We start from the raw sequence: 140,089 nt of genomic DNA, 5'->3' as shown, positions 1-140,089 counted from the left end.
CCCTTCTCTTGACCACTGAGATGGTGCCTTCCTCCCCTCCCCCACACTGCTCTCTGCCCTCCTCCCACAGTTGTGTGAAGTTGGCAGCATGGATCACTATCTGACGTTATGTTACATACTGATTTCTCTGCTCTTGTCTCCCTCCCCTCCCTCTGAGAGGGCAGGGCTTTCTGTCCGTCTGTCCCCAGCACCTAGATCAGGGCCCAGCACCCAGTGGCTGCTCGGCAAAGGTTGGAGGAACTGGATGAATGATCCAGAGACGTGCTCACAGACCTCTAGGCGGGGCAGGCTGGAGGACTCACTTGTTCCTGCCACTGGACTCCAGACTCCTGTGCCAGCCTGGGCATCCCCTCCACTGTCAAGGATTGAGACCAAGTGGCAGCTGTGGCCAGGCCGAGGCGTCAAGGTCCAGGCTGAAATCCAGCTGATGCTACAGAGGCCAGGCATTGCCCTGCACGCTTGTCTAGCCAGCCATGTAAGTAACCCCAGGCCTGTCATTGGCTGCTTCTCGGCTACACCAAGCCCAACTGTGCCACGTACAGACATTGCCAAACATGCTTCCATTTCTGAGAAAAGAGAGGTCGTGGATTCCCCTCAGTGCTGGCTTACCCCAGCCTCCTCCTGTCTTCCCGCAAACTTGAGTCACAGAGGTCCTGTGGGCAGGGAGCACTGACCCCCTCCCTGCCCCCGGGGAGGCCCTGAGCCGATTCCACCTCTGCCCTGCCTTGAGGCAGAGGTGTGAGAGTCCCTGCAGGTGGCTGCCAGGACTGACCCAGCCTTGCATGTTGTCCCTTCTGTGCAGGGTCATGGCGTGCAGGAGGTGCCCAACAAGAGCAACACCTACATGGAGACAGTCGTGGCAGCCCCTCACCTACACACTTCCCATTGTTATCTCACTGAGCCTCCATCCCCATCCGGTGAGGAAGGCACTGTCACGATCCCTTTCACTAGTGAGGAAACTGAGGCACGAGAAGGTGAAGTGACACACGGCTCACAGACTGCGTAGGTGTTAGACTGGGGGCCTGCCCCCAGAGTCTGCACCCTTACCCACCCCCTTCACATAAATGCCTCCTAGAGCCCGTCCCGTGTGCTCCGGGACAGGGATCAGGGTAGGAGCTCAATCACATTTGAAGACCGACTGACTGAATGTCTGCATTTGGTGCCCCCAGAAGCCCGCTGAGAACAAGGACTCAAGTGTAAGGTGTTTGTTTGGATGTGGACCAGAAATCACCGTTAGGGCATGGGGGACATGAAACAGGGAAGGAGAGGAACCGACAGCTGCAGTGTGGCAGGTAGGCACTGCTGCAGCCCTTCTGTCGGCGTGGTCGGGAGGTCCAGGCACCTAGAAGAGTCCGGTCAGGGCTCCCGGCCCAAGCTCCGGGAGCCAGAACACGTGGATCGAGGGCTCTGTGAGCCAAGAAGCCACAGGACGCAGGCCCAGGGCCTAGGCTGGCATCACAGGGGCCCCAGAGAGACCACATCAGGGCAGCCACAGCCTTCACCCTCCCACATCAATTTCCGTGGCCGCACCCCCAGGGCAGCCTCCCCTGCCGACAGCTGACTGTCCCCTCTGAGGGCCCCGCCCCGGAGGTCCAGCAGCCCACACAGGCAGGGGAGGCTGGCAGCTGCTCCTGGAGGAAGGTGCAGCAGTGGAAGCCCCACGCTTGTGACCTTGGGCACATCAGTCACTGCCCTGATTCTCACCAGCCTCACGGGTCAAATGGAGCCACTAGTCCCCTGCGCCCCCACCCCCACCCCTGGGGTCTCAGCTCCAGCAGCTGGGCCTTACTGTACCCTCCTCACTTCCATCCTTCGCACTTGCCGTCCCTTCCATCTGGACCTCCTTCCCACCCCTCCCTCTTTGCTTAAGCAACCCCAGCTCATGCTTCAGCAGTCATTCCTACGCCCCCACACAGGGCCAGAGCCCTTACTGATCACCTCCCTCAGACTAGCACAGGACCCCCTTCGCCTCCTTTTGTGCTACTCTTGCTCAGTAGCTCTGAGCCTGGTTGGTGAGATGGCATTTACTCCTTTGCCCCCACCTCGGACCCTCCCCCCATCCCTACAAACCGCACCAGAGCACAAACTTATGCTGCCTGTTGCCCAAACCCCAAACCCCATGGTCCAGCACAGGGGCTAGCAAAAAGCAGGTGCTCAATAAATGCGTGTTGAATCAATGAATTATTATCTGGATGGAGCCCTTGTCTTCAGTTAACTCCTTGCTTTTCTGGTCCACACTTAAATGTCACCTTAACCAGGTAGCCTTCCCCAATTGTTTCCCTGGTTCCTATTCCAGGTTTCCAGACTCTTTCCCAATCTTTTCCCACCTCACAACAGCCTTGCCTCCTGGGTGTAGCAGCCTGGTTACCTAGAGCCCAGCCCTGCCCCTTCCGTCGGTCTTTTCCAGCAAGGGAATAGAGATGGGGAAAAGGACAGAGGTGGCACAGGCGGTCTGGAAGGTTCAGTGGTGGCAGGGCTGGCACTCCCTTCAGTAGAGATATGAGACTAAGCAAGTGGTGGTGGAGGAGAGGCAGGGGAGTAGGTGGAACGCAGCTCTGGGCTGGTGACAGAGGAGGACAAGTGGGGCCAGATCTGGTATTTCCTAAGGCCGGCCCAGAAATGCCTGGGGCTGGAACTGGAGCAGCAGGGAGTGGGACTGGCCTGGGAGGGAGCCCACAGGCTACACACTCCTCTCCACGTGCCTCTCCTGCCTTGCGTCCCACGTCCCACAGCACGGTGCGGGCAAGGGGGGGTGCTTTGTGATCGTCACTGCGAATCCTCTTGGCAGCCCGGAGATGCTCTTCAGTCTGCATTTTACAGAGGAAGACACTGAGGCACGGAGCAGGCCGGTGGAGCCACATAGCCTCCAGCATTTCAGCGAGTCTGCTAGGGCCAGCCTGTCTGCTGGTCCCCGGCCCCCATCAGGGCTAGGTCACTCAGAGACCCCTTCCATCCCAGCTGGTGGCCGCTGCTCCTGGCAAGGTTCCTGGAAAGGTGGAGGGACATGGAGATGGAGTCCAAAGGGGAGGCAGTGGCCTGACTGACTGACCCGCAGCACCAGGGAGCACAGCCTACCACCCTGGCCCACCCTGCCAGCGCACTCAGCCTCCCTCCCACATCCCGTGCGGCCCCTCTGGCCTTGGCCCTCACAAGAGGGGCCACAGAAAGGCAGGCCCCTTGTGTGTCAGGAGAGAGTGAGCCAAGCAGCCCCGCTTCACACGTGGGAGACTGAGGCCCCCGGAGGGACAGGAACACTCATTTATTCACACAGTTATTCATCCACTCCACCGACTGAGGAATCAGAATCCAGTCCACCTTTGGCTGGACTGGATCTGCCGGAGTTCAAACCCTGCCTGCACTACCTAGTAGCCGCAAGACCTTCGGGCAAGTCGCTTTGCTTCTGTGGCCCCGAACCCCCTTCTCTGCATGGTGGGGATAAAGCTGCACCTGACTCAGAAGACTGTGGTGAGAAGTTCCTCTGTGCAAATTGCTGCGCTGGGGCACACACCGTGTGCTCCACGAATGTTGGTTATTGCAATAGAAGCATGCTCAGGCCTCCCCACCTTCCAACAGAAAGGTCTCTTCCTTGATCTTACCCTTCACTGACTCCTGCTCAGCCTCTCCTTTTCCCTCTTCTTCCCAATTCTATCAAATACCCAGCTCCAAGAGTGTTTCTGACTACAAAACATAGAAGCCAGATCACAGTGGCTTAGACAACAGGAGTTTATTTCGCCCCATCACAGCGAGCTTGGAGATCAGCCGTGGCTGGCACTGTTGGACCAGGCCAGAGCTGCTGGGGCCAGCATCTTGGCAATTCTCTCGGCCTCCTCCTGTGGTTGGCCAGGTGGCTGAACTGCTCCTGGCACTGCATCTGCATTTACATCTAAGACAGGAAGTACGAGGAATGTTAAGTTTAGGTTAACTGAAAGCATTTGCCCTTTTTATCATGAAGAGAAATAATTTCCCAGAACCACCCCCACCCCCAGACTCCTTTGATCTAATTGGCCAGAACTGTGTTACATGACCGCTTCTAACTGCAAGGGAGGCTGGGAAAGTGAGCCATTTCTCTTGTCCAGCTTCTACAGCGGAAGGCAACAGGGGAGAGGGGACTGGAGGGCAGATGGGCCAGCCAGCCAGTGGTGTGTGCCGCACGTTCCCCTTCCGTCTTCCTAAAGCCCACCGCTCCCCGGCCATGATCTCCATAGTCACCCTGCCCTCCTCCCCCACGCAACCCCATTTCCATTTCTCTGTGGAAAGTCAGAGCTCTGAGAGTTCTGGGCTGCACCTCACAGGGCAACAATCTGTTGGTGCAGACTGGGCTGTCAGGGCTGTGTGAGCCATGACTGTTTGCCTCAGTCGCCACCACTCCCTAACACTCACAGTTGATTCTTTCACTCATTTCACCTTTCTTGCCTGGCCCTTGGTGGTGATGGAATTGGAAGCACAGAGGTAATGTGTTTATTTTCCCCTTCCTGCCCTCATTTCAGAGAGCTTACACACAAAAACGCCCCTGTTAAGTGTTTTGTAGATGTGCAGCGAAAAGTTTCCTTTCGCCCAAGGTTTCCGTTCCTCTGCAGGGGTAAATAATGTAATCAGTCACTTGTTAAAAACTTGAGAGATCTTTTATGCACATACAGGCAAATTTACCCATATCTCCTCTCTTCCCACCCCCTCTTCAACTCAACGTGCGTGTGCACTACACAGCGTCTTGCACGAGGCTTCCCCCTCCAATTTACTGCATCTAACAATCTAACACGGAGGCCACCTCCTCTCAACCCACAGATGCCCCTGCAGTCCTTTTCTTGCTCTGGAGCCACCATTTCCTCTTTCCTAGCGTGAGACTCACTCCAGATGACCTCAGCTCCAGTGGGTGAACTCGAGCTTTGGTTCATGAGGTCAGTGAGTCTTGGAGGCCAGGTTTCTTGCCCACACTGCTGCATGTGAGGAGAGCACTTCTAGAACTCGGAGACATGGGGGTACCCAAGGAGAGCCCATGGAGCAGGAGCAGTCAAGCGCTTTACCCGAATTGTTTTATCTAATCCTCACAACAGTTTTCTAAGGGAGGAGCTGTTATGAACACAGGGTAGTTAGGCGAGTTGCCTGGACTCACACAGCAGAGAGGGGTACAGCTGGGGTTTTAACCCACAGTTGCCACTCTGGTACCAGTGTCCAGGTAGCCAGGAGCCACCCCCTGACCCAAGGCTGGCTGCCCACAGTCAGCTGAGCTCCAGGGCTTAGCAGGCCCCGGGCTGAAGGAGGTCCCCTTCGGGGCCCCCCGGGGTCAGTCTGCCTGAGGGGAGACATCTCTGTGCTCAGAGCAGGCTGAGGTCTGGGGTCTCTTAATCCCTGGTATGGGGTTGGGACACTCACTGAATTTAGGGGCCAGAGGCTCTGGAGCCAGACTGCTCATGCCCAGCAGTTTGGCTTTGGACAAGTCACCTCCTTCTCTGGGTCTCAGTTTCTTCATCTGCAAAAGGGGGTTCAGGAACTGCTCATCACTTGTGGAACTGTTGGGGGATTAACTGATCTAATAAATTGTGTACATCACTTAGGAAAGTTAAGTTCCTGAAATATGAAAATAAAAGAGAGAGAGAGAGATTATCGTCATCATTATTATTATTACTGACAACATTGTTCCTGGGAGATCTTGCAGCAGGGAGTGGGAAGGACACTTTTCTGGGAGGAGGACCCTAGGGGCCAATCCTTCCTGTTGACCTTGGACCCAGGACCTGGAAGGGGCTTCATACCATCCCCTGAAACCTATCCCCCAGGTGATGAGACTGACACCTGGGGAGAGGCACCCCTGAGTCCAGACAACACAGTGCAGGGCGCCCACCTCCCTGCCAGCCCCTCAGGCCCCTCTTGCCTGGCCCCCTGCCTCCCTCTGCCTCATCTCCCCCGCTCAGGATGGGCTTCCCTGGCCTCCCTGGAGGGCACTAAGTGCAGGCTATCCCCTGCCAGCCCTGACCCCCAGCCTGCAGGGACTCCAGGCCCTGATCCCAGTCTGCCAGGGCACCCTGCCTTGGGGCCTCGGATGGATCACACTGTCCAGGCCCTCGGCTCAGATGGTCTCAGAGCAGGATGCGAGGAGCTGGGACTTGCGGGGCTCATGTTAGCAGGCAGACTCCCTGGCGGAGGCACCAGCACCTACTCACTCACTCAGGGCAGCTGTCCCAGCTCTCAGGAGAGGCCCGGAGCCTGCACCCCTGGGAGTGCTGCGCGGGGGCGGATAGGGCTGCGGAGCCGCCGGCTGGCACCTTCTTCACCTCCTCCTCGGCCTGCAGACCCGTCAGGGCCTGGCTGCGCGCAGCTTGGCAGAGAAGCATTCACATGGTTCTGACAGATCTTCGCCCCCTGCCCAAGGTGTACTTGGCCAGTCCTGGAGACCTGCTGGGGCCCTGCCATTGGCTCCGTGGGCCGGCCCCTCACCAACTGCCCCTCCGGCTACATTCCAGGATGCAGGTGAAACACCCCTGGGAAGGCTTCCTCATTCTGCCTCCCTGCCCAGGCTGTTGAAGGTCTGCCGGCATGCTCCCGTAGCCTCCCTCTGCCCTGGGTGCTCCCATCCTGCCCCCACCCCGGCCCCGGGGAGCGCCATCTGCTCCAGCTCCCTTCGGGGTTCAGCCTGCCGGGTCTTCCCTCTCGCGGTTTGCGCGTCGGCAGCGCCCTCTGCTGTAGGCTCCAGGTCGCGGGGCCGCCGGAGACCCCGCCCTGCCGGGTCTGAGGGTCCGGACACCCGCAAGAGTGTCAGAGGGGCCTCTGACCCAAATCCCTCTCCTGCCTTCACCTCAAATCGCCTTCCCTCTCTGAACCTTGTTTTCCTCTTGTGCAAAATGTGTTTCCTAGCTATTCTCTGCGTATTTACTGTGCGCTTGGTACTGAACTGGCCCCTGAGACCACAGCAGTGACAGGATGACAAAGTCACTGCCCCAGGAAGTAGATGCGGAGGGGACAGGCAATAAACAAAGCATGATGTCAGTCCTCCTGCACAGCCTGAGTGCTGTGAAGAAATGAACTGGGAGGCCCCGGCAAGCCGAAAGGTTGTGGGTTCGGTCCCGGTCAGGGCACAGGCCTGGGTTGCGGGTTTGGTCCCTGGTGGGGGCAAGTGCCAATCGATGTTTCTCTCCGTCTCTTTCTCCTTCCTCTGCTCTAAAAGAAAAAGATTCAGTAAAAGTAAAGAATTTTCTTAAAAATGAACTGGGAGGGGACTGAACGAGCCTGAGGTGACACTCGGGTGAGATACTGGGCTGGCCCACAGGGAGCTGACGACTTCAGCGGCCGCTGCTCGCCCCTCTGGCTTTCCAGAGGCCTCTTTAACAGGCTCCTCCTCCCCTCTCTGACCTGGGCCCTTTCTGTGTCCTCACTGACTCCGAGGTGGGAGCGGGTAGGGGCTTGGTCTAGAGACTCCAAACAACAGCTGGGCCCTGACGATCCCTAAAATATCACCCTCAGATCTACCATCGCTGGAGCTTGGGCCTGAACTCCAGGCCCAAGCTCCAGCATCCCCACATCTGGAAGCAAGCTCCCCATCTCTCTCCCACACCCATTCCACCTCTGTCTTCTCCTGTCTTCCATCTCCGTGAAACCCCCTCCTGCCGGTTGCTAAGGGCAAGAAACCTCTCTCATTCCCTGCATCTGATCTGCCAGCAACCCCCTTGACGGGCTCCCTGGGGGAAAGCACTAGGACTCTGGCCCACAGCCCCAAACCCCTCTGCTCAGACACCCTAGTGCAGGCAGCACTGCCCTGCACCTGTGTCCCCTGCTGAGCCCTGCCTCAGAGCTCACATCCCTCCTCTGCTCCCAGTCCTCCCAGCTCCCAGCTCACTCACACCTTTGCTGCATCTACAGAGCCAGGCTTTGCGGGGCCTGACACTTCTATAAAGTACCATGCCCATGCCCTTTAAAAAAAAAAAAAAGTACAACTCTACAAATACAAAACGAGGGAAGCTGAGGTGAATGAGGTGAGTGGAAGAGAGTGGTCTTAACCAAAAGCAAGTACGGTAACTTCCTTGTCTGGTACAGCCACTTCGGAAGCAGCTTGGCAGTGCTCGGTGTAGCAGAGCACAGGGCCACCGTCTGAGACAGCGGTTCCCTGCATCAACACCCACAGGAGTGTGCACCAAGAAGCAAGTTCTAGAATGTTTACAGGACTGTTCATAATAGCCCCACCCTGGTGTCAACTGAATTGCCCATCAGTAGAGCACACAGAGCAGGCGAGTGGCGGCCTCTTCACACCACAGATGACCCAGCCAGGCGGACAGGGGCTCACTGTGATGCCACTCATGTAAAGCTCGGAACCAGACCAGCTGGCCTGTGTTGTGAGAAGTCAGGAGCATTGGTCACACCTGGGCTGTGCTGGAGAGGCAGGTACACTGGGGGCAGAGAGCTGGGCAGATTCTGTGTCTTGATCTGGTGCTGGTCCCTCCGTGAAAAGTCCTTGACCTGTCCTCACGGGTGGGCGCCCTTTCCTGTGTGCCCATGAGACCTCACTAGAAAATGTTCCTGAAGATGGCGGCGTAGGTAGACACACTGTGCCTCCTCGCACAACCAGAACTGACAGAGAATCGAACAGCAAGGGGGACCAACACCAAGGAAATAGAAAATAAACATTCATCCAGACTGGTAGGAGGGGCGGAGACGGGCACCGGGGTGGAGAGGACTTGCGTGGCTGTGGCGGGACTGAGACTGGCAGAGTGTGGGACAAATGGCGCAGGCAGTCCGAGCACTAGCAGACCCTGCAGCCCCACATTTGCACAGATAAACCCAGAGGGCCGGACTCAGAGTGGCAGAGAACGGGGCAGGCAGAGCAGCGGGTAGCACCCCGCGGCACCACATTCGCCCACAGATAAACCGGACGAACGGCGGGGAGCGAAGCAGACCGCATAACCCAGGGCTCCAGCTCAGGGAAAAAAATCCTCAAACCTCTGATTAAAAACGCCCGTAGGGGTTGGGGCAGCAGCAGGAGAGACTCCCAGCCTCACAGGAGAGGTCGTTGGAGAGACCCACAGGGGCCTAGAGTGTGCACAGGCCCACTTACTCGGGAACCAGCACCAGAGTGGCCCAGTTTGATTGTGGGTAGCGGAGTGAAAGAATGAAAGCCGCAGGAGAGTGAGGTGGGCGCCATTGCTCCCACTCGGCCCCTCCCCCACGTACAGCGTCACAGCGCAGCGACCAGCATTACCCCGCCCCGGTGAACACCTAAGGCTCCGCCCCTTAAAGTAACAGACGCGCCAAGACAGACAAACAACAAAAAAAATGGCCCAAATGACAGAACACTTCGAAGCTCCAGAAAAAATACAACTAAGCAAGGAAGAGATAGCCAACCTATCGGATGCACAGTTCAAAGCACTGGTTATCAATATGCTCACAGACTTGGTTGAATCTATTCAAAAAACAGATGAAAAAATGAAGCCTATGCTAAGAGAAACAAAGGAAAATGTACAGGGAACCAATAGTGATGCAAAGGAAACTGGGACTCAAATCAATGGTGTGGACCAGAAGGAAGAAAGAAACATCCAACCAGAAAAGAATGAAGAAACAAGAACTTGGAAAAATGAGGAGAGGCTTAGGAACCTCCCGGACGCCTTGAAACGTTCCAACATCCGAATTATAGGGGTGCCATAAGGAGAAGAGGAAGAACAAAAAATTGAAAACTTATTTGAACAAATAATGAAGGAGAACTTCCCTAATCTGGCAAAGGAAATAGACTTCCGGGAAGTCCAGGAAGCTCAGAGAGTCCCAAAGAAGCTGGACCCAAGGAGGAACACAACAAGGCACATCATAATTACATTACCCAAGATTAAACGCAAGGACCTACATCCAAGATTACTGTATCCAGCAAAGCTATCACTTAGAATGGAAGGGAAGATAAAGTGCTTCTCAGATAAGGTCAAGTTAAAGAAGTTCATCATCACCAAGCCCTTATTATATGAAATGTTAAAGGGAGTTACCTAAGAAAAAGAAGATCAAAAATAGGAACAGTAAAAATGACAGCAAACTCACAGTTATTAACGGCCACACATAAAACAAAAACGAGAGCAAACTAGGCAAACAACTAGAACATGAGGGTTGTCATTAAGGGAGTGGGAGGGGGAGAGGGGGGGAAAGGTACAGAGAATAAGTAGCATAGATGATAGGTGGAAAATAGACAGGGGGAGGGTAAGAATAGTGTAGGAAATGTAGAAGCCAAAGAACTTATAAGTATGACCTATGGACATGAACTATAGGGGGGGAATGTGGGAGGGAGGGGGGTGGGCAGGATGGAGTGGAATGGGGGGGGAAATGCGACAACTGTAATAGCATAATCAATAAATATATTTTAAAAAAAAAGAAAATGTTCCTAAGAGGATAAAATGAGTAAATACAATGAATTAATGAAATATTATGCAATGAAGTGAAACACATTGCATCTCAATAACTGACCTATCTTTCTTGAAGTGTTTAACTTGGCTTTCTGCTGCTTTGAAGTGTCCCTGTTGTGTGTCCACCCTCATGTCCGTACCAGGGGCCCCGCTCTGTGAGACGGAAACGTCTCCTGTGATCAAAGAAAGGCTGGCTGCCCGGGAGGCCATGGGGCCCAGAGGACCCTGACCAAGCCTGAGGTGGGTGTGCAGAGCCTTTCTGGAGGTAGCAGCACCCATGGACCTGAGACTTGAAAAGTGGCAGCTACAAGGATGAAGGCTGTCCGAGGCAGAAGGGACGGTGATGCAAAGGCACAGGGCACTGCGGTTCTTCAAGTGGTTCAAGGTGACTGGAGAAGGGAGTGTGAGCGGCAAGGATAAGGCCAGGCAGGGACCAGGTCAGGAAAGGCCCTGAGGACCAGGTAAAGGGTGTGGATTTCGTCCTGGGACTTGGAGAGACATGGGAGCCTAGCGGTCAGCATGTGGGCACTGAGCCCCAACTCCTGGGTGGGAATCCTGCTTCTGTTCCTTTCCAGCAGTGAGATGTTGAGGAAATCACTTGACCACTCCATGCCTCAGTTTCCCCATCTGTAAAATCGAGTAAGTGTTCAACAAAAGTTAGCTGCGATGGCTACATTTGGGTTAACTTTCCTCCTCTGTGGGAGCAGATGTGGGGAAACAATCATAACTATTATTGTAGTTAACCTTCATTGAACTGTTACTGTTACTGGGTTCTCCTAAATGGACCCTGAGACAAGAATTTCAGTGCAAGGAGTTTCTTTGGAAGGTGACTCTAGGGGTGTGGGGACGTGAGGTGGGGACAGGACAAGAGCAAAGAGAGATCAGGTCCCTGCTGCAAGCAGCTGCTTCCCAGTGCCACTGGGGTTTGCAAGACACTAGTAGAGCACACCCCAGAGTGGTCCCATCAAGGGCTGGGAAGGTGGCATCTGTCTTCCTGGGTTGAAGGCTGCTCCTGTACCCTTCACCTGGGCTCTTGAAGCCCAAGAGAGCACTTGGGTGCTTGAGGTATAGGGCCACCGAGTGTAGGAAATAAAAACTCAGTCCTCCTAGTTAAATTTGAACTACTGGTTAACAATAATTTTTGGTATAAGTATGTCCCATGCAATACTTGAGACATATTTATACCAAAGAATGACTCGTTGTTTATCTGGAAATCGATTTTATCTGGGTGGCCTGTGGTTTATCTGGCAACAGATGAAAAGCCGTGAGCGTGTGCTGGAACTACAAGGCTGGCGCAGGTGTGGGCTGGGCTGTTAGCTAGCAGCCTCAGCTTCCTCCACAGGAATCTTGCCACCGTGCTTCTTGGGCTTTCTCACAACATGGCAGTTCGTGCCAAGGAGTATTTCAGGAGGTAGGAATCAGAAGCCTCTAGTTCTCTTGACTCAGAAGTCCTCAAACATTACTTCTGGGGTGTCCTATTGGTCTGGGCAAGCCCTATTCCTCACCTCCTGGTGTGTGCAGGGAGGGGAGGAACTGGTGATGGCCCCCTTGAGAGACCATTAATTACAGTGGGAAGGCATTTCCTTCTTAATAATCCTTCAGTCTGCTGATTACATCTAGGTGAAATCTGCATGGTATTAGGGCAATTATAAATCTTTTCAAAGTTTCTCCATTTACGGGATGTGACCCCTTAGTAAGTTGTAAAATCAGTGTATTAAATCCAAACCAGTTTTTTCAAATGTGTTGACTGGGGGTGGGGGAAAGACAATGATTTGTTGTTGCACTTATTTATGCTCCATTGGTTGATTGCTGGATGTGCCCTGACCGAGGGTCGAACCCACAACTTGGCATATCAGGACGACACTCTCACCAACTGATCTCTCTGTCCAGGGCCAAACCAGGTCTGTTTGTTTTAAAATTTCTTTAATTTGCAATTTCTGAACATGCAGAAAATGAGAAGTACTGTACAAGCTTCCATGACCCTCACTCAACTAAAACCCCCACCAACAGTTTTTATACTTGTACATCTACTTTCCTTTGATATTTTACAAAATTAAATAGAATAGAAATATCAGAAAAATAGGGCATTATTTTTTGACAATTTTGTTTCATCTCTGCACATGTCTCTTGGGCAGGAATGTAAATGTGTTTGAAAAACCCTTCTGTGATGCTTCGCTGCTAATTTTCCCTTTGAACAAGGAGCAGGCCATCCATGCTCTTTCGTGAAAAACAGTATCCAACAGCTTTTAATAACATTGTCTTGTTTTTATCTTAGTTTCATTGTAACGCATAAAGAGACACAAATTTTCCACTTAAGAGAAGTACATTTACTAACATTTTAAACGACGTCCTTAAAAAGAGTCACCTGTGTGTAGGACAATTTTATTAAGTAGTAATAGTTCCGGGAGCTGAGGTGAAGATCCGAGAGCCTCAGGAGAATGGAAAGGGGAGGTGGCAGGCTGGCCTGGCGCAGCCCCGGGTCTGGGAGCCCCAGACTCCCGGGGCTTGGCCCTGGCGGCCCAACCCCGTGGTGGGTTCTGGCTTGGTTTGCAGCCGGCCCCCGGCCGATTCCTCCTTCCCTCTGCCGCTGTCTCGGCGTCTGGGCACAGCGGAGAGGACGGGTTCGGCCTTTGTCTTGGGTTCTGTGTCTGCGTGGCCCAGGCAATCATCAGGAGCCCCTCCTTCCCTGCGCCACTGAGCTGAGCGGCTGACTCCCTCTCGCCTCCGCCCGGATGCATACTTGTAGTCCCGAGAGTTGCCGCAAGGGGGCAGAAGTGGCCATCAACTGAGAAGCTGCGAGTAGGCGCTGCCACCGGACAGGGACAAAGAAACAGAGTCCCTGGGAAGAACCGCAACTGCTGGAGCTTCAATGCCGTGGGTTCGAACTCTCATTCCTCGGCTTCCTCCACTGTCCCTTAATCTTCCCCCAGCAAAACGGGTCCTGCAAGGATTAAACAATGTGAATATAACACACCTTGTTTATGACCCCGTTTCCCCCCAACTTCACAGGTAAGAACTGAATGAGCTAAAAGAACTTGATGAATTTTTATTTAGCAGATGTGTGATATGAGTAGCTTGTGAGCCGTGGAATGGCATGATTAAAAGTGAGGAAGAAAAGAAAGAAAGAAAAAGGAAAAATGCACTTAAAAAAAGCTACCTATAATCTGACTCATCATCAATAAGCACAGTAAGTATTGGTATAAAGCTTTGCGGTCTTTTTTTTTTTCACTATAAACACATACATACCAATATAAAGATATGAATATTTGCCCACAAACTCAGGGGCAAGAAATGTCATACTACTTCATCTTTTTTTTTACTTTAAATAAAAATGACTTGTTTTTTATACAAGTAATACATACTCGACAGGGAAACAATCAAAGAGATTTAAAAAGTACAAAGAATATAGGCAATAAATAATCACAATAAGTGAGATTTTACATTTTACGAATATCATTACAGAATTCTCTCTACTCAGACTCATCTCCTCTCTACAGGTTCAATGGTTAGGTGCACAGATGTGAGTATTAAGACTGGGATCAAAATCCATGCTATTTTTTTCTGTGTACTATTAATGGCTTGCTTGTGTGTATGTTTAAATTAATTAATAAACTTTTGTGGGGGGAGTTTTAGGTTTACAGAAAAATTGAGCAGAAAGTACAGAGAATTCTCACACACACGTGTGTGTTTTCCTATTATTAAAGTTTGCATTGTAGCATGGTACATTTGTTACAATTGATGGGACCGTATTGAAATATAACTACTAAATAACATTCATAGTTTACATTAGATCTCACTGTGGGTTGTACATTCTGTGGATCTTGACAGATTTATAATGACATGTACCAAACAGAACAGTTTGAGCACCCAAAAAATCCTCTATGTTCCGTCTATTCATCCCGCCCCTTCTAAACTCCCGGCACCCCCCGCCATTCTTCTGTCCCCATAGTGCTGCCTTTCCCAGAGGGCTGTATAATTGGAACAGTCATCTAGATTTTTTCCTATGATATCTTCCGGGGGTTTTAGTTTTTCATTTTACATTTACATCTGTGATCCATTTTGAGTTATTTTTTGTGAAAGGTGTATAGTCTGTGTCTAGGTTTCTGTTTGTTTGTTTTGCATGTGGACATCCAGCTGTTTCAGCACCACTTGTGGAAAATACTGTCCTTTCTCTACTGACTCACTTTTGCTCCTTTGTCAAAGATCCACTGGCAGTATCTGTGTTGGTCTATATCTGCTCTCTGTTCTGTTCCATCAATGTATTTGTCTGTTCTTTTGTCAAAGCCACACTGTCTTGATTAATGTGGCTTTACAGTAAGTCCTGAAGTCAGATAATGTTAGCCCTGCAAGTTTGTTATTCTCTTTCAATACTGTATTTGCTATTCTGGGTCTTTTACCTTTTCTTTTCTTTTTTTAATTAATTAATTTATTTTTATTCAGTTACAATTGTCTGCATTTTCTCCCCATTCCTCAACCCCACCCCAGCCAGTCCCATCTCCCTCACCCACCTCTACCCTCCCCCTTGATTTTGTCCTTGTGTCCTTTATAGTAGCTCCTATAGACCCCTCTCCCCACTATCCCCTCCCCACTCCCCTCTGTCTATTGTTACAATGTTCTTAATTTCAATGTCTCTGGTTATATTTTGTTTGCTTTTTTCTTTTGTTGATTATGTTGCAGTTAAAGGTGAGATCATATGGTATTTGTCCCTCACCGCCTGGCTTATTTCACTTAGCATAATGCTCTCCAGTTCCATCCATGCCATTGCAAAGGGTATAAGCTCCTTCTTTCTCTATGCTGCATAGAATTCCATTGTGTAAATGTACCATAGTTTTTTGATCCACTCATTTGCTGATGGGCACTTAGGTTGCTTTCAGCACTTGGCTATTGTAAATTGTGCTGCTATGAACATTGGGGTGCATACATTTTTTTACCTTTTCATATAAACTTTAGAATCAAGTTATTTTCTGTTGATATCCACAAAACAATGTGCTGTAACTGTGATTCAGATTACATGGAATCTATAGGTCAAGTTGGGAAGAACGGATATTTCGACACTATTCAGTTTCCTATCCGTGAACAGGGAATAGCTCTCCTGGTTTGTACCATTCTCAGCCTGTTGATAGTAGTGCTACAGACTAGAAACGCTGGGGGAGCTCACTGCACCCTGGTGAGCTCCCCACAGACGTCTCCCCTTTCTAGACCAATGTTACACCCAGGCCAGCCTTGTGGTTCTTATTATGACTGCAGGACACCCGTCAGCAATAACTACCAGGGGACTTTGAAAAGATAGAGGTTTGTTACTTTCAACACCTGGAAACAACACAATACACATGACTTTTCTTCTTTAACGTGTTGGTATAATGAATCACATTAATTAATTTTTGAATGTAGAAGCAGCCTTGTGTACCTGGGAACAATCCCATTTGGTCATGGTGTGTAATGCTTGTGTTTGTGTGTGTGTTGTGTGTGTGTGATGGGGCTTTTAGTATTACTACTTTTATTTTTTAAAATATTTTTTACCATTCAATTACAGTAACATAAATATGATATTAATCTCAGGTGTACAACCCAGTGATTAGACATTTATACAACTTATGAATTGATCACCCTGAGAAGTCTCATACCCGCCTGACACCGCGCACAGTTATTACACTATTACTGACTCTAGTCCCTGTGCTGCACTTACATCCTGTGACTGTTCTGTAACCACAATCTGTGTTTCTCAGTCCCTTCCCCTCGTCACCCAGCCCCCCCCCACTCCTGCCGTCTCGCAACCTTCAAAATGTTCTCTGCATCGGTGAGTCTGTTTCTGTACTGCTTGTTCATTTATTTTGTTTCGTAGGTTCTACATGTAAAAAAACAACATGGTATTTGTCTTTTTCTGCCTGACTTATTTCATTCAGCACAACACCCTCTAGGTTCATCCACAGTGTTGCAGAGGGCAAGGTTTCATTCTTTTTGTATATATGCATCACTTCTTCTTTATCCATTCATCTATTCATGGACTCTTTAGCTGCTTCCATATCATGGCTATTGTAGAAAATGCTGCAATGAATATATAGATGTATGTGTCTTTTCAATGTAGTGTCTTGGGTTTCTTTGGATAAATGCCCAGAAGTGGAATTGCTGGGTCCTTCTTTGTCCGTAATTACTGCCTTTTTTTTTTTTAAGTCTATTTTGCCTGATGTGAGTGTTGCTACCCAGCTTTTTGTGTTTGTCTGTTTTCTTTTGCATAAAATATCTTTTTCCTGGTGATCGCTGTGGGGAGGGGGACTAAATGGTAATGGGAAAAATACAATAAAAGTAAACAGAAATATCTTTTTTCACTCCTTTAATGTCAGCTGTGTGTGTCTTTCGATTTCAAATGAGTCTCTCGTAGGCAGCATATGTAAGGGTCCTTCTTTTCTTATCCACCCTATGTCTTTTCATTGGAGCATTTAATCCAATTGCATTTAAAGTAATTGTTGATAGATATGTTTATTGCCATTTTATTACTCATGTTTTTATCTCTTTTTCTTCTTCTTAAAGAAGACCCTTTAACATTTCTTGTAATACTGGTTTGGTGATCATAAACTTCTGTAGTTTTTTCTTATCTGGGAAGCACTTTATCTGTCCTTCAATTCTAAATGATAGCTTTTCTGGGTAGAGTGATCTTGACTTTAGGTCCTTGTTTTTCATCACTTGGAATATTTTGTGCCAATGCAAAGTTTCTTTTGAGAAATCAACTGACAATCTTATGAGAACTCACTTGTAGGTAACTAACTGCTTTTCTCTTGCTGCTTTTAAGTTTCTCTCTTTGTATTTAACCTTTGGCATTTTAATTATGATGTGTCTTGGAGTGGGTCTCTTTGGGTTCATCTTGTTTGGGACTCTCTGTGCTTCCTGGACTTGTGTGATTTTTTTTCTTTACCAGGTTATGGAAGTTTTCAGTCATTATTTCTTTAAATGAGTTTTCAATCCCTTGCTCTCTCTCTTCTCCTGGTACCCCTATGATGCAAATGTTGTACCCTTGATGTCCTAGAGGTCCCTTAATCTAACCTCATTTTTAAAAATTCCTTTTTCTTTCTGCTCTTCTGAGTGGGTGTTTTCTCTTATCTTGTCTTTCAAATTGCTGATTCCATCCTCTACTTCATCTAACCTGCTGTTGATTATTTTAGTATATTCTTCATTTCAGTTATTGTATTCCTCATTTCTGACTGGTTCTATTTTATGGTTTATATGTTCTTTTTTTATGCTGTTGGAGTTCTCACTAAGTTCCTTGAACATCCTTATAACCATTTTTTTGAACTCTGTAGCTGGTAGTTTGCTTGCCTTCATTTCATTTAGCTCTTTCTCTGGCGAGTTCTCCTGTCCTTTTATTTGGGCCATGTTTCTTTGTCTCCTCATTTTGGCAGCCTCTCTGTGTTTGTTTCTGTGTATTAGGTAGAGCTGCTGTGACTCTGTGTCTTTGTGGTGTGGGCTAATGTAGTAGGTGTCCTGTAGGCTCCAGTGGCTCAGCTTCCCAAGTCTCCTGAGCCAAGCACTCCCGGTGTTCCCTGTGTGAGCTGTGTGCACCTCCTGTTGTAGTTTGAGCCTTGATCACTGTTGGCATGTTAATGAAGGGACTGATCCCCCAGGCTGATCAACTTTTAGGACCAGCTGTGACCACAGTGGAGGAGCTGTATGTAGGGGCCGACCCCATGGAGCAGGACTCACTTCACTGGGGCTCTGTTGCCCACTGAGTCTACTGCTCAAGTGTGTCACTCACAGAGGTGGTTGGGTGGTGCTCTGGTGTGGTCTGAAGCTGGCCACCAGGTGCACTGACTCAGGGGCCTCCTAGGAGGTGCAGGCCAAGTTCTGCTGCTTCCTGTACCCTGCCTAGGGCCACCTGGCATGAGCTACAAAATGATCTGCAGATAGCTGCTACTTTTGCTGGGCTTGGAGATATGCCCAAGCTGTGGACCAAGGCCACCTGCTGCTAGTGCTGGGCCTGGGGCCACTTAGAAAGAGGTACAGGGCAAGAGGCCAGGTGCTACTTACTTAGGATTTGTGAATCTTTGAGAGATTTTAGGAAAGTTCACAGCCTGAGCCAAGACAGGCTATTTGTATTTTAAAAGCCACTGGAAATGGATTGTGTGGGTTCATAAGTTGGATGGAACAAGGTTTCAGGGAATCACCAGGGCAGGATGAACAGTGATAACCAGATGAATGGAGACTCAGATACGACATTTATCTCCTGGCTCTGCAGGGGGAGGGCTCAGCAAAGGAACAATGGCCTCTGCCAGCCCTTCTATATTGGAGAAAGTTGCCCTTCCAGCCCTCTCCCTAAAGCCAGAGAATTCAGTTCCTTCCCGTACATCCCTGGTGCCTTTTGAGCTTCCAGGGCTCTGGAGCTCAAAGCGTCAGTCAGTTAGTGCTGGCCCTAAAGAGGAACGTCTGGGACTCCACATGCCCTTCGTCTCACTCAGCCACAATTTCCGCTGGTTCTCACAACCAGACATTATGGGGACTTCTCTTCCAAGCACTGGAACCCTGGGCTGGTGTGAGGCTAGGACCCCTTGCTCCTCAGGGGGGGGCCTCTGCATCTGAAATATCCCTTCAGAATTTTAACTGGGTGTGGGACCAGCCCATTCAGGGTCTCCACTCCTCCCCCCAGTCTTTTTGTAGCTCCTTCTGTATATCCTTAGTTATAGGACTTCTGCTCAGTTAGATTTCAAGCAGTTCTCAGTGATGGATTTTCTGTAGTTTAGTTATAATTTGCATGTGGTCATGAAAGGATATCAGTACTGTGTTTATCTACTCTACCATCTTAACCAGAAGCCTATAATTATTATCCATGCTGGATTTGATTTGCTGATATAATTTTTAAAGACTTTATTTATTTATTTTTAGAGAGGGGGGAAGAAAGGGGGAAAGGAAGAAACATCAATGTGAGAGAGAAACATTAGTCGGCCACCTCTCATATGCACCCGGACTGGGGACCAAACCCACAACCCAGGCTGTTCCCTGACCTGGAATCAAACCATGGCCCTTCACTTTTGTTGGATGATGCCCAACCAACTGAGCCACATCATCCAGGGCTGATTTGCTAATATTCTGTTAAGACCTTTTTCATCTACGTTCATAGTTTTCTTTTCTTGTAATGTCTTTGTCTGATTTTGGTATTAGGGTAATGTTGGCATCGTAGAATGAATTAGGAAGTATTTCCTCTACCTCTATCTTCTAGAAGAGATTGTAGAGAATTGGTATAATTTCTTCCCTAAATGTGTGGTAGAATTAACCAGTGAATCTATCTGAGCCTGATGCTTTCTCTTTGAGAAGGTTATTAACTATTGATTCAATTACTTCCATGGATATAAGCCTATTCACGTGATCTGCTTCTTCTTAAATGAGTTCTGGTAGATTTTGTCTTCCATGAAATTGATCCATTTCATTGAGGTTATCAATCTGGGGTCATAGAGTTGTTCATAGTATTTCTTTATTATCCTTTTTAAAAAAAATTCTCACCCAAGGATATATTCATTGACTTCAGAGAGAGAGGAAGGCAGGCGTGGAGAGAGAGAGAGAAACATCGATTAGTTGCTTCCAACACACACCCTGACTAGGGATCAAACCTGCAACCTTTCAGTGATAGGGCAGAGCTTCAACCAAGTCACACCAACCAGAACTCATTGATTTGTTATCTAAGGTTCTTACTTTCTTTATATAGAGCCAAGCTTCTGACCTATATAATTTTTCTTTATTCTGAAGAATTTTTTTTATTGATGTTCGAATACAGTTGTCTCCATTTTCCCACCAGCACTTTCAAGAATTTCTTTGAACTTTTTTTTTAAGATTTTATTTATTTACTTACTTACTTACTTACTTATTTATTTATAGAGAGAGGGGAAGGGTGGAAGAAAGAGAGGGAGAGAAATATCGATCAGTTGTCTCTTGCATGCTCCCTGACTGGGGGCCAAACCCGCAACCCAGGCATGTGCCCTGACTGAATCGAACCAGTGACCTTTCGCTTTGTGAGATGACGCCCAACCAACCGAGCCACACTGGTCAGATCTTAACATTTCTTACAGAGAAGATCTACTGGCCCCAATTCCCTCTATTTTCTTTCTTTCTTTCTTTCTTTCTTTCTTTCTTTCTTTCTTTTTTTTTTTTTTTACTGTATGGACTCCCAGTAACTAAGCAAGTGCCTGGCACATGTCTGTTGAATTAAGGACTGGATCTTATGGTGCCATTTGTAAGCATTATTGAAATCTTGAAATGAGGAAGAGCATTAATAGTTGGGATGGTCTGGGAAGACTTCATGAAAAAAAGGTTTGTATGAGGACTGTGGGAAATGTGGTATATTTAGTTTCATCAGAAAATAGGAAGAGGACATTTCAGGCATGGGAATCATTGCTGAGCAGGGTTTATGAGTATCCCATAAGACAGTAAAAAGCTGCAGAACAAATCAACCGAGGTGTGTTTAAAATATACGCATGCCTGGACTCACCACAGACTAAATGAATCAGAGTCTCTGGAATGGCAAATGTCCTCAATTTTTGGTTGTCTCAGAAAATCTTTATAGTTTCTTAACTCTTGAAGGATAATTTCATGGAGATAAAATTCTAGGTTGGTGGGGTTTTTCTTTAAACAATTTAATATTCCACCGCATTCTCTTTCTGCTTGCATAGTTTCTGAATAGAAATTCATATAATTCTTGCCGTTGTCCCTGTCTAGGTGAGATGTGCCCCTGTCCCCAGCTGCTTTCAAGGTTCATTTTGTCTTTGATTTTCTGCCATTTGAATTCAATGTGCCCGAATGTATTTTTTTGGTGTCCATCCTGCTTCATGTTTCTGAGCTTCCTGGATATGCAGTTTAGCATCTGACATTAATTTTGGGAAATTCTCAATCATTGTTGCTTCAAATATTTCTTTTCTTACTTTCTTCTTCTTCTAACATTCCTATGATGTGTATGTGATACCTCTTGTAGTTGTTCCACAGTCCTTGGAAATTCTGTTCTGTGAGGGTTTTGTTCACTCGTTTCCCTCTTTGCACTTCAGTTTTGGAAGTTTCTATGGACATTTCTTTAAGTTCACTGACTTTTCCCTCACCTGTGTTCATTCTACTAATGAGCCCATCAAAGGCTCTCGTCCTTTCTCTCACTGTTTTTGATCTCAAGCACTTGCGTTTGATTCTTTTTCAGAGTGTGCACCTCTGCTTACGTTGTCTGTCTGTCCTTGCATGTTGTCCACTTTTTTCATGAGAGCCCTTAGCACATTAGTCACGGTTGTTTTAAATTCCCAGTCTAATAATTCCAACATCTCTGCCATATCTGAGTCTGGTTCTTATGCTTGCCCTGTCTCTTCAAACTGTGTTTTTGTCCTTAGTAGGCCTTCCAAGTTTTTGTAGCTGCTGTTGAAAGCCATAGCCATGCATTACACACTGAGTGAGAGGAACTGAGTGAACTGGGCCTTCAGTGTGAGGGGTTCTGTTTATCTGGCTGGGGGTCAGGCTGTGTTTGCTGTGTGCTGTAGCTGTAGGTGTCAGAGGCTAAACGTCCACAGGTGCCCTTCTTTTTGTCTTCTCTGTTGTATTTGGGGTCCCCTAGAGACAGTAAATAAGGTCTGAGATGTGCAGTTCTTTGCACCGTAACCACTTATTACAGGAGTCCTATCGATACGTGGTAAGGCCTTGTTACGACAGCAAGTCACCTAGTTAAGGAGAGCAGAACACTCTGTCATATTTCCAAGGGGCTACTCTGCTCTCCTTCCGCCAGAAGCACAAGAAGATTGTTCTCCAATATTCACTGTGGGAACCTGTTCGATGTCCTGGAGGTAAAGCTCACAAAAACGTGGAGGCCCCTGTTGACCAGGTCCCTGGAGTTTTTAACTCTCAAACCTGACCGCTGGGCTTCCAGCAATACATCAGTTACTCTTCAGGCTTCCGTACTCTGGTGGCAGGTCCCCCGAGAGTTCTCTTCCTGGCTTCTGCTCCAGTAAGTTGTGGTTCTCTGTATCTGCCTGTTTCTCTGCCCAGTTTTGAAGGTCATGGTTTGTCCTGCGGCCTCAGTTGTCTGTGGGATCTAAGAAGAGCTGTCGGTTTTCAGTTTGCTCATCTTCTTCCTGTGGTGAGGTCAGCGTGACGGGGATGCCTTCTGGGCGCCTCAACACGCCCAACAGCAAGCCAGGGTCCAGCCTGTGCTGTTCTTAACATAAAAGCCTGAAGAGCAATTTTATTGGAATTTAGAAGATGGAAAGTTAAGAGTGAAACAGTAAATCCTGGATTTGGGGCAATTTTTTAAAGTGCAAGAAACGTGAGTTCCTTGAAAAGAATCCCCGTATGGGTTACATGCAGTTCATAAAAGTCATTAACAAGCTGGAGTGTTTTTTCCTAAGCATCTGTTTAAAATTTAGATGATCTGAATGGCTCTCTCCAACAGAAGATAAGGTGACTGGTTCTCTTCGGTTGAACCCTTACAACTTCCATTGCTTTTAACTTCAACATTTACAACATATTCACATTCTGTCCTGCAGCCGTGCATCTGCCAGTCGAGCTTTAGTTCTGTGGCAAAATGCATTTGCTACTCACATCCAGTTCTTCTAACATAGCTTATCAGGTTCTGAGTCGTCTGCAGGCGAGCCAGATTGTATGACTGAGCACTTTTGTCAGAAAGGTCCGAAGGGCGTGTCTACCGAGCGCAGCAGTCTGAGCGGGAGAATGGACGCCACGGATCAAACAGCAGAAGTTTGCTCTAATAAGTTACTAACGATGACAAAAGAGCACCTGGGGGGGGAATTGCATGTGCTGCCCTAGTGCTGAGGAAGGTGCTGCAGGAAGGGCGCCTTGGAAGGCTTCAGACCTCGCTGGGGAAGGCACGACTCGCCCACTAGGTCCCGGAGAGACGCCCAGGCTTAGCCAGACTGGAGCTGGTCTGGAACTGCTGGGCTAACAAGAGGGCACCCTTTTTTTTTTATATCTTTAAACTTATTTTTCAATTATACTTGACATACAATATTGTATTGGTTTCAGGTGATTAACATAGTAATTAGACATTCATATAACCTACAACAGCACTCTTGTGTAAAACATTTTTTCTTGTAATGAGGACTTTTAAGATTCACTGTCTTAGCAACTTTCAAATATGCATCATGTTTCATCAGCTGTCGCCACCATGCCCCGCATTCCATCCCCATCACTCGTCTGTCTCCTGGCTGGGAGTTTGGGCCTGGGCCCGTCTTTGCCCATCTTGTCCACCCCTCACCCCTGCCTCTGGCAGCCACCAATCTGTTCTCCATATCGTTTTTGTTTTTGTTGTTGTTTGGTTGGTTTACATTCCATGTAAATTATATCACCCAGTGTGTGTCTTTGTCTGACTTACTCCACTTAGCATAATGCCCTGAAGGTCTGTCCACAAATGAGAAGATTTCCTTCTTTTTATGGCTGAATAATGTTCCATTTTATATACATGTTTACATATACATATGTAATTTTTTAAACTGCTCATCATTTATGTTGTTTCAATATCCTGGCTATTATAAATAATGCCAAAGGGATGCATATATTTTTCAAATTAGTGTTTTTATTTTTTCAGATAAATACCCAGAAGTAAAATTTCTGGATCATAGTTTCATATGTAATTTAAGACCCAAGTCACACGCAGTCAGTGATGGTTCAGGAATAGTGGCCCTTGATGGAGGAACAGGGGATCCGGCGGGGTGAGCGGCTGGTGGGTGAGGAGGCTTCAAGGCTGGAGAGCTGAGGGGGAGAAGGGGGGAGGGAGGGCAGTGACCCTCGCTGCCGAGGCACCATGGGGCCTCTGGGGGTGGCCCCAGGAGGCCACTGGATCTCAGAGGAAGGACCAATCAAAGAGTTTTTTCCTTTTGTATTTTTTGGAAGAACTTGTGAAAAAATGGTATTAATTCTTCTTTAAACATTTGGAAGATTTTGGTGATGAAGACATCGGGTCCTGGGCTTTTCTCTGTGGGTAGTTTTTATCTCCTTTTATCACTACTTCATACACTGCATTGGTAATAGGTCTTTCAGATTGTCTAGTTCCTCTTGATACAGTTTTTGTAATTCATGCAACTAGGGAGTTGTCCATTTCAACTAAGTTACCTAATTTGTTGATGTACAGTTGTTTATAGTAGTCCTTTATAATCCTTTTTGTTTCCGTAAGGTCAGTAGTAATGTCTTCTTTTTAATTTCTGGTTCTAGTAATTTGAGTTTTCTTTTTTTTTCTTGTTCAATCTAGTTAAAGTTTTGTCAATTTTGTTGAATTTTTTTTTAACAGGAGGAAAAAAATTTAATACATGTGCATGGGGAAGTCACATATGCACGAAAATTCCCTTGTTATCGGACTAAACGGGTCCATTTACCCACACACATTAGAGTCCAATAAGGCACAAACAGGAGTGTGCAGCAAAGAAAGTAAGAGTTTACTTCCAGGAAGTGGTACACGCAGGAAGACAGGCTAATACTTACAGACCTGGCTCTCCTATGGCTTCCAGGGGATGGGTTACATAGGGGACCGATCATTAGTCATGGTGCCTAAGGGAGTTAGGGTCCTAGTTGGGGTCATGGTCTCTACTGATGGGTCAGCATCAGGGTGGGGGATCCCTGGTCAGGGAAGCTGGTCCTGATGTCAGCCATGCCGCCACTTGTGTGGTCATGCTGCTCTCCTGGGCCTGGAGCTGAAACACAGCTGAGGCCTAGATGTCATCTCCAGTTTGACCAAAACTCTGTCTCTTGGGTCAACAGACCTGAAGTTTGTTCCTAAGATTATCTGATGCTGATCTGACCTCATGGTCCTAAGGCTTAAAAATTAAGTGGGTGGCCCTGCAAGAGAGAAGGAGGCAGGTACGTCAGGGTGCTGAATGAGGCCAGTTTGAGTCAAAAGGAAGAAAAGGAGAAAAGGTCATATCAGAGAAATGAAGTTTCTATGCAGTTCCACCCTCGCGTCCTTTTGGCTGGCCTGATGATCACACAGCCACGCACCCAGGAAACATGGGAGAGGCAGGCCGCGCATGAACGAGGGAAGAGTTCAGAGGCAGAAAGGGAACGTGAAGCGCAGAAGTAAGGCATCCTGAGCTAGGGATGAGGTAATGAACCTTGAGGGCTTCAAAGGGTCATTGTGTTACAGAGCCCCAGCCTGTGCTGCACTACAACAGCTGAGGGGTCCGACTGCCTGCCATCAAGAAGCATAACTCCCAATGCCAGAGTTTGGTAAAAAACGGAAGGGGGTTTGTTTAAAGTTTATACAGATTCAGAATACTGGCAGACTTCTGCCATAAAGTCCCACTCTTTTTAAAACACCCAGAAACACATAGTTCTGCCCCCCCCTCCGCCAGCCCAGGCCAGTTTCAGAATACGCCAGTCAGAGGTGCCATCTCTCAGAAAAGCAGAAGTCTGCAGCTGGGCATTCCTGGTCACAGATCAGCATTCCAGCCACCTCCCACCAATCCAAGCCTGGTCAGGCAGGTTCCCGCAGTTCCCAGTTCTATCAGCGGTGCTGCCACCTTCTCCAGGCCAGTTTCCCAGCAGGTCTCCTCTTTCTTACTCCAGCTCTTAATCCAAAACCACGTGGCACCTCCTTTCACACCAGACCTCATGGAGGATGGGGGAGGGAGGAGCCCTACTACATCCTTTCAAACCAAATGGCTCCCTCCCTCATTGCCCCCTCCTCATGGCTGGCTGCCCGAATTTTTAAAGGCTGCCTCAGAGCTTCCTAGTGCCCTCATACTCAGTACCATATGTTCTAAAGCCATGTAGACCTTTTACCTGGGTGGCAACACAACTCCCGGTCAGGACAGCTGCCACCTTGCCATTGTTGTGAAAAGTATCTTAAGCCATATAGTCTGCTTTTCCCCTTCCCCCAACCATGGGCTGTCGGGAAACATGCTGTATATCAGGGTCCTTTTTGCTTTGCACCCCATTTCAATTGCAGGATGATAACAAGAGGAGATGTTTATAAGTAGAAGTTTTAATGGCCATAGAGGCAGGTCAAAAAGTTTATCCTTAACTGTAATTGAACAACAATAAAATAATTTTTTTAAAAAAGTTTATCCCTGATAATCTCTTGTTATTCACAAAGCCCCTAATTCAAGTTCTTCTAGGTAGTTGAAGGAAGGGGCAGAAATTTCCCTTGAACCTGAAACTAAAATCACCCTTGGCTCGAAGTGATCTGCCTACCACTGAAGCACGCCTTGGGGTGGATGAGCCATGCTGCCACCTTCTCCATCCCCATCCATGTGAGGGAATGTTCACAGGTCCCAGGGAGCAAGGCTTGGATGTCTTTGGGCTGTGAGTCAGCCTGCCACAGGGGGTAGGGTCTCAGTGTCACCAGGGAGGGGCCCTGCTGAGAGGTGCGTGGATTCTAGACTTTCTGCGGGAAAGGTTTCACAATGTTTATCAAAGCTGGGGGAGGGCTTGGGATAGAAGGAGAAACAGGAGAGCCCAGGCAAGGCTGCTCCGGCTCCCTAGAATGGCTAGCTTGGGAGGAGCTGCTGCAGACCCCTGCTCACCTGGTTGCAAGTCTCGTGGGGACCCTTAGAGTTCAGGAGGTGCTCACCTGTCGGGCAAAGAAAGGTGTGAGCTCCTGGGAGGGCGAGCACAGAGTGCACTGGGTCCTTTGTCTGGAGGGTTTTTAAAGTCTGGGAGTTTAGGGGTGCTCTCAGGGGAGGATCTCAATGGAAGAGTCATCAGCTTTTCCAAGTGTGTCCTTTCAGGGGGCCATTAGTTATCACAGCTGGTCCTGGCCTCACCTACCTGGTTTTGCTGCTTTTCTGGGCCTGGAGCTGAAACACAGCTGAGGCCTAGATGTTGTCTCCAGGGAGGGAAGGGGGGGGGGGCGGTGTCTAAACCAAATGACTAGCAATATGAAAGGTCAGGGGGCCTGTGCATGAAAAGGGGCCACATTCTAACCCCAACAAGCTCAGGGGAGGCCTGTGTGGCAGCCTTGCAAACTCAGAGTTTAAAGTAACCACAAAGGATGGTTTGAAATGAAAACTTCCCAACTAAATGTGAGTGGTGGGGGGCACTTACGTCCTAGGTCAGCAACTTCCCTGACAAAGGTCAGTCTTTACCTTAACTGAGCCTGTCTGGTTTCTTTTTGCATCTGTCATAACAGGCCTTTGGAAGGTCTGAGTGACCCCTTTTTCCAGGCCCCTCAGGGCACAACCTCCCACCAAAGCTCAAGACTCCATCCCCTCATTGTTATTATTATCATGTTAATTGTTAACTGTTCATTATCCTGTCCCTGCCTCTGTAGAAGATGTGTCCGTCATTTACTCTTTATCCAACCCCAGAGGTTTCCCCACTTTGCTTTCTCCCCGCCCATCACCAGTCACTCCCAGGAGCCCCCAGGCCCCCCTTTTCTTGTCATGTACAAAATAAGGGGCGAAATGGCCATTCTCTGGAGTATTTTCTCCATCTGTTGAGATTTTGTTTCCCAGCAATTGTCATTAATTTGGCTCAAATAAGCTCACAAAAATCCTCACCGGTTTGGATGTCTCTTACACTGACAGGTATAAACGGCAGGACCAGCGGGAGACCAGGGCAGGAAAGGCCGCCCTGGGGTGAGATCTGGCAGCGGCTTTGCCCTTTGCTGGCCACCTGGGGCCTCTGCCTAGGGACCTTCTGTATCTGGCTGTAAATTGCCTGGCCAGTTTGTTTGGCTGCCTCAGTTTCCCTAGTCAACTTGCCAAAGAATCTTCTGAGCTTCTTACCATCCTACCTCATTAGAACTGAGACAGACTTTTGCAGCTGCTTCTGCCATGGTCGGTGGCCAATGCTGACTTTTTCTTCTTGTGGCAGCTTTTGTGGGACGGCCCATGGGTACCCCAGGGGCAGCTCCCAGGAGGAGGCTTGGTGCTCCTCCAGCTGCCAGCCCTCAACCACGCTCAGTTTGGGTGCCTGAACCCCTCAAGGGTCCTCCCAAGTTGGGCTCATTGCCCTCCAACACAGATTTGCTGCTCACCCCCATGGCTCTCCGAACTCACTGCACACAGGCAGCCCCAGGTGAGGCTTAGGGGCTGTGGCAGAGGCCTGGGATCCAGCCTGCCTGGATTCGAACTCCAGTCCTGTCACTTACCAGCTGTAGGCCTGTGGGAGGGCTGCTTGCCTTTTAGTGCATGACTCCGCACAGAAAAAGTACCTTGAAAACCAGACCAAACCGGCCACCTGGCCCACAAGCCCCAGAGGACAGGTGCTGCTTCACAGAGGAAACCCCCCCACTCCTGCCTGCAGGCACCTCAGACTTGGGGTGGGGTAAATCCCAACCACCGCAGCACCGTTTGGAGGCCTTGAAGCCTCAGCTGAAGCTGAGCGGAAAGAGTCCTGTTATAACATCCTGTCGCCCTTTGGGTCCGGGGCAGGCGGAAGACAGGGAGGGGCAGGGAGGTGAGCCTGGGTCGGAACTCCAGGATGGGGCCAAGTCAAAGCCTGGGCAGTGCCACCTGCCGGGACATCGTGGGGCTCTGGAGCTGGAGACAGGCTTCTGCCATCTTCCTCTTCTTTCCCTTCAACTTTTTTTTTTTTTAACTAAACCTTTTATTTTGAGGGAACTGCAGATTCACATATATCTTCTCAACCTTTTATACAGAAAAATTTCAGACCTTCAGAAAAACTATAGGAATGGTACAGTGACACCCATATACCCCTCACCTGCATTCACTAATTCACATCTGATGGAGTTCACAGTTTTTAATCTGTTATCCATGACCATTGAGATACACAGAGACACAAATACAGAAATATGGACATACTCTATTCCCTAGGAAATATATTTCTGAAAACTCTTTTTAAAAAAGATTTTATTTATTTATTTTTAGAGAGAGGGGAAGGGAGGGAGAAACAGAGGGAGGGAAACATTGATGTGTAAGAGATACACTGATCGGTTGCCTCTCGCATGCTCTCAACCAGGGACCTGGCCCACAACCCAGGCATCTGTCCTGATTGGAGATCAAACTGGTGACCCTTCAGGTGGCAGGCCGGCAGTCAGCCCACTGAGCCACACCAGCCAGGGCTAAAACTTCTTTATATATAGAATATATATACGTACACACACACACATATAATGAGTTCATATATAAAATGAATATATATAAATCGAGTGTATATATGTTTACATGAGTGTGCGTTATAATGAGAATATATAATACATAATGAGAATATATATACACACACACACTTTTTTTTCACTCTCTCTTCCTCTAGCTTTGTCTGAAGAGATGGTCTAGGAGCAACAACACCTTCATGGATCGCACTAAGCACCCATAGCACCAGCTTAACCCTGGTTCCGAATACCATCTTGCATTAGAAATACCGTCCTCCATCTCTTTAAAGAGATGGCCGATTCCAGGGCCGGGGCAGAAAAAGTCCTGGGTGAGCCTGGAACATATGGTCAGAAAGTTAGTGAGTATGCAGGGAACAATGAGGACTTGTCAAAAGGACAAGGAGGTGCAAAGGGGCAGCTCGAAGCGGGTCCCACTGGGACCAAAACTGGGACAATTTAAGCATCAAAAACACAGCAATAGTAATGGATTATTACTCACTGACTGAAATAGGAAAGCATGATATAACCATATTGACATAAATGAAGGAGGAAAACTTTTTTACAGGAAAAATTGATCTTGCTTCACACTGATCCGTCTAATTCCCACCGAACACCACAGAGCTCCTCACTGTCCCCTCTCAGGCGGAGTCTTCTTTCTTCCCCGGAGAGAACAGCACCCCGTGTTTGCCGCTTCCCCCAACACTCACACAACGGGGTCAGCATCGCCACACAGACGCACAGTTTGCAACAAAGCCAGAAGCAAAGGTCCAGGTTCACCTGCAGGTCTTTCTGACCGTGGCTCTCTGTTGCTGGGAAGGAGGAGCCAAGGTTCTGAGCTGGGCTTTGATAGACAGATGGGGGTCTCCTGGAGGGAGAGAGATGGCGAGGCCCCAGCCGGGTGCACCTGCGAGTGCAGAGCCCAGAGCTGATATGACAGTGTGGTGTGTCCCCTGTGGGGGCTGAGCCCAGGTTTGTTTAGAGGGAAGGTGAGTGACAACATGTGGCCCCAGCTGCCATTCTGCATCCCCGCGTGTGCACGCTTATTCTCAGCCAGTCTGCCCAAGATCTCCTGAGCACCAAGCCAGGCTCCCCGTCCCCACGCAGCCCTGTTTCCTCCCCAATAAGACGGAAGGAAGTATCCCGAGCGGGGAGAAACTCGCCCGGCTGCGGGCACCCATGCACAGTGGTGGGAAAGGAACTGCCTGTAGGAAGAAGAAAGTGGTTCACAGAGCAGCTTCAGCAGATGATAAAAATCTTCAGTTGTCCTTACAGAAGTGAAGGGTGAACAATATCCCTGGTATTGAAGAGGCAAATATGTTCACAAATGAAGGAACGGTGATCGACTTCAACAACCCTAAAGTTCAGGCACCTCCGGCAGCAAACACTTTGCCTTCGGGCCACGCTGCGTCCTATGGCCGCGCGGTGCACACAGCCAGGCTGGGTGGTGGAGACCAGCCCAAGCTCTGCCCGAGCAACCTGTGGATGGAAAAACACCACTTGCTACAGGAGAGGGGGATGAAGTTCCCACTCTTCTGGAGGTTTGACGAGGTTTCCAAGAATGAAGCAAACTTGAACGGAGTCAACTTCTGAAGAGGATAAACTTGAAGAAGTTGCTGAGAGCTGCTATTTTATATTATTTATATTCAAATTACGTTCATGGATCTGACAAAATCTAGCTCTCTGATAGTTTTAAGCCCTAGTCCCTTGCCCACTGTAGCTCTTTTCAGGTTTTGCTTACACACATACAAGCTGTCCTTTGCAGCTAATTAAGCTGAAGAAGCCTGGGAATAAAGTTTGAAACAAAGGTTAATAAAGTTCTTTGCCTAGTACAGTTTTTTAAATTTCACTAACATTGATTTGTACACAGAAAGCAAAGCTGTTTGTAGAAAGCTAATCATGATGTGGCATGTGACAGATTAATGGGATTTTATTATTAAAGATTTAACGAGATAGTATGATGTAAAAAAAAAAAGAAACAAATGTGAGTATGGACAGGTGTGTGGGGCAGTGGCTTGGCAGGGCCTTGAATGCCAGGAAACGAGCTTGGGGTTGAGGTAGTAAGCATTGGGAAGTCATGGGAGGCACTGGAGTTTAGCAAATGTGGTAGACAGAGTGGCGAAGTGGTGGGGGTGGCTGGGACCACAAGGGCCAATGCCTGAGCGCCGGGATGGCCTTGCAGCATTCTCCTCAGGAGACCTCAGTTTCATCGTCTACGACACGGATACAAGGAGAGAGACCCACTCCCGTGGCTACTGGGGTCTCGCCAAGAGCCACACCTGCCTCAGGGTCTAAGGTAAGGGTGGGCCAGCCCCCCCACCCCCCACCCTGGCTCTGTGATATATCTGTGCTTCCTGTTTCTCCTCCGTCAGGGGCAGTTTCAGTCTCAGCTTCAAAAGAACAAACACATTCTCAAAACAAAGGAAGACAGCCCTGACTGCAGAGGAAGCAGGAAGCTGCCAGCCCTGCTCTGAACTGGGCTGCTGGGCTCCCGGGCAATAGAATGGAGTCGGTGGCCCTGTACAGCTTCCAGGCCACAGAGAGCGACGAACTGGCCTTCAACAAGGGGGACACACTCAAGGTAGGATGGCCAGAGTGGGCTGAGTGGGACCCACGTGGGATGGGGAGGTTAAGAACCAGGGCCCCAGGACAGCTCCCCAAAAAAGAGTCCCGTGTGTGGAAAAGGACAGGCAGCTTCTCCAGTCATCAGCTGTGTGACTCAGGATAAGCCATCTCTTCCCTCCAAGCCTCAGTTATCCCCTCTAGGAAATGGGGAGGTCTTTAATGGTCCCTCCTTTGAGGGCCAGTGTGAGGATTTGAGGAGACATGAGTACAGCGCCTAGCAGGAGTTGGTTCAATGCCCAGTTTTCCAGGGAAGAATTTGAGAAGACAGTTGTTGAAACTAGAGAGACACAGAGAGAGACAGAGAGAGAGAAGGGTTGGGGGAGGGAGAGAAGGAGGAAAGAGGAAGTTCTTAGGAAAGTAAAAAGTACACACATTAACCTATTGGGGTGAAAATAGTGATTTAAGTGTCAGGAATGAGCTTCCCAACAGAATGGAGAAAAGGGAAAAGAGTCATTCCTACCATCACTTCTTTCTGTTTGTCCAGGCTTTCAAAATGAGCATTGCAGCCTTCCAAGGGCGATCCAGGCAGAAGGGTTTTGGGGGTCTCTCTCCCCGGAAAGGTCTTTGCTTGCAAGTCTGCTAAGGGGCTGGATTCAGGGGTGGCCATGCCAAGACTCAGGCACTGGAGCTGCCCCGAGCTGAGAAAGTCACCCCCTTCCCTGGGCCTGAGTCTGCACAGCAGCAGTGAGCCTTTGACGGGATGTCCCCTGTTACTGCAAAGGGGATCGGCCCGGAGCGGGGTTGCCGAGGGCCAGCTGCAGCATGCGGACTCTTGACTTCCTACAGGAAAGATTTCACAACATGAGTCCAAGTGACTATGGAGGTGCATTTATTAAAGCTGGGGACAGTGAAACAAGGAAGAGCCTTACATAGAAGAAGCAACAGGAGAGCCCAGGCTGGGCTGCCTGAGCTCACTGGGAAGCCAGAGAAAAGGGGACCTTTGGGGACAGGTTCAGGGGGTTAGCCTAGGATGAGCTGCCAGCTGCCCATTGCCTTAGAGTTTAGGAGAATTTTAAGATTTTAATTTTTTTTTTGAGAGAGAGGGGGAGGGAGGAAAAAAGAGAGAGAGAGAGAGAAATATCAGTGCCTGTCATATGTGTCCCACTAGGGACTGAACCTGCAACCCAGGCATGTGTCCAACCGGGAATCCAATGTGCAACTGTTCACTTTGCAGGAGGACACCCAACCAACTGAGCCACGCGTCAGGGCTTATCTCTTTCTTGCAGGCAGAACCTTAGGGGAGGTCTCAGGGGAGGGTCTCAGCAGAATATGCATCAGCTCTCCAGGTGTGCCCTTTCAGGGTCCCGGTCTCCACTGCTGGGTCAGTGACTCGGTAGGGAGGGAGTCACTAGTCATCGCAGCTGGTCCTGGCCTCACCCACCTGGTTTTGCTGCCTTTCTGGCCCTGGAGCTGAAACACACCTGAGGCCTAGATGTTGTCTCCAGGGAGGTGACCCTCTGTATCTGTCTGTAAATTGCTCGGCCACTGTGTTCAACTCTCTGTCTCAGTTTCGCCAGTCCACTGGCCAAGGAGGTTTCCTGGCTCTTTTGTGTCCTGTCTCACGTCCGCTCTGAGCCCTGAGCCCTGGGTCCTGCTCATGGCCCAAAGCTTCAAGCACAAGAAGGGACAGAAGCTCCCCATTGCTGGCACCCTGCTATGTCCAATCCCAAGTTCAGCAATGCACCTGTGTCCCATGTAAACTGCTGCAGTGGAGAGCATTGGCAACCCCATTTTTACAGGTGGCCAAACTGAGTCACAGGGAGGTGACATGACTTGTTTAGTATGGGGTTGAATTTGAAATGTTGTCCTCTGAGTCTGGAAACTGTTCTGTCCCTAGTGAGGCAAAATGGACTGGGCTGGGGGTCAGGGAGGTTGACATTTCCCGAAAAGAACCATGTGCCCTTAAGGAACCACTTCCCCCTTCTCTATGCCAGGATGCCTGTGTGCCCCTGGTGCTAGTACCATGGGACCCCGTGGACATGTGGCCAGAGGGAGACGAGGGCAGGCCTAGCCCAGGCACTGTCTGTGAGAGCAAGTCAGGTTCAGAGGCCTCATTTACCAATCTGAGAGCAGTTTGGCGTCTCTAAACCCAGACCTGAGGCTTGGGAGGCGGTGGAACAGCAAGGAGATGGGAATGAGGTGAGGGCAAGCGATGGGCTCCACCTGAGGCTCAGGGTGACCGGCCAATAGTAGGTGGGGTGGGTCAGTGGGGCTCCCCACAGCAGTTGTAAAGACTGCGACATCCCCACTGCCCTCCCAGACTCCTGTGCCACCTTTTCCACCCCAAGATTTATCTTAGTCATTTCCCTTGCTAAGATGTTAGCCAATTCCTGGGGTGTTTGCTTTTTTTTTTTTTTTAATTGATTAAGGAGAGTGTGGGGGAGGGAGACATGGATTTGCTGTTCCACTTATTGGTGTGCTCATTGGTTGCTTCTTATATGTGCCCTGACCAGGGATTGAACCCTCACCCTTGGTGTATTGGGACAATGCTCCAACCAACTGAGCTACCCGGCCAGGGGATCATGCTGGAGCCGCAGGGCTTAAAACACTGCCAGCACATAGTAGGATTTCAATACGAAAAGGGAAATGGGAAGGAAAGGGAGGGAGGGCTAAAGTGTTAGCAGAGATGGGGGTGGGGGTGCGGGTGGGGGTAGGGGGTGGAGGGGACGCCCTCCCAGTGGGACTTGTACCTCATGTGGGTGGAAACCGAGGAGGGGACTTTTCAAGCTCAAAAAATGACAGAGGAATGAAGGCAGTGGGAGGGGTTGCCTTTTCCCTCATTTATTCAACTAATAATTGTGGGGCTATTTTTTCCAGTTTTACTGAGATAAAAACTACATATAAGATCGCATGTGTTTAAGGTGTATATCCTAATGGTTTGCCATATGTCTGTGAAACCATCGTCACAACTAGTTCAGTCAGCAGCCGTCACCTTACATGGTTATACTTCTTCTCTCGATGGCAACTTTTGAGATCTACTCTCAGCAACTTTCAGACAATAGAGTGACTAACTATGGTCACCGTGCTGCACATGATGTCCCCAGAACTTATTGTCCTTATAACTGGAATTTGTACCTTTGGCCCCCTTCACCTGTTCCCCTTGCCCCTGCCTCTGGTAGCCACCAATCTGTTCTCTGTTGAGTATTGAGCACCTGCTGTTTACCAGGCACTGTTCTGAGTGCTGAGGACACAGCAACAAATAAAGCAAAGCCCTTGCCCTCCTGGAGCTGACTGTCGGGGGGCTTTAGCGCAGCCCCCCTGTCTGCCACGGATGAAGAATAAGTTTACCAAGACATGATCTGCTTGGGGAGGAGAGGTGGCCGATCTCTCAAAGGAGAAGGGCCCGGAGCCTTTCCCTCCATGGGCTTCTATTAGGTTCATTCGAATAGGATTACGGGTAAAGCTCATCAATCATTGTCAGCCAGTAAGGGTTAAACAATACATGACTTACAGAGAACTTTGAGGGCTTATTCTGAGTTACAGCCAATTAGTTAGAGGACCATAAAACTTTAGGCGCCAGACTCATCTCAGGTCTGGACCCTTATCACTTAAGCTGAGGGTATAAACAAAGCAGGTTTCACAGGATTGTATGCATTCTTTCTTAGGCCTGATTCCCCAGGGAATCTGCCCCTCCCAGCACAGGACTGCACTGCCCTCTGTTATTGCTTCAGGCTTAAATCAGGCAAGGGAAGTAAGGCAGCCATGAGATTAGGAGACTTCTTGCAGGCAGAATGAGGGCTCAGGCTATTTCAAAGCCGAGGGGCGAGGGTCCATCACCCCCTGTTTCCACAGCCCCCCGAGTCTTTCCCTGCGAGCTTATCCCTGGTGACCAGAGCCTGTCTTAGGTTGCTCCTCCCTTGAGGATTCTTACCCGTCATTGGCTAACTGGTCAAGCTCAGGGCCAAGCAGGGTGAAGTGGGCAGAGATGGCACACCTGCCAGGGAGATAAGCTTTGTCTCCTTAGTGGCTTATGGTCCCAACTCTGACTCAGCCTTAACCATAGGGGGTTACAGCCTCTGAAACCAGGCAGGGCAGTTCCCAACAGCTGACATTCCAGAGGGTAAGTGGCATCACGAGGTGCCGAGTGGATTGAAGAAACAACACAGGGAAATGGGACTCACAACGACCAGTGGGTCGTCAGGGCAGCCTCTCAAAAGAGGTGACCCCTGAGGGATGCTCAGGGTGGCCAAGCAAACAGCGCAGAGCTCTGGGCTGGGAAACAGCCGGTGCAAAGGCCCTGAAGCAAGACCTGCTCACAGGTGTGAAAAATTGAGAGAAAGGTCTGTGGCTAAAGAGCAGGGAGTTCAGGGGAGGAGGTGAGGGTGGGGTTGGGGTGGCGGGCAGCAGGACCTTGAAAGGCCTGGCGTCGCTGCGAGTGGGAGGAGTGCGAGCCCACCAGAGGGCTTTGCCAGGGGTGTTTTAGGGAGATGCCCGAGGGGCAGGAGAGGGGCTGTTGTAGTCTCCTAAGAAATAAAGGTAGCTTAAACTAAGAAAATATGCCTGACAAAAATGTCAAAATATTAATGGTTTTGATATGGAAAGAGCTCTTACAAGTCAACAGAAAAATCACAAACAGCAGAATAGAAAAATGGGCAAAGGAAAACTGCCAAAGAAGCAATGCGAGTGTGTGGCCAATTTCACCCATGACAAAGGACACCAGATAAGCAAAATCCTATTTTTAAAAGAATCTCCAAGGTTGTCGAGGTTGTGGGAAAATGTGTACCTTTACATGTGGACGGTGGGCAGGTAAAGTGACACAGTCATTTTGAAGGGCATTTGGGAAACATAAAAAGCCTTAAAAATCTCCACACCCTCTGACCCAGAATTGTGCGTCTGGGAAACAGACAAGCCGAGGTGCGTGTGCGTCCTTCCTCGAAGGTCGTGGAGACGCAGCGGGGAGAAAACACAGAGTCACTGGGGCCACAGGCCAGATAAACCAGTAAATGGAGAGCTTATCAGCTGGAAGCGGGATGTGGAGAAAAACGGAGCGAGCCAAGGAGGGGAATGTTGGTGACAATTTGTCCCATGGAATCAAGCTAGCCAATCTGTTCAGCGATGGCACAAAATATGACACGGCCCTAAACATGCCATTTGGGGAGCGTGTTTAATGACATAAAAATGCTCCCGACACAATGGTAAGTGGAGTCAAGCAGAATGCAAATGTGTGTGCACAGTCAGCTCCAGACAGATAACCAGCACACGTCGCTTTCGTCGCTTTCGCGGAGGGAAAAGTGGCCCCCGAGCACGGGCCGTGCCTGGAAGAAAGGCTGGAGAGCAACGTCCGGCAGCAGAAGAGCTGGGGCTGGGGGCTGGGCCGTGGGGTGCTGGGGCTCCCACTCTCGAGGCTGGGCAGGTGCGCAGCCAAGTCCTGCCTTTACTTCAGATTTGGGTGGATCTTCTTTGCATTCATTTTAAAATAGATTTACCTTTTAGAACAGTTTTAGATTTACAGAAAAATTGAGAACATAGTGCAGAGGGACACCTATCTGCCTGCACTCAGCTCCCCAGTCAGGAGCATCTTACATGAGTGGCTGGTACATTTGTTACACCAAGTGTCCATATTGAGAAATTATTATTAACTGATTAGTTTTTATTTTTTAACATATTGTCTTAAATATGATCTTGATTCCTGAGTTTTTTGGAGCTCCCTTAAGTTTTGTTCCTGAGGTGCCTTGCCCACCCACACTAGTCTGGGCCTGCTCTCTGATAACTATAAAAATGTGACCATGGCCCCCCCTCCTCTCCTGGGCCAGGGCCACCGTGCGCAGGTCTGAGGGTCAGCCCTTCCTCGGCAGTGCTGGGGTACAGCCTGACAGCATGACGTGTCCCTTCCCTGAGTGCTGCCCGTGGGCCGGGCCCTGTTGTAGAGGTGCCCACTAGGTGCTCCAGCCTCCAGGAACCGCAGTGAACGACTCAGCCCTGGTCCTGGAGAAAAGCTTGGCGGCACCTTGACCTGCACTGGAAAAATGGCCCCAAACACCACTTCCCTGAAATAGAGCCTCACTCCCTGACTGGCCGGGCATCACGGGGTGCACAGAGCCTTGTTGCTCCTGGCTGGAGGAGGGATGTGGGTGGTGGCTTCACCCCATCTCTCCAGGGATAACCTGGCACCCGACAGACTTGGGGAGCCCATGGCCACCTTGGCATCTCCACAGGGAAGGCTGATGGCACCTCAGACCTAGTACAGGCCACCCTGAGCTTGGCCTCCCTTCAGCCCCGCAGCCAGCCCACAGCCAGCCCCGCAGCTGGCCCCGCAGCCATGCATGGCTACAACAGCCTGCCAGCCTCAGCCCAGCCCCTCAGAGTCATCTCAACCACTCCCTGTTCGCCTCACATGCACCCTCTGGTTAAGTCCTGTCAGGGACTCTGCCAACATCTACACCGAATCCTGCACTTCTCAGTACCCCTCTACCATGGCCCCCAGGCCTCCACCCTCAGCCCCTGGGCTGGAGAGAAGCTTCTCCCTGCCCCTTTCCCTCCCCTAGGCCAGTCTCCACACAGCAGCCATAACTCAGAGCTTGGCTGTCCCCTGATGTCCCCCAGAGGCTCTTAAAACAAAACCTGAATGGCCTCCCCTGGACTACAAGACCCACATGCTCCCACCCTGCCTGTCCTGCCAGCCTCGCCCCGCTCATTCCTCTCGCTGCCCCTCCTGCCTCGACTCCAGATGCACTTGCCTCCTTCCTGCTCCAGGGACAGGGCTTGCTCCCACTGCAGGGCCTTTGCACTGGCTGGCTGCTCCCTCTGCCTTGTACACCACCCCCACATCTTCTCTTGTCTGTGCCTGTGACTCCAGTCTGCTCCTCAGAGAGGCGTTTCTTGACCCCTGCTGCAAACCTCCCTGCCCACAACCAGACATCCTCCATCTGTGCTACCCTGTTATGGAGTTTTCAGACCACCTACTGCTACATTGTTACCTCGTGGACTTGTTTTCTTCCTTGTGTATTGTCACCTGTGTTCGGGAGGATGGAAGCCCCTTGTTCCCTGCTGTATTGCTAGAGCCTAGCACAGAGCCTGGCACGCGGTAGGTGCTCAGCACACAGCAGACGAGCACTTGCGCTGCCCAGGGCCCAGTGCAGGAGCACCGCATCCTGGGTGGAGCGCGCTGTGGGGCAGAGGCCAGGGTTGCCCCAGGGAGGAGTGGCTCTCCCAGCTTTGTGGGAGGGCCCACGTCTCAGAGGGCCCAGGGCTTTCGAACCACATTGACAGTGAGAATTCAGCTAACATAAACAATGAGGACATTTCTGGGTCCTCGGAGTGAGGATAATAGGAAAAGCAGAACAACATACAACAAAACATGGCCTAGATCAGGTATATTATTACACCGACACATCCAGACAGGACTTCATAGCTCATGAGACACTGCCCCACGCAGTGCAGGCCCCAGACGTGCCCATTCCTCAGCTGATGGAATAGGCCAAATCTCCAGAGGGAGCCAGGGGCAGCCAGAGGGGTCTGGAGCCCTGGGCCCCATGGCTCCTCCCTTGAATCTGTGGCTTTGGAAGGAGGCCCACAGGCTTTAATTTTCTAATAAATTGGGAAATTTGTTTTGTTTTGAACAAAAGTTTTCCTGAGTCAGCCACCTGCTTCCGCCTGTCCCTAGGGCTGCTGACCCTGCTCTGGCTGCAAAGGCAGGAAGGAAGGGACTCAGCAGGGCCCGCAGACAGACAGGGGGCAGGGAGGGGGTGCCTGCCTGCACGGCTGGCTCAGGGCTCGTCCTGAGCCCGAGGAAGTCCATCCCAGTTCTTCTTGGCAAAACCAAGTTGTCCAAGCAGCTGCCTCTGTGCCAGCCTCCCCGCCTTGACTCTCGCAGCGTGCCCTCCTTGGGATGCTGTCCTACCTCCAGTGTCTTCTCTCAGCAAGTGTCCTCACTGGGATGGAGCTGGAGAGACTCACAGGAGAGTCTTCTTCACCTGAGCAACAGCCTTTGGTGATCATGACCTCAGAGGCTCATGGGAGAGCCAGGGCAATGCATGGGCAGCTTGCCCAGGGAAGGGAGGAGGGAGCCCGGAGCTACGTGCTGTACCCATGCTGCAGGCGTGCCTGCTTCTCCCACAGCCACTCGATCGCTCGCTGCGGCAGCCGCCACCCCCACTCTGGCTGTTTCGGTTCCTCTTGGCCCAACTGTGGGGCCACAGGGGTCTGACACCATGGGCGAGGGCCCTTGTGACCTCAGCAGGCCAGCCTCAGCCTCAGCCCAGCCCAAGGTCTCCCTCGTCTGCTCCCATGCTCCTCGGTGCCTGAATGCCACCACCTCCTGCTGCACTGTCACCCCGGAATTGAGACTAGAAAGGCTGTTTAAATGTAAGTGACTCAAGGTGACTACCAGTGGGCGCTGAGCTCAGGCTAAGGCTGTCTGAACTCCTGGGGACTCTGGCCCATGCCCATGGCTTAGTGCCTAATGTGTAAATACCGCAGACCCCCATGCTCAGGGGCACAGCTCAGGAACAGAAGCACCCCAGCTTTGCCCCCCATAACCCCACAGTCTGCAACAGATCCTGAGACTCCAGCTCTATCCCCACCAGGGCAGCTGTGACCCCTGGGGACAGGCTATCCTGGGACTATGGCCCTTGTAACCTCAGCCAGGTCCCCACTCCCTGCTCTGTGAAACGGGCTGCAGGCCTAGCTTGGTGAAGCCCAGGGCACTTGAGCAACGAGCCTACAGCAGGTGACAGCTGTCTCTCCTGGGTGACTGAGTGTCAGTGTCTCTCCTGCCTGCAGATCCTGAACATGGAAGATGACCAGAACTGGTACAAGGCTGAGCTCCGGGGCTCTGAGGGGTTTATTCCCAAGAACTACATCCGAGTCAAGCCCCACCCGTAAGTGGCCATCACCCAAGCCCTGCGACCTCAGGGCACCCACCGCCCACCCCCACCCCTGCCGCCGAATGTCCCCACCTGGCCTGGCTGTTGCCTGGTCTATCCCTTAGGCATAAAACCTCCTCATTCTCAGCCCCTGTCCATCTGTCTGGGGCCCTGGGTTCTACTCCAAGCCGGGGACAGGGGATGGAGATTCAAGAGTCTGTCTAAAATGGCAGCAGGGTCAGGGCCAGCCCAGGCCACGGGACCGAGGAGTGAACACAAGAGAACACCCAGGAGAGCGCTGGACAGGACGGCCCCCGGCTCTCAGCCATCCGGGCTGCTGCCTGAGGGGTGGCCCTGGACAGGTCCCACTGCCCCTGTTCCTCAGGTCCCCTTTTGAAGCACAAGGAGGGCTGAGGCCCCCATCTCTGGGGGAGTCTGGAGATCACTCTAAGAGGCCGGCTCAGCCCTGCGTTAAGGGTGGGGTGTCTGGTGGCAGTGGAGCGGTGGAGGGGCAAGCAGGAAGCAGACTCTGTGGGCCCTGCCTTTGGGGCACAAGGGAGAGCTGGATATTGGCCAGGCAGGGTCTGGGGTCAGGGCAGGGTGGCAGTTCTGTTCAGGGTGCCAGTACCCAGGGCCTGGGGTCCACTGGCCCAGGGAAGCCCCCAGTCGGGCCCTCCGTAGGCGGCAACCAACACGGTTGCCCTGAGAATGGGGAGTCTAAGGGGCCAAGAATCTATGGAAAACCCACCACATATGCTTGAAATGATAGCTGAGGTAGCCTCAAGATATAGCTGCTCCCAGCCACTCACCACAAGCTAGCCATGGTCCCAGGGGCCTAGCCAGGACCCAGCTGGGGACATGTGTGAGAGGCTAGGGTCAGAGCAGCCCTGTCCTGTGGGAGACATGTCACAAAGAGAGCACAGCCCAGGAAGGCAGATAGCATGGAGGTACCTAACCGAGGAAGGCTTCTCAGGGGAGGTGGCAATGAGTGAGGCTTTGAAGGATGTGTTGGAGTTAGCTAAGGAGAAAAAGAGAATGACACTGCTGGACAGGGAAAGTGGTGAGGGAGAGCCCATGGCGTGGCAGTGGGACTGGCGGGAGGGCCTCAAATACCAGGTCCGGGGTGGCGGGGAACCATGGAGGCCTCTGAGCGGGGGAGGGAGTCAGTCAGATATGGAGGCAAGTGACCAGGCCAGGCAGGCTGGGTCGGCCACCTGGGAGCCGTAGTGCTTGTGTGAGTGTGCGGGGAGAGGAAAGGGGAGTGCAAGGCCGGGGTGGGGCCTGAGGGTATTTCCGCTGTATCTGTCTTTGAGTTACTTGCAAAGCTGCCACACCTCCCGCTCCATGTACTGTGCAAGGCCCCATCCCACCCAGGGTCCTACCCGCTCTGCCTAGGCTCCAGGCACCCCAGCCTCCCCCACGGAGGCTGCAGCCTCTGGCTGACACCCTGGGCTACAGCCCTTGGTCCCAGGCCCTGCAGGGTCCCTCTGGGCTGTGTGACGTTGGGCAGGGGCCCAGCTCCCTGGCATCCACAGGCAGCTGGGGACAGGCAGGGCCATCCCTGGGGGCTGGCCAGTTGGTGGGTGCCTCTCGGAGAAAGCAGCAACCTAGCAGAGACCAGAAGCCTGGAAGGCTCATAGCTGCTGAGAAGCCCGAGCAGACGGGAAGAAGAGCTGAGGAGAGTGTGTGGTGCTGGGCTGGGCCCGTGGGGCAATGCTGGTGGCTGAGGCATGAGAATGCTGGGACTGCTGGGGGCTGGGGTGGGTTCCAGGCTGCAGTGCCCCTGGGGTCTCTGAGGTCAGCCCTGGCCGCTTGCATCTGGGACAGAGTGGGAATGGGGGTCACGGTCTCAACCAACCCACCCAAGGCCATGCTCAATTTTGTCCTTGGCTAACCTCAGTGCTTGCCCTGGCCCCAAAATAGCGGTGGGGAAGTCCCAGCTCAGTGTCTGACTCTACGCATCAGGCCCCAGGGTGTGAGGAGGGTGTGGGGGATATGGGGGTGCGGGGATGGGAAGAGGGCTGGGTTTTCAAAAAGCCTTGTCCTCACACCAGGCCCACCCTTTCCCTGAGAACCCACTGCCACTACTGCCTAACCAGGGAGCCCCCGGGGTGGGGGGTCGTGAAGGCACTTGCCTCAGCTGCATGGCCGGTGGGCTTCAAGGAGGACCACCCAGAGAAAGGGCACGCTCTGCTGGGCCTGCAAGTGAGAGCAGAAGTATGCCCGGGAGGGCGGCAGGCAGGCCCAGCCAGAGGTGTGGAGGAGGGCTGGGAACCCCCTCAGGTTGACAGGAGTGGAAACATGTACGCAACAGTGCCCTCATCCTCCTGAGGGTCAAGGAGGGTCAAGGAGATGGGGGAGGGGGGGGCGCACGTGGTGCCTGTTCAGGGCCACACGGCTGGCAGGACGCAGAGGGGGATTCGAAGCCAGTGCTGTGGGCCCCAGGTGGTGCTCGCCAGGGAGGGTGGTGGATCCCTGAAGAGCAGCTGGGACTGGGGTAGAGTCCAAGGTCAGGGACTTACTGTTCAACCTTTCAGGGGATCCCTGACCCTCTCTGAGCCTCAGTTTCCACATTGGTAAAAGGGAGGACAAGGCTAGCTGGCCTCCAGTTGAGTGGCGCTGGCGGTAGAGAGCTGGGCTGGAGGGCAGCGGGAAATGCTGGCTTCTCTGGCACCCAGGGAGGTGCCCTGGGAGGACCAGCTCTGTCTCCCTCTGGTGGGGGCAGGGCGGCTTCCTTGGAGGGTGCGGTTGCAACACCCTTTGAGGGTGATAGCCACCCACACGCTGACGCCTCCTGTGGGGTTCTGTGGGTTCTTTGGAGATATGCAGGTCCTCAGGAACCGCCCACATGGAGTCCTGTTGGGCCCCTGCTCCCACGCAGGGCCTGCACTGTGTGCTGCTGGGGCTCCGGGCACAGGCGCCGCCTCCCAGGACCCTGTGAGCGCAGAGTGGTGGCGGCAGGACACCACCAGCCACTACGCCTGATGTGATGTCCTCTGCTCTCAGCTCAAGGGCATGTCCACGTCCTGAGATGACAGAAAACCTGCCATCTCACACCTGTCCCTGGGGCCAAGCTCAGATTCATTAAACATTTGCTGAAAGAAGTGGGGGAAACATTGAAGGGAAACGTGAAAAGGAATGGAGGATCCAGGCCTGCCCTTCGTGGGCCCTGGTCCCGCCATGAGACTTTGGCTGCTCTGGACCTTAGTTCCCCCACACCGTGTCCCAGGTGGAAGCCCTGGGGATAAGAAGCCAGTCCGAGACCAACTTGGAGGGTGAGCGAGGCCCAAATCAGCAGGGCCTGGGGTAGGGGTGAGGAGCTGCCTGGAGCCCTGCCGCCAGGGGCACATGGCTGAAGGAGAAGCAGGGTCCCAGATTTTCACTCCCTGATCCTGGGGGTGGTAGCGGTCTTGCAAGACTCCAAACATTTATCAGTTACCTTCTGTATACCCAGTTCTGTCTGGTCAGCAGGAAAAGGGACTTGTACCTGTGAGAAAAAGTCCAGGTGGCCTCAGTCTGTGCATCCATGAAACGGGTATAGGGTGAGATCCTTCATCACCAGAACAAAGGTGCTATTGTTTTTGTCATTGTTTATTTTTTTCTGTTTTCCACTTTTAAGTCTCTATCATCTAAAACAGACAAGCTCTTCTGGGGTTGTCTGGGGGAAAGTTCCCTGTGGCTTGTTTGCTATTTCTGTTTTCCTAATGGTACGTTTGCCTCACATGGTGGGAAGGGATTGGGCTCTGGAGCCAAAATGCTGGGGTTGGGTCCCAGCTTCTGCCTGCCACAGCACGTGACCTTGGGCTCAATGCTTCGCCTCTCTGTGCTTCAGGTTCCTCACCTGTGAAATGGGGGCAGTCATATCTCCAGCATTTCGGGACCACCATGAGGGTCAGCCATGCTGAGCACCTGGGCACAGAGAAGGCAGCCCTGTGCCCAGGCCTTCACCTGTCCCTCTCTCTACAGGTGGTACGCGGGCAGGATTTCCCGGCAGCTGGCCGAAGAGATTCTGATGAAGCGGAACTTCCTGGGAGCCTTTCTGATCCGGGAGAGTGAGAGCTCCCCAGGGGAGTTCTCCATCTCTGTGAAGTGAGTGGTGACCGCAGCAGGGGGCGGGGCGGGGAGGCTAGACGGCGATATCTGAGCTGAGTCTCCAAGCAAGCAACAGGCTCACAGGTTAGAGTGACAGGAACAGCATCCCTAGAGGGGACCAGCCCCAGCAAATGCCTGGAAGCAGGTGGCCGTGGGGGGTTAGGGGAGGACACATACCCCAGGCTGTGGCCCAGAGCAGTAAGGGTGTGCTTGGAAAGCAGGCTTGGGCTGCGGGCCAGGCCTCAGGTGCCAGGCTGAGGGTCTGGACATTGTTCTCAGACCAGTAGGGAGCCATCAAAGATTCATCATTAAAAAAGAAAAAAGACTAAAAGAGAAAAAGAAAAGATTACTCACCAGGGAGGAAGGAGGATGCCGGTGGTTTTCCTGTCCCCAGGGACTGGGGACAGGAGACACAAAGGCACTAGGGCGGCTTTTCAGGATGCACCTGTTACAGGGTCCCACTCTAGGGGGACATAGGTGAGAGGATGGACCCTGGGGCCAGGCTGTTTGGGTTCAGATTCTGACTCTGCCACTTCCTGGCTGTGTAATGTTGGACAAGTCGCCTAACCTCTCTGTGCCTGCCTTTGTGCAGGTGGCAACCCGAGCATATGGGAAACAGATGTTTGCTGGGGTCTTTAACAAGGGGGCCCAGAGAGGGCTCGGTCAAAGGGCCGTGCTAGGTTCTTCTCTGTCTGTCACACCTGTTCGCGCAAAACCATAGTTATCTGTGGTGGCTGCCCACTTCCTGGAGTAGATCCTCTGTCTAAGTTCTTTTAAGCAGTTCGAGGGAATGTCAAAGGCTCCTCCTGAGTCTTTTGTTTCTTAAAAATAACCAGCTCAAAACAATCGCTCTCCCCAGGAGGCACGCTTGGTAGCCACAGTGTCTGCTTTCCTTCCCAGGCCAGCAAGGTGAGATGCCTAAATCCGAGGGATACCCATGCAGCAATGTGCCGTGTGCCATGCTACCTAGGGGCTGGGGAAATGACGATGAGAAAACCAGCATTGCTGCCCTTGTGGGTGTATGGCTTAGTTGGGGAAACAGTTGACAGAAAACACACGAATTCAGGGACAGCCTGTCTGAAGAGGTGGCATCTATGGAACTGGAGGGGGAAGCTGCCCAGGTCCCCAGGAAGTAGGGCCTGGGAGGAGGGCCTTCCAGACAGGGAGCAACAGGTGCAGAGGCCCTGAGGCAAGAAGGTGCTCGGGATGCGTTGGAACCCACAGGAGAGGGCACGACTGGAGCAGCAGGGTCAAGGGGACAGGGCAAGAGGCTACAGTCAAAGACGTGGGCCTGTCAGACCCTGACAAGGAGGTCTGGTTTATCTCAGCCAATAGGGAGCTACAGGAAGGTTTTGGGCAGCAGGTGTGATCAGCTTCCTTTTTCAGCCAACGCCCCTGGCTGCTGTGAGGAGCAGCAGGAGTGCTGGGAGGCCAGCAAGGACCCAAGAGGAGGTGACAACGCCGGGGACTGGGGCCTGGGGGATGAAAAGTGGCTGGGCTGGGGAGGTGGCATATGTCTGTGAAGTGGGAACCACCAGCAATAGCAACTGTCAGGACTGCTGAGGCTGCACGGAGGAGGCACTGCCTTGACGGTGCCAAGCACAGTGCTGGGGTGGCCAGGCTGCCACTGGGAGGAAGGACGAGTGGCGCATCCGGGAGCTCAGCAGTGTGGCTTCTGGTGGCGGTGGCTGCCAGTGATTGTGTGGCTCATGCCAGTGGCTCGAGGATTTTCCAAAGGACAAAAAATCAGAGGACTCCTCTGGGGCTGGGGGAAGGGGTGTGGGGTCCCAGGGGTCCCAATGAAGCAGAGAAAGATAGACTTGGCCAGGGAGCATCCATGGTGTCCTTGGCATCTCCAAAGAAACTGGGCCGCGATGGCCCACACGAGGCTCCTTTCTGCAGAGATGTAGCCCAGGCTGACACCTCCCTGCTCCCGCAGGCCCTGCTGTGAGCTCTGTGACTCCTGCCCTGCTTGCTGCCCCTGTCTGTGAGGAGTTCATGGTGGTGCGCGATCAGGACCCTGGGACCCCAGGAGGTGGCCATCTGCCTGTCTGGGCCGGCGGGCACCCAAGTGGGGGACCACTATGCTCAGCTTGATCCCCTCCACACCGTGTAAACCAGCTGTCAGCTTTCTTCACTTCACTTTCCCTGCTTGGGAACAAGCTGCTTATCCAGAGGGGCAGGAGAGGCTCTGACCCTCTTTGAGCCTCTGCTTCCCCATCTTAAAAATGGGAGCACTGTAGGTGGGAGGTGGGGGTAACTGTGAGTTCTTGGCCCCGACTCCCTTCCAGAAGGGTTGTGGGGGTCTTGAGAGCCCCTGTCACCTCCCCACTGCCCAAGCCCAACCCCCACTTCTTACCCTGTTCCCTGCAAAAGCAGGAAACAGTCATTCTCCTCGTGCTGGCTGTCCAGGTCCTCTCCTGCGAGTGGCACCCACCAGCTGGGCTGGGCTGGCTGTGCATGGCTCCTGGAATCAGCTGCAAAGCCCAAGGCCACCCGGCAAAGCACAGGCACAGGGGTGTCACTGGACTGGCTTCTGGAACCTGAGCTGAGGGCGGTGGTGGCCATCCCCAACCCACCACCGACTCTCCCACCTCTGCTAGCAAACCCAGGGACCATTAGTGCCTCCTGCACTGCCCCCTCTGTAAATGCAGCCAAGCCTGCCCATGTGTACAGGTTCAGACCCAAACCTCTCCACCTACTTATTGTGTGTCAAGCAAGGAGGGGCAGCACAGGGAGTGGAGTGGCCCAAGGAATGTGGTGGGGACACAGGCACAGCCTGGCCCAAGAGGTCCATGATGAGTGAATAAGGAACTTTTGGTGACAGCGGTTGCCTTCCACAAGGTGAAGGGGGTGATGGCAGGTCTGGATCCTGACGCCTGAGTAGGAGTTTGGAGCACAGAGCAGAAGAGGCTGTGCCAGGTGCAGGAAGAGCCTGTGCAAAGGCCCAGAAGTGGGCCAGTGGGGCAGGCTTGACCAGGGGGATGGGCCATACTAGGGAGCCATTTTCGAGTAGGGAGCCAGCACCAGCATTGTCCTGGGACCGGGTCCAGGAGTGTTCCTCAGAGACATCCTTGCACATGCCCCTCTGTACCTCCCCCAAGCTCCTGCTGATTCTGACCTTAGTGGTCCTGGCCAAGACCGCTGAGGTCAGAATCAGCAGGAGCTTCCTGGGCCCTGAGGGCTGGTTTGTGTGCAGCACCTCCAGGTGGCTCCCTCCACCCGTTTGGTCCCAGCTGGGCCAGGGCTCCACCTCTCTCCTGGGGGCCTCCCACTGGTCCTTGGAGGACAGCTGGGCAGTGACTGGAGTAGGAAGCCGACACTCAGAGAATGTAGGTGGCTAGGAGTGTGGGCTTCTGATCAAGAACCTCAGCTCTGACACCTACTGGCTGCATAACCCTGGGCAAGTCACCTCTGAACCTCGTTTCCTCACCTGTGAAATGGACGGCTATGGAACGTGGGGTGCCTGGGCCAGAGCAAGTGCTGCACAGTGCCAGTTACAGCAGTTGTTGGTCCAGGGACACTCTGAGGGCCACAGTGGTCCCTGGCCCTGGGCCGTGGCTCGAGACGGAGGGAGCCCAGTGCTTGCCCTGGCTTTGCTCAGACCTGCTGTGGAGCTCCTGGCAGCTCCCTCTCGCTCCCTCTTGACAGTAATGTACCTTCTACATCATGGAGACGGGGACCTGAAGGCTGTCCAGAAGGGCAACAGCTGTGCAGGCCGTGCAGTCCCACCTCGCTGGCGTGCCCCTGGGGTCTCCCTGCGCCATGCCTAGCCTCTCCTGTAAGCTCATGCCAAGCCCCATAAAGCTGTTGGAAGTGGAGCTTACATCCTCATGGGGCAACAGTGGCCACAGCTGGCGAGCCCCTACACGTTTACAGAGGGCTGTCCCCTCTGCCTCCAGGAGTACACCCGCAAGGGCCAGGTGCCATGCCTGCAGCGTGTGCCTTTTGCCCCCCGCTGCAACCCAGGCTGCTGTGCAGCCCTCTGCTGCAAGTGGCAGTTTGTTCCCAAGTGAGGTGTTTGCCTCCTGCCAGTCTGGAGGTTACCTGGAGTCAGTGCACGTGTTGCCTCTCCCCCTCTGCTCACTGAGCATCTACTATGTGCCAGGCCCTGTTCCAGGTGCTTGGGATTCAGCCACAAACAAAATAGGATAAAGCTCCCTGTTCTTTGGGCTCTCATGTTCTCCTGGGGCTACAGACAATGAACAGCTAGTGGATTATACAAAATCTTGGAAGATGATAAAGGCTCTCGGAAAAGTGAAGAAAAAAAGAAGTGGGGGACACAACTTATGCATGCAAAGACAGGGAGGAAGTAATCCCAGAAACACAGTTCACAGGGAAACAAAAATAAAACAAACTGAAGCTCAGAGAGGTGCAGTAACTTGTCCGTGATCACACAGCAAGGAACAGCAGGGCTAGTACCCACTGACCCTCTGTGCCCCGATAAGTTTGGTCTACACTTCCTGCTGCCACCCCTGAGCCCCAAAGACCCAGGAGGAGTCCATCTGCCCAGCCCCTCCCAAGGTCTGTTTGCTTCTGTTTCAAGGCTGCTGTGGTACAGGCGCCACCCCCTCCCTTTGCACAGATAAGAAAACTGAGGCTAGAGAAGGGCCCTGCCTGATAGAGACTGTGCAGTGGGCAGTTGGCACCCAGGCCCCTGCCCAGGGCTGTCCCAGGCTCCCGACCTTACCCTAGCCTTGTCTGATGCTCTCTGGGCTGCCATTGCCACCTTTGCTGCTGCCACCACCAAGCCAGAAAAACCTGCTGGGCAGAACCGGCATCAGGCCTGACTTGATCCTTTGGGCTTTCTCCACAGTCCAAGCCAAGCCCAGCCCCCAACCCACTGTAGGCAGGTCTAAGGGTCACACACACAGAGACAGACACAGCCCTAGCTGCTCAGAGAGGGAACACAGACAGTCCCAGCAGTGCAGGGAGAGAGACACATGCACACACCAGACACATGGTACACACGGGCCAGGCCACACGCACACATGCCCTGGGCACTGTCTGCTATCCTGGGCCCCTCCTTTGGCCACGCCCAGGATCAGACCCACTCTGGGCTGCACTTCCCTGCTCCATCTCAGGAGGGCTCACCCAGCAGGGCTGTCTGCTTTCAAGCCGTCCCTCCCAGTTCGGGGATCACCTGTACCCAGGCTCAGTTCCCCTGCTACCCCGCTCCTCCCCTGGGCCCAGGGGAGGGAGGTCTAGAGAGTCCCCACAGGACAACCCTGGGTAAGGTGTTCTCAGCTGCCTCCAAGCATAGCCAAAACCTAGCCCAGGCAGAACAAAAGGAAAAAGGTTCCTGAGGAGAGTCACCGCTGAGGCCTGGGGCATCCAGGAGACAGGCTGGCTGGGCGAGAGACTGCTGGAGAGAGGGAGAGGGGGATAGGCGCAGCCTCAGGGGCCTCACAGCAGCAGTGTCTCCAGCACAGCTGCTGTAGCCAGAGCCGGAGCCGGAGCCTCGGGCAGAGCTCGCAGTAGAACAGGAGGCTTGGACCAGGTAGGAGAGGGGACGAACCGAATTCTCAGGTCGAAAGTTTCTAGAATTCCTGGATCTCTTTCCCCTTTCCCACATCTCACCTCCTGTTCTCACTCCCTGACCCTCCTATATGATCCAAGAATGCTTTGTTTTGAATAAGTTTCCAGGTAACTGAGGATAACCTTCAAACACTGAAATGTTCAAAGTTGTGGTCACTTGAAGTTGAGATTTTTCCAATGGGCCACACCCTCGCCTGCCCCCCTGCCCAGAGGAGAGGGGCCACCCATTCCACAGGCCCCTGCTTGGGGCCAGCACCAAGTCGGGGCCTTCCACCTCTGCCCAGGCAGCTCAGGTGTGGAGTCACTGGGTACCTATTTCCTGGCCTCCCACCTGCCTGGCTGTTGGTCTCTTTGCTCTCACCTGGCTGTACCACTGCCAAAGTCTAGGGGCTGGGAAACCATCGCTCATAGGGACAGGGCCCATGGAAGTTGCTGTGCTCAGAGGCTGCCTGAAGGGAAGCCTGTAACCCCTGGGAGCGGCAGGCCAGGTGGGGCAGGAGGTACCACAGCATGCCTGTCTTCTTTTCCATCCCAGGGACACAAACAGGTGTGTCCCACAGCCAACAGCATAAGTAGCTCAGTCACCTGTGAACAAAACTTGGTGATGGCACACGAGTGACCTTGTCTTGGGTTTGGGAGTCCTTGCTGCACCTGGTCCCAGAGCCTCGCTTCTTGTGGTTGGGGGCCGACTCTCTCTGAGTAACCCTGAGGTCCACACACCTCACGGGAAGGCACTGGGCCTGTCTCAGGGCCCGGACACTGGGAGGGCTGGAATTCCTCAGAGCCATCAGAGGAGAGTTTCAAGGACAAAGCGCCCCAACGAGCATGTAGGCCTTGGGCTGTGACCCCCCATGTCCTGAATCCAGCCTTTCCCGACGGTGCTGGACCCTCACGAACTAGTCCTGCCCCCCAGCCCTTGCAGGGTCCAGGTGTCTGGTGTGCAGGCCATTGTGAGCAGTTGGTCGCAGGAAGGCTGCACAAGGGCTGAGGAGCCCACAAAGCCCCCAGCTCTGGCGGAGGCAGCTCGCACAGGCTGGGCCATTTCACTGGGACCTCGAAGTGTGAGTACAAGTTTGACCCCAGAAGAATTTAGAGGAAATAGTATAGGCAAAGCCTGCAGGGGTGTTTAAAGGTGGAGAGAGAAGTTCAGTGTGGTTTGGACCCCTTGACTTGGGATAGGTGCAGGGATCCCACTTTGCTCTCCACCCCACAAACTGGGGGGTGTTTACCTGAAACAACTCTTTATCTTAAATCTTTAAACTTTGAACAAAGCAGCACAAGGCCCAGAAGCATAGGTAGAAGAAGTGGGCACAGGCAGGGGTGGGACAGAGAGCAGCAGGCCGGCGTGACAGACACTGGACACCACACTCCTGCTGGGGCCCCCGAGATGCGTGGACTGTGAGCCTGCCTAGAACTCAGGCTGTCGGCCAACCCTGGCTTGTAAACGTGCTGTGTCCAAAATCGTTTAACGGAATTTAAATTTAGAACTCCAGAGGTGTTTTTTCTTTTTACTATCAAGTTTCCAGACTGGTGTTGAGTTCTCATTTAGTCCCAAATAAAACGAACATGGCCTGTGGCCCAGGAGGCCAAGGAGCCACTTTGCTCCGAGGATCCCTCCCTGTCCCCAGTGCGCACGCCTGACTGTGCCTTTTTCCCACTGCCAGCCCCATCGCTGACCCGTCTGCACACCCTCCTGTGGGCAGGTCCCTGAACTGGCTTCTTCGTGGTGGGGACTGGGGCTGTTCTGTGTTCCCCTGTGGCCGCCAGCCTGGCCAGGGGGGCTCCTGGCCCCAGGCCTTCCTCACCTCTCTATGGGGTACGTCAGCGCCCACCCCATTGGGCAGGCGTGGACCCTGGCCTGGAGGGGGGGCTGGGGTGAGTCCCGTGAGCTGGCTGCAGCTCTGGGAAGGGAGCCTCCACTGTGGCCAGGCAGAGCAGATGAGACGGGGAGGCCCCTGGGGAATACCAGCCCAGGGAGCGAAACGGAGGAGTGGGAGTGGACTCGGGACAACAAGATCTGGGGCATGATAGGCACCCCGGCTGGTATCCATGTTGATGGCTATTATACAGTGACGACCAGCTGGGGAGCACCTGAGCGCAACACTCAACATGCAGGAGCTCAGAGGTGGCCTTTGTTGCTGCGTGGCTCTGGGCAGGGCCTGGCGGCACTCAGGGCCTCCGTTTCCCCACTGTGAAAGGGGCCTGATGCGCTCATCCCCGCTCCACCCCACCCCGAGTGGTGGGCCCGGCCCCCCCATCTCAGGGAGGGGCCACTGTGGCTGTGCCACCGGTGGTCCTGACACACCTCAGCACCGCCTCCGGCCTCCGGGCTTCAGGCCCTGCCCTGGCGTGGGACCTGCCTCGTGTGGGAAAGCACCGGGCAGGCCCCTCTGCCTGGGCTGAGCCAGAGCAGGCCCCACCCCGCTGGCCGGTTTGGGAGAGGCAAGCTGTCCCCTCAGCTGAGCTAGAAGGCGTGCACCAGGATTTAGTGGTTGTGGGTCAGAAGGCCAGGCAAAGACTGGGAGACCAGAAAGGGACTCACGGGTTGCATCAGGGCGTGCCTTAAAGTAGTGAGGCTGGACGTATAATCAGAGCTAGATCTTGAGTCCGAGGTGTTAAGATTTTATCCCGAGGGTAATGGGGAGACATAGAAGGTTCTTGGGGTGGTTGTGGGTGGGAAGGACATGAGGCCTCCAACATGCCTAAGCTCCTCTCACACCGAGTCAGGTGGTCTTGGGATTCAGTCCTCAAGGGACCGCAAGGGCTGGGTGGGGGGCGGGGGGCAGAGGGAGAAGAATGCAGGCTGAGAGGGAAGCTGGGAATGCTGTCCGGTCACCTGTCTCAGAGAAACCCACTTAATGCTGATAAACAATACTCAGCACTTTCTGAACACTTTCCCAGAGAGAGGTGTTACTACGAGGAAACTGAGGTTAGAGAAATTGAGTGATTTGCCTAAAGTCACACAGCAAGAAAGAGGCCTGGTCCAGGGTCCAAACCCTTAATTCTGTATGCCATGGCCAGGGGGTGCTCACCAGATCTCACCCTGAGCCAGGGTCAGGGGGCCTGGGACTGTCCCTCCTGGCACCTTCTCCTCACTTACCAGGTCTCGCCAGAAAAGAGAAAGGCCTGGCTCCAGACAGTGGTGAGCAGGGAAGGCCCAGGACTGGGCTGGGTGGGTAGTGGTCCCTGGCTGCTGGGGGCCGTCTGAGGTGACCATGGGTTCACTCTCCCAGCTACGGGGACCAGGTGCAGCACTTCAAGGTGCTGCGAGAGGCCTCCGGGAAGTACTTCCTGTGGGAGGAGAAGTTTAACTCCCTCAACGAGCTGGTCGACTTCTACCATACCACCACCATCGCCAAGAAGCGGCAGGTCTTCCTGCGGGATGAGGAGCCCCCGCTCAAGGTAGGCGGGCAGGGACAGGGCAGTGGGTGCCTCCTGTCACCGCCATTGGGCCATCCCAGGGTGAGGATGCCTGGTGGGGCCAGACACGGGCCGGCCTCCCTTCCCCCAGTAGCCCAGGTCTTGGGAGGAGGGTCCGGCCCAGGCCGTACAGTTCTGTTCTGGTGGCACAGCTGTGAAACAAGCAAGGGTGGGGAGGAGAAGAGGGAAGAAGAGGAACAGGATGAAAATCCCATGGGATAAACCATGGCTGGGTAGTGCATGGCACACAGCAGGTGCTCAGTAAATGTTGAAGGAAGGTACTGACACCCACTGAGCCTGCTGAGGGACATGTGCTGAACTGGGCTTTGTGCACTGGGAGCTTTACTGTCCCTGTGGTACGGGTGAGGAAACTGAAGCTGGGATGTGGTGTGACCCACCCGAGACTGCAAACCAGGCAGGCCCAGTCCTGTTCCCTGCTCCCAAGGTACCAGCCGTGGGTGGGGTGTGGGGTGGTGAGGGTGAGGCCCTGGCCAGACACAGGGTGTGTGTGTGAGGGGGGGTGGCCACCCTTGTCCTCACAACAGCAGCAATTTGCCAGCCAGCTCTTTCATCAGGGGCCCCCAGACCAGCTCTCATTAGGGTGATGGCAGCAGCTAATGGGGTTATTAGCCCCAATGTGTTATTTTCCTCAGGAAGGGGTGTTGGCCTGGGGTTGGAGGTCAGGGCCAGCTGGCCCTTGGCTATGCAGAGGGTATGGGGAGCATGGCCATGGCCATGGCCACAGCCTGAGGAGCTGCTGACGGACTGCTGTGGAGCCTCCCATCCTGCCTTGCTCCTAGACCTCAGCCACCCCACCACATGTGATCTTGGGCTAGTTCATCCCTCAACGGGACCTCAGTTTCTTCTCTGTCTGATAGGATGAGCCCTGGGGTCTGATATTCCAGGAAAGTGCCTCGGGAGACCCCCACTGGTGCACCCTCTGGCCCAGCAGGTGGCTCAGCCCCCAGGGCCGGACCCTGGGGGCCAGGCCAGCTGTGAGCTCTCCTCTGGGCCTCCGTAGCCCAGACCTCCCTCCCCTCCCCATCTCTGCCTGGGTAAGCTCTGACCTTGAAGAGTGTGAGGGAGCCAGGATGGAGCTGGGGGCTGCCTGAGGGCTCCCCCACACCCGCCACCTCACTCTGGCCCAGCCTGGGATCACCCACCCTCTGGGGAGACTCCAGAGCTGGCTCAGTATCTTGGGGCCCACACCGCCTCCTCCTTCCTGGGCAGAGAACCAGTAATTACAGCCTGCCCACTGATCCTATCAGCTGTCCTGAGTAAGATTCTGAAGGCTCAGAGCAGAGATCCTGATGGGGAAGTCAGCCCCTGGGTGCTGGGCACAATTGCCATAGCGTCAGGCTGGCATGCTTGCAGATAGCTCTTGTCCAGGTGCCCTTCACAGGTGGGGAAACTGAGGGACTTGACCACAGCCCCTCACTGAAGCCCAGGACTCAGGGCCCAGCCAAGCCACCAGGACAGTTGTATCGTTCCATGTAGACCTCGGGGCGGCAACAGGAGGCCCATGGGTGGTAGCCATCACCTGGCCTTGGAGGCACAAGCAAGTTCTGCTCCGAACACCCTGCCCTTCCCAAGCTGAGGCAAACCTCTGTTAGGGCTTCCTGGGGAGCCCCCCTAACAGCTTCCTCCCTTCGCAGCCAGCCCAGGCCTGCTTTGCCCAGGCACAGTTCGACTTCTCGGCGCAGGACTCCTCACAGCTCAGCTTCCGCCGCGGCGACATCATCGAGGTCCTGGAGCACCTGGACCCCCACTGGTGGCGAGGCCGGTTCTGCGGGCATATAGGTTTCTTCCCACGGAGCTATGTCCAGCCTGTGCACCTCTGACCAGAGTGGGACCCAGGGGGCAGAGTTGGCAGACTGTACACAGGACACTGAAGTCCAACAGAGACCATGGACACCCCTACCAGGTCCTATCAGGCTCAGCCAAGGGCCTTGGACAGGAACCCAGGCCTCTATGCGCCCAGCCCAGCCCCCACTGCTCCACATGAACTGGGCTGCCCCCAGGTGCCCACCACCAACATGGCATTCAGTGCCCACCAGGCAGGGGGAGCTCCCAGAGTTTCCACTGGTCACCAGCTTTGTGACATAATAGGGTGGGCTGGCCAAGGCCCTGCCCACTCCAACCTTCAATGGCCCCATCCTCAGAGACGGTTGAGGGCTCCCAGGTTCCGTACATTAGGGGCTCAACCCAAAGCTTGGGTGTGTTCACCTTGGACTGACCAGTCACTGGGCCTGCCTGCCCCTCCCTCAAAAGGACCCTTGAAGTTTTCTGGCTATTGTGGAGGTGACTTAGATGTAAGGGACAGGCAAGGGCTCTGAATACCTGTTGGCCTGGACTCACTGGACAGACTCCAAGTGGACACCAACTTTTCCACAGCCCCACAACAACTCCAGGCTCCACTTGGGCATCCAGCACCCCACCCACTGCAGACACTTTGGGGAGGGCTGGAGGCCCTGAGGAAGAGGCCTCAGTGGTGAGAGAAATGGAGGCAGCTGCTCCTCTCAGAATGGACAAGCACTGAGGGCAAGCCGTGGACGCAGCTCCCTGAGAGGCTCAGTTCAGGCCCAGGTTCTGCCCAGACTCCAGGCAGTTTGGGGACTGCAGGCCTGGTGGGAAGTAGGGGCTGAGCTGGAGTCTGAAGTCTAGCAGCCCCTAGAATAGGGTGGGCAGCCTGGGTGAGGCCCCAGCTTAAGAAAAGAAAGGGTGTCTGCATCCACTGTGCTCCCAGCAGGGGGTTACTAAGCAACACCTGCCCAGAGCTGGACACCTTTGGGAGTAGGCAGAGTGGGGGGAGCCTGGAAACCACTTTGAATGCCCAGCTGGTGATGCAGGGACAGTGAGTGGGGGAGGGAGAGAAGGCTCCTGTGGCAGCTGGGAGCAGATGGGGTAGGGGGCCCAGGGAGGTGTCTGTGAGCCTGAGGTGGGGGCTCCCCCTGACCCAGGGGTAGCCTGAGAGCCTTGGAGCCCTGAGCTCTGGCAGGTTGTACTGCTCCTGACCTGGACCGCATACTCCAAATAAAACAGCCAGACGGTGTGAGGACATCCATCAGAAATCTAACTTTCTTTCCAATTATGACTACCATTTTTGAAGTGTACATTCTTTTCTCCCACTTCCTCCTTGATTTTTCAGGGTTCTGCTTTGCTGGCGTGGCCAGTCCCTGGCACTGACTTGGCTTCCATGCAGATGTGAGGGATTCGCCCTCTGTGGCCTTGGTGTCCTCATTAGGGAGGGGGCCCAAAGGCTCTGAGGACTCCCACCATCCCACCCAGGGGCGTAGTCAGGCGAAGTAAGCATAGAAAAAGACGTTGACGCACATGAGAAGAATGGCGTTGAAGCCACAGACACGGGCCCAGAAAGCATGTTTCTGGGCAGCACCTGGAGGGGGTGGGAGAGGAACAAGCCAGGGTCACAGGGCCACACCAGTGCCATGTTTTTTCTAAGCCCCAGTCCCAGGGCTGGGAGTGAGAGGGAGTGCCTGGGGTCACAGGTATACCTGCTCTGGCTCCCGGGAGCCGGTCCTGAGCTAGAGTCCACCAGGTGAGGTTCTGGATCTGCAGGGAATGCACACTGATGGGGGTGTGGCAGGACTGGGGTGGGGTGGGGGTGGGCCCAGATAGGATCAGGGCTCAGGGATGCAAAAGGGCAGCTGAGTTCGAAAAGGCCCAGAAGCCAGGGCCAGGGCCAGATAGGGCTTGAGGTCAAGAGCTAGAAAATTCTTGAGTTGGAGGGTCAGGAGCCAGAATGCGACCTGAGTCAGAACTCGTTAAGGGTCAGGTGTCTGGGGTCAGGGCAGGCTTACCTGAGCTCCCTGGGGTGGCGGAGTCAGCAGGCTCCCAGCCACCACCACAGCTCCACTGAGGGCGAAGAGGGCGACAGCGAAGTGCAGGTAGTGGAAACTGCGCAGGATGGCGGGCCGCACGTCCACCGCACCACAGGGCAGGACCGGGTAGAGGAATTCCAGCACCAGCCTTGTGGCACCCACTGCCAGCCCCACCATCAGGCCCCAGAAGGCCCCCTGGGGAGGAGGGGTCAGGACAGCCGGGCCATGGAAGGAAGGCTGAATTCCCCCCCCACCCCAGCTACACACACCACAGCAGGGGCAGAGCTCAACCCCACCTCCTGCCTTCTCCCCAGCTCTCCTCCCTACCCCACCTGCTCATTGGCGCGCCGCCAGAAGATGCCCAAAGTGAAGACTGCTGTCACTGGGGGGGCCAGGGAGCTGGTCACCGACTGCATGTAGATGAAGAGCTGCCCACCATTGGAGCCCTGCAGGATGGGGATCCAGGCCACGCTGACGCCGATGAGCACCACGATGACCAGTCTGTGGGCAGGCCGTGAGGGACTCAGCAGCAGACCCTTCCTTCCCCTACCCCCACCCCCCCCCACCAACGCCTGTTCCCCATCTGTGCCCTGCCACACAGCTCCAGCCTTCCCCTTGGCCCATGGCTCACAGCCTACTCCTCCCATGGGAGGCCAGTCCTGCTCTCCCAAACCCTTCCATGAGACCTCCAGCAGCTCCTTCCCCTCCCCACCCTGCCTCCTTCTGGGCGAAGGCCCTCCACAGCAGAGGCATGCTTCCTGTGTTCATTCACCTAACTGTTCAACAAGTGCCAACCTGAGGACAGGGCACTGTGCTAGAAGCCCAGTGTTGGTGAAGAGTGGGCTCCGGTCAATGAGCCTGTCACCCTGTGGTCAGGCTGGGCTGTGGGAGCTCAGAGGAAGCACCAATCCAGGAGGGCTTCCAGAAGGAGTGGGCCCCAGAGCCTTGAAGGGGTAGGCAACTCAACTAAAGGAACAGAGCTTGGGTGAAGTGTTCCATCTACTCCTCCTTGGCTGAGTGCCCCACCCCCCCTGAGTCAGTTGGGTGCCCCTCATCCCTAAAGTGGGTGGTGAATGAAATCCCGTAGAACCCTGAGTGGGAGAGCAGAGTGTGCCAGACTGAGTGTGTAGCTGGGGTGGGTCCCCAGAAAATTAAACAAGGCCCAACAGTTTGAGCAACTTACAGCCAGCTGGTGAATCGCAAGACCTTACCCTCCCTGACCAAGGACACTTGAGAGCAAGTGGTTTGCACTGCTCCTCCCTGACCAGAGAATACACAGCCTCCCTGGCCACAAACCGCAGGGATCCCGGAGGAGAGGAATGCTGATGCTAATGGAGAGGACACAGGAACAAAGGGAGTGAATTTGGGAAAAGGCTGCGCAACTCCCCTTTCAGCCCCAACACCTCCCCACTGCCTCCTGCCCCAGGAATTCCCCCTCTCAAATCCCCACGTTTCCCCTATATAAACTTGCTGCTGAGAGCGCAAGGGGAAGGTGGGTGTCAGGGTTTTTACCTGCCCCCTTCTCAGTCTGCTGGCCTCTGAGATTAACAAAAGCACGATTATAACCCAATCCATGTCTCTGCTTTTTGGCGGAGCGGTGACCACAGCGCAAGCCTCGGACTGCACCGCCCTCCGGTTTCACTCCTTCCTGCCTGCCTCCCTCTTCCCTTTCCCGGCTTCAGGGAGAGGGTGGAGGGAGGAGGTGCCACTTTGATGGAAGCTAATTAGCCCTTCGTCTGGCAGGCACGGGCACTGCCCTCTTCAAAGGCACAGGCAACCTCCCTGAGTGCCTGTCCCACCCGCCCTCCTCACACAGGTTCCCAGGGTTCACGCCAGACTCAGCATCTCTCTGCGGGTCCTGAGCCTCCCCAGCCCAGCCTGGAGCAGGGCCCTTGTCTTCTTGCTGCCCTCTAGGGTTTCTCAGTCACACCTGGAGGCCAGAGGGACCCCAAACCCAGAGGCTTTTCCTTCTGCCTGGAAGGTCCCTGGAAGGTCCTTCTCAACTCCTCCCCCAGCAAAGCCCCTCACCTTCTGAGGTGCAGCTCAAGGCCTTCCCAACCCCCCCCCCACCACACTGCTGTCAGGATGGCTGCCCCCCCAACCCCCCCCCCCCCATCATGTCACTCTTAAACTGCAGCCCAAGTTGTAGGACAGCCCCTCAGGCCTGAGGTTAGGGTGGGTTAGGGTCAGGAGTGGATGCCCATATTGCCCAGCTCAAGGCCAGGAACAAAGGAGGCCTTGGGCACTCTTCTAGAATCACAGAGAATGGAAGACAGAAGGGGTTGTGGGAGAGGAAAACAAAGGAGCAGAAGGGTAGGGAGTGGGCCTGGGACTGGCAACAGCCAGGGCCCTGGAGGCAGAGCTGTCACTGTGACACCTCCTCAGGCCACTACCCCAACCTGATGAGACTGCGGGGTCCCCAGCATGTCCCTGTCCCCATAAGGCCTTCTCCCCAGGCTTCTGGTGAGGGGGCCCTGCTGTTCCTTTCTAAGTCCCAGATCTTGAACTGCAGTTCTGCAGACCCAAGACCCCACATGGCCTAGCAAACACAGCTTGAACCAGGTTGTCTTAGGCAAAAAAAGGAGGCTGGAGGGATTGGGGTGCCCCAGTGCTTCAGGAAGGAGGTGTGGGAGAGCTGAACCCTGGTATTGCACCCTCCCACTCTGCCAAACTGGCAGATGAGAGAAGTGGGACTCAGAGAGGGGGAGCCCTCGGTCCACACAGGCTTGTGCCAGGAAGAGGATGGCAGGGTGGGAGGAGGGCGGGGTGGGTGCAGCCTGGGCAACAGGAAGGTGGGCTGGTCCCAATTTACAGGACTTCTGAGCATGGAATGGCTTTGGGAGAAGCCTGTCAGTAGGGATGGGCTCCAGGAAGGATCTGTGAAGGCAGGGAGCCACAGGCTGGGGAGGGGTGGTCCTGGGAGGGTGCTGACACTGAGGCTCATGCCTCCTGCCAGGTAGGAGGGAGGATCCTTGTTTTGGAGGCTGCAGATGAGATCACACCTGCCCGCTGAAGGCGTGTCCCAGCAGGGCCCTTCTGACAGAAGCAGGCTGCTTTGCATCACTGGGATGCTGCCTGTAGCTCTGGGGGAGATCCCCCTGCCCCCGCTGATGGGTGCTGTGGGCTCCCGGGAGGAGGGTGCACTGCTGGCCAAGCTAAGCCCTGGAAGGCTGAGCCCCTTGACCAGCAGAGGAGGGGCCACGTGACTCAGTGGGAGACAGGAGAGGAGGGTCCCGGAAAAGGGCCCAGTCAGACACAAGCACACACTCAGAGACCAACTCCTCATCAACCATTGCTGATTTCACCCCAAAGGACTCTCAGGACCTGGCCAAGCATGGTGACAGAGAGCTGTGCCAGACACAGTCCCTGCCTGCTCCTGCAGCAGGGTGGGGCGTGGGGAAGACATTGGACCTATTAAGGAGCCACAAGTGCTGTGAAGGAACCTGGCAATAGTCCCCTGTGAGAGGCATGGAGGGGAGAGGGGCTCATTCCTTGGTCAGCAGTATCGGGCAGAACTGAAGAGGGGACTTTTGGAGTGAGTCATGGAGGTAATAAGGAAGGGACAAGCAGGCCTAGCAGGAAATGGACAGAAGCTCAGTGGGGCCATGGATACAGGGGCCTAAGTGTGATCATTCCTGAGTTCTGGCTTGGGTCCCTCTCTGGAGCAGATGGGGATGGTCAGTAGGGCTCGGAGCTCAGATTTGGGGAAGAAGAAGGATCACTGGGATGGTTGGGGGAGGGAATTCTCCCTCAGAGGCTGTGTTCCAGGTAAGAGATACATCCAAGAAGAGGGCTGGGGCTGTGAAGGGGTGGCCAGAGGAGCAGTGTGGGAGGTGGGATGGATGAGATATTCTGGCCTCCTTTCTCCTTCCCAGCATCCTCTTGTTCATCTCTTAAAGTCCACCTCTGGTGGGGCCTGGGCCCCATGGGATGGTCGTGTGGCTGGGAAGCCCACCTCTCAGCCCCTCCTGGTGCCAGCACCCACCCAACATACCGTCCCACCAGCAGCAGCTCCCGCTCGCCTGCCTGGGGCCGCACTCGCCTCCAGATGTCCATGGTGAAGAGTGTGCTGCTGCTGTTGAAGATGGAGGTCAGCGATGACATGAGCGCAGCCATCATCACCGCGACCATTAGTCCCCGCAGACCTGTGGGTTAGAGGTGGGGGCTGCCAGGAGGGTCCTCCCCAGCCCCCAGGAGCCCCTCCTGTCTCTGTCCTACTGTGTGAGGGCTCACCATCAGCACTACATGGCTGAGCCTCCACCCACAAGTCCCACCAGCACACAGCCAGGTGGGAGGAGGCTGAGTTGTTTGAGGTGATGGAACAAAGACCCAAAATCAGGAGGCTGGGGAGGCGAAGGACAAACTGTGAGAACTTCTGAATGTGCTTCTTAAGCCTGTGGTTTGCTGGCAATAATAGTCATAACTGTAACTGCTTCTCATAGGGGAACTCAGTCATAGTTGATAGGCTTAAGTGAGTAATGCATGTGGAAAGCTGTTGTTCCAGGAACTAGAATGCACGACCATGTGACTCCAGGAGGTCCACAAGCAATTCAACTTTGTGCCTCAGGAGGTCTGCAAGTGATGGATATGGTGTCTGAGCCATTGTGTTCCAGGGAGGGAACGTCTGTGATTCAGATAAAGAATTGTTGATGAAAGATAAAGAAGTAGACTTCCGGTCAAGATGGAGGTTTAGGTGAACATAACTCATCTCATCACACAACATTAAAATTACAACAGATAAAGAAGTACTAGGAAAATCGTCACCAGACTGCAACTCTTACCCAGTTAACCTTTTTTCCAAATCCATTACCTACCCTTTCTTCATATAAAAAGGTCAGCTTGAGATGAGATATTAAGATGGTTTTTGAGGGTACATAACCCTCTATCTTCTCAGATCACCAGCATCTGAATAAATCATACATAAAGATTCCATCCCTGTCTCTACTTATTGGTTCTGGTAGTGATAGGCTGCACGAATGCTGGCTTTTCTAGTTTCATATTCTGGCAACCCAGATGGGACACCTTCAGGACTCTCCATTAAGTCTGGGTATTTGGTGGAGGGTCCTATTGGCTACCTGGACTGGGGGGCCCTGGGGTATGGATTTGGAGGCTCCCTAGCAGCTTCCAAGTGACTTCACTTGGGGACTCTTCTCCAATTCATGGCACTCCCCATCACCTTCACTTCAATTGAATCACTGCACTTTCTGGTTAAGGATTGCAGTCCTGGGTTAACTAAAGAGCCTACTGGTTTGTGTGATGACTTAGATATTACAGAGCTCTGTCTGGTAGAATGGGGGTGGAGACTTAATTCTGGGAAACAGCCCTTAGGGGCAAATTCTGGCTGATTGGTCAACCTATGCTTATGAACCTAAGAAGAAAATAGCTTTTTATGGTAACACTGTTTGACTTCTGTATAATCTAGACTCAGGAGAATGCTGGCCACTGAACAGGTCTTTAAATTACTATACTATAGTGCAATTAGAGTTATTTTGTCAAAGACTAAGAAATGGGGAAACGGTCCAGAGAAAAGGGACTTTGCCTGTGGCAGATAGCAGAAGCTCAGGACAGGGGCCAGGGAGATCAGGACGTTTGGCTGCTGCGAGCATGGTCAGGGGTCCCACTGTCCCTCCAGCCCTGGGGGGATCTTCCTCCTTACTTGGCTGACGGAGCCAGAGGAGGTGAGCCGGAACTGGTCTCTCTGTCCCAAACCTGCCAGGGAACCAAATTCAGTGCAGGACAAGCCCCTACCAGGGCAGGGCAATCATACTGCAAGGGACAAGGGCACTGGAAAAATGAAAGCCCCAAGTGAGGGAAAAGGAGGTCAGAGTCTGAGAACTTGAAAAACTAACAGTGGGGGGACAAACACTAGACCTTTTTCACTGATACCAGAACAACAAATTCTGTGGTCAATAGATTTCTCACTGAACTGTAAGTGGGATTTCTGGAAGCCCTGAATGCACTTTTTTTTTCTTTGTAAGATTTTATTTTCTTTTTAGAGTGGGGGAGAGAGAGAGAAACATCAATGTGTGGTTGCCTCTTGTGTGCCTCCTACCGGGGACCTGTCCTGCAACCCAAGCATGTGCCCTGACAGGGAATTGAACCAGCAACCCTTTGCAGGCCAGCACTCAATCCACTGAGCCACACCAGCCAGGGCTGAATGTCAACTTCTCTTGAAGCCATTAGAATGTGCTGTCGGAGATACAGTTTTCATCTTCTGGGAAGATATTTGTTATCAAAACTCTGTGCTCAAATCACTTTCTTTCTAGAATAACAACAGCTCTACCTAAGGTCCCTCCAGAGCTTGCCCAGCAGTTCCTTATGCAACCACGGGAACGAGGAAAGCAACTCTGGCTAGAAGAAATTGAGAATCAAGTAAACCCCATTGTGTGGGCTGCTGGAAGGCCAGGGAGGGCTAAGCGAGCCTCCCCTGTAAAAGCTGACCTCAAACCAGGGGCAGGGACTCCTGGTAGGAGGCAGTACCCTTGCGAAAGGAGACCCTAGAAGGAATGTGCCCAATAATTCAGGAATTTCAGGAATACAGACTCATTTGGCCCTGCTGCTCCCTGTACAAGATTTAAGGGCCATAAGTGACATTGTTCAGAACAGTATAGCTGGGCACAGCCTCTGGTATTCAGTACTGGACTGAAAAGATGCTTTCTTTTGCACTCTGGTTGACCAAGACTCTCAACTGTTGCTTACTTTTCAATGGCAGGACCTGGAGTCTCGGGTCAAGACTCAGTACTGCTGGACAGTCTTACCACAAGGTTTCAAGAGCTCCCCAGTGATTTTGGGGAGACCCTGAGCCAGGACTTGCAAGCTCTAAAACTAGGAGGAGGAACTCCGTTACAATACGAACATGCATGAACCATTTGGCATCTGTGGCTATAAAGTATCAGCACAGAAGGCCCAGAATTGTCAACAGCAGTAAGGTTTCTTGGGTTCCTGCTTGCACTTGGCAAAAGGAGCCTTCTTATTGGACTTGTCAAAGAAACTAGAACACACTGTCCAGGGGTAGCCAGCCTGCTAGAGAGCTGTGGCAGCCACCTGTGAGCTTTTACAGCAAGCTGCCTATCACTATTTATGCACCCCACCAAGTGTTGAGCCTGCTGGAGCACAAAGGAAATTCGTGGCTCACTACTGGAAGAATGGGCAGGTACCAAGCAATTCAAAACTGTAAGCAAGCTATTGCCTGCCTCCCTTCTCCCGGAGCCTGACTCAGCTGTGCTAATGCCTGGCTGCCCTGAAATAACTGATGTTTATTCTAGCAGAATTGATTTAAAAGAGAGTGAATGTGTATCTGGAAGGAAAGAGGACTATGAACTTCCAATAAAAGGAAAACTAAACATGCAACAGAAATTTTAATTATTAGAGGCTGCTCAGGTACCTTTACAGGTGGCAGTTATGCACTGCCCGGGGCATCAGAAAGAGGACACCTAAGTGGCTAGAAGAAACAATCTGGCTGATTGAACAGTGAAAGAGTCTGCTAAAGGGACGTTTATATGCCTTTGGTACCTGTTCTAGACTTGTCACAATTCGACCCTGAATATTCGACTGCAGACTTAGAGAAAGCTGAGAGCTGGGGTTTTGAACCACCTGTATTAAACCATGGCTCACAGGTCCTGGAATTTCCAAAGCCCCGTGTGCCAGAACAATCCTAAGACAGATCCCCATCAGAAAGAAGGGAAACAATACCAAGGACAGTGCCCTTTTGAGGACTTGCAAATCGACTTTACCGAGACACCGAGGGTCCGAGGATGGAAACATTTGTTAATCTTCACTGATACATTTTCAGGATGGGCAGAGGCTTATCCTACTAGAACTGAGAAATCCTCATGGGTAGTGAAAGCCTTCCTGAGGGAAATAATTCCTCGCTTTGGCTTACCCCAGCAACATCCAGAGCGGTAATGGAGTTGCTTTCTTTTCAGAAATTACACGGAACGTTAGTCAATTCTTAGGGATCAAGGGGAGACTCCACACGGCATGGAGACCTCAGGCGTCTGGGAAGATAAAGATGAATCACACCCTGAAGAAAAATGTAGCCAAACTGTGTCAAGAAACTCATCTCCATTGGGATCAAGTTTTACCTGTTGCCCTGCTCAGGATAAGGGTGGCTCCTCAAAATGGAATTGTGTCTTCGTGAAATTTTGTATGGGTGACCTTTTCAGGCTATGATTAGGGTGGGAGGTATGTGCATAGGTCAAGAACTGAAGGTAAAGCACTATATACGAGGTTTAAGTCAGACTTAGCTGTGATTCATGACCTTAGCTGTATTGGAGACCTCTCCCGCCATGGGTTCGATACATTCCTTTGAGCCTGGAGATAAGGTGCTACTCAAGACATGGACAACAGGATCCCGGGAGAGCCAACTGGAAAGAAAGTGGACTGGAACCTATGTTGAACAAACTTTCATTTCATGTCTTGTAGGCTCTGGAAAGATAATTGGGGACCTATGGTAACTCTAAAGGACAGATAACTGTTTTCTTTAAAAATTCTAACGTAGCCACAGCTGGAAAAGGTGCCACTTCGGTCAACTGTACTGAAACTGTTTTAGAGGGAATTGCTGGCAGATGGTTTCTATATGTGGAAGGACTGTTTATTCAACAGCCAAATGATTTTTAAATAATCCTATCTGCTTTTATGTTGTTTTAGTTTGTATTTATTTAATTAAACTGAGCTTATAGAAATAAGATAATTAAAAACTAACAGTGGGGAATGATAGGGGAACTCCAGAGTTAAAGATTTTAGTTTTAGTTGATAGGGTTAAGTGACGAATGCATGTGGAAAGCTGCTGTTCCAGAAACTGGAACGCATGACCACGTGACTCCAGGAGGGGACCAGCAATTCAACCTTGTGCCCCAGGGGGTCTGCCAGCCGTGGAGACCAGACAGTACCTGAGCCTTTGTGTTCCCGGGAGGGAAGTCTGACGCAGATGAAGAATTGATTAACAGATAAAGAAGTTCTAGGAAAAACATGGAGGGACTGCAACTCTTATCCTGTTAACCTTCTCCCCAAGCCCCTCACCTACCCTTTCTTCTCCTTGTAGAAATGTCAGCTTGAGATGAGATGTCAAGACGGTTTTTGAGGGTACGTAATGTGCCATCTTCTCTGACTGCCAGCATCGGAGCAAAGCGCCCACACAGATTCAATCCTCGTCTCTTCTTACTGTTTCTAGCAGTGACAGGCACCAGGGCCACTGACTTTTCTGGTTTCACTTCTATTGTTGTTGGTGCTATTATCTGCCTCTCATTTCTACAGAGCTTTGCAGTTGACAAAGCACTTTCACACCCATGACTTTATTTGATGGAAGGATTATTAGCCCGTTTGACAAATGAAAAAGTAAAAGTTCAGACAGGGGATGACAGGTGTCCAGGGACCCACAGCAGGCCAGAGGCAGAGCTCCAGGGCTGGTGGAGGAGTGAGGAAGGCTTGGGGTGCGACCCTCATCTTACTGGTCACACCCTGGGCAGGGTGTGGTGACCCAGCCTTTGGAGTCTTCCTATGTGTGGCAGGCCCGGCAGGCCAGGGGGCTCCCTCTCTTCTTGGTTCTGTGGAAGAGAAGGTGTGGTTCCCACAGGGCATAGAAATAGACCTGCCAATAGGCTGAAAATGAGTGAGGGGTCCCCCTTGAGGTACGTGAGGCGCTGTTGTGGACAGGCTCCCAGGGGCCCCCAGCTGGAGAGGGGCTGAGGATGGGGAGGGCTCAGTGCTGGGCGGCCTCAGGCTGCTCGCCGCCCCTCACGGATCTCCAAGGTTTCTCACACTTTTCCTTCCCGTGTCTAAGCACACCCCACCCCCCCAACCTTCCACAGATTCCCTGACTGCCTGCCTCCACCCCGGGTCCTAGGATAAATCTGACAGAGCCCTTCCAGAGGGCTCAGCCTTACAGGTACCATGTGTTGCCATGTGCTGCTGGGCCCAGGTTCTGCACCTAACCAGCTGTGTGGCCTCCAGGCACCCCATGGTCCTCACTGTTCTCATGCCAGCCTGACTGGGATGGCACCCAAAGCAAAGTGCATTCAAGAAAGTATTTTCCCCAAAACATTTCTCCACCCTCCTTTTCTTGCTTAGACAGGTGGATTAACTCAGGGCTTATTCTCCACCCATTTTTCAGACCAGGAGCTCAAGGGCTGAGGTGGGGGGTGTGGGTTGTGGCCCAATAACAGCTGGGTGTCAGTGCTGGGGGGCTTAGGAAGCCCCCCAGAACAGGAGGAGAAGGCAAGGCCCAGGGGTGGAAACCCACTCTGCAGACCAGACTCGCACCAGGCAGTTTTCCTAAATTGTTAGTTTAACCCCAGCAACAGCTCTGAGTGGTGGGTAGGTGTCGTTATCTCCAGTTTACGAATAAGGACACTGAAGCTCTGAGTAGGGAAGTGACATGGCCCAAATGTCTCAGCCAACAAGTGGCAGAGCCACAATCTAATCCCAGGACTGTGCACTAACATCCCCTGGGGGGAGGGTAGAGCAGGGTGGGCCGGAGACCCTCCACAGGGGAGGCGGGGGCAGTGGACACGAAGGGTCTGAGAATCCAGAAGTGAACTGGGCTGTGGCGGGTCCAGGGAAGCTGTCTCCCCTTTTATCTGAGGCAGGGCCTCCCACATCCTTGCTGTAGCTCTGTCACGCCCCTGCTGTGACTGGACCCTTATCACCCCACATCACACTGGGCGGACCACTGCCACCCCAAGAGACATGGAAAAGGCTGCAACCCGCCCTGACATTTTCCCACTCAAGCCTCCCTGGGGCTTCAGCTCCTGACCCGGGCAGAGTGAGCAGTGGGCTTGGGGCCAGACAGACTGTGGTCAGTGTCGCAGCCACTCAGTAATCTTGGACAAGCGCTCTCCACCTCACACCCCAGTCCCCAGTCCATAAGACACAGCTAGCAACTCTGCCTTGAAGGAGTGAAGCAGATTGAATGCCCTTGCTGCGTGGCTTGTAGCATCGTCCCCTATACCAAAATGTTGCGGGTACAGTTCCCAGTCAGGTCACCTGCCTAGGTTGAGGGTTCAGTTCCTGGCTGGGTTGCATATGGGAGGCAACCTATCAATGTTTCTGTCTCTCTCTCCCGTCCTCTCTCTCTAAAAATCTATCAGAACATGTCCGAAGGTGAGGTAAATAAATAAATAAATAAATAAATAAATAAATAAATGAGAGAAGCAGTTTGTAAAAGGGCTTGTCACCCAGCAGGCCTGAAGGAAGAGAAATTGCCTTAAGAGGGCAAGCTCTGGAGGCAGATCATTCAGGTTCAAATCCCAGCTTTGCAGCTCCCTTGCCATTTGACCTTCGCCAACTCATTTAACCTCTCTGGGTCTCAGTTCCCCCGTCCCTAAACTGGGGATGGTAACAATGGCACAGGGGCCCCCGAAAGGAAGAGGCAGGGCACTCCCACGTGAAGGCCTTGAAACAGTGCCTGGCGTGTGGTGAGTGACACACGCTTTCTACCTGGGTGTCACACGGCGTCACACTGGGTCCAGGATGGCCCCACAGATCGCTGTGCTGGTCCCCCCAGCCAGACCCCACCAGAGCCTCACCGATGGGCATCAGTTCCATGACCAGCTTGGGGTAGGCGATGTTGGAGCAGCCAATCTCGGCCCCGCAGGCCCGTAGGCACTCGGAGGGTGTAACACAGCCCACGTCATCTGTGCAAGAGAGATGCCCAGAGTCCCACAGCTGCCCCATGCTGCCCCTTCATGCCTGGGTGGGAGCAGGTGGTGAGACCGGAGACACACATTCACTGCCTGTGACCAGCTGCCGCTTAGGACCGCACCTCAGTTTCCTAGTCTGGGTTACAAAGAGGGGGCTGGCCTCTGAGAATTCTTCTGGCTGCTAAGTCCCTGGCTAGTCTCCCTGCTGCCCCTGCCCCAGCGCCCCAAAAGGGCAAGTGGAGGCAAGAGAGGCAAACCTCCCCCCACCCTCGGGTCAGAGCTTCAGGGCAGCAGCACTTCCCCAACCCTCACCCTGAGCTGCCTCCAGGAGCTTCCAGAGGACCCCATCACCCAACCCAGAGCTGCCCATGGGCTCAGCCTCTCAGCACTTTACAAGACCCTGCATCATCCGGACTCCCTCCCGGCGCTCGCTCCGCGCTCCCCTGCTTCCTTGCCACCCTCTCACCAGATGCCGGCCTGCTGGCCTTCTTGCCCTTCCTGCACCAGCCTTCCTGTCAGCTGAGACTTCATCAGCCCTGAGCTGAAGTGGCTCTCCCAGGCCTTCCCCAGGGACAGGCCCCTCCTGCCGAAGTCACCCCTCTCTGCTCCCCTGCACATCTCCTCTCCCATTTCTCTTCCCCTCCCCTGATGACTTGGGCATATTTATCTCTTGCCTCTTCCCCATGGCAGGGAGTCCAGGAGGTTGGTGACTTGGGTGTGCTGTGGCCATCCCCCCAGCAGCTGGAACAGTCACATAGCTCATCTGGCATGTGAGTGGAAGAATTAATGAATGACCTGGGCCTCCGTCCAGACCCAGACTGAACCCTAGGTCCCGGCCCCCATAGCAAGCCGCTGGAGCAGAGCCCTGTGTGTGGCAGAAACCTCAGCACTGCCCAGGGCCACCCCAGGCAAGGCCCTGGGACGGGGCGGGGGGGCGGGGGGGGGGAGGGGCGGGGGGGGGTGCTCGAGGCTTGGCGGGGATCTGCTCTTCCACCACCCACAGCAGTTGCGGTCTGTCTCTGCCTGGCTCACAAGCACAGTGTAGGTGACAAGTAGTACCACCTCCTCTCACTTGTTCCCCGGGAAACACTGTTTAAGCGCCTGTGGCTCCTGTCCCCTGGGATTTCAGCAGAGGCCCATGATGGCAGTTACAGGAAGGCTCAGAGACGGATGCTGACCCAATGGTGGCCAGAAGGGGTGGGCATGGAGCTGCTGGGCCACAGAGGCCCATTCAGCGGTGGGCGAGTAGGGGGGTAAAATCTCCACGCAGCAGCCTTGAGGTTTCCATGCCTGGGGTTCCCTGTGCAGACAGGGCACTCTTGGGTTAAGCACTGCCCCCTCCAAATGCCTCTGCTGAAAGGCCCCTCCTTAGATGCCCAACTCACAGGACCAGGGTGTGTGGCAGATCCCTTCCTCTAGGTCAGAAGGGCAGGAGCAGTATCACCCCTATCCCATGACCCTCCACCGCAGCAGGCCTCTCGGCCTCTGGAGCCTGCCAGTCTCCCAGGACACCTGCTCCCTGCCATCCACTAGGCGCCTCCCACTTAGTGTGTCCAATCAGATTTGTCCCTTTCCCCTGCCTGTCCCCGTGATGGTCCCCCATCCTCCCCCTCCCTCCCTCAACCTCCCCCCAGCTCCTCAGCCTCTCTTGTTTTCACCCCACCTGCTTCACTCTGTGCCACGCGGGATCCATCTCCTCCCTGCAATCGCCAGCACCAGCTCCTCACTGCCTCCCACCCATCCTCTCCATCCTTTCAAAATCACAGCTTTGCTCATACCACTTACTTCTCAGGAACCCCTCCCTGCCCCATCCCTGGAGCCCATGGCTCCCTGGAGAAAAAATACTTTCTAAGCATTCGAGGCCCTTGACAACTGGTCCCAGGTCCTTCCATCTGGCACCTGTGCCCCAGCCACCCTGACCTGTTTGTATTTTCTCATACATACCCAGCACTTGGGTTCCTCCAAGCTTTTGCAGATGCCTCCTCCTCCAGATGTTCCATCCCTACCCATGTTCACCTCCTGCTTCCTGGCCTATTGCAGAGGGCTTGTCCCCTGATGCTTCCCTGACTCCCTCCCCCCACCCCCCCAACCCCCCCACCCCTGCACACTGCCCACCTGGGCAGAGTAGCTTCCTCCTAGGGGCTCCAAGTCCAAGGGTTGTATCACAACTGTTTTCTTGCACATTTCACCTTCCCTGACAGACTGGGAGTTCCCCAAGGGTAGAGAATGGGTTTGAATCATTTCCCACTCCCAGGTATCACCTAGTTTGGATCTGGGCCCAGAGGAGATGTTCTGTGAACATTTGTGAATGAATGAATGAGTGAGGAAGGAGGAAAAGCAGAGGAGGAAAGAAAGAGAGGGTGACAGAATCTCAAAAAGATCCCTCAAGGAGTTCAGGCACTGTTGGATCCAGCTTCCCTGACCTACCACCTTCACCCCCACGTACAGGTGAGAGAACTCAGGAACACAAAGGGCATAACTTGCCTGGACACACAACCAGACCAAGGACTGAGCCCAGGGCCCCATGCCAGGATTCTGGAGCCACTAGGGTCCAGCATTCAGAGGGTAGGTGGTGGAACCCTCCTGACAAGTTCTGGGCTTGGATGGGCTGGCTGTGATGCCTGGGGGACTCAACCCTCCTGGGAGGGACAGATGAGGAATGACAGCCACATAATAGCTCAGAAAGCCTGAGTCAGGAGGTTCTGGCTGTGTTTATCCAGCCTATTCCAGGCTCTAGGTGTGGGCACCACCTCTGAGCATGGCTGGCTCAAGTCACCTGCCTGAGTGTTTGTGCTGAACTCCAAGAAAGAACAACCTCTCCTTTATGACAGCAGCAGAGGTGGGGCGTCGCCACTTAAACAAAGTCCCCTGAATGTGCCAACTCCATAGTGAACAGTCCCCCCACAGTGAGGGCCAGGGGACTGGGCAGGGGGCTTGTGTGGGTCTAGGAGCTTCCCCACTGGGCTCCACATTGGCACCACACCCACATCCAGCCAAGGGCCCACCCTGGAAGACTGGGAGTTACTCCTCTCCTTTCCTCCAAGTCCTCCCTCCCTATAGCCAATGCCAAGTTCAGCCACTGGGCTTCGTGATCAGGGGAACTGCACCACCTCATCACTGAGCCTTATCTAACCCACTCTCTTTGTGGGCAGCAGAGGAAGCTCCTAAAACCACCCATATGCCCATGCTCCTTCTCACTCACATCCTGCTGTGGCCCTCCACCCCCTGCAGTTGGGATCACCTGCTCTAACTGCCCGTTCACAGCCCTCTGCCCACTTGGCCACATCACCCCACCAAGTTCACCCCCACTGCTGGGCCTCTGTGTGTGCTGCTCTCTCCTCCTGCAACACCCCTTTCTCCTTCCTAAATCCAGGGGCTCATGCTCACTCCTGTCAACTCTGTGGGTGTCTGGGTCCCCAAAGCTTCAGGGTAACATCCTCCATGGCACCAATAACTCTGTGACCTGTGTCTGCCCCGCCTCCCTATCTATGACCCTGGGCCCAGGGGAGCCTGGGGCCTAGCGGTACCCAGCACAAGTCAATGCATGGCAGGCTCTGAGGATTGCTGACTGATTGAATGAGGCTTTTCCAAGCTGACCACTGGAAATACCACCCTGAGGACTGATCAAGATGCTCCCCACTCCCCATCCAGGCCTGGCCATTCATGGGAGCCAGTCCATATGTCAATGTCACAGTGGGGAGCAGAAGAAAAGTTCACAGAATCGGGTTTGAGTCCAACTTTCCAATCCCTTATTCTGTGACCCTGGGTTAGATGATTCTCTGAAGTTGTTTTCTCCTCTATAAAACTTTTCTGGGGACACCCATAGGCCAAAAATTCAAACTTCAACCTACACTTCACACCTTACGCAAAAGTTACATCAAAATAGATCACAGATTTGGAGGACTTCTGGTCAAGATGGCAGCAAAGATAAACATGGTTCTCCTCTTTGCACAACCACATCAAAAACTACAACTAAAATATAAAACAACCATCACTCAGAACTGTCAGAAATAGAGTTGAATGAAATTCAACTCTGGAATTAAAGAAACCACATCCATCCAGACTGGTAGGAGGGATGGAGATATGGAACACGCTGGTCCCACATCCATGTGTGGTGGGTAAAAATTCAGAAGGGATATCACAGGAGTGAGGAGTCCCAGCCCCACACCAGGCCCCCCAGTCCAGGGTTCCAGTGCCAGAAAGATAAATCTCCATAACTTCTAGCTGCAAAAACCAGTAGGGACTGAATCAGTGGAAGAAACTTCTGGGGTCCCAAGCAGTTTCTCTTAAAGAGCCTGCACACAGAGTTACTCAGACTTACTCCCTTTGAGCTCCAGCAATGGGGTAGCAACTTGAAAGGCACCAGTGACATGCAGGGAAGAACTGAAGAGGCTGGCATCAAGGCAAGAGCTGGGGGAAAGCTTTCTCCTGGACAGAAAGGTGGGCAGAAACTACTGTCCCTTTTCTGAAACTTCCCCCCACAGAGCCACAGAGCCACAGGCTGGTGCCATATCTGAGACTCCATCAACCTGACTAACACTGTTTGCCTCACCCTGGAGATCCCCAGAGACTCATCCCACCCAACTTAACACGGTTAACAGTGGCTTTTCCATATGAATGGCTGGTCTTGGCTTATGCTTCACAACTTATTAAATCCTTTCAAAGAAGCAACAGCCAGCCTCAGTGAGCTCCCAGCTCCCTTACCTCCTGCTAAGTGGCTATAGGCATGGTATTAGCAGCAGCTAGTCTAGATTCACAGCTTGACTTCACCTGGGAATCACCAAGCCCAGCACAAGTAGCAGCCATCTCAGATAACTTTATAGCTCAGGCAGGGTGGCCCCAGGCAAAACATAGGTGGAGGCTGACCTTGCTGGCACCACCCGGGAAACCCCAGGGCCTGCTCACCCAGTGGACAGCTACAGAGCATGTCGGAGCACCACCACCCTGAACCTGTACAGCTGATCCTCCATGGAGGGCAGAGGTTGGTCATGAGTGTTACAGCCAATCCCTACAGCTGACTGGCCTGGGTAAGTCCCTCCCAGTGATCTGCCAACAGCAACCAAAGCTCAACTACAAGAGGAGGGTGTACTCAGCCCACATGAAGGGCATACCTCGAGTACCTAGCTTGGATGGTAGGGAAGGCTGTGCCACTGGACCCTATAGGACACCTACTACATTAGGCCATACTACCAAGACAGGGAGTCATAGCAGCTCTACCTAATACATAGAAACAAACACAGGGAGTCTGCCAAAATGAGGAGACAAAGAAACATGGCCCAAATGAAAGAACAGATTAAAACTCCAGAAAAAAGAGCTAAACAAAACAGAAATAAGCTATCTATCAGGTGCAGAGTCCAAAACACTGGTTATAAGGATGCTCAAGGAACTTAGTGAGGAACTCAATGGCATAAAAAAGATCCAATCAGGCCCTAGATGGTGTGGTTCAGTGGATTGAGTGCTGGCCCGTGAACCAAAGGTTGTGGGTTTGATTCCCGGTCAGGGCACATGCCTGGGTCTGGGCCAGATCTCCAGGTGTGAGAGGATTGATGTTTCTCTCACATGTTGATGTTTCTCTCCCTTTCTTTCTCCTTCCCTTCCCCTCTCTCTAAAAATAAATAAATAAAATCTAAAAAAAAGATACAGTCAGAAATGGAGGATACAGTAATTGAAATAAAGAACAATTTACAGGGAAACAACAGTAGAGTGGGTGAAGCCAAGAATCAAATCACTGATTTGGAACATAAAGAAGCAAAAAGCAACCAATCAGAACAAGAAGAAGAAAAAAAATCTAAAAAAACAAGGATACTGTAAGCAGCCTCTGGGCAACTTCAATTGTTCCAACATTCACATCAGAGGGATGCCAGAAGGAGAAGAGAAACAGCAAGAAATTGGAAATCTATTTGAAAAAATTATGAAAGGAAACTTCTCTAATTTGGTGAAGGAAATAGACGTGCAAGTCCAGGAAGCACAGAGAGTCCCAAACAAGATGGATGCAAACAGGTCCAATCCAAGACACATCATAATTAAAATGCCAAAGGTTAAAGATAAAGAGAGAATCTTAAAAGCAGCAAGAGAAAAGCAGTTGGTTACCTACAGGGAAGTTCTCATAAGACTGTCAGCTGATTTCTCAAAAGAAAGTTTGCACGCTAGAAGGGATTAGCAGAAATATTCAAAATCATGAAAAGCAGGGACCTACAGCCAAAATTGCTCCACCCAGCAAAGATATTATATAGAATTGAAGGGCGGATAAAGAGACTCCTAAACAAGAAAAAACTAAAGGAGTTCATCATCACCAACCATTATTATATGAAATGTTAAAGAGACTTATTTAAGAAAAAGAAGATCAAAACTATGAACAATAAAATGGCAATAAATACATATCTATCAACAATTGAATCTAAAAAACAAACTAAGCAAACAACAAGAACAGAGACAGAATCATGGAAACAGAGAGTGTTTTGATGATTGCCAGATGGGAGGGGGAGTGGGGTAATGGGTGAAGAGGTGAGGGAATTAAGAAGTACAAGTAGGTAGTTACCGAATAGCCATGGGGATGTACAGTACAGAGAGTATAGGAAAATGGAGTAGCCAAAGAACTTATACATATGACCCATGGACACGAACAATGGTGTGGTGATATCCTGAGGGAGTGAGGATGCTGGGTAGAGGGGGACAAAGGGAGGAAAATTGGAACAACTGTAATAACATCAACAATAAAATATAATTTAAATAAAGATCACAGATTTAAATATGAAACTATCAAACTTTTAGGGAAAAAAACAGTAGAAAATCTGAGACCTGGGGCAGGTGAAGAGTTTTGACCCATTTCTTTAAAAAATAATTTTTTTTTTTAGAGAGAGGGGAAAGGAGGGAGAAAGAAGGAGAGAAACATTGATGTGAGAGAGAAACATCAATTGGTTGTCTCTCCTACACTCCCCAACAAATTAGACCCCATCAAAATTCAAAGCTTTTGCTCTGTATAATATGCCTGTGAAAAAGATGAAAAGAAGAGCTACGGAAACTACTTTCATAAAATTGCAGGATACAAAATCAATAGCCAAAAATCAGTGGTGTGTCTGTTCACTAACAATATAAACTATAAGAAAGAGAAATTAAGAAAATAATCCCATTTACAATTGTCACAAAAAAAGTAAAATACCTAAAAATAAATTTAACCGAGGAAGTAAAACATCTGCATACTGAAAACTTATAAGACACTGATGAAAGAATCTGAAGAAGACACAAATAAATGGAAAGATATTCCGTGCTCAGGGATTAGAAGGATTCATATTGTTAAAACGTCAATAATACCCAAAGCAATCTACAGATTTAATGCGATCCCTATCAAAATTCTAAAGTATTTGTTGAAACCTAAAATACCCCAAATAGCCAATACACTCTTAAGAAAGATAAACAAAGCTGGAGGCATCACATTTCCTGATTTCAAACTGCATTACAAAGCTATAGTAATCAAGACAGTATAGTATTGGCACAAAAGCAGATACATAGGTAGATGGGACAGAATAGAGAGCCCAGAAATAAATTCATGCATATATAGTGCATTACTTTATGACAAAGGAGACAAGAATATACAGTGGAGAAAGAACAGTCTCTTCAGGAAGTGGTGTTGAGAAAACTGGATGTCCACATGCGAAAGAATGAAACTGGACCCCTGTCTTACACCACTCACAAACATCAGCTCAAAATGGATTAAAGGTTTGAACATAAGACCTGAAAACTAGAAAGAAAACATGGGGCTAAGCTCCTTGACATCAGTTTTAGCAATGATTTTTGGGGTTTTACACCTAAAGCACAGGCAAAAAAACAAAAACAAGTAAGTGGGACTATATAAAATTAAAAAGCTTCTGCACAGCAAAGGAAACTGTCAAGAAAATGAAATGGTAACCTACAGATTGGGAAAAAATATTTGCAACACATACATCTGAGAAAGGGACAATATCCAAAAACAGATAAAGAACTCATACAACTCAATAGCTATGTGTATATACATATCTCTGATTTTAAAATGAGCAGAGGAACTGAATAGACATTTTTCCAAAGGAAACATACAAATTGCCAAGAAGTACATAATAAAGTGCTCAACATCACTAATCATCAGGATGCAAATCAAAACGACAATGAGCTACCACTTTGCACCTCTTAGAATAGCTGTCGTTAAAAAGACAAGAGATGACATGCATTGGTGAGGATGTGGACAATAAGGAACCCTGTGCACTGTGGGTGAGAATGTAAATTGGTGCAGCCACTATGAATAACAGGGAGGTTCCTCAAAAAATATATATATATATATAAATGGAACTGTTATATGATCCAACAATCCCACCGCTAGGTTACATGTCTTTAGGAAGTGAAATCACTACCTCTAAGAGATATCTGCACTCCCGTGTTCATTACTCACAATAGCCAAGATATGGAAACAACCTACCTGTTCGTCCACAGATAAATGGATAAAAAAGATTATATATACACATATGTATAATGTATATATATGTTTATACAACAAAATATTACTCATCCATGAGAAAGACAGACATTCTGCTATTTGAAACAACATGGATGGACCTAGAGGGTATTATGCAAAGTTAAATAAGTCAGAGAAAGACGATTACTATATGATATTGCTTATACTTGGAATTTAAAAGTGCCAAACTCATAGAAACAAAGACTAGAATGGTAGTTACCAGGGACTAAGGAGTCAGGGGAAGAGGGGAGATGTCGGCCAAAGGGTACAAACTTCCAGTTATAAGATGAGCAAGTTCTGCCCCAGCTGGTGTGGCTCAGTGGACTGAGTGCTGACCTGAGAACCAAAGGGTCGCTTTGATTCCCAGTCAGGGCACATGTCCGGGTTGCAGGCCAGGGTCCCTAGTAGGGAGCACCCAAGAGGCAACCACACATTGATGTTTCTCTCCCTCTCTTTCTCCCTCCCTTCCCTCTCTAAAAACAAATAAATAAAATCTTAAAAAAAGAATGAGTAAGTTCTAGGGAGCTAATGTACGCCATAGTGATTATGGTTAATATCATACAGTTGACCCTTGAACAAACATGGGTTTGAAATTATAGATGGACTTTTTTCAATAAATACTTTAAGTGTATTTCCCTTATGATTTTCTTAATAACATTTTCTTTTCTCTAGCTTACTTTTTTGTAAGAATACAGTGTATAACACATATAACATGTAAAATATGTCAGTTGGTTGTATTATCAGTAAAGCTTCTGGTCACAGCAGGCTATTAGTAGTTAAGTTTGGGGGAAATCAAAAATGATATGCAGATTTTCAGCTACACGGGGAGGGGGGTTGTTCAATGCTCCTAACCCCCACATTGTTCAAGAGTCAGCTGTATTATATACTTGGAAAAAAAGAGAGAGAAAGGAAAGCTACAGACCGGGAGAAAATAGCTGTAGACCACATACCCAACAAAGGCCTTATATGGAGACTATATAAGCATTCCCAAAACTCAACAGTAAACACTAAAAAATCCAATCTAGAAAATGGGCAAAACACATGAACAGGCATTTCACTGAGGAGTACATACAGATGGCAAATAAGCACATAAAAATATGTTCCATGTCATTAGCCATTAAGAAAATGCAAATTAACACCACAATAAGAGACGCCTATACGATGGCTAAAATAAAGCAATAGTGGCAACGCAACATGTTGGCAAGGATATGGAGAAATTGAATCACTCATGCATTGTTGGTGGGAATGTAAAACCTATGTAATATATACATGAATGTTCATAGCAGCCTTATTCATAATAGTCCCAAGCTGGAAACCCAAATGTCCTTCATCAGATGAAATGGTTACATGAAGTGTGGTCCATGCACACCATGGAGCACCAGTCAGCCACAGAAGGGAACAAGCTATCAATCAAACCGCACAACCACCTGGACGAATCCCAGAGACGGAAAGCAGGCCAGGGGCTGCAAGGGGCTGGGGTGGGGGTGTGGTGTGGCCGAACAGAGGGAGAACTTGGTGGTGACGGAACAGCTCTGCATCTTGACTGTAGTGGTGGTTACACAAATCTGCACGTGACGAGGTTGCATATATCTACATGCACACATATACGTGGACACGTGTGAGATCTGAACACACTGTGGTTCACAGCAACATCAACACTCTTGCCGTGACATTATTGTACTGTAGTTGTACAAGATGATACCACCAGGGAAGCTGGGTGAAGGCTGCATGCAAGCTGTTTTGTTTTGTTTTTGACAACTTCTGTGAATCTGTAATTCTGGGCAGGTAACTGTGGAATTTGGAGGCCTGGAGGCCTGTCACCCCTGAGAGCCAGAGCTCCCTAATGAGCCAGAGGCCCTGGTACTACGTAAGAACAGAAGAGTGGCAGAGACCTGGAGGGGGTCCTCTCCTGGGTCCCTAGGGGCAGAGGCTGTAAACCAGGCTTTAAAACCCCTAGGACAGCGATGCCCACAGCACCTGCTGAGGAGGATGCCGTTCCACCACCCGTACCTGGCAGGAACGCTGGGCTCCTGCAGGGCTGTGCTCAGGGGCCTGTTCTCTGGGGCCACTATGTTCAGACACAATGATGCCCCCTGGGGCCAGGGTGGAGTGCAGGACTGGAGACAGGGGTGACTGATGGGGACCCCAGGGGTCCTGGGGCTGGGAGCCAGCAGTCACTGCTCAGGGCAGTGGACCCAGGTGCGGCCTGGCAGGCAGGGGAGTGGCAGTGAGGGTCCTGAGGGAGCAGGGGTTGCAGTCCTCAGCAGCACAGAGCACAAAGCAGCAGCATCCAGGGCAAGTGGCCAGCGATGTGGGACAGAGGGAAGGGCTGGGCCAGGTGCCTGGCTGACTGGCTGGGGCACGCAGTGGGGTCTGGGCTGTTTGGCCAGGTTTAATGGGCTTTGTTGTCCCTCCCCTGGCAGCCTGACTTCAGATGTGGTCCCCACACCTCCCATAACCAGGGTCCCAAGCCCCAGGGACGCAGGCCAGGGAGCTGGGCTTGGTCCAGCCCACAGCAGCCCTCACTAGCTCTCCCTGCCGCAGGTGGGGCGCTGCTCATCAAGCAGGACCAGTCCTGGGGAGGGGACCCCTTCCAGCAGGGAGCAGGGCTCTCCACTAGAACTGGGTACCAGCTCTGTCCACACCAAGCTCTGAGAAGGCTCCTAAGGCTGGGTCAGAAATCTAGCTCTGCCTTGGGGACTCCGGGCCTATTACCCCCAATTCCACTTCCACAACCCGACAGCTGGGCATCTCCGGGGACTTCCCACCCGACTTGGGAGGCCGCGTAGATAGGGTGGGACCAAGATTCCCACCAGCCCGGGGAATAGAGGGCGGTGCCAAGTCAGTTCACTTGCTGGCGGACCCCAATAGGAATACCGTTCCTCTCCAGGCACAGTGTTCCGGAACACTTGGACTTCCGTCCCTGAGCTTTTCACCTGTCTGCCACCCTGGACTGGGCGCGGCGCAGCGGAGGAGGCAGGTCTGGGTCCGCTGGCTGCGTGAATCAGTTTCCGGCCCCGCCCCGGGGCCGCACGTGACCTCAGGTGGTGGCGGGTGGGCGGGGTGGCATTTAGTCACCGGCCTGCTGTAACCTGCGCGCACCGTTTCTCCCTCCCTGCTTCTTCGCCTGCCCTGCGACCGCCAGGTAAGCTCGCCCTGGCCCGCAACCCAGGGTCCTGGTGCCCTCTTCCCCACAGCGCCGTCGCGCCTCCCCCGGCACCCCCCTCGTAGCCACCTACAGGCAGGCCCCCTGGGTTACCCATCCTGGCGCCCAGGGACTTCCCGGAAGCCCTGGAATGCAGGCGTCCCTGAGGGGCAGGGCCGGTGTCCGTCTGATTTCAGTCTCCTGCCTCCCACTACTGGAAACTTCTGGGAAGAAGTTACCCCAGAAGTAGCCTAGAACTTCAGGCAGCCCCAGAAATCTTCCGGGATGTGAGTGCCCTGTCCACACAGATACCGTACACTGGCCCAGGGTGTGCCCCCATCTCCTTAAGCCCCGTCTGGCACGCCAGCCCTGTGCTCTGCCTGACCCTGCTTGTGTCCTGTCTCTCCTGCAGGCTCCTTACAGGAGAGGAGCAGAGGCAGCCCCAAGGCCCCAGAGTACACTGTGTCCCAGCCTCGCTGGAGTTAGGACCCAGACCTTGCTGAACGTCTGTCTCCTGACCACCCCAGCAGAGGTGCTGCGCAGGTGGCACCATGGCCTTCTCCCAGGTGCAGTGTCTGGACAACAGCCACGTCAATTGGCGCTCCAGCGAGTCCAAGCCTGAGTTCTTCTACAGTGAGGAGCAGCGCCTGGCACTGGAGGCCCTGGTGGCCCACGGCCGTGAGGCCTTCTATGAGGTGCTGAACCGGGAGAACATCCGCGACTTCCTCTCAGAGCTGGAGCTCAAGCGCATCCTGGAGACTATTGAGGTGTATGACCCGGGCTCTCAGGACCCTCGGGGCTCAGGCTGTCCTCTGGGGCCTGAGGACAATGGAGTTGGGGACGGTGAGGAGGCCAGTGGGGCAGGAAGAGTCCCAACTGAGGCAGAGCCACCGCCCTCGCTGGAGTACTGGCCCCAGAAGTCAGACCGCTCCATCCCACAGCTGGACCTGGGCTGGCCGGACACCATCGCCTACCGTGGTGTGACCCGGGCCAGTGTGTACATGCAGCCCCCTCTTGATGGGCAGGCCCACATCAAAGAGGTGGTGCGCAAGATGATCAGCCAGGCCCAGAAGGTGAGCGAGCCACTGCTAGGAGTCCCTGGAGAGGAATCTGGCCCCCAGCACCTCCCACCCCGGTGAACACTCCCTCCAAGTCCAACATGGAGAGTCCCCAGTAGTCCACCGTAGGTCTCGTGGCTGCCTTCCTTCCTGCTCCCAGGGGGTTCAGAGGGATAGGGTGCCTGGGTCCTCTGGCAGGTAACAGTGGGCTGCCGCATCTCAAAGGGCCCCTGTGCATTGTTGTGTGTGTTGGTGTGTGTGTGTGGGGGGGTCTTTCTGATTTCCCGAGGCCTGGTGAGCAGGTTTCCCAGAAGAAGGTGCTGCAGTGGCGTGGGAAAGCATTATATGGCTTTCTCTCACTGCCCCTGGGATGGCTCTGATTCACCCCTAAGAAGCGAGGCTCTCATACACACCATGAGCTCTCCAAAGTTGCTTTTGTTGGGCAGGGGAAGAGTCATGGAGACTGAGAAGTCGCCTGAGCCCATCTGAGGCTGGCCTGGAGGTCTGAGTCCAAATGTGCCTGTTTCCTGGAGGTGCTGGGCAACGGGGAGCCAGTTGCTCATCCTCTCTGAGCCTCTTCATGTGCTTTGCAATGGCAGAACCTTTCAGCCAGGGATGTGCGGGTAGGGATGGCTTGGTCTTCAGGGGTGGGAGCAGAGTGAGTGCAGCTGAGGGCTATCCACCTGGGTTGAATGTCACACTGGTAGGGACCTCGAGCATTGTCTAGACCTCCCCTTCCCAACCCCTGCCAAGCCATACAGTGTCCCTGGTGTGGGTAGCTATACTCAGTTGACACACTGACACATATTCTGAAAAGAGGAGCTCGCCACCTGCAGAGACAGCCAGGCCACTACTGGACAGCCATGACCTTGAGCGGATACTTCTTCCTACTGGGTGGGAAGTGCCTTTTTCATGGTTTTAAAGGGCATCCTGACATGATTGAGGAAGCCTGCCTAGCTAGCTGTGTTGAGAAGGATTCTGAGGTCAGGTCTGGGCTCAGTAGAGAGCAGTGAGTGACTAGCAATGTGTCTCCTGGCTGAGGTTGTGGGCAAGGTGTTTTGAGTGGAATCCAGACCCTTCACTGTTCTAGGCCCAGAGTGGGGCAGCAAATTTCCAAGATCTGAACACTGGCTTTGGGGACGATGCTGGCTGACAGGGCTTGGGGGAGCTCTTGGGCAAAGAAACCAAAAGTGGATCAGGGGCTGAGGAGGTGGCCACAGCTTAGGTTTCCAGAAACTCAGAGTTTCTGTGTCCAAGGGCCTGGCCAAGTCCGAGAGCCTGTGTCAGGGAGCCTGGCTTTCAGCCTGTCCCGGGCAGCTTTGCGGCTTCAGGTTTCTGGTCCGTGGGATGGAGGTGATGAGGATAAAGGCTGTGTCTTTGGCTGTTGTGAAGATAGAATCAGGTGACTGGAGTGAGGAAGAGCTGGAGGAAGAGGAGGAGAAGGGGGAGGAGAAAGGAGTCTTCACAGTTTTCAGGCTGAGTAACCTGCCCCTCACCTGCTATGGTTTCAGGAGGTGCTGCTGACGTGGGGCCTGACCTGAGGTCATGGAACCCAATCCCCTGGGAGGGTCTGTTGGGGTCCATTATCTAACTTCAACCCCCTTTTTAAAATTGGGGAAACAGAGGCCAAGGAAATTTGACCTGCTGTGCCAGGGTTCACCCTCCTCTTCCCTCTCCTCCCCACCAGGAGTAGAAAGGAGGCAGACATCAGATCCCAGCTTGGCGTGGGGACAGCCAGAGTCTAATCTCCCCCAGACAGAAAGACAGATAGCCCGTCCTGGTGACGGGGCCAGCCAGGGGCACCTGGGGCTAGGCTGGGCCCTCAGGGCAGCCTCCCCATGTCTCTATGGCCAGGGCTGAGACCCAGCCACCTCATGGGCCCTCTGTAACTTTATTTGCTTCCCATAAAGGCCCCACAAGGCTACAGGCTTCACCTTCTAAACAAGAAGTCCATCTCAGGTTTGAACCCCGCTCTGTGTGGTACCACAGTTGGTACGGCATTGACCCCTACTGTCACCCCACTAAGAATGGGGTCTCCTTGCAGAGACTGACGCCCTTTCAGACAGTAGGGTGCCTTGGAGGTCGCAGAAGAGGGGTCTCAGAGGCAATGAGGCCAAGCACGTCATCCTCCATATGGGGACACTGAGGCACAGAGAAGTTAGGGATTTGTTCTCATCCCACCGCACTGTAGTGCACCAGCCCCTGCCTTCCAGCCCACCTGCTTCCCTGTCACATCCACCCTGGGATCCGGGGCCAACAGGGTTGTGCGCTTGAGCCATCTGCAATAACAATAGCTGCTGCTTATTGAGTTCGAGGAACTTTATAATTTCAGGTAATGCTAACTCCCCATTTTTCAGATGTAGAAACTGAGGCTCTCTATAAGGTCACCTAGCTACTCTTGGGGGGAGGGGTGGGAACCAGGCCTGTGTTGTCCTCGGCCTCCAGGACAGGGCAGGGAGGGGCAGCTCACCCCAGCTCCTGCAACCCTCCCATCTCCCCAGCTCCAGCTCCGGCTCCGGAGGCTTTCCAGGCCCACAGGGCTGGGCTGGGACACTGACGGATGCTGACAAATGCTGACAGAGCCCTTTGCCTGGCCACCTGCCCTCGAACTCTTCCTGCCATCTGTCTTCCCATGAATCACTCCTTTTCCCTTCTCCCCCAATTCCTCCTCTCAGCCCCAGTACCAGTACAGGCCTAGAATGGGGATCCCACTGTCGGGCCACTTGGCTGGAACACTGGACCCCCTCCCACTGGGTCCCTGACCTGGGGCTGCTGCCACTGAGTCAGGGCAGCCTGGCCTGCCAGCTGCTCAGCTGAGCCTGCCATCAACATGGCAGGCAGATCCTGGGGCAGGGGACTAGGAGACTGTTCCTGTCGGGGCTGCCAGCAGATCCCCCCACTCCCCAAAGACTAGAGTGGAACTAATAGGCCACCATATAAGAAGTCAAGAGTGCTGGGGTCAGGTCCCTGCTCTGCCTTCACCGTGGTGTGACCGGGCACATGCCCTAGCTCCTCTCTGAACCCAAGTCCTCCTATCTATAAAATGGGTGCAGGCATTGAAGGCTGCTAATGTCCCTTCAGCTCTGACACCTTGCTGCCCTGTGATTCTAGACTCCTCAGGGGTTCTGGGAGCCAGGCAGGGCAGAGACGGGTGGCCCTGGGTCTCAGTGGACTCCACTGGCTATGTGACTTTCAGCAGGCGGCTTGTGCTCTGAGACAGCTTCCAGCCCCAGTGGGCTTGGACTTTCCAAGATGGATGGTTATCTGCCTGCCCATCCCCCTGCCCCTGGAGCCAGGGATTTATCTGGGAAAAACCCTGCTATGGGGTTTCAGCTGCATTCCAGAGGCTAGGCCTGTAGTATCATGCCCAGAAGGGACAAGCCCCGGCCTCACTCTCACTCAGGTGCAGCCTCTGAGAGACCGGGAGAGGCTGGACTGGTCAGGAGGGGCTAGGGTAGGAGTGCCCCTCCCCCCACACACACACAACATGGGACCAGGCCCCTGGTAGGGCCCTTCCCAACCTGGCAGCCTGCGTAGAGGCCCCAGGGACAGGGGCGAGTCCCATACCCATGAGGAAACTGAGGGGGAATGAGTGGCCATGGCTAGACTAGAACTGGACTTCACGCCAGGCAGGTCAGGGCTTGGGAACAGGGACACAGACGCAGGGCCACCCAGCAGGAAGGGACAGGAACCAGGTTTCTTGATGCCTGATTAAGCCCACATCCTTTCTTCCACTGCCACACACAGAAGTCCTGGCGGATGGCTCAGCTGTAGGAGAATCAGAGCATGCACTGAGGCATTTGTTAAACACCAGCTATGTGCCAGGTACAGTGGGCACTTGACCTACACTGTAAGCCTCCCAGCAATTCCATTGGTGTGTAGATGAGGAAATTGAGGCCTGGTGGGACGGAGAGGGCAAATAACCCACTTCAGGTCACAGGGCTGATGGCTGAAGGAGCTGGGCCCCAGGCCCAGGCCAGCAGGCCCTGAACCCTCTCCCCAGGGAAGCGGCGTCTTGGCTGTTCTCTCTGAGCCAGGCTTTCCTGGGAGCACTGGGGCCTTGCTGCCTTTCCCCAGCTTGACTCAGGACAGTAAGAGCAATTTCACTGGTCTTCTTGTCCACCTCAGGCTCCTAAACACTGGCTGTCCCTGAGGGGGCAGCGTACTGGGACTGGTGAGGAGAGGGTGGTGGGGACTACAGCCACCATGGATCCCTGCAGACCAGGAGGGAAGGCTCTCACTGTCCCTGAGCTGGGCAACACCAGGACAGCTTAAACACCTCAGGAGGCCCCAAGGTGGCCTGGTCCACTGTCCCAGGGGCACACAGTAGGTTCAGGGAGCTGCTTCCTGCTTCTTCTGGCAATTCCCAGCCTGGAGCCCAAGGCCCTCACCTGCCAGGTGGGGAACCATCAGATAACAACATCCCGTGTTTGCTCCTGTCTCCTGCAAAGGTTTCCTCCCCAATGGCATTTGCCTCTTACTTGAGCGGGGGTTGGGGCGGGGGGGAGTGGGAGAGCCACTTCTGCCAAGAGGGAGGGCCAGCACCCCTGGGCTGGGCGCACCCCTGGCTCCCCAGCTCTTGGGCAGGCAGCCTCACCCCTGCAGCCCTGCCCTCCCTCAATCCTGTGGGGCGAGGCCTGTCGTCGCCCTCCTGTTGCAGATGAGGATGCTGAGGCCCAGAGCAGGCCACGGCCTGCTGCAGGTCATACCAGGCTCCTTGGTGTGACCAGCCTGCCTACACTGGGCTCCACAGAGCCGCAGACTCCCTGGTCTGATGGGCTCACTGTGAAGCCAGGGTCCTCCCCCGGGCCAGCAGTAGGGAGTTGGTGCTCTCAGAGGTCCATAGCCCGCCTGTCCAGCTCAGCCACTTCCTTGCTCCATAACCTTGGGCCTCACAGTGGTGAGCGCCCATCAGACACTGAGCACACCAGACCACACCCTATAACCCAGCAGGCCCTGGCCTGGGTGGGCTGCACCAGCCTCCTTGGTGAGGAAATTGAGGCCATGTGGTCCCCAGGTTAAATGCCATGTGGGGTGGTGGAAAGACCAGCTGGCATATCACACAGACCCCGGCTTGAGCCCCAGCTCTGCTATTATCTAGCCAGGCCGCCCTGAGACAGTGGCTTCGCCTCTCAGACCCTCTGCTCCTTCCTCTTTGGTGCCATGGTGATGACGTCACCGCCTCAGAGTTGTGGTGAGATTTCGGTGGAAGAAAGGGCATCTGAAAGCATTTGGTGTAGGATCTGGCAAGGGGCTGGCATTCAGTAAGTGCCAGTTCTCTTCCCTCCTTCCCTCTCCCTCTATCCTCACCCCTCTCCTGACTGCCACTTTCTGGGAGAAGTCTGGGTGAAGTGGTGAGCTCCCAATCTGGGAGGAGTTCAAGCAGGGGCTTGGACGAGTGCAGTAGAGGGGATATGGGCATCAGGTGGCTCAGGGGGCCTCAGCCCTGCCTTGGCTCACTGTGTGACTTTGGGCCAGTCTTTTCTAGGCCAGTCTTCCCGGAGGATTAGGATGCTCAATGGCTCCACAGTGTCTGTCACTCTTGACCCTGGAGAAGCTAACATTTTAAACACTTTTGAACTTATGATTCTGCAATTTTCCAGTCTGAAAATCCTCAACTTGGGCCATTTGCTGACAACTGTGGCGGCCTGACTGGCTGGACCCTGGGCCTGCAGGCCTGGAAGCTCAGAGGACTGCGAGGCCCTTTGAGGCTGGCAGGGACAGGGAGCAACTCGCCCTCTGGTCTTGCCCACAGGGCACAGCCCCAGTCACTGGGTGGCCCTCCCCACGCTCTGCCAGCTCTGTGTCTGCAGCATTCCTGAGCTACGCTGAGGGGGTGATGTGCCTGTGTGGAGGCTGGAGACCCAGGGCCGGCTTGGCCGCTGGGCTGAGCCTGGCCTCCCAGTCAGAGGGCTCTGGACCAGACAAGTATGTGCTTCTTGACCCCATCCTGCTTCAGCCATTGGTTGTTCTGGAGGCCCCAGCCCTCTTTCATTGGCTCTGATAAGGCTTCTGTTTTAACAGTGCAGAGAGTGAGGAAGGTGCCAGAAGTGGAGTGGAGTGGCCATCTACTCCAAATCCCAATGTTTCCGAGAAGAGAAACTGAGGCTGCAAGTGGGGAAGTGCCCAGCCATAGGCCACCCATGGAAGGAGTGGCAGAGCTGGAGGCACCTGCCCTCAGGGCAGTGCTGATGGCCAGGGCTTTATTTCAGGACCCGGGTGGCTCTGGGAGGCAGTGGGTGGAGTCACAGCTACAATAGACACAGGATCCCCGGCAGAGAGGGCAGCCCGGGAACAGGAGGCGCTGCTGCCCGCTGACAGTGACTGCCCTGGAAAATGTGAGTGGCTGTCACTGCCCCCCTTTGGTCCTGCACAGTGTCCGCAAGCTGGTGCGGCGTGTCCCAGCATTTGTCACTGTGATCACAGACTTGCTCCCTGTCTACCCGGGAGGCAGGACTCAGCTGGGGGCAGGTCTTTCGAGCCAGGGTATGGGCCGACTACTGTGGAGAGCCCCAGGAGTCGGAGGGCTCTGCCCACAGTGGGGACAGGGCTCCCAGGAAGCATCCTCAATGCCTGGGGATACTTTCCTGGTCTTTCAGACGGCAGGTCCACGTCGAGAACTTGGGACTGAGGTAGTGCAGCCAGGTCTGCCCCAGCCCTCCTGCTGGAGGAGGGGGCTGGGGGCAGGGTAGCAGCGACTCCTGTCTCCATTGCAGGTCCCTAGGGAGGGGATGGGAGGAACCGCAGCCCCGGAGCCTCCACCTTGTCTGCACGAGGACTGCAGTGCAGGTCTGCTGGGGACGAACCCTGGGCTGTCAAACACGGCCCCTCTTTCACCTTCGGCTTTGAAAACTCTTTTCACTGGGCATGGAATCTAGGTTAACAGTTTTCCCATTTAGGACCTTAAAGATGCTGCTCCCAGGTCCTCTGGCTTGCGTTGATTCCGAGGAGAAACCTGCTTACCTTTGTTCCTCAATGTGCAATGAATGGTCTTCTCTCCTCGGGCTGCTTTTAAGATTTTCTCCTCATCACTGATTTTAAGTGATGTGGTTATGATGTTCTCTGGTGTAGTTTTCTTTGTCTCTTCTGCTTGGAGTTCATTGAACTTCCTGGGCTTGTGGATGTATAGTTCTCATCAAATGTGGAAATGCTTTGTGGCCATTATTTTTTCAATGTTTTCTGTCTCCCTGCCCACCCCAACCCCACCCTATGCTTTGGTGTCTTCTGAGACTCTAATTATGCTTATATTAGATCTTCAAAGTTGACCCACAGCTCCCTGAAGCTCTAATCCTGGTCTTTCAGTCTCTTTCCTTGTGCGTCACTTTGGATCGGTTCTCTTGATGTCTTCGAGTTCACTGGGCTTCTCTCCATAGTGTCTGATCTGCTATTAATCCCAGCCTGGGTAGTTTTCATCTGAAATATTGAACCATCTCTTGTGGTTCAATTTGGAGTTTTTAAAAAGATATCTCCCCTGTCTCTAAGTAACTTTTTGAACATATAGAATACAGTTATAACTCTTTTCATGTCTGTAACTGTCAGTTCTAACATCTGTATCCATTTGGGGTTAGTTTTGATAGACAGTTTTTTCCTCATGAGGGTCATTATTTTTCTGTTTATTTGTGTGTCTCATAATTTTTTATTGGATAGCAGATAATTTTACGTTGTGGAGTGCTTAAGTTTGATTTTTTTTCCTTTAAATACTTTGGAGCTTTGTTCTGGGATGCAGAGAAGTTGCTTGGAAACAGTGTAACACTTTGGGGCTTGCTGTTAAGGTCTGTTAGATGGGGCCAGTACAGTGCAGTGGTGGGGGGTGGCAGGTAGGAGTCACACACTGCAGATGAGGTCCGTCCAGCCCACTGCCTGCTTCCGTGAGGCATAGGATGCAGACACTTACACTTGTTCCTGTGCCGTCTCCAGCTGCCGTCTGCTCCAGCAGCCTGAAACATTTACCCTCTGGCCTTTACAGAAAAAGTCTGGCAGCCCCTATTGGGCCTGGGTGCCCACTCCTTGGGCAGTGTCCTTCTGAGGCTGCCCTGCAGGCCCTGCAGGGACATAGACAGCCCTGCCTCTCTGTGAGCCAGTGCCTGTCCCAGCTCCTGGGGTTTCGTCCCAGCTCCTGGAGTTTCCTCCCAGGCATGTGCTGCATGGTCACCAGCTGCAGGCTCGTGGGGGCCCTCTGCCATCTGTGGCACTTGCTCTGTGCAGCCCTTGCCCATCTGGTACGTGCCCTGCAAATTCTAAGCAAACCCTGTTTACTCAGCTTAGGGACATGCCCAGACCCCATAGCTCCCCCACACCATGGCTGGAGGGAGCCGGGGCAGCTCTGCTGCTTGCTTCGCTGGTTCCCTCCCCTCAGGGAGCCCTGCACCTACTGTGCTGCCTATGGGCTCTGCCATCATGGATTTTGCCTGGATTTTATTGTTAGGCAGGAGGGTAGCGCAGGCTCTGTTCTGCTGTCTGGCTGGAAGCAGAAGCTGAATCCTGTGCTTGATGGCCATCATCTCAACCCTCAGGACCTCCTGCGGCCTGCCCTGTGCCCGGCCCATGGGGCGCCGCCTTCAACCAGACTTCCAGCTGGCACAGAGGGGAGTGGGAGGTGGTGGGTGATGATCCCGGGCTGTCCACCCCAGAGGGTGCTGTGGGTCTGGTGGAACAGTCTCAGGTTGGCGTGATGAGGGGGGCGCAGGAGAGTGGCAGCCACTGCCTACTACTGAACGGGCCCAGGCACTGCACCAGCAGCCGAGTGAGGTGGGCACTGTTATCACCTTATGAAAGAACTGAGGCATTTGCCTGAGGTCCTCACAAATCTTCCCAGAAAGACAGTCTAGAGCCCACACTGCCACCCTGGAAAGGCACAGGGAGCTGGGGACCTCTTGGCTGGGACAGCCTTGGGCGGCACACTGACCTTCCCCGTTTCATAGATGACGAAACTGAAACTCAGAGAGGGACGTGGCTTGCCCAGCACCACACCATGGCCTGGAGCCTGTGGGTCCAGCCCTGGTCCTGCTCCATCCTTGCCAGGGCTCAGACTACTTGGCCCAAGGGCTGATGGGGGGCACTCATTTGAGTGCCCCCAGGCCATGCCCCCAGTGCTGGCAGCAGGCTTCAGGCCATTTCTGTTGGGGGCGGTGGCCACAGGTGGGGGCTGCTGCTCTATGGTGGCTCAGACACGGCCCTCCTTGCTTGAGTCGCCCCTCCTCCCCCTGTAACCACCCAGGCAGTGGAGGTGCCCATGGTGGGGCATCGGGGCCTGGGCCAGACACCTGTGTCTATCCTCCCACTGGCTCCAGGGGAGACCTGGGGTTGGTCCCTTCCCCTCTGGGCCATAGTGTCAGCATCTCTCAAGTGGAAGTGGATGTCTGCCCACCCCAAGGATATGTAAGGTATCCTGAAACAGTCAGGAGATAGGTGGGGCATTAGAGGAGACCTGAGAGCCATCCTAGCCTCTTGCAGAGTGGGGCGGGTGGGGGGCAGGGGCATCCGGACCTAGTAGGAGGCAGGAAGCAAATCCCTTGGTTGGCTGTTGGCGGATGTGTGGAGGGGAGGGAGGGGTGGGAGCTGCTGGGGCGCATACTTTGGGAGCTTGCACATATTGCACAGCCCCCACCCCGCCCCCACCCTGAGACATGTGAGGAGGCATTTGAGCACGAGAACCAATCACACCTAGTGCTGACCCCAGTCCCTGTGATGCCCCCTCCACCGTAGCCCTGGCACAGCCCCCCAGCCCCCCAACATCCTCCAGCCTCTACCCCACTGTTCTTTGGAAACCTGTATATTGTCCATGGTGTTTGGCCCCTCCCTGTTCTGTGGCTGCATCTTTGAGGGGAGGCTTTCCTGTGACTAAGACTTGGGGGCCACCAGGCTCCCTCTTTCCCTCAGCAACTGGCCTGTGCGACCTGCCTGTCGGCCCCACGGTGACCAGGCCTAGAGTACGAAGCGCACGTATGCCTGTTATCTCCATCCCCTCGGAACACTGCCAATCCCAGTGGTCACAGGAACGAGCTTTGGAGCCAGGACCCAGGCCACCCACCTCTTGTCCTGTGAGGTCTTCTCATATACACCGGGGCAGGGCAGGCTCCCCTCCCAGCCTGCCCTCTGTCTTTCCCATGGCTCTGGCCTGGCCTTGCCCAGGCCCTCCGGGGGAACACATGAGCTGGGCCACGAGAGCAGCTGGTGTTTACCCCCAGGCGGGGCCCGTAGCCTGGGTATGGGAGCTGACAGATTGAGTGAGCCAGGCCAGCACCCCCGCTGGCAGGTGGCAAACCAGGGGTCCCATCCTTAGCTGGGCCCAGACAGGCTCTGCCTTGGACGAACTCACACTGTCACAGGCAGGGGTGTGGCAACCTCCCTGTGCCTCAGTGTCCTCCTCTGTGAGATGGGAGTGGCTTGTAGCATGTCTGCAAGGACTGAACAGGCAGCAGTTGTTGGGTTCATTAGAAACCCTCATGTAGCCCAAGGCCTGGCACTAGCTGTACTCTCTAGGGCAGAAGGTGCTCTGGGTTGGGGTGCAGGACCCTGGGCTCTAATCTCAAGTCTCTGGTCCCAGCTTCCCCACATACAGAATGCAGCAGGGCGTGCAGGACTTGGGGCTGCCAGAGAGCCTCTGGGCTCTGACTGCGAGCACGCTGTGGGGCCTCCGTGGGACTGCCCAGCACCCCTCTCCACCCCCAGCCTTCGCTGGCACCTGTTACAGGCCCTTCTCTGACCTCCCCTGGTACAAGATTGAGTGCCTGGAGGGAGCTACTCTCAGCTCCGGGACCCCTGAAGGACCCATTGTGGGGAGTGGGACCCATTATGGGGAGCAGGCCCCAGCAGATGCAGCCTGACAGCAGAGGGTCCCTGGATCAGGCACCCTGCCTGCCAGAGGGTGACGTGGGGAAGGACAGACATGGAGTGGGTCCTGCTGGGGCATGTCCCCCAGCCCAGGCCCAGGGCAAGCCTCCGCCCGCCACGGCAGGCAGGGCCTGGAACCAAGCCTGACCAATCCGGTGGGGGGTGGGGGGTGCGGAGAAGGGATGGGGTGGCCGCCTCCACAGAGAAGCATGTTGGCTGTGCCCTTCCCAGGGTGGCACGTGAGCCTGCTGACCTGCAGTAGCAGCCCATCCAAAGGGTCCCAGGGCTGCCATGGCCTTGGGGCTGCCGGGTCACAGGCAAGGAAGTGTCTGCTGCCACCCCATCCACCTCAGGGTCTCATCACCATCAACTGGTGAGAGCACTGGGTGTCATCTGTGCCTTTGCCACCCACTCACCCAGTACCTCTGGCCTTTCCTTAGATGTCTCCTGGGATGGTAGCTTGCTGCTCTCAGAGTCCCTGCTTAACTCTGGTGCCAACGTCTGCCTGGCTTTCCCGGGGGGCCTGGCCCCTGCAGGGACTGAGCCTCTCCCCTACCTCATCTGGGACAGCTCTGTGAAGATGCCACAACAGAGCGGCTGTCTCCTAGGGGACAGCGAGGACCCTGGGCCTGTCATCAGGGAATGCTAGTTGGGTCTCACAGCTCCACGAGACCCGCCGTACCGATGAGAAAGCTGGGCCCTTTCTCATGCTGATGACAGAAGCCAGGTGCCTTGCTGAGGGTCACATAGAGATCATGTCTGTGGCAGGGCAGGGGCCTGTAGTCCCAGAGGAGCACAGGTGGCCTGCAGGGGGAGCCTGATGCGCTCACTGGGGGGCTCAGAACACCGCCAGCAGGATCCGGCCTGCCTCCCTGTCACCCTGAGTCTGCAGACCCCAGCTGGGGAGGCGGGGACTACCAGGCCTGCCCTTGCTGGGGGTGGGAGTGAGCTTGGCTCCCTGAGAGGCTGGGGTAGGTTCTGGCCTGAGTGTCTGGCCTTATGTGTAACACAGAGCGCATCCCCCACCTCTCAGGGTGAGGCTCTTCCAAGAAGTCCTGAGACTGACATGCTCCCCTTTGCTACCCAGTGGGACAGGGAAGAGGCACGAGAGACTGGAGGCCAGTGCCTGATGGCCTGTGAGCCTCTCCAGGCACAAGCGCCTGCTGACCACCCCTGTGCCCAGCAGGCTCATCTTCACTACCCTGTCCTTTCCCTGCGCCTCTTCCCTCCACAGGCCTCAGGGGTGTCACTGACCACACTGGGCTATGGCTAGGCTATGGGTGGGGGAGGAGCACCTTGACCTCTGGGGCTCTGCCCTGAGCCAGGTCCAGGAATGTGGAGGTCAGCTGTTGTGGGCAGAGGTTGTCTGACGACAGGAGGAGCACATGTACAGGTTTGGGCGGCAGGGGAGCCTGCCAAAGTCCACACCAACCCAGGAACACGTGGGCGACCTCAGTGAGCAACCACGCCAGCTGCCACCCTAACTCCTGGCTGTTGACACATTTGGTTCATCTCAGCATCTCAGGGTAGCAGGTGGAGGGCTCAGGAATGCAACCCAGGAACAGACTGAAACAGGGCCCCTGGGCTGAGCCCCGACAGTCATAAGGAAGGGGACTCTCGGGGTGCAGCCCCTTTCTGACTTCACGACTTTTGAGAGTCAGCTCCTCCCTGGCTCCCACACAGCTCTCTCCCCCATGCCTCCCTGCACACCTTGCCTCGGGGCCTGCGCACGGCCTCCTAGAGTCTGTGGTAGGGATGCAGCAGGCGTGAGGGGCAAGCCTCTCCCCACCTCCCTGCTGTCGCAGAGTCCTCTCCGCGCCACTGATTGAGAGTCTCTTGTCTTAAGTGTGGCATACTGAGCCTAGAATTTCAGGGCTGGAAAGGCCCACAGCCCAACACTTCCCAGCCCCAGCCCTGAGGTTTCAGGAAGCAGGGCCAGAGCGTCACCCAGAGAAGGTGGCGGGTGCAGGAGGGCCGTGTGTCCTGCGAGACACCTGTCGCCCCTGCTGCCTATCTGAATGAAGGCCCCAGTCTCTCTTCCTACTCCCAGGTGATAGCCGTGGTCATGGACATGTTCACCGACGTAGACATCTTTAAGGACCTGCTGGATGCCGGCTTCAAAAGGAAGGTGGCCGTGTACATCATCTTGGATGAGAGTAACGTCAAGTACTTCCTGCACATGTGTGAGCGGGCCCGCATGCACCTGGGACACCTCAAGGTGAGCCGACTGTCATGATGGCCAACTCGTTACTCAACAAATGCCCTGTGCGCCCGCCCTCTAGGGATAGAGGCCTGTGCCGGACACACAGGGCCTAATAAGCCTCGTGCCTCCTGCCAGGAGCTCCCCTAGCCTCTGCCCGAGTGCCCCAAGGGACAGGATGCTGAGTGCCTCCAGCAGTCAGAGATAAGGTAAACATTGATTAAGGGCCTGCTGGCCAGGAGCCAGAATCCACTTCAGGGTGCTGCCTCACGTGTCCTTTCAAAGCAGGCCCTGCCACATCGTGTCTTGGCTCACACACTTGCAGGGACAGGGTGCCCGCCACCCCAGCCCCAGCAGCTCACATCTGGTTCCTGGAGAGCTGATTGCCAGGAAGTTCTTCCTCAAGGTTAAGCCAAACTCTGCCTCTGCGGTGCCCACCCACAGGTTTAGGATCTGGCTCCGACAAAGGACGCTCCCTCGGGCTGAGGCCAGGGGAGGCTTCCTTGATAGCTGCAGAGTTAAAGCGGGTTTGAGGAATGAGAGCAGAGCAGGAAGGGCCACAGGGGGGAACCACAGCGCAGAGGTGGGGGTCGTGAAGGCCTGGCTCTCAGCACTGCTTTGCTGCGTGTCCTTGCGCACATCCCTCCCCTGTCCTGGCTCCAGGACCTCGCATCTGGCTGAGGGGCGTGTGGGCCAGTGTGGCTGGCTGCTTCTGCACAGACACCCTAGCATTTGGCACTTTGCTTGGGGGTAGAGGGAGCCCTCTTTCTGCCCCAACATCGCTTGGCACCTACTGTGTGCAGCACATTCCCCGGAGAATACAGATCAGTCTGCATAGTAACAGCCAATACTTTCACAACGTTGGACATGGGCCGTGCCTGTCCTGGCACTTTACCGGGTAATGCATTTACTCTGCATGGCTCTCTAGTTGTCCCCATTTCACAATGAGGGAATGGGAGACACTCTCGCCCAGGGGTCACTCACAGCTAGGAAGCCCGAGAAGCGGCGTGGGGGCCAGCCCCAGAGCACCCTAGCTGAGAGCAGCCTCCAACAGGTCAGAATTACTTGGGCTTTACACCTGGGATCTGAACCCGGGGAGAAGGGGAGAGGCCAGGTGGTTAACAAGGGCTGGGCACCTGTGCCTGTAATTTGCCAGCATTCGTCAAGTGTACCCCCCATCCCACCAAGCCTTTTCAAGTGGGCATGAGCTCTCCGAATGGCAAGCCTCTAGCTATTGTGACATTTTTACGTGGTCTCTTTGGTGGGTTGACCCAAGCCCCATGCTCCCTAGCCGCACTGCCCGCCGTGTAATTAGCACTGAGGACTGAGTCCCAGGGCAAACGGCTCAGGATAGGTGAGAAGGTGGGAAAGGCGTCTTCTGAAAGGTGGTTGTGTTGGCCCCGGCCCTGTGGGCAGCAGATCAGAGAACTTCAGGGCTCTCTATCCAGCCCCTCACCGAGGTCTGGAGGAGACCTGAAGGCCCACCCCCACTGCGCCCTGCCACATGCCCAGGGCCACTTTACTCTACACACGTCCCTTCCCTCAGCCCCCTTGCATTCCCAGTGTATGGAAGATGAGGCAGCAGTGTGCTCCCTGTGCTGAGCAGGAACCTGAGCCCACAGCTGGAGACCTCATGCCCTGTCCAGTGCCCCAAGCCTTTTCTCAGTAGGGAAATCCCAAACTCAAGTCTCCTTGAAGTGTTTGGAGTATTCAGAGTGCTTGGAGCTCCCAGAAGTGGCGGGCAGGTGGGGCTGTGCTGAGGACCTGGCCCAGAGGCTGTGTGGCTCCCTCCCTGAAAGGCTGGCCCTGCACCACCCACCCACCTGCCCTGTCCTTCACTCCCCAGTGCATTTGGGGGCCGTAAGATGTGGTGTAGCCCCGTTGCTCTGTGGGAGCCTAGAATGCCGGGACCAGAGGGGCCTTGGGGCTGCCTGGTCTAAGCTGCCACAGGACAGATGGGGAAATCGAGGCCTGTGGGAAGCTGTGACCTGCCTCCTTGTCCTTGTGTTCCTAAAAGTCAGGCTGAACCTAAAAGCCAGTAGCAAGAGATCAGCATGCAGGGTGCGGTGTGGGGGCACACAGACCCTTGGTGCCCCACGTCCCTGACTGGGGCAGCGCCTGCCAGTAGGGCCACCATGGGGCTGGCATGCGGCCCCACCTTTCCAAGCCTCCGGCACCTCACGGCTGTAATGACACCTCCCAGAGTTGTTTGAGGATGAAATTAGAGGAGACAATGGCTATAAAAGTGCCCTGTGAGCTAAGGGGAGCTACGCGGCTTCTGGTAACAACAGAAGTTATAAACCTTGGGCCCTGGGTGGGGGATGGGGTGTTGATGGGAGGCCTCCTTCCCCACCCTCCTGCTGGAAAGTGGAGTAGCAGCTGAGGGCACAGGAGAACCTCGAGCACTGGGGCTTCCTGGTCTGGCTGCCCCACTAGCCAGCTCCCTGCACTAGGGGACGTGGCAGGCTCCGCAGGGGGCACTCCCAGGAGCCGCACCTCCACTGCACAGGGCATGTAGCCCTGGCCTCCTCGTTCTGCCCTCGGAGCCCGCCCCCTTGACAGAGGCTCCTGCGGGCCCAGCCCTGGCCAAGTGTCACCTTGTCTAGAGCCTGCCCACACGGTCCCCCTCCCTGCCCGCGGGCCGGCTGGGCCTGGACCTGTCTGGGGAGCACTTCCTTCCCGGGGAAGCCTGGCTCACACTTGGCCACCTGCCGCCCTCGGCTGGCTCTGCCCTCACCTCCTGCTGGCCCGGGGTACGGGGTGCACATGTGGGGTCGTACTTATGACCACAGCAGTGTCAGGTGCCAGTCTAGGGGCAACACTAGGAACCAGGCCTGAGCCCCAGCTCTGCCTCCTGCACTGTAACCTCAGATAGAGCCATTGAATCTCTCCAGGCCTCAGTCTCCTTGTCTGAAAACGGGCAGGGCTGCTCTGAGTGAAGTGTAAGGGCCATGTCGGGGGAGGACACTCAGTGATGAGCTCCCTTCTCACCCTGTTTTTGCTTGGGGACAGGCACAGCTCCTCCCATGAGACCCCAGCTCTGGTCTGGTGAGTGCCAAGGGGCTCCCCTGCTCCTTTTGAGCCGTAGTTGGCTGGGGACCACCCCTGTGCGCCCGCTGCAAGCAGTGCCTCTCGGCCTCCTGCCTCCTGCCTCTGGAGCTCTGAGCTCATACCAGTACATTCTGGAAAAAGATGCCCTCCTGGCTTTCAGGTAAGGCAGGAGGACATGCACTAGCACCTTCCCAGGCTGAGGTTCCCAGGAGTAAGGTTCATAGCCTTCTCCAAGCACCTGGCCTCTGACAGCCCCTCAGGCACGGAGGGTGGGAATGATGGTCCATGTTAGCAACAGGAATAGCCCTTTAGAAGAAGGCTCAGCCCCCTCACCTCTCCAGGGCAGGCCTTGTGGCCAGACCACATTTGGGGGTGAGGCTGGGTGCCAAGAGGCACCCTAGAGTCAGTGGGAACCAGGCTGAGCTACAAGGCCCCCAGCTCAGGACAGTACAGGAGCTGTGCCGTGCCGATGGATTAAAAGAGCTTGTTGGCTCTGCCGCCAAACTGGAAAAACCAGCAGCCACTTGGGCAAAGGCTGGGCCCATTTCTGATGAGTTAGCCCAGCCAGGGTGGCTGTTGGAAGGTGCTCGGTAGGGGTGCCAGGACTCAGCCTGCATCCCAGGTCCCACGCTGGACAGATGGCTTCCCACTGGTGCTCAGGGCTTCCTCCCACCACTCCCTGAGTCCCGGATCCTGGCCTGCATTTGTCATGGACTCAGGGTGGGGAAGTACTTCTCAAACAGAAGGATTTACTGGCTCAGGACAGTAGGCAGTATCCGGAGACACTTTTAAGGGTCACAACTGGGATGGCACAGTTGGCATCTGGTGGGCAGAGGCCAGGGATGTTGCTAAATACCCCACGATGCACGGGGCAGCCCTGCAGCAGAGCAGAGCCTCGCCCAGAACATCAGCAGTGCTGAGGCCGAGCAACCCAGCCTGGGAGAGAGCTGGGCATCCTCCCAACAAGGTTTTGGAGCTGGGCTGATGCAGCCTGCTCAGCCCTGCCTCCCCAGAGATGGTTCACAAAGGTGCTCCCCATCCCAGCTTTGAGACGGCCAGGTGAAGGCCAGGGTGAGCATTGGCCCCCTCCCCCATTACGGAGGAGACCAGGCTCTGTAGGACAGAGCAGAAGCTGGCCAGGCACCCAGCACATGGGAACATGGGCCCTCTGTCTCCTGCACTCCACACGCCTGGCTCGATCTTGCCGTTACTGGCCAGGCCCGGTCAGGATGCATCTTTGGGCCTCCCTACCCCTCCTCAGGCCCAGGGGATGCCAGCAGGCCCCTGAGGTGGATGGGGACAAGGAGCCACCACAGCACAGCTGGACGCTGTCCTCGGGCCTGGGGGACTGGACCCCGTTACTGGGAGACTATGGGCAAGACCCCCTGCTCTCTGAGCCCACCTGGCCACCACAGGCAGCTCAGAGTCCTGGCCCCCCCCGGCCTGGACTGTCCAGATGTTTTCTGGCCCTTCGTGTTGGTCCCCACCCCATCCCCTCAGCAGCGGAGGGATCGCACCCCACCATACTCAGTCACAGCCCACTTTGTCACCTTGTATTTGGGGAGCACCCAGCCCTGCTCACTGTGGTTTCATTCATCCTCACAGCAGCCCTCTAGTAGAAGGGGGTGAGGTCCATTTCAGAGATGAGAGAACTGAGGTATGGAGAGGCCAGATTGGTGTTTGGTTGGCATCAAGACTGGAGCCCTGTTTGACCAGGGCTCAAGAATGCCCCAGGCCAGCTCTGTGCCAGGGGGCCTGGGCTTGTCCCCTCTGCCTGCCTGCCACCAGTAGAGGCCTGGGCTCCAGTGGACTTAGGGTCCAGTCAAGTCACATCTCTGTATGAGCACAGGAGGCCTGGTGGGGAGCGTGGGTCAGTTTTGCCCCATCCCTAGTGCCCACCCCACCCTGACCCCCACATGCTCGGGTGGCAGCCGCCCTGCCCTCGGAACAGGTGATGTGCTGCCCAGCCATCCTGGCCTGACATCCTCTCTGGGACCCATCACTGCCCCTCCTTTCAGGTGTGAGGACACTGAGGTCCCGCAGAGCCCAAGGACTTACGCAGGGTGTCCCACTTGGGCCAGCCCAGTGGCTGTGCTCCTGGGCGTCCTGCCCCTCCCACTGTATCCTGCCAGGGGTGTCTTGGGCTCAGAGACAATGCAGCTTTGTGGAAGCCTCTGCTGCTCACCCAAGCCCTGACTCCTGAGACATTACCTCATCTGGGCCAGGCCCCGTGGGGCGGGGCACACCCAGGAAAACAAGCTTAGGAGTGGGCGTGGCAGCAGGCCCCACCTGCTGCTGAGCCCCAGGGCTAGTGGCCTCAGATTGAGGCCGATCCCCAGCATGCAGACCAGAAAACTAAGGCCCAGAGAGGGCCAGAGACTTGCTCAGAGTCACACAGCAAATGTGTGCCTCTGCTTGGTGCCTCTCAAGCAGAGTCGAGTCTCTCTCAGATGTAGATGACCTCTGAGCCCTCCAGCAGGACAAGATGAAGGGTGGGTGGGGACAGATGCTGGTGGGAGGGGTGAGGCCAAGGAGGGACCTGTGGCCCAGCCCACAGAGCACAGAGCCAAGAGCCCACAGAAGCCCAGAAGCCGTGGAGCCGGCTGTGGTCGACCAGGAAGGCCTTGTAAAGCCTCCAGGCTCTTTGCTCCAGTTTCTGGTCAGGAGCATGCTCTGTGTTAGGTACAAAGTCACGAGCACTAATTGTCCTGGGCTTTGTCCAGCTTCCTGCTGAGCTGGCTGTGAGCTGGCTATGTGCAGACAGGCAGCCTGGCAGGCAGAGGGAGCTGGCCCTGGGAGCGGAGACTTGTGTGCCTTCTGGGCCAGGCCCAACAACAGGATAGCTGTGTGCCCCACAGCCAGGCAGGCATTCATATCTGCCCCTCAGCCTCCGAGTGGAGGGGTCTGGGGCCTGCCAGAAGGGACGGTCAGCAGGAGCACCTGCAGGCTATGGGCAGTTGTGGAGGGCAAACTCTGGCTCTCTCAGACCCATCCCCTCCCCACTGTGGCCCCCGCCCTGACTCAGGCCCACCTCCCTTGCCCACGGCAGCCCCTCCCTGTCCTAGGCCCCTGCCCCCCCATTCATTTCGAGAGTTCTCTGCTGGATGCTATTCTCTTCTTGAGGTGTGGCACCAACTTTGCGACTCCCTGCTCTGAACTCTCCCATGGGCCCCGTTGCCCCCAAGGCCGAGTCAGGCCCTTGAGCAGGTGTAGGGTCTATGAGAGCGTCCAGCTGAGCCTGCTCTGCATGCTCTGTTGCCCACCCTCCTCCCCTAAAGTCTGAATGTGTCTTAAAACAGGCTGCTGCTCTGGTCAGCGTCCTTCATGTTCCTGTGTCTGGATGCTAACCCTGAGCCTGACCCCCTTCCCTGTCTTTGCGTGCCAGCCTCTCCCAGCCCTCACAGCTGCCGTCATCCCTCCTCCCCGCCGGCTTGGCATGTTCTGGCGACAGTCATGTCTGCCTGCATCTAGGGGCCTTGGCAGGGGTTGGGGAGTGACAGAGCATGTGGGCGGTCAGTAGGCTGAAGCCAGTGAGTGGGTGAGGGGCATGGCAGAAGTCATAAGAGCCCAGTGCCCAAAGCTGGCATGGGGGGCCTCGGCAGAGCATGGGACCACCATCCCAGGGGCATTCATGCAGCCCTGTCGGATTGCCCTTACGGAGGGAGTTCCTGCCCTGGGCAGGTGTTAGATTTCCTAGGGTTTGTGTTAGCAGTGAAGTTCCCAGCCAGCACCCCCAAGTGATTTGGGGGCACCAGGAGCCCATGTTTCTGACACCCTGCCGGGCATTGCTTACACCAGGAGCCTAGTCTCCTTCTAGGCCTGAGGGCTGGGGTGCCCCCAGCCATCCCTTCAACTTGGGGGTCTCAGCCAGGCTTATCCTGCCCCTGCCTCAGAGCTAGAGCCTCCTTCTATGGGGAGGGAAGGGGAGCCAGCCCTGCCGCCCTGCAGTGACTAGCCCAGAGATATCCCTAGACCTCAAACCAGGGCGAGAGGGCTCTTCACAGCCAGAGTTCAGAGGACGGCAGGCATGGCCTGGTCTCGGACTTGAGGCGCTGCTCATGACTCCTAGGAGAACCCCCTCTCCTCTCTCTGGGTCTCAGAACCCCTTTCCACTGCCTCCCAGCAGCTCTGGCTGGCTCTCAGGACAGACAGTGCAGGCCCAGTGAGGAGCGGGATCAGACCATGTCCCAAAGTGCTCCTGGGTGCCAGGTGGTGGGCTGGCCCCCAGAGAAATAGCAGAGATTGCTGGGAGCCCTGCCCTCCATGAGCAGAGGTCAGCAGCGACGACGAAGAGACAGCTGCAGGAAGCAGAGCCAGGGAGAGGCCTGCCAGGCACTCATCCTAGGAAGGCCAGTGCCCTACTAGAGCACCAGCCCAGATCCGTAGTACAGGCCCCCGTCTCCCCTCCGCACAGCCCCCACCCCCACCAGGACCTCCCCTCCTGCTCAAGGCCCTGCAATAGCCCACCACCTGGAGCAGCGTTTCCCCAGGCTGGCCTGCCTGCACAGGTCTTGTCCTGCCTGCCACCCTACGGGCACCCACAGGCCAGGCCCAGACCCTTCAACACCAGCCCCCACCCTCCTTTCCAGCTTCCCATCCCTGCCGTCCCACCTGGGCCTGGCCCCACAGTCCCCACACATATCACCCCTTCACTCCAGGCCTCAGCACCCAGGTTCCCCCAAAGCCCCTGAGGCCCCAAGCAGAGACTGCTGGGCCTCCCACCATGTGGTCAGTGCTGTAGCTATGTAATTTTGTCTCTGTCCCCCAACGTAGAATCTCCGGGTACGGAGCAGCGGGGGAACGGAGTTCTTCACACGGTCAGCCACCAAGTTCAAGGGTACCCTGGCCCAGAAGTTCATGTTCGTGGATGGAGACCGAGCCGTCTGTGGCTCCTACAGGTGACTCCCTGGCCTTCAGGGGGCTGAGGGAGAGGTGGCTCTGGATCCCGGCTGGTTTCTGCCCTTAATCCTGCCTCATGACACCCTGGTTATTCTGGTTCACTGGTCCCCAAACTGCTGAGGTGTGAGCTGGGCTGGGGCACACCCACACGCCAGCCACCCATCTCCAGAAGCAGGCAGAGGAGGGCTTTTGTTCAAGAGACTCACTCCAACTGGAGTAGGGTGTGGACCGGGCCTGGCTGTGTCTCCCCAGGTCCATGGAGCGGTGGCTCTGACAGCCATTCCCAGGGCCAGGCCCAGAACCAGGATGACTGTGGCCCAGCTTCGGGAGCCCCGCCATGCAGGAGGGAGGGTGAGGGATTTGGGGGGGTGGGGGAACTGCCCCTCAGAAAGGTGGTAGGGACAAAGACACCAGGTGTCCAGGCTGCTCTGGGCATCCTATGACCCCAGAGGAACGTGGCACTGGCTATTTTGCACAGGTGATAGAGTAACCCTAGTGTCCATGACTTGCCTGAGGACCCAGACTCAGGTCTGGCCCTGAGGCTTGTTCCCTGTCCTCAGTTCCCCTCACTGATCAGTCCCATCCAGGGCCTCTTAGCCACAGTCCAGGAGACAGCAGCTTGCGGGGTGCGGCTCTCTCGGATGCCCACCGCGGGGGGACCCAGGGCCCGAGGCAGCAAGCGGGCCCCATGTGCCTGACCAGGCGGCCCCCCTTGCCCTGTGTTGCAGCTTCACGTGGTCGGCCGCGAGGACAGACCGGAACGTGATCTCCGTGCTGTCTGGCCAGGTGGTGGAGACATTCGACCGGCAGTTCCAGGAGCTGTACCTCATGTCGCACGGTGTCAGCCTCAAGGGCATCCCCATGGAGAAGGAGCCTGAGCCCGAGCCCATGTTGCTGCCCACTGTGGCCCCTCTGGTGCCCTCTGGCACTGTGGCCAAGAAGCTTGTCAACCCCAAGTATGCACTGGTCAAGGCTAAGAGTGCTGAGGAGATCGCCAAGGTCTCCTCTGAGAAGCAGGAGGTCAAGAAGCCCCCGGGGCTGCGGGGCGCGGCACTGGCCGAGCAGCCAGCAGACCTGCCCGAGCCGGTCCTGCCCATCCACCCGGGGCTGCTCAACCTGGAGCGAGCCAACATGTTCGATTACCTGCCTACATGGGTGGAGCCGGACCCAGAGCCGGGCAGTGACATCCTGGGCTACATCAATATCATTGACCCCAACATCTGGAACCCTCAGCCCAGCCAGATAAACCGCATCAAGATCCGAGACACGTCCCAGGCCGGGGCCCAGATGTGGAGACAGAGCCAGGACTGCGGCCCCACTCCAAAGCCCAGCACACCCCAGGACGAGGTCCCGGCCAAGAACGGCCTCCCTGAGGAGGAGCGCACAGCACAGCCTCCTGTGCCCAAGCCCCGGACGGTGCCTGTGGCAGACGTGCTTGCCCAGGGCGGTGGTGGTGGAGGCAGGGCGCCGGAGAGCCCAAGAGGGGAGGTACCCCAGAGCAGGACAGACTACCAGCTGCCTGGGACACCAGGCCCAGGCCAGGCCCTGCCCCAGCAGCAACTGTCTGCCACCCAGGGTGACCCTGATGGCGAGGGGGTGGTGATTTCCAATGGGCTGGATCAGGAGGAGGAGGAAGACGACGACGACTACGTGACCCTCAGTGACCAAGACAGCCTCTCGGGCAGCTCTGGCCTTGGCCATGGCCCCCGACGGCCCTCAGTGGCTTCCTCTTCCGTGTCAGATGAGTGTTTTGAGCTGAGGGGACACCAAGCCCCTTTTCGGAGGCGCCACTCAGAGCAGGTAGCTAATGGGCCAGCCCAGCCCCCCCGCCGACAGCTGAGTGCCCCCAACATGACCCGCAGGACCTTTGGTGAGCGCCTGTGTGGTTCACCGTGGGCCCAGGGCCAGCAGAGAGAGGAAGCGGGCACTCTGAGGAAGATGCAGGCCTTGTGCTCCACGGACAAGGATGCACAGGTGGGTTGGGATCCTTTTGCACCAGGGGTCTGGGAGCCCCTTTCCCTGGGCCTGAGCGCCCGGAGCAGCCTTCTGCTGGGCTCCCTCATCCCTGGCTCAGACCCTTTCCTTGTTACAGATGGGGCCACTGATGAACGGGGGTGAGGAGTGGGTAGGAGCCACCCCAGCCACACGTGTGGCAGTGCTGGAGGCCTCGGCCCCAGTACCCCTAAAGGCAGCCTGTGCCCGCTACTGGGAGCTGAGTGAAAATGCCACTCAGAGAGTTAACACCCCAGAGGTTTTAGGCCCGTGGTGTTCTGGGAAGTCAGTGCCTGGTTTTTGGACGAGAAAATGGCAATGGTAAAGGTACTTGCTTACACCCCCAAGCACCCGGCAGCAAGCAGACCATGTCTGGGCCTGTGCCAAGCCACCTGTGTGTCGGCCCCTCGGAGAGTGGTCCTGGGACCACTCTTCCCCCACTCCCCCAGGCTAGCTCATACTCTTTCTTTACCTCTTCCGGCCGACCCTCGCAGCCCCGTCCCAGCCTCCGGCGCCCTCCTTACCTGGGAACAGTGCACGGCTGATCATGCCCGGCATGATGATCAGGCCCATGGGCAGCATCTTGAGGTAGCTGGCCAAGATGGAGCCCGCTTTGGCGTGGTTCAGGTCCCGGGCAGACAGCGACCGCTGCACAATGACCTGCGGGCATGTGAGGAGCGTGAGTCCCAGGCCCTGTCAGGGGTACCTGTGGCAGGACTTCTCCCTGGTGGGCCTCAGGGGGTAGCATGAGATGCTGTCCCTCCAGCGCCAGACCCACATGAGACAACCTGACACCTGATGGTTCCCCTCAGAAGCAGAGCTCACCCTGATTGGCTGAGTGACTGGGGCCAAGGTGCTCTCCTTCCAGGGCCACAGTCTCCCTGGCTGTTGAGTAGGGAAGGTGTGGCTGCTGCCTGGCCTGGCACCCTGCCATTGGCAGAGTTGGAGGAGCCCCTGGGTTGAGCGCTGTCAGGGGACTCCCCCATATCCTACGCCTCACCAGAATGACTAGCATGTTCACACACATGTCTGGAGGTGTCACTGGCAGGGGTCTGGAGCTATCAGGCCTGGGGTTGAGGGGAGACTCCTGGTCAGCAGAGGAAGGGCTGGGACTGCCCGGGGGCAGCCCCTCAAGTTGCCTTGGGTAGACCCTGGCTAGGCCCCAGTTTCCAGGTCTAAAGAATGGGGGCTGATGGCATCTGAGATCCCTCCCAGCTCTGACATTATGATTCTTTTCTTTTTTTAAGATTTTATTTATTTATTTTTAGAGAGAGAGGAAAGAAGGGAGAAAGAGAGGGAGAGAAGCATCAGTGTGATTGAGTCTAGCTCACCCTCAACCGGGGACCTGGCCCACAACCCAGGCACCCTGCCTGGGAACCGAACCAGCGACCTCTCAGCTCGCAGGTCGGCATTCAATCCACTGAGCCACACCAGCCCCGGCACGATTCTATTTTTTAAAAAATGTCTTTTAAACAGCTCTCGGGGAGACTCATCTGGGGTCAGCCACGTGAAGTTGACATTTCACTGCTTTTCCGTGTGTCCATGAGGCTGCGCAGTTGGGACCTTCCCCGTCTTCCCTTTGCTTGTCTGCAGCGTCGGTCCCTGGCAGCAGCTCAGGAGTAGGAATTACCTGTGACTTTATGTTCCAGACATGCTAGTTGGATGGCCAGCTCCCAGCACTCCCCCTGCGGTGGGGCTCTCGGTGACCCCGGAGTCACAGGGTGCCGGGAGCGGCGGCACGGACGTGCAGGACGAGCTGCTGCCAGCCCTGCTCCTCCACCAGCTTCCGGTGACTCGGGGACCAGTCCTTGCCTCACTTCGGGCCTCAGTGTCCCTGTCTGGACAAGGAGGGGGCCAGACACGGTTCCCTGTGGACCGTCCCCATTGATGCACTGTCATTACAAGAGCCCAGGGCCACTCCTCGTGGGAGAAGAGAAGCATTTCCTCAAAACCTAAGCTCTGTATTTCATCATTCCCTCCTGGGCCCTTGGGGACCAGCCTGGGAGGCAGGGCGGGCTGGTTTTGCTGCCCCATCCTGCAGGTGGAGAAGCTGAGCTCCATGTTCCTCAGGCCTCCTCTTTTATTGGCTTTGTTTCGTTTTGATTACGAGGGGGTAGCCCATGTACTGTGGATGAGCTGGGAGACAGTGAAAAGTTCTGAAGGAGACAGGGAGAAGCACCCATGGTCCCAGCACACAGAACTGCCCCCTGGTGCTACCCAGGCTGGGCCTCTTGAAGAGGCATCCTGGCCTGTGACTGAGTAGAGTTAGTCTTGCAGAGTCCCCAACCGCTGGTGAGGGTCTCAGCAGAGCAGGACCAGGAAGATTAGACAGGTGGGACCCAGTGATGCAGTCCCTGCTTTGTGGGTGCTCTGGACCAAGGCCCAGCTACCCCCTGGCAGACCTAGACTCATCAGGAGGAGGATGGGAAAGTAAGGCTGCGGGCAGTGTCCCACCTCCCTGTGTGGCCCCCTTTTTGGCAATGAGGCCCACTCAGCCCTGCTTCCAAGGCCAGCCCCACTTGGCCTTCATGGGAAAATTTCCTCAATGCTGTCCCACCCAGATGTGCCAGTGCCATGCTGGGCCTGTGCTGGGTGGGGAGGAGGGCACAGGCTGGCCCCCAGCATGCCCCACAGCCAGCCCTTCACTCGCCCGGGCTGGCCCATAGCCGTCCCAGGGGAGCCGGACAGATACCTGCTAGGAAACCATGTGTCCTGGGAGGTCCATGTGTGAGGCGAGGCCGATGTGGGAATCTGGGGGCCCCATGTTACAAATGAGGAAACTGAGGCCCAGCCTCCCAGGGTTTCTGAAGCCTCCAGTGTGGCCCTGGGAGCTTCCCCTGCTGCAGCCCAGGGAGAGTCTACCAGCAAACGCATACCTGCCGCTCAAGAGGGGGGCCCTCCGAGCGCTCCCCTTGCTGGATGGGCAGCCATGGCCCTGGGAAACATCCCTCCCTCTGGGTGCCCCCACAGAGGAGGCCGTCCTCACGGACCCCACTGCCTCGCTCCCACGATGGGGCCTTCTAGGCTATGGGTCCGAGGCACAGCTGTCGGGCCTGTGCCTGCCAAGGCCCTGCTGCTTCGAGAGACCTTCACCCACCTGAGTGTTTCCTGGAGCTGCCCGTGGCCTTCCAGGGCACATTGAGCGGCGGCTGTTGTCCACCTCCACCCCCAGAGGGCAAGAGGCCATCTAAGGTCACCCGGTGCGTTCACAACGCAGAGAGGACTAGAGTCAGACTCCAGGAGAAGACCTGACCCCTGCACTCACCAGAACTTGAGGCCCAGGTCAAGCTACCACCTCCAACCACCTGTCCCACCCTGTTTACTGTTGGAGGAGGCTGGAGCAGGGGTGTCAAGGAGGAATAGGAACTTGCCTTATCACACCACCAAAAGCAAGATTATTCCTGTAGGACACTTGGGGAAACTGAGGCACAAAGTAACGCAACAAACTTGTCCAGGCCCAGCAGCTAGTGAGTGGCGGGGCCAGGAGACAAGCCCAGCTGTGCTGATCGCAGCCTGCCTGACAAGCGTCCCTCGGGAAGAGATGGCGCTGCTCTGCGGGGTGTCATTCTGTGTGTTTTCTCTCTCCCAGGACCACCAGTACGGAGTCCCTGCCGTGGGGACCAGGGATAGAGACGGCTTCCTGCGGCTGTTGAGGACCCCGGGACCCACACGCTGCTGCCCCACAGCTGAGGGCGTCCAGAGCTCTACCAGAAAAGTGGGTTCCCATTACTGGCAGGCCAAGGGTGGCCCTGGGCCCCACACGCCGCCAGACCCTGGGAGCCCAAGGCTGGCCCGCAACGCAAGTCTCCTCACTGATGGCAGGGCCACCACAGTGCATCGAAGTCCTTTTGGAATCCCGTACTCCAAACTGTCCCAGTCGAAGCACTTGAAGGCCAGGGCGGGTGGCAGCCAGTGGGCCTCATCTGGTTCTAAACGGAGCGCCCAGGCCCCCCAGGACCGCAAGGACCCCTAGCACCCTCTCCCTGGGCCTGGGGCCAGGCTGTCCGTGGCCTCCACCCATGCCCAGACCCACCACGCAGGCATTCCCCAGGGCCATACCGCAGATTTCAGGTGGGCTGCTGGGACCCTCCAGAGCACCCCCAGGAAAGCGAGAAGGTGGCAGGAGGTGATGTTGTGACTCACCTGGTCAGTGCACCAGTACCAGGTGGCCATGATGGTCAGGCCGAAGGTCATCCCAGTCCACGGGAGGTCCGCAGTGTAGGGGTCGCGGAACATGTGCATGGCGTCTGCCCGTGGCAGGTGGCAGGTGGTGTTGGCGATAGTCCTGGTCGGGACAGCCTGGGCATAGGCTGCTGCCAGCTGCTCATACCCGCCGATCCGGTCAAAAGCTGGCAGGGACAGGACAGGGACGGTCAGTGGCCGGTGGCCCTGACTCCCAGTCCCCACTGCTCTCCCACAAGGAGTTTCCTGCTGTGTCACACCTGGCCTTTTCCCACTTCACCTCTCCTGGTATCTGGAAGGGTGTGACCACATACAGGGTTTTCCAAAAAGGTGAATTTAAGTGACTATTTTATATATATTTAAAACAGTGCTATTAAATGAGCATTTTGCACGTGGGCAGCACAGTGTCCGGTTGGCTTCTGGATGCCAGTTGGCCTTAAGCAGTGGGCTTCTGTGCCAGGCTTCACACTGTCGATTCAAGGAAGCAGAAGTATTTTTTCTTAGCATTTGAGGGCCTTCCAAGGAGTTTAGAGTGTTAGGGTCCTGGCCCAGAGGCTTCTGAAGGACGTGGTTTGGGCAGAGCTGAGAAGGGCTGGCAGCGAGGTGGCACTGAGAAAGGAAACAGGTCCAGTGGGACCAGCCAGGGGAGGGACCAAAGTCACAGGGGCGGCCAGCAGGGCCTCAAGCCCAGACCATATTCGCCCCCTCTCCGTTTTCGGGGTCAGCCCTGTGTGGCCAAGCCCTGGCCCATCTGTGCCTTTGCTGTGTCTGCAGTCACTCCTCTGCCCGGACTGGGCCTGGCTGCCTCAGTCTCTCTCCAGCATTGGGTTCTAGAGACACGGGCCCCTGGCAGCAGACACACAGAAGCCCCGGACACAGGAAAACCCCTGTCTCAGCCCAGGCCATACCAACAGCACCCCCTTTCCTCAAGCAGGAAGCCTGCTCCTTGGACTCGGTCCCCAGCATTCTGGCCGTCGGAGCCCAGGCCAGGCCAGGCGAGCACTCAGAGCAAAGGCGCAGACACCACACGGGGGCGGGCGTGGCTGGGCCCCAGGTCCTAGCGTCTGAGTCTGCAAGAGACTGGGAGGCCCTGCTCGCCCTTTGTGGGGCCCCTTGGCCCTGCATGCACACTCCCAGGGTGAGGATTCCTCTGAGGACCACTGTTTGAGCTTCCTCTCTGTCCCCAGGCCAGTGTCATAGGCCCGTCTGAGCCCCTGCTCTGCCAGCAGGCTGCAGTAGCGCTTGCTGGGATCTTGTACCTGGTTCTAAACAATTGGAGCAGACACCCTGGCAGTTTTGCGGTCTCCCAATTAGGTTTCTGCACATCCGCCTGGGTCCAACCTCACCCTCATGCCCTGAGGCAGGGCACTTGTGGCTGGCCCTGTGCTCCTGAGTCAGCTGCGTACCAGCCCTGAGTCCTCTGTGAGCTGTGACTAACGCAGCCGGGCCCTGTGGGCCGGACGGGGGCGACAGCCTCCGCCCCTCAGGGAAGGCTGGCAGCCAAACCCGCCCCCAGCACTGACCCCCAGGCCCCAAAGGCTTGCTGCCATGGCCCGCAGCCCTCACCTTGCACAGTCAGAACGACAGCCCCCATCACCATGATGAGCGTTTGCAGGGCATCTGTGTAGATCACAGCAGCCAGGCCTCCTGCGGGAGAAAACAGGGAGCTGGAGGGGCCCTAGTCTTGGGGGAGGGGGACCAGGGAAGCAAGCCGGAGCTCCAGGAGGGACAGCTGCTCACACCTATCTCCCCTACCCTTTTGCAGGTGGGCGAGCTGTGGGACCCAGAAACTGGTCCCGCAGAGCCAGACTACAAATCTCTGACTGTAGCCTGGCCGTGTCCTAGGCTGTAGGAGGAGGGGCCCTCTGCCCCCTGCTCACACTCCTTGGCTCTTGCTAGCCTCTCGGACTCTGGCCTATGTCCACCGGCTTCATGGATGCCCCGCCCAGTGGTCAGGACCCCTCTCTCCAAGACCCCATCCGACCCTGTCCAGGTGCCATACCTGCGATGGTGTATAGGGCTGTGATGGCGAGAATGAGGATGGTGGACAGGTAGAAGTTCCAGCCCAGGCACATGTGCACAAAGAGAGCCCCCGCGTACAGGTCGATCTGGGGTGACAAACCACAGGGCTCAGAGCATGAGTGAGCCCCCACTTTGCCGCTCTCACTGAGTGGCTCAGCACCCCATGGGTAAGGGATGAGGAGGTCCTGGCTGTGGACAGGCTGGGTGCAGGGGCGTCACTGTTGTTCATGGAGTCCCAAATGGCTGACGCCCACCAGCGAGCAGCACTGCTATTGAGCCTGGCCTCTTCCCGGGGTGCGTGATAGGCAGAGCCCTGGCCCCCTGGTTCCTGGGGGCCTTGATGAGGAGGAGTCCAGGAGGGCTTCTCGAGGGAGGCCCGCAAAGACTAGTAGGCCTCAGGAAACAGGTGCACATGCCTTAGTCTGCAGGCCCGAGTCTGGGTGCACCTCCTGTTCTCTGCCCTCCAGCAGATAGGACCCTCCAAGAAGAGACCAGCTAGGGAAGCAGGCAGTCTTGCTTACTGCGCTCCCCGGTGGGATTGGAACTGAAGTCAGGACCATGTGTTAGGTTCAGGCTGGTCCCCAGGGGCAAGACTAGCCCCCACTGTCCCAGCACCTGTTTGGGGCAAGAATCCTAGCCTCAGGATGAGCACCGGACCCAGCATCCCAGACCATGCCCCTCCTCCAATGTGCAGTAGGCACCCAGATTGGGAGGACAGGAGCCTGCCCTGTGAGACCTGGGGACTGGGCACAGGGCCTCCCCATTCCCAAACCTGCCGCTCTATACCAGCTGAGTAGAGGGGAGACAGACTGAACTGGCTACTGGGGCCAAGAGCTTCCTGAGAAGGCTGGGTGAGGCTGCGGGCCAGTCTGCAAGGCCAGGGGGTGCCAGCCCCTTTGAGTTGTCCCAGTGCCTGGTCCAACTCGGTGCTGCCAGCACTGCTGGGAGCCAGACTTGGGAGCCCCCTGGTCCCCCAAGCTCAGGGACACAGAGCCCAGGCAGGAACAGAGCCTCACCCAAAGCCCATGTTCCTGTACCTCTCCCTCCAGGCTCATCCTTCACCTTTTAGAGAGGGGACCAGCCAGGGTGGAGACTGACAATGTGCTCTCAGGCCCCTGGCTCTGGCTGTGTGTGTGTGTGTGTGTGTGTGTGTGTGTGTGTGTGTGTGTGTGGTATGTCTGCCACCATCACCCATGAGACCAGAGGAGAAACACAGGCACAGGGAGGGGAATGGACTTCACCAAGGACAGGCCTCGGCAAATAGGAGTGGGAGATGCCAGGTGAGAGGGCCAAGGGTGGAGGGCACGGAAAGGCTCTAGAAAGCAGCCTCTTCTTCCACCTGGTCATCCTCTGGCCACCCCTGAAGATCCCTCTGTGGATCCCAGCTGCCCTCAGAGCTAGCTGCAGGGACCTGGGTCTGTGTCCCTGGTCAGCTGTGTCCCAGCAAAATGGCTGTGAGCCCTCCTGAGCCTTAGGAGCTCTCATCTATAAAACAGGGAGTGGGTGTGGAAAGAACTCAGGCATCCCTTGGCCCCTTCTGTCCCCACTAGCCTCTGCAGACCCCCTGGTCAGGAGGGCTGGGGCCATGAGAGGTGGTCCTTGCCTAGTGGCCCAGGAGCAGCTGCAGCATCTAATCTAACTCCCTCTGGGCACAGAAAGAGGCGAGGCCAGGGGGACTTGCCCATGGTGGCAAAATCCTGGGAAGAACATCAAAAGGACAGTGGCAGCGAACCTGAGTCTCAAAGGAAGGCCCACTCTCAGGGTTCGAGGCCGGCCAGGTCAGGAGCCACTGGTCCTCCCCCACTCAGAAACCTGCTGTGGCCCCCCGCTGTTTCTGAGGTGGTGTCTGAGGTCCTCTGTTATCCCTGAGATCTGGCCCCAAACTCACTCCTCACCGGCTGTCTTTACCACTTCCTGTTACTTCTGCCCCCAGCGTGAGGCCCAGACTGTGCTCACACCGTGCCTTCTACCCACAGGGGTTCCCCCTCATCTCTGATGCCTTCGGCAGACTCTAACCCCAGGAAGTCCCCTGGGGTGCTTGGTACACCTACACATGTGCCGCGCGCTGCCCTGCGTGCTTTATTCTGAGCATCTCATCTAGTGCTTGGGCATCCTACAAGGTGGGTGTCATGAGGAGCCCCCTCTCCAGAGGAGGCACCACTGTGGAGTCAAACAACTTGCCCAAAGCCTACCTGCGGTCACCAGGCAGGACCCAGGGCTGCAGCCTCCCCACCGGGCTGGCCCTGGGGACCGGGAGCTCCCAGGTCCCTAGAGAGAGCAGACCCTATTTTGGCACCAACTCATGGAGCTCAGAAAAAATCTTGAGCCAAGGATAAGGGAGGGAGCTAAGTGAGGGGTGCGAAGGGAGCGGTCCACTGAGTTGGCTTTATGGGTGGATCTGCTGAGCCCCATGCTCCCCAGGAGCACTGGCTGCCCCTTGCCAGAGCCTGCACCCTGCCCTGGCTGCCTCCTGACATGGAGCCCTTTTTCCCCTCCTTCTGTGTGGTAGCAGAGAAGCTGAGGTGGTCCACAAGTTCACCATGTGACTTCCCCCCTAAAGTATCCTTGGTGTCCCCTGCTCCCAAACTTTGTCCATCTCCATGGAGGCCATAATCATCCCCTCAGGGTTCCAGAAACCTCTCCTTGGCCACACTTCCTTTCACCTGATGCCACCAGCCACTGCTACAAAATAGTCCTCCCTGCCTTGCCGTCCCCACCTTGGCCCCATCCCTTTGGAAGCCCCTCAGCGGCCCCTTCTGCACTTGGATTGTCCTGCATTTCCACTGCATGCCCTGCGCCCCCGGCCACCCCCTCCCTGGCTCCTGGCTCCACAGCTTCAGCTTCACCAGCTTCCTTTGGCTGCTGCGAGCCCTGCACTTGCATCCCAGACCACTCTCCAAAGCGAGCCTGGACCCCACTCCTGTTCTTTCATTCTAGATGTCAGCCCAGTGTTTGCTTCCTTTATCCACTGTGACTCTATCAGCCTGTTTACTTATTTCACCTGTCTGGAACATAAGTTCCCTGAGAGCAAGAAACATGTTCATCACCCAGGCTCAGCCAGGGCCTGGCTCACCACAGGCTCTCAGTGAATAGGCCCCTTTCCACAGACCAGAGGTTGGCACCCTAGCGTCCACAGACCAAATGCAGTCACGCTCATTGGCACTGCCTTCCACACTCCAGCGGCAAAGTTGAAAGCAGCTGACCCTTGAACAACATGGGGGTTCGGAGCCCTGACTCCCGCACAGCTGAAAACCCAAGTATAACTTTTGATTCCCCACAGACACCACCATCCACCGATACTCCCGTCCCTCAGGTAAAATGGTGTAAGGACAATGCGGACAGTTGGCCCTCCACGTCCACAGGCTCCCATTCACGGATGCAAACCCCAGGGGTATGGAGGGCCAATGGCGTATTTAGTGGAAAAAACCCATGTATAAGTGGGCCTGTGCCACTCAAACCCATGTCGTTGAAGGGTCAAGTGTAGTTTGCATGTGGCCTGCACAGCCACAGATACTTACTTCTGGCTCTATAAAAAAAATGAGCTGGCCCCTGGGATATACTATCTCATTCGGCCCCATGAAATGGTGTTGGAACTACATCAATAAACAAAGAGAAAAAAATGGGGGAGACAGACAACAGACATTCTAAGTAACCTATTCAGCACACTGGAAGATAGTACATGTGTGCAAAAGAGGGAGCAGGGAAGGGGGTCTGGGCCTGCTGAGGCAGGAGTAGTCTCGTTGAGAAGGTGAGATTTGAAAGACTTGGGAGAGGTGAAGGAGTGAGCCATGTGGATATCCAGGGAAAGAAGATTCCAGGCAGAGGCCACAGCAAGGACAAAGGTCCCGAAGCAAAGTCCCGCCAGGCATGTTCAAGGAATTGCAAGGAGGCCATGGCGGGAGGGTTGTATGTGACAAAAGAGGGAGAGGTGAGGTTGGCAATGAAGCAGGGGCTGCATCTTGAAGGACCTTGTAGGCCATAATTGGTCTTCATTCCAAGTGGCCTGAGATGTCTTGCCAGGTTTATCCACTTTCCGGAGGTTGGATTGGCCCAGAGCTACTTGGTAATGGAGCTGGACCTCTGCTCCCACCCCATGTGGTCTCTGTACCCTGACACTGCACGTCCTCTCTGCAGACCAGGGCCGGCCCCGAGGGATGGCAGCAGGCAGCCCTGTGGTCTCCGTCTGCACAGGCCACAGCTGGGATGGGCCCTGGAAGTACAGACCCAGGCATTCCCGTGGCTCAGCCCAGTGAGGTCAGGGCATCAGGGGCCAGCCAGCCAGCACATGTGCTTCAAATGGCTTCAGCCCAGGGCCAGCAGCCAGGGTGGCCCCAGCCCCTCCCAAACCAAGCCTGGCATCTAGTGCTCCCTGTTTACTCATCTGGGCAGCCAGGGCCTTGACATCAAAGGGTTGCTTCCCATTTTACAGGTGGGTAAACTGAGTCACCCTTATCACAAAGTGTCATTTGAAGCATTGTATCTTGGCTGCTTCAGCACCACGGGGCAGTGATCAGGCCCCCAGCCCTAGAGGCCAAGGCCCGGGTTCTAACTGTGACCTCCACCTGACTCAGCGGGACCTGCAGCAGGTGACCCCTCTCTCTAGGTCTCAGTGCTCTCATCTACACACTGGGGCTAACCCTCCTCCCCCTTAACTCTCGTCCATTCTGGGAGTCCCACCCAAGCCCCCCATTTTAGGTGGCTCTGAGTGTGAGCTATACACCCTACCACAGAATATCATCAGGCTGAAACTGGGGACAAAAGAACCCCCTAGGCCCACAATTCGACCCCTCTAGACCCCAGTGCGGTGACCCACCCTTGCCTCTGTCTCTTCCAGCCTGTCCTCTGGGAGGCGCCAGAGACACTCACACAAACCTGACTGGGTCAGTACAAGCCTTAAAGCCCTGGTGCCGCCGGGGCACCTGGACCCCTGACATCGGAGCCCTCGGCCTCATCCCTCATGGCACCCTCCAGGCCAGGGGTTGGACACCAGCAGCCCCAGAGCCAAACGGCTTGCAGGTCTGCTCTGTGTGACTGCTGGAGCACCTCAGTCCCCACCACTCCCTGTCACCTCCCTCCCTGCTCCTCCTCACAGTTTTCTGTCTGGTCCCCAAATTGCCTGACTCCTGACCCATAGCGTCCAGGCCTCCTGACCCAATGCACCCTACATGCCCCATCTCTCTCCTTGGCATGTGCCCCCCGCTCCCCTATCACTATTCCTTTTTCCATTAAAGCCCAACTCAGATGCCACCCCAGCAGGCTCGGCCACCTCTTCCGAGGTCCATGCTTGTCCTTCCCATGTACACATCTGCCTTCCACTGCAGTGCCAGCCCCTGGTTCCCGGGGAGATGGTGGTCGGGGTGGGAAGGGGGGAAAGAGCATGAGTGAGAAATTTTACCCTGGGCCTCAGAGTGATGTAGAGCCAGGTCCCTCCGCTCCGGGAGACCCAGAGAGCCTCTAATGACACTGCAAGCATCTAGTACAGAAGGCAGAGGGGTGCTTGCGTGCTGACTACCCCCAGAAACCTGCTCACAAGAACAACGAGATGCCCTAGGTGCCCTGGGGCTGTCTGGTACGAGGCACAAGGCACAGCCCAGGCCCAAGAAGGCTCCAGGGGTCTGCAGAGGGGCCACCAGGCAGTACTCCCATGCCCAGGTCAGACCACAGTCAGGGCCCGGTGAGGGGACCAGAGGAACCCCTGGCTCAGCCCAGGGCCTCGTCCCCAGGGAACCCTGCCCGCAGCTCCTGGCTGGCCAGCAAGGCCTCCACTCACTCCACAAAGCCGATGGCATGCCTGGGATTCCTAATCCCAGCACCCACCTGAAGAGGGTCCAGTACATGATCCTAACAGCGAGGAGAAAGCCGGCCTCACTGAGTGCTTCCCATCACCCTGTGAACCTGCCTTCCTCACCCTCTGCCACAGCCTCAAGGGCAGGCCTGCCAGCCAGTCCTCTGCCTTACAAGGCTCAAGCTCGTCCAGGTTCACCCCGCCAGAGCAGGCCCACCCAGAGCTCCAGCCCGGGGGCCCTGCCATCCAGAGCCCTGTCAGCAGGTGGAGAAGAAGTAGGCTAGCTGGCCCTAGGGGAGCGAGAACCCAAAGTACCTTCCCTGGGCCTCAGTTTCTCCATCTGTGAAGTCAGGGGTTCAGACAAGACCAGCCATCAGCAAGTCCTGACTGACCCTCTGCTGTGCTTTCAGCTCTTGACCTTCCAGTGGGGCCGGGGCCAGGCCACCAGGGAAAGAGGCCTTGAAGCACCCTCTGCAGTGGCACCCCCGCTGCCAGGAGGGCGCTGCTGCAGATTAGTATGTGGCAGAGCTGCCCAGCCACAGGGGAGAGGCAGGAAGCAGGCTCTTCACAGCCTCTGAACCTCAGCGCAGACCCCGTGGACTCTCAGCGCCCCCTAGCGGGCAGCGCTGGCTCACTTGGTGCAGGCCCAGGAAGATGGGAGGCAGACCCGGACACCCACCTCGAACCCCTGATCCAACCCCTCTGGCGCCCCGAATCTAGAACTTGGGGTGAATCAGCAGTCACAGAACCTATATTCTTCCCCCAACTATGCCGGTTGCTGAGCCTATTGGGGCCCAGACCAGCTGTCACAAACTCACTGTGTGACCCTAGACAAGTCAGTGTTCCTATTTGGGCCTCCATTTCCCCAGATGTTAAACAAGGCAGAAATGGATGAGACGATGTCAGGTCTGTTTGAGGGGGCCCCCAGAGTGGGATGCTTCCAGCCTATGCTGGCCAGAGCAGGGGGGGGGGGGGGGGGGCGGCTCACCGATATCTTGGTGAAGACAGACAGCAGCAGGGACAGGACAGACAAGTACATGCGTATCCGCTGGCCTCCGTAGCGCTTCTGAATGTACTCAGGCATGGTGACAATCTGGGGAGGCAGGGCGGCTCTGAGTGCTCTCCTGAGGCCATGTCCAGCACTCAGGGCCTTCAAGGCCCTCAGGGCCAGAGCCATCCAAGAGCAAGGCATAGGCCACACTGGGCATTGAACTCCAGGTTCAGGATTCTGACCACCCCCAAGGGTTTTAGGCAGGGGAATGGAAAGTTCACGTGGACTCTTCAAGGCTAATATGAGGAATGGATTCGAGGGGTCGTAGCTGGGGACAGAGGGACATGTTGGGAAACTGTTATGACAAAACCAGATAAGCTATGGGGAGGCTAGATGGAGAAGGTGGCTGTGAGGGGCAGAGTCGGGGACGACTGAGAGATCCAAGAAATGGAATCCCAGTGTCCACCCCCGGGCTCCATGGGCCCAGGGTGGCTATGACTGCAGACCAACACAAAATTGTAAATTCACTTAACACCTTTTTTTGCTTATTAGTTTTCGTTAGTGTCTGTGTATTTAATGTGTGACCCAAGACAACTCTTCTTCCAGTGTGGCCGGAGACACCAAAAGGTTGGACACCCCTGCCTAGACTTAGCAACTGCTCAGGTGTAGCTAAAGGAGTGAGCAGAGTCAGGGACAATGTTGCCCAGGCGTGCCATCCAGGTGTGCAGCCCAGGTGTGGCACATAGGTGTGTGGCTCAGGTGTGCCACCCAGATGTACCATTCAGGTGTGCTGTCCAGATGAACTGCCCAGGTGTGTAGCCTGCATGCCAGTTAGATGGAGCATCATCCCCAAGATGCAGCATGCCAGGGCAGTGGAAACTAGACAGGTACCTGGGCTAACATCCCAGGGGCCCTGCCTTTATGGGTTGATAGGAATGTTAAATGGACTATTAACAGACACAGCTCTGAGTGTTCACCAACTTGTGAGTGAAGCCAGGGGTTCCTGCTCATCACCACCACCAAACTGGACCAGAGCCCAGGCTCACTCGAGGGCACCCTGAGCAGACTCACCTCCGAGGAGCTGTAGATAGGCACAAACACCCATGCCAGGGCCAGCAGCACGTATGTGGCCTAAGGGGAACAGAGGCAGGGTGAGAACAGTGGGCTTAGCTCCCACAAGCCCTGCCCAGAGTGAAACCAGGACTGGTGGTCAGGAGGCCTGACTCGCCATGAGCACCCTGGGCAGCCCCTTCCCCCCACTTCCACCTCTGTAAACAGACAGCCTGGGCCAAGGCCAGCAGCTCCCTGCCCACTGGTCTATCCAGCATTTTGGCCAGACTTCCCCGAGAGCACTGCTGCAAAGGACACATGCAGACACTGGCTGACCCAAGTGGCTGGGAGGTGTCCCTCTGGCCTTTGAGGGGTGGACTCCAATGGGGCTGCCATCTAGGGCCTTCCGGGTGGTTACACCCCCCCACAGCTTGGGCCCAGCCTCCAGGCGCTCACATTCCACTCAAAGCCTGCCACAGCCAGGCCTCCCGCCGCGCCTGAACCTGCCAATCCGATGAAGAGGCCTGAGCCCTCGCTGCTGGCAAAGAGGGAGGCTCCAATCTGGAGGGGAGAGAGGAAAAGGGATCAGCTACGGACCACCTTGGACTCCAACACCTGCACCTTTCCCACAGTTTCCAGGGCCCCACTCCTGCACCCCCAGCTTGGGAACACCCTGACAGCCTCAGCCTGCCCCATCACCACCTGTTTGAGCCAGCCTAAGCAGTGACCTCAGGGATGCAGATGCTGGCTGGCCTGGAGGTCAGACGTGGCCCATGGAAAGGAGGGGTGGGAGGAGTTGGGGTGCGCTCACCGGCCACCACGTCATGTCCCGGCCGGCCAGGAAGTAGCCGCTCACTGTGTTCCTACTGGCTCGACAGGAGGACTGCAAGGACAGAGTGGAAATTGGAACCCTGTGCATCGCTGGAGGGAGTGTGAAACAGTCCACTGCTGTGGAAGACAGTCTGGCCATTCCTCAAAGAGTTACACATACAGTTACCCTACGGCCCAGCAATTCCACTCCTAGGTGCATATCTAAGAGGAGTGAAAACAGGTGTTCAGACAAAACTCAGACACGTGAATGCGCATAGCAGCAGCATTCACAATGGCTAAAAGATAGAAACCATCCAACTGTCCATCAACTGGTGAATGGGCAACAAAATGCGGTCTCTCCACACAACAATATATTATCCTACCAGATGAAGGAACGAAATAGTAATACATAAAAACATTCTGTTAAGTGAAAAAAGTCAGACACAAAAGGCCACGTGGGGTGTGGTTCTGTGTACACAGATGTCCAGAATAGGTGAATCGGTGAAGACAAAAAGCAGCTGCAGGGCTGCCAGGAGCCGGGGAAGGGGGGGGGCAGTGGGGAATGGCTGCTCACAGGTGTGGGGCTTCCTTTGGGGTGATGAAAATGTTTTGGAAATAGGTAGAGGTAATTGTTGTACAACATTGTGAATGTACTAAATGCCACTAAATTATACACTTTAAAATGGTTAAAATGGTGAGTTTTATGTTATGGGATTATTATCCATTTAAACAAAAATACACAGGCAGCCAGCTCCCCATTGTTAGCCCAGAACCCCTGCCTCTGGGCTCAGCAGTCAGCTTCTCCAGAGCTTCTGCTATTTCCAGCCTTCTCCAGGCCGTTGCCCACCCCTGGGTCTGCACCCCCTTGCCCCACACCCCTCCCACCAGAGCTCTGGGCCTGAAGGAGGGATGGACACAGGCACAGCAGGGAGCTGGTGACCATGAGCCCCACCGCCCATCATTGACTAGGGTGTCACGTGTCTGGCTGAGCAGGGCTCCTCCACGCTTCCTATCCTTGACCAGTCAAACAGCGTCAGGGCAGTTACTGTGACCCTGAAGGTCAAGTCTAAGTTTTGACCTCTCTGAGATCATTCCTCAGTGAGCAGCTAAGCTGGGCTTTCTTTGAGCCAAAAAATCTGAGAGCCATTTGGCCTTGATCTGTTTTTTTGTTTTTTTCTTTTATTTTTGATTTTAGAGAGAGGGGAAGGGAGGGAGAAGATAGAAACATCGATTGGCTATCTTCTGTATGTGCCCCAACCAGGACCAAACCTGCAACCCAGGCATGTGCCCTGACCGGGAATCAAACAGGCGACCTTTCAGTTTGTGAGATGATGCCCAACCCACTGAGGTCTGGCCTTGATTTCTTCTAATATTTATATTTCTGATACATTTCAACAAATTATCACCTGCGTATTCCCACATGCCTTTTGTTTGGGGGGGGGGGCGGTATAGATTTTGTGTTCCATGTGTATGGAATTTTTAAAATCTGAAATCAGAATGCTTGGGAGCAAATCCTGGCTCCTCCTGGCCGTGTGACTTTGGGCAAGTGACTTAACCTATGCGCCTCCGTTTCCTCTTCTGAACTGTGGCCTAATAACAGTTCTGCCCTCACAGAGTTTTTAGGAGGTTAGTGAGTTAATCCATGTAACACTCTGACAGTAGTGCTGGGGCCTGGTGAGTGAGGGTCAGTGACCAGGTGGTTTTTTCATGCCCCCGTTCAGTGCTACCTGGATGAGAGGAACTGAAAAGGTTTAAACTTGAAAACAGAAGAAATTTGGAAAGAGAGACACGGGAGGTGTATCTAGACAGATATTTTGCACTCCTTTTTCACAGCATACATATCATAAGATAAGGCTAGATCACAAAATATCAATCACTATATAGGCTCCTTTCTTCCTGACTTTGTCCACAGCCTATATTCAAGATGATTAAGCCAATTTGTCTTGGACCTACTATTCAAAGATTTTGATGCTGTAGGTAGATACATTTTTGCTTCCTCACATAACCAAAAGAAGGACAACAAATTTAAAAACAAAAAATAAACAGAACTGCCAGAAAATTGAACTGTATGGAAGTCTGACAACCAAGGAGTTAAAGAAGAAACATTCATTCAGACCAGTAGGAGGGGTGGAGATGGGCAGCCAGGGCGGAGAGGCCTCGCGACAAGGCAGTGGCTAGCAGACTGGGGCAGGTAAGGCGGTGGCTGGCAGAGCAGGTGGTCCTACATTCATGTGCAGATAAACCAGGAAGAACAAATGGAGAGTGAGAGAGACCATGCAACCCAGGGTTCCAGCACAGGAAAAGAAAGACTCAAAACCCCTGACTGTAAAAAAATCGGTGGGGGTTGCAGTGGCAGGAGAAACTCCCAGCCTCACAGGGGAGTTTGTTAGAGAGACCCACAGAGTTATAGAATGTACACAAACCCACCCACCTGGGAATTAGCACCAGAAGGGTCCAATGTGCTTGTGAGTAGCAGGGGAAGTGACTGAAAGCTGCATTAGAGACAAGCAAGGGGTACTGTTCCCTCTCAAACTCCTCCCCCACATACAGCGTCACATCGCAGGGAAGTGGCTTGCCCTCCCCTGGCGAATACCTAAGGCTCCACCCCTTACTACATAACAGGCGCACTGAGACAAAGAAATATGGCCTAAAGGACAGATCAAAACTCCAGAAAAAACTAAGCGATGAAGAGATAGCCAACATATCAGATGCAGAGTTCAAAACACTGGTAACCGGAATGCTCACAGAAATGGTTGAGTGTGGTCACAAAATGAAGGAAGAAGTAATGGCTATACAAATTGAAATAAAGGAAAATGTACAGGGAACCAACAGTGATGGGAAGGAAACTGGGACTCAACCGGTGTGGACCAGAAGGAAGAAAGAAACATTCGACCAAAACAGAATGAAGAAACAAGAATTCAAAAAAAATGAGGAGAGGCTTAGGAACCTCCAGGACAACTTTAAATGTCCAACATCCAAATCATAGGGGTGCCAGAAGAAGAATAGGAAGGGCAAGACATCAAAAACTTATTTGAAAAAATAATGAAGAAAAACCTCCCCAATCTGGCAAAGGAAATAAACATGCAAGTCCAAAAAGCTCAAAGAAGTTGGACCCAAGGAGGAACACACCAAGGCACATCATAATTACCTTACCCAAGAATAAAAGTAAGGAGAGAATTCTAAAAGGAGACAGTTATCCACAAAGTAGTTTCCATAAGTATATCAGCTGATTTCTCAAAAGAGACCTTGCAGGCAAGAAGGGGCTGGAAAGAAGGATTCCAAGTCATGAAAGGCAAGGACCTACATCCAAGATGACTCTATCCAGCAAAGCTATCATTTTAAATGGAAGGGCAGATAAAGTGCTTCCCAGATAAGGTCAAGTTAAAGGAGTTCATCATCACCCAGCCCTTATTATATGAAATGTTAAAGGGACTTATATAAGAAAAAGATGATCAAAAATATAACAGTAAAATGACAACAAACTCACAACTATCAGCAACTGAACCTAAAAAAAAAAAAAAAAGCAAACAACTAGAACAGGAAGAGAATTACAGAAATGGAGATCAAATGGAGGGTTATCAGTGGGGAGGGGGAGGGGAGGAATAGGGGGAAAATGTACAGAAGCATAAATGGTAGGTACAAAATAGACAGGGGGAGGTTAAGAATAGTATGGGAAATGGAGAAGCCAAAGAACTTTTATGTGTGACCCATGGACATGAACTAAGGTGGGGGGATGGTAATGCTGGTGAGAGAGGGGTGCAGGGTAGAGAGGAATAAAGGGGAGAAAAATGGGAAAACTGTAATAGTATAATCAATAAAATATACCTTTAAAAAAAACAAAGATTTTGATGCAGTTCCTTCATACTCTTCTCCAGCCCCAACCCCCACTACTTTCTCTCTGTCCCAGTGGCCTAGCCATTCAGATGCAGTCTCAGCGGGATGGCCACACCCAGCTGGGCACCACACAACTCCAGAGCAGCTCCGGCCTTAACCCAGGCTTTTCCTCACCTTGTCTTGTTGTCTCTCGAGGATGTAGTGGGCACTGCCAATTGCCTCCTTACTTCCCCTCCCTCCTAAAGGGGCCTTGTCTTTCTGAGCAATCGACTTGAATAAGCCCAACTCAGTCTGCAGCTTGTGGGGCCCTGAGCCCATCCCATTTCTCAGCTGTCACACCTGGTTCAGGGACAGTCACTGACTTGGACGAGGAAGCTGGGGCTCTGAGGCTACGGTAGCCACGTACACCTCATTAGTGCCCACTGAGAACCCTCTGTGGCAGAGCTGGTTCCAAGTGCTGTACCTACATGAGGTTTGTCCTCACGACAGCCCCATGAAGCGAGTACCGCGATCATCCTTGTGTTACCAACAAGGCAGCAAGGCTTTCAGTGGTGAAAGGACACCTGGCTAGTAAGTCGTGGAGTAAGAATTTAAACCCAGGCTCAACCACTAGGCTGGATGTTTTGCCTCCTTGAGGGAAACGGGGCTCGGGACAAAGCCACACGCGGGCGAAGGCTGAGAGAACCACAGCGAAGTGCAGCCCTGGATCACACTGTACCTAAGTCTTCATTGTTGCTGGAGTTCTCAGTATGGATGTCATTACCTTTTCTTCAGTGTTTAGCTCATTTGAAGTTGGTTTTCTGTCCTTTGTTAACAGAGACCCTTACAGATGCCAAGGTTTAGCTCAGGGTCCTCTCCTCCTTGAAGACCCCGTCCCCCGCCCCGGCTCTCCTAATCTTACCGTGATCAGAGCAGCTTTGCAGAGCTATACCTTCCCAGCTTGCTCTGCCTGCCTCTGGCCCATGAGCACCTACAACCCTGTGGGACTCTTGTACCCTCCTCACCTAGGCCTGTCCCTTTCGGCATATGCTCACAGCGCTCTGCCAGCTGCACCCAGCTGGGCTGGCATGGACACTGAGAGGGACAGGTTAGAACTCCCACAACCCCACACTGCCTGGACAATAGCCGGACTGACCTGGGAGAGGTGGATGCTCAGGGGCCCGAGTCACTGGGCAGCCTAGGGTCTGGCCAAAATACCTTCCTTAGGCATGCACTTCCAACTCAGTGCCTGCTTGTGCTGACCGAGAAAGCTCTGTCTCCTCCTCTCTCCTCTCCTCCTCTTTCACAAGAACTTGCTGACCTTCAGCCGGGCTCTCACCTAGTCTTGTCTGGAAAGCCTCTGTGCCCATTCTGTGTGCACACCCCTCCTCTGCATTCCCAGCTCCCCCAGGAACACCGCCCACTAGGGTAGCACTAGATACTCATGCCCGTGGCCCATGGGCTCCTCATAACAGCCCAGGGCGCTGAGCTGCACAGACACTGCACTGTGTGTTTGAGGAAAGTGAGGCCAGAGAGCTAAGTAATGGGTTCCAAGCACATAGAGAGAGTTAGGGCCAGAGCCCAGCTTTCTAGATGGCCACCACTGTGATTTACCATCTATAGGGGGTGGTTTTATTTAAAAAAATGATTAATTGATTTTAAAGACAGAAGAAAGGGAGGAGAGAGAGTGCACGTGCGCAAAACATCCCCCTTTTTTTTCACTTATCGATGCGTTCATTGGTTGGTTCTCATATGTGCCCTGATTGACAACGGAACCTGCAACCTTGGCGTATCGGGACGATGCTCTAAGTGACTGGGCTACCAGGACTGTGACTTATCATTTAATCACGAAACAATCAACTTCACTTACTGATGCTGTTGTTGTTGCTATTACTATTGCCACAACTATCACCACTAATTATCAGCACCACCACCACAACTGTGATGACCACCACCACCACTGCTCCTATGGCAACAGCAGCAGCAGCAGGGGCCAGCCCCCTTAGGCAGACCCCTTAGGCAGATCTCCCTCTACCTCAGGGACGTGGGCTAAGGACGTGGTAGGTGGTGTGTGCGTCTTACAGATCAGGGCCCCGAGGCCCAGAAAGCCCAGCAACTTCCTAGGGTGCCAGAGCAGAAGACACAGTCATTCTCTTCTCCCCAGCCCTCAGGGTTAGGCCAAGTGCCCAAGCAGATAAGAAGGCGAAGACCATGACCTGTCGAGGCTCAAAGACACTGGCCTGGGGACCCTCGGTCCTGGGAGGGTAGCCCGTTTCCGGCAGATCCAAAGCTGAGAGGCCTGTTGTGCTCACCTCCTGGTCAGGAGGCCTCAGAGATCAGCTCCACACATAAACAGGGGCCCCTCCCCTGTCTGAAGGGGCCTGCGGCTCACTGTGAACCCCGGCTCCCCTGCCCGTGGGGCCATTTGCATGGCACCTGCATCACGGATCCCCTGCTCCACTGGATTCTGTGATGGCTCCTATCATGTCTCTTTCTTATCAAGGGCAAGAGAAACTGCCCTCTGGATTGGGTAGGTGGCAAACTCAGGTGCCCTGGAGAGCTTGTTAAAAATCAAGATACCCTTGCCCAAGTGCCTCAAGTGCCCCTCCTCACCTCTGGGCTGTGACCCAGCAGGTCTAGGGGACAGTCAGGAGCCCAAGTGATTCTGTTGTTCAGGGAGATATTTGTCCATGAGCTCATCCGACATGGAGGAGATGGACGCCTGGAAGGTGACACACTGCAGCCAGGCCCCCCGCCCCATAAATGCCCACAGAGCTTCCCGTAGTGCCTGTCCCTTAGACAGACCTTCCTCTTCCTCACTTTGTGGGTTGAGGATCTATTGCCCAAAGAGAGAAAGGAAGTTGGTCAAGATCTCCGACAAATCTACCCCAGGACTAGGAGCAGGACCCCTGGGGCCCCAGCTGCCTGGGGGAGATGACGCGGAGGCTGCAGGGACCTGCTGCCCAGCCCCCACACCCGGCCCAGTCCTCTCACCCATATCCCCACGGCCACATTCAAGGCGAAGTACACTGTGATGATGATGATGTCAGCCAAGCTCAGCTGCGACCGAGGCACGTAAGGGTTGCTGGTGGAGTTGTCCAGCGCCATCCTGCAGCAGGTGCCTTCTCGGAGCCGGAGGGAACAAAGGCCAAACCAGGTCGAATGTGGCCTCCCAGCAGGGATAAATTGATCATTAAACCAAGTGAGATCATGGCATTTCCAGCCCATAGCGTGGCCAAGTGCAGGGAACCTGCTTCGAAGTGCAGCTCTGCCTCCTCCACTCCTTACCCCTCCCCTTTGGGGGGAGAGGAAAGGGAGGGTTGGGGAGGTGAGCCTCCTTAAATTTAGAGAAGGTTTGGGAAACATAAAGAAAGTTTAGTGGATCCGAAGGCAACCAGAATAGTCCCAGAAAGGGCTCAGTTACCTAATTGTGGCTCAACCTAAATTTAATTCCCCTAAGAAGCGTGGAGGGTTGCGCTTCTGAGTACACCATTCTGACAAGCAGCTGCATCTGACAGCCACTGGGCTGTGAGTGGACCGAGAAGGACCTGGGATGTGACTCGCACAGCATGTGGTTTGCTACTAGCCACAGCAGTCCTGGGCCCAGAACATACCCGTGTTGGGTGATAGAGACCTGTTTCCAAATTTTCTTTCCAGACCAGTGAGACAGGCCCGAGCCCATCATCCTGACCCTCTTTCTGGGTCCCCACGGCCTTCCTAGGTGCATGAAGGGACCTGATATCCAGCAAGCACCTGCCTGCGGCCGAGGACTGACTGTGCTCGGCTGTTTCGCACACTCGCGTTGTGCTCAGCAAACCTCTCAGGTGAGTGACAGCACATCACGGCCAGGAACCGAGGCCAGGAGGCTGCGCCACCTGTCATCTCAAAGCCACTTAAGAGGCAAGGTTGGGATGTAGCTCCAGACCGGCCCCCAGATCCCCCCTGTTGGTGGCAGTGGTGGCTCTGGTTCCATCACGTGCCATCAGGCCTCTCCTACCCTGATGCTGGCTCACCGGTCAAATCAGCATGCCAAGCGAGGAGGGCACCCCCGTGATGTGGCCTTTGGAGCTCAGCCAGGACACGCAGCCCATCCAGAAGTGTTCACGGTTGAGCAGCTGCCCTGGAGCAGGCTGGTCTGTCCAAGCAACTGTGCCCGTTACTCAGTAACAGAGGGCTGAAACGAATCCCCTCACACGCAGGCCAAGGCAGAGTCACTGCTTTTAGTAAACCCAGGAAGGCTCAGACTGCCCCCCAGCCACCCTCGCCTTCAACCAGCTAACCTCTTCGCAGCGTTTACTTCCCAAGGCAGGGCTAGATGAGAATCGTAAATCAAAGGTCACTTAGTACCTGTCAGAAGAAGCCAGATTTATTAAACCTGTCTCCTAAAGATAAAGCAGTTGAAAAAAATAGTATTTGGTCCCCTTTCCTCAGCCTGGGTCTCAGAAGGAAATAAATCATTTAGAGATAACACCTCCGCCCCTTTCTGACCAAAAAGCCCTGGACAAAGGTGGTGGGTCAGGAGGAGCTGATGGCTGGAGCCCAGGAGAGAGGGAGGGGCAGTGGACGTGAGGACATGATAGGGGAATTCCACACTCAAGCCCACTCACACCTACATGCCCACCCAGCACGACCACAGTCACAGACCCAACTTTGCTGGCCCAACTCACCCAGGACAGGAATGCCAGGGGCCTGCCCAGACAAGAGCCAACCATATGACACCCCGTAAGCTGCATCCATCCCAAGAGAGTGCACCTAAGTGTTTTCAAACATCACTCTGACAACTACCATGTGGGGTTTTCCACACCAGACAACTCCGCGTCTCTGTGGACACCAACCAGCTGCCTTGCAATTCAGTTCAGTTGTTACCCCATTTAGCATGGGCTCCACAGATAAAGGGCTCAGCCCCACAAGACTGTGCCGCTTCAGACACCAGTTGCAAGTCCTGCACCTCCCATACTTCTGACCGGCTGTCCACAGCACACCCTTTTCAGGTAGATAATTCGCTAGAACTGCTCACAGAACTCAGGGAAACACTTCACCCTGAGTGGCTTGTGTAAAGGATATAATGAAGGAAAGAGATGAACAGCCGGATAAAGAGGTGTGTAAAGTGAGGTCCAGAAGGGCCCTGAGCACAAGAGCTTCTGCCCCGAGGAGCTGGGGTGTGACCCCCTCCTGACACATGGGAGTGCTCACCGATCTGGAAGCTCTCCAAGCCCCGGTCACTGTGCAGGGGTTTTATGGAGGCTTAATTACGTAGACATGATGGAGTAAGTCTTTGGCTACTGGTGATTCATTAGTCTCCAGCCTCTCTCTCCTCCCAGAGTTTGAGTGGGGGGGTGGGTTGAAAGTTTTCTACCCTCTAATCATGCTCTGGTCTTTTGGGTGACCATTTCCCATCCTTAAATTATACAGGGGCCACCAGCTGCCTGTTATCACATTATCATACAAAAGATACTCTTATCACTCTGGAAATTCCAAAGGCTGCAGGAGCTGTGTGCCAGGATCTGGGTCAGACATGCCCTAACAACTGCTGGGTCCAGGATGGACTCCGGCGCATTACTTCGGTGGGAAACCACAGGGTGCAGGCACACGGTGGGCTACACCACCCAGGTTGTGTGAGCACACTCTATGATGTTTACACAACTATGAAGTCACCTCAGAATGTGTCCCAGTCATTAAGTGGCACAGTCATATTCGTTTTTTATTGTATCACAGCCCCAGACTCATGAAACACATCTCCTGGATAAGGAGTGGGGACTGGGTGGGAAAGGGGTTGGTAGGGCCAAAGCAGGAGGACTGGAGGCATGCCTCCTTCTCTGGAGGTGGGGGTAGGAGACATCTGTGGGCTTCCTTCTTTCTTAGTGCCTCGGAATTGTGCAGGAGGCTTGCCTCATCTAAACCTTGTGGATGAGCTAGAAGGAACTGAGGCACGAGTGATATTTGCTCATGATTATTCTGCACCAGCTTGTGGACTGAACCCTCCATCTGGCTGCCTATCTGTGGCTCCTGCTTTTGCAATAAACACAGACAGGCTTAGCATTTATTCCTATTAAATATCATCAGCCCGCCTGTCCCTCTAGAAACACACAAGTGACCACAGAAAGTTGAAAATTACCTAAATATCCAACTAGAGGGATGGCAGAGTGAATCTTGGCACATCCGTGGAATACTGTGTTCATTAAAAACACAAGGTGGTTTTATATCATGACATGGGGGAAGATACATTTTTAAGTGGAAAAAGCAAGTTGCAGAAAGCATGCATACTTATCCCCTCGCTCCAGGCAGGAAGTGTGCAGTTCAGAGGATGTGGATGTGCACCAATCTGCTGACAGGGAAGGGGACTGAGGGCAGGTCCAGAGAATGACCCCTTTCCCACCAGCCCCCAGAGGCCTCCAACCCTGATTCAGCTTCCTCTCCTGAGCCATTTCCAGCTGTTTCCTACCACAGAGTAGAGAAGCTCCAAGGAGCACTTCGCTGGAGAGGAACCTGAGTTCTTCTGTTACTGGTCTGACTGCAGACAGCCAGCGCCTCCCGATTGTGTCGGCTCAGTCACCTCTCCTGCTGGCCATGCGCTGACCAGGTGGTTCTGGATGTTCGTGTCCAGTTGCCCAATTGGCTGCCCTTAGACATCACAATCCAAATCTTTCCTCCTCCGGAGCTGGGTAGGCAATACCACCTGCCACCCAGGTCGGGATCCTGGGGCTAGCCTGGAGCATGACCATCATCGTTTTCTTCTGAGCTTTCCCCACATGCCCAGGCATGCCGGCACCCCTCCCAGCTCTTCAGTGGATGCAGCAATGGAAGCATGGAGAAATCAAGTAACCTGCTCAAGGTCATGGAGTAAGTAAGAGACAGAGAAGGGGTGAAGGCCCAATCATCTCAGTCTTGAGTCTGCTTGTTAAAGCCCATGACAGGCATTCGGTGTGAACATACTCCCCCAGGTGCCCTGATCTGCTCCTCCAGGCTGCTTGACTCTAAATGTTTCGTAAATCTCACCTGGATCTCAGAGCCTGATTGGTCTCCCTGCATCTGGTCTCAGCTATATTTTTTTGAATGTCTATTCTTACTTACTTGTTACTCTTAGGAAATCCCATTTTTGACTGGACTCAGCCAGAGGCAGAAGCTCTCAGAGAGCAGCCTATGTCTCTTGGCAATCAATTCCTGGTATTTGTCTTTGGCCTCCTTCATTCTCTTGGCCAAAAATTTAGCATCTTCTGTGGCCTCTTCTTTATTTCTCTTTGTACACTGTTTCTTCAGAGCAATGCGCTGACATTTGCGCCACTGGATGTGTGGGGCGACCAAACACTGAACCTTGGGGTGCTTTGGTCCTGGGTTTGTCACCATCTTTGTTTAGGAGCTTTCTCACCCCATATTGGTGGGCACTGTCTCCTTTAGAGAGACTGGAAAATTTGTGGATTTTGCTAGCTCTTTTGGACTACAGGTGACGAGGCACAGTAGTGAGACCAGGAATACCTTTCCCGCTTTTGTTACAATGACCAGGTTGAGAACACTGAGATTGGCGTCCACAGTGCGCCCCCGAACAGATGTGTGCTCTCTCCAGTGCCCCCTATTCGTTCACAGGAATGCCCCTTACTGAACAGCAGGCAGACATGGCCACGTGTGAAGTCACCCTGCTTCGTTTGTTATTCCCACCACTGATTCGAACCACATAACCTTTCTGTTGTTCTTCAGCCAGGGCATCAGCAGCAACTTCCTTGGCCACATGCTTCTCATAAAACATACGACGTTTGCGTCCACCGTCCACTTTGGTGAGTTTTTGGCAGCCAGTGGCTGGGAAAGCCATGCTCAGCTTCATCCTAAAGCAGCCCACTGCCTCTGAGGTGCCGTGAAAAAGAGCTGGTCTCCCCTTTTAATCCACCCACCATGCAGTAGATATCAGAATGACCTAATAAGTTAACCCCTGACATGGCACACCTGTTTAAAAATCACCTTTCAATGGTCCTCACTACTCATAAGATCAAATGTAGGGCCTTGGGCTCAGCACCGGCCCAGCTCTGCTTCCTGCTGCTCCCAGCTCCACAGCAGCGCCGCCACCGCTCTGCGCCACACTTCCCCGGCCTACGACTGGGCCCACCAGGCGAACTCCAGTAGTCCTCCAAGGGCGTGCCGAGCCGTCACCACCGCCACTGTGCGTCACTGTGCCTGTCTGCTCCACGGGGCGGTGCCACCATTACACTGCTTGGGAGCTGCCTGTGCTGTAGCTGCTCCAGCACAGGTCTGCTCCTCCCTGTATCCCTGCAGCAGGCCCAGTGGCTGAGGGACCACTAAGCCTTTATGTCTCAGAAGCCTGTTCTTGTTTTTATCAAGATAAAATGCATATAACATAAAATTAATCATTTGAAGTGAATAATTCAGTGGTTTTTAGTATATTCACAATGTTTTATAATCACCATCTCTATCTAGCTCCCAAACATTCATCATTCTAAGGTAAACCCTGTGCCCATCAAGAAGTTTCTCCCCACACCCTTCGCCCTCTGGCAACCATTCCCCTTTCTGTCTCTTATCAATCCGCTATTCTGGACGTGTCCTATCAATGGAATCATTCAATATGTGGCTTTTTGGGTTTGGTTTCTTTCACTTAGCATAATGTTTTGGAGATTCATCCATGTTGTAACTTGTATCTCTAATTCATTCCTTCTCATGGCTGAATAATATTCTATTTTGTGTATTTGCAATACTAAACTTTGTACATGCATTCATCCACTGATGGACATTCGAGCTGTTCCATGCCTTGGTATCGCGGACGTGCTGCTGTGAACGTGTGTGGTCACCTGCCTATTTGAGCACCTGTTTTCAGGTCTTGCTGGGCCATATGGTAACTCTGCGTTTTACTTTTCAAGGAATAACCAGACTGTGTTCCACAGTGGCTGCACCATTTTACGCTCCTGCCATCAGTGTTTCAGGTTCCAGTTTCTTCACATTCCCACCAACACTTACTATTTTCTGGTTTGTTTTTTGTTTGGTTGGTTGTGTTTTTGTTTTGTTTTTAGTATAATCATCCAGTTGAGTATGAAGTGGTATCTCACTGAGGCTCTTGATTTGCATTACCTAATGACTAATGATGTTGAACATCTTTTCATGTAATTTTTGGCCATTTGAGTATCTTTGGAGAAAAGTCTATTCAAGTACTTTGCCCATTTTTTAATTGGATTGTCTTTTTATTGTTGATTGTAAGGTTTTATATATGCACACATGCACACACATATGTGTATTATATATGTGTACGCACATGCACAGCAGTCCCCACTAACCCACAGGAGACATGTTCCAAGACCACCCAGTGGATGCTTGAAACAGCAAATAGTACTGAGCCTTATATGTACTGCATTTTTTCCTATACACATATACCTATGATAAAGTTCAATTTATAAATTAAGCACAATAAGAGGTTAACAACAATAATAACATAGATTAATTTTAACGATGTGCTGTAACACAACACATTGTTATAATTGGCTACTTGAAGTCTCTGGAGATTCCACTTATGTGAATGTTAGGATGGATCTTTCTATTCTGTGAAGATTTTGATAGGGATTCTACTATCACTTTGGGTAGTATTGTCATCTTAACAACATTAAGTCTTCCAATCCATGATCATGGGCTGTCTTTCCATTCACTTAGGTCTACTGTAACTTCTTTCAACATTGTTTTGTAAAATATACAACATAACACAACATAAAACACATAATGTAAAATATATCATTGCAATCATTGTAAACCATACAATCCAGTGGCTTCTGGTACAGTCACAATGTTCTGCAATCATCACCAGTATCTAGTTTTAAGAGATTTTATCCCATCAAATAGAAACCTGTTTTTATTAACCAATCACTCCCCAATTCCCTGCTCCCAATCCCTGGCAACTAGTAATCAACTTTCTGTCCCTATTGATTTACCTATTCTGAAAATTTCACATAAGTGGAATCATATCATATGTGACTTTCGTGTCTGGCATCTTTTTTTATTTAGCATGTTTTCAAGGTTCATCTCTGTTGCAGTATGTATTAACACTTCGTTCCTTTCTATAGCTGAATAATATTCAATCATATAGGTGTACACTGTTTTGTTTATTCACACATCAGCTCTTGAACATTTGACTTGTTTCCACCTTTGGCTGCTACAGATAGTGCTGCTATGAACAAGTGTGTGCATGTTTTTGTTTGAACATTTGTTTTCAGTTCTTTTGGGTGTGTACTCAGGAGTGGGATTGTAAACTAATAGGGTAATTCTATGTTCAAATTTTTGAGGAACTGCAAACCGTTTTCCATAGTAGCTGTTCCATTTTACATTTCCACCAGCAATGCACAAGGTTTCAAATGACTCCACATTCTTGCAAACACGTGTTTTCTGTTTTTTCTTTATTGTAGCTATCCTAGTGTGTGTAGAGCTGTATGTCTTACGGTTTTGATTTGCATTTCCCAAGTGAGTAATGATGTTGAACACATACAGGTAATACACACTTTGCAAAGCAGCTTGAAAAACTCACTAAGCTAATGGATACCACAGATCTCAACAAGCAAAAATCAGAAACTCATCAGGAGGGAGGAAGGTCTAATTCCAGAGTTACAACGTTATAACACTGAAAATGTCCAGTTCTCAACAACAGAAAGCACACAACTGTATTGCCTTTGCTCCTTTGTTGGAGATCAGCTATGGGGTCTATTTCTGGGCTCTCCGTTCTGTTCCACTGATCTATTTGCCTGTTCCTTTACCAGTGCCACGTGGTCTTGACTAGGGCAGCGTTAGAGTAAGTCTTGAAGTCAGGCATCGGTCCTTCTACTTTGTTCTTCTCCTTCAGTATTGAGTTAACTATTCTGGGTCTTTCACCTATCCATATATTTTAGAATCAGTTTGTCGATAGCCATGAAATAACTTGCTGGATTTTGACTGGGATTACACTGAATCTATAGATTGATTTGGTGAGAACTGACATCTTGATAATATTGAATCTTCCTATTCATGAACATGAAGTATCTCTCCATTTATTTAGGTCTCTGATTTCTTTCATCAGAGTTTTGTCTTTTTCCTCATATAGATCTTATTCATGTTTTGTTAGATTTATACTATTTTATTTTATGGTGTTAATTCAATGGCTTTGATTATAATTTCAAATTCCACTTGTTAGTGGCTGGTATACGGGACAGTGATTGATTTTTGTATCCTGCAACACTGCTAAAATGCCTTTTTGGTTCCAGGAGGTTTTGGTCTATTCTTTCACATTTTCTACCTAGACGATCGTGTCATCTGAGAAAAGGCAATTTGATTCTTCGTTCCAAATTTGTATACCTTTTAAAAAATATATATTTTATTGATTATGCTCTTACAGTTGTCCCATTTCCCCCCTTTTATTCCCCTCCACCCTGCACACCCTCTCCCACCTGCATTCCCCCCACTTTAGTTCATGTCCATGGGTCATACATATAAGTTCTTTGGCTTCTACATTTCCTATACTATTCTTAACCTCCCTCTGTCTATCTTCTACCTACCATTTATGCTACTTATTCTCTGTACCTTTTCCCCCTCCCCCACTGATAACCCTCCATGCGATCTCCATTTCTGTTCCTGTTCTAGTTGTTTGCTTAGTTTGTTTTTTGTTATGTTTTTTTTAGGTTCGGTTGTAAATAGCTGTGAGTTTGTTGTCATTTTACTGTTCATGTTTTTGATCTTCTTCTTCTTAGATAAGTTCCTTTAACATCTCATATAATAAGGGTTGGGTGACGATGAACTCCTTTAACTTGACCTTCTCTGGGAAGCACTTTATCTACCCTGCCATTCTAAATGATAGCTTTGCTGGATAGAGTCATCTTGGATGTAGGTCATTGCCTTTCATGACTTCGAATGCTTCTTTCCAGCCCCTTCTTGCCTGCGATGTTTCTTTTAAGAAATGGGCTGACAGTCTTATGGGAACTCCTTTGTAGGTAACTGTGTCCTTTTCTCTTGCTGCTTCTAAGATTCTCTCCTTCTGTTTCATCTTGGGTAATGTAATTATGATGTGCCTTGGTGTGTTCCTCCTTGGGTCCAGCTTCTTTGGGACTCTCTGAGTTTCTCAGGAGTGAGAAGTTCCAGCCTCACACCAGGCCCCACAGCCCAGGGTTCCAGTGCCAGGAAGATAAGTCTCCATAACTTCTGGCTGCAAAAACCAGCATGGATTGAGTCAGTGAAAGAAACTGCTGAAATCCCAAGTAGTTCCTCTTAAAGAACCTATGCGCTGACTTACTCAGACTCACTCCCTCTGAACTCCAGCAGTGGAGTAGCAGCTTGAAAGGCACCACTTGCACACAGGGAGGAACTGAAGTGTCTGCCATCAAAGTGAGAGTTGGGGGACAGCTTTCTCCCAGACAGAAAGGTAGGCAGAAACCATTGTATCTTCTTTGAACCTTCCTCCCACAGAGCCACAGAGCCAGCAGGCGGGTGCCATATCTGAGACTACATCGACCTGGTTAAAATTGTTTGTCCTGTCCTGGAGATCACCTGAGATCCCATCCCACCCAACTTATGAGCCCACCCAAGCTGTTAACAGAGACTTTTCCATATGAATGGCTGGTCTTGGCTCATGCTTCACAATTTCCTAAATCGTCTAAAAAGCCACAGCCTGCCTCAGTGAACCCCCAGCCCCTGTACCTCTTGCCAAGTGGCCCTTGGCCCAGAAGTAGCAGCAGCCAGCCTATATTCACAGATTGGCTTTGCCTGGGAATCTTTAAGCCCAGCACAAGTAGCAGCCATCCCAGATTGCTCTATTGCTCAGGCAGTTTGGCCCTGGGCAAAACACAGGTGAGAGCTGACTTTGGCCTGCACCACGGAGGAAACCCCAGAGCCTGTGCACCCAGTGGACAGCTACAGACCACACTGGAGTAGCACCATCATGTCCCTGCACAGCTGATCCTCCATGGAGGGTGGAGGTTGGGGATCAGTGGTGACAGCCAGTCCTTGCAGCTGACTGGCCTGGGTAAATCCCTCCCAATGACCTGCCAACAGAAATCAAGCCTCAACTACAAGAGGATACTATACTCAGCCCACATAAAAGGCACACCTCAAATACCCAGCTTGGGTGTTAAGGGGAGGCTGTGCCAGTATTGTAGTGGGCCACGCAACCAAGACAGGGAGTCATAGCAGCTCTACCTAATACACAGAAACAAACAAACACAGGGAGGCTGCCAAAATTAGGAGACAAAGAAACAAGGCCCAAATGCAAGAACAGATCAAAACTCCATAAAATGGCCCTGGCTGGTGTGGCTCAGTGGATTGAGCACAGACCTGTGAACCAAAGTGTTGCTGGTTCGATTACCAGCAGTGCACATGCCTAGGCTGTGGACCAGGTTCTCAGTGGAGGGTGCATGAGAGACAACCACACATTGATGATTCACTCTCTCTCTTTCTCCGTCCCTTCCCCTCTGTCTATAAAAATAAATAAAATTTTTAAAAAAGAAAAGTAGGATTAAAAAGAAAACCTCCAGATAATGAACTAAACAAAATTGAGACAAGCAATCTATCAGATGCAGAGTTCAAAACACTGGTTATAAGGATGCTCAAGGAACTTAGTGAGGACCTCAACAGCATAAAGAAAGATCCAGTCAGAAATGAAGGATACACTAATTGAAATAAAGAACAATTACAGGGAAACAATAGCAGAGTGGATGAAGATGAGAAGCAAATCAATCATTTGGAACACAAGGAAGCAAAACAACCAATCAGAACAACATGAGGCTAAAGGATTTAAAAAAGAAACAAAACACCCAAAACTGTGTAAGAAACCCTGGGACAACTTCAAGCATTCAAAAATTTGCATCATAGGGGTGCCAGAAGGAGAAGAGAAACAGCAAGAAATTGGAAATCTATTTGAAAAAAAAACAAAAGAAAACTTCCCTACTTTGGTGAAGGAAATAGACATCAAGTCCAGGAAGCACAGAGTCCCAAACAAGATGGATGGAAAGAGGCCCACTCTAAGACACATCATAATTAAAATGCCAAAGGTTAAAGATAAAGAGAGAATCTTAAAAGAAGCAAGAAAAAAGCAGTTAGTTACCTACAAGGGAGTTCTCATAAGACTGTCAGCTGATTTCTCAAAAGAAAGTTTGCATGCTAGAAGGAACTGGCAAGAAATATTCAAAGTCATGAAAAGCAGGGACCTACAGCCAAGATTGCTGCTCTACCCAGCAAAGGTATCATTTAGAATTGAAGGGCAGATAAAGAGCTTCCCAGACAAGAAAAGAAACTAAAGGAGTTCATCATCACCAAACCGTCATTATATGAAATGTTAAAGGAACTTAAAAAATATATCAAAACTATGAACAATAAAATGGCAATAAATACATATCAACAATTGAATCAAAAAAACAAGCTAAGTAAATAAAAACAGAGACAGAACCATGGATACAGAGAGTATTTTGATGGTTGCCTGATGGGAGCAGGGAGGGGGAGAATGGGCGAAGTGAGGGGATATAGAAGTTAAAATAGGCAGTTACAGAATAGCCATGGGGATGTAAAGTACAGTATAGGAAATGCAGTAGCCAAAGAATTTATACCCATGACCCACGGACATGAACAATGGTGTGGGGATTACCTGAGGGAGTGGGGGTGCTGGTGTGAGAGGGGCAAAGGGTGAAAAGTTAGGACAACTGTAATAGCATAATCAATAAAATGTAATTAAGAAAAAAGAAAACTAGGGTAATTCCTCCTTATGTTTGGTAGAATTCACCAGAGCATCCATCTGGCCCTAGTGCTTTCTATTCTAAAATGTTATTGTTTCTTTAATAGGCATAGATCCATTCATATTGTTTATTTTTTATGTGAGTTTTTGTAGACTGTCTTTCAAAGAATTGGTTCCTTTAATCGAGGTATCAAATTTGGGAACATAAGAGATTTATAATATTCATTATCATTTTTGGTGGGACCTATAGTGATGTCCCCTCTTTTGTATCTGGTATCAGTCACTTATGTCCTCTTTCTTGTATTTATTGGCCTGGCTAGAGGCCTATTGGTTTTATTCTTTTTTTTTTTTTTTCAAAGAACCAGTTTTTGGTTTCACTGATTTTCTCTATTGAGTTCTTGTTTTCAATTTCATTGATTTCTGCTTCAATTTTTATTCTTTCTTTTCTTCGGCTGACTTTGCTCTTCTTTTCCCAGTGCACAGCCCTTTATCTGTACCTCTGTGGTCAGAAGCGGCCACCAGCACAAGATCGCCACCATTTGGAAGGCCAAGTCTTCCTGGCCAACTCTGGCTTCCACGGTCTTGTACAGATTGCTTCAGGAGCACTTGTACTGCTTCCTGCCGCAGGGCTGGGCTGAGGAGTAAGTATTTGCTACTAAGCTGAGAGCTCAAATTGACCAGCTTTAACCACAACTTACCATTCAAGACTTCTCCTGGAGGTTGCAAACATCCGAGACTCCAGAGTTCCAAGTGTTGCATCGGACAGATTTTGCCACTGCAGGTGTGTAGGTGGGAAGACAGATTGCTGGTGCTTCCTCCTGTTTGGATCATCTTTAGTATTTCTATCTCTATATTGATATATTCTTTATTTAGTGAGACACAATTCTCACGGTTTTCTTTATGTCTTTGACTATATTTAAAGTAGTTGATTGAAAGTCTTTGTCTAGTCAGTCTGACTGGGCCCAACCTTATTATTTTACATGCCTCAGAATTTTTGTTGAAAACCGGACATCTTGCATGTTCTTATGCGGGAAGTCCGGAAGTCAAATTCTCTGCAGCCCTTTCCCCCCACTCCCACCACAAGGATTTACTGCTGCTTGCTAGTTATGTTTCTGTGGTGGCTTTTCTGAACCACTTTTGTACAGTCTGTAGTCTTTGTGGCAACTGAAGTCTGTTGAGTTAACTGAGTGGTTAACTAGTGAGTCATCACAGATTTCCTTAAAAGTCTGAAACCTGAAAGAAAAAAAAATTCTACCAGTCTACAAGGGTTCTATATGTGCCTTGGGACACGTCTTCAACACTCAGGCAGGCAGGTCCACATCTCTGTCTTAGCCCTCACTTCCTGGTTGTGCAGAGCCTGAAGGTCAGTGAGATGAGATCTTATGGCTTTCTCCAAGTTGGGATATGCTTGAAATGATTGCAAAGAGCCCTGGGTTGTGAAGTAGGAAACTTCAGTCTGAACCCTAGGTCGGTCAGTCAGTGGTGGGGCCTTGGATAGAAGAAATTGAGAACCAAATGACTACCATTCTGGCACACAGTAGCGGCTGAATTGGTGTTCATTTATGCATGTATTCATTCCAAGAGCATAGTTCTACCCACATTTGTCCAGAGTGATGACATCACAATCAAAATTGGAAACTATTAGCCTTTTTTCTGTTACAGAATTTCTAAGTTCAACTCCCCGTATTTCTGGCTGGAAAGTGGAGACAGTAGTTAGGAGGGTAAAGAGAACTTCCCTGGCTCAGGAGCCTGCAATGCACAAAAATGTGGTGACCCTGCTTTTC

General features: G+C 53.4%; 3 protein-coding genes, 1 long non-coding RNA gene and 1 pseudogene across 6 annotated transcripts; 3 read left to right on the top strand and 2 right to left on the bottom strand.

Annotated features, from left to right (window-relative positions):
• Positions 1–3,738: 3,738 nt before the first annotated feature.
• On the bottom strand, positions 3,739–6,617 carry LOC123480244 (uncharacterized). Its single transcript, XR_006656161.3, has 3 exons — positions 6,160–6,617; positions 5,371–5,565; positions 3,739–3,883 (listed from the first exon to the last, which is right to left on the bottom strand). It is a non-coding gene; the product is annotated as an uncharacterized lncRNA (long non-coding RNA).
• Positions 6,618–30,360: 23,743 nt separating this feature from the next.
• LOC112308795 (transcription factor BTF3 homolog 4 pseudogene) lies at positions 30,361–30,960 on the top strand (annotated as a pseudogene).
• A 760-nt stretch (positions 30,961–31,720) lies between these two features.
• On the top strand, positions 31,721–56,908 carry GRAP (GRB2 related adaptor protein). Its single transcript, XM_024564652.3, has 5 exons — positions 31,721–31,948; positions 40,714–40,811; positions 44,763–44,885; positions 53,660–53,828; positions 55,502–56,908. The coding sequence occupies exons 1-5, from the start codon at positions 31,871–31,873 to the stop codon at positions 55,685–55,687; spliced, it is 654 nt and encodes a 217-aa protein (XP_024420420.1). The 5' UTR covers positions 31,721–31,870; the 3' UTR covers positions 55,688–56,908.
• SLC5A10 (solute carrier family 5 member 10) lies at positions 56,899–126,767 on the bottom strand. Of its 3 annotated transcripts, XM_045198847.2 has the most exons (15): positions 126,632–126,767; positions 119,826–119,897; positions 119,471–119,575; positions 119,036–119,095; positions 117,962–118,066; positions 111,169–111,274; positions 110,733–110,813; positions 109,128–109,333; positions 105,509–105,644; positions 69,211–69,318; positions 61,680–61,830; positions 58,018–58,186; positions 57,665–57,880; positions 57,359–57,416; positions 56,899–57,240 (listed from the first exon to the last, which is right to left on the bottom strand). In XM_045198847.2, exons 1-15 carry the CDS (start codon positions 126,743–126,745, stop codon positions 57,143–57,145), a joined length of 1,785 nt encoding a protein of 594 aa, XP_045054782.1. In that variant the 5' UTR covers positions 126,746–126,767; the 3' UTR covers positions 56,899–57,142. The 3 variants fall into 3 exon arrangements, with proteins under 3 accessions (XP_045054782.1, XP_053766346.1, XP_045054783.1); XM_053910371.1 differs by lacking the exon at positions 119,826–119,897; XM_045198848.2 differs by lacking the exon at positions 69,211–69,318 and having other exon boundaries at positions 126,632–126,760.
• Positions 80,804–109,179, top strand: FAM83G (family with sequence similarity 83 member G). The gene is made up of 6 exons (XM_024564645.4): positions 80,804–80,951; positions 81,364–82,024; positions 94,893–95,060; positions 102,867–102,991; positions 103,721–104,966; positions 108,574–109,179. Exons 2-6 carry the CDS (start codon positions 81,503–81,505, stop codon positions 108,955–108,957), a joined length of 2,445 nt encoding a protein of 814 aa, XP_024420413.1. The 5' UTR covers positions 80,804–80,951; positions 81,364–81,502; the 3' UTR covers positions 108,958–109,179.
• Positions 126,768–140,089: the final 13,322 nt, after the last annotated feature.

The sequence above is a fragment of the Desmodus rotundus genome, chromosome 9 (assembly GCF_022682495.2).
Source record: "Desmodus rotundus isolate HL8 chromosome 9, HLdesRot8A.1, whole genome shotgun sequence".
NCBI classification, from domain to species: domain Eukaryota; kingdom Metazoa; phylum Chordata; class Mammalia; order Chiroptera; family Phyllostomidae; genus Desmodus; species Desmodus rotundus.
Note: the sequence above shows the minus strand (reverse complement) of the source record. Positions and strands in the feature narration are given on the sequence as shown.

What these genes read in the sequence shown, in the direction of transcription:
- FAM83G (XM_024564645.4), top strand. Translation starts at nt 81,503, where the DNA reads ATGGCCTTCTCCCAGGTGCAGTGTCTGGACAACAGCCACGTCAATTGG. An exon ending in GCCGTCTGTGGCTCCTACAG is followed by an intron (nt 102,992 to 103,720) that starts GTGACTCCCTGG and finishes CCTGTGTTGCAG; the next exon opens with CTTCACGTGGTCGGCCGCGA. An exon ending in CCACGGACAAGGATGCACAG is followed by an intron (nt 104,967 to 108,573) that starts GTGGGTTGGGAT and finishes TCTCTCTCCCAG; the next exon opens with GACCACCAGTACGGAGTCCC.
- SLC5A10 (XM_045198847.2), bottom strand. Translation starts at nt 126,745, where the DNA reads ATGGCGCTGGACAACTCCACCAGCAACCCTTACGTGCCTCGGTCGCAG. An exon ending in GGGACATGACGTGGTGGCCG is followed by an intron (nt 119,576 to 119,825) that starts GTGAGCGCACCC and finishes TCTCCCCTCCAG; the next exon opens with ATTGGAGCCTCCCTCTTTGC. An exon ending in AGCCCTATACACCATCGCAG is followed by an intron (nt 110,814 to 111,168) that starts GTATGGCACCTG and finishes TTTCTCCCGCAG; the next exon opens with GAGGCCTGGCTGCTGTGATC.
- GRAP (XM_024564652.3), top strand. Translation starts at nt 31,871, where the DNA reads ATGGAGTCGGTGGCCCTGTACAGCTTCCAGGCCACAGAGAGCGACGAA. An exon ending in ATCCGAGTCAAGCCCCACCC is followed by an intron (nt 40,812 to 44,762) that starts GTAAGTGGCCAT and finishes CTCTCTCTACAG; the next exon opens with GTGGTACGCGGGCAGGATTT. An exon ending in ATGAGGAGCCCCCGCTCAAG is followed by an intron (nt 53,829 to 55,501) that starts GTAGGCGGGCAG and finishes CTCCCTTCGCAG; the next exon opens with CCAGCCCAGGCCTGCTTTGC.